Source organism: Tenrec ecaudatus, chromosome 14 (genome assembly GCF_050624435.1).
Source record: "Tenrec ecaudatus isolate mTenEca1 chromosome 14, mTenEca1.hap1, whole genome shotgun sequence".
In the NCBI taxonomy this organism is placed as follows: Eukaryota; Metazoa; Chordata; class Mammalia; order Afrosoricida; family Tenrecidae; genus Tenrec; species Tenrec ecaudatus.
In genome coordinates this window covers 9,126,634-9,269,294 of record NC_134543.1, presented here as the reverse complement: position 1 = coordinate 9,269,294, position 142,661 = coordinate 9,126,634, and the positions used below count along the sequence as shown (strand labels likewise).

General features: G+C 53.8%; 1 protein-coding gene across 2 annotated transcripts; it reads right to left on the bottom strand.

Moving 5' to 3' along the window:
• Window positions 1-79,353: 79,353 nt before the first annotated feature.
• DICER1 (dicer 1, ribonuclease III) lies at window positions 79,354-140,621 on the bottom strand. 2 transcript variants are annotated; one of them, XM_075531827.1, is made up of 28 exons: window positions 140,493-140,621; window positions 122,720-122,822; window positions 120,028-120,214; window positions 119,334-119,496; window positions 118,243-118,373; window positions 117,423-117,557; window positions 116,917-117,077; window positions 113,544-113,712; window positions 111,273-111,745; window positions 106,407-106,539; window positions 104,906-105,148; window positions 104,150-104,304; window positions 101,622-101,754; window positions 100,714-100,789; window positions 99,396-99,535; window positions 98,689-98,868; window positions 97,876-98,089; window positions 97,528-97,681; window positions 96,483-96,665; window positions 96,184-96,289; window positions 95,576-95,751; window positions 93,793-94,567; window positions 91,194-91,349; window positions 87,114-87,930; window positions 85,759-86,027; window positions 83,945-84,107; window positions 83,783-83,858; window positions 79,354-83,503 (listed from the first exon to the last, which is right to left on the bottom strand). In XM_075531827.1, exons 3-28 carry the CDS (start codon window positions 120,139-120,141, stop codon window positions 83,338-83,340), a joined length of 5,661 nt encoding a protein of 1,886 aa, XP_075387942.1. In that variant the 5' UTR covers window positions 120,142-120,214; window positions 122,720-122,822; window positions 140,493-140,621; the 3' UTR covers window positions 79,354-83,337. The 2 variants fall into 2 exon arrangements, with proteins under 2 accessions (XP_075387942.1, XP_075387941.1); XM_075531826.1 differs by lacking the exon at window positions 140,493-140,621 and adding an exon at window positions 140,326-140,484.
• Window positions 140,622-142,661: the final 2,040 nt, after the last annotated feature.

Here is a 142,661-nt window from a genome sequence, read left to right as displayed (position 1 = left end):
ATCGGCTTTGGTTACAGTGCAAACAAAAGTTGGCTTTTGCTCCGGTAAAAGGAACCTTCGGATTCCAAATAAAGAGACTTGGAATTCGGGGGTTTGTTTAAAATTGGCAGTTCCCAGGGGCCCGAGCCTACTCCCCACCTCACCGGGCAGGAAGTATCCCTCTGAATGAGCTGGCTGGTAGGCGGGCAGCAGCCTCCATGGGCAGAAGTTGCCAGGAGGTCACCCCCAACAGCAAGAACTGGCATGGGGGTACTACCCTTCCCCGAATGCTGGCCAAGCACCCTGGGAGGAGACCCTGTGCCGGAGCACATCGCTGATGCCATCCCTGTGCACGCTTGCAGCACCCAAGACATTGTGCTTGCCAGGTGCGGTTGAGCTGGTTCTGACCCAGAGCAGCCCTATGCCCAACAGAAGGAAACACTGCCCTGCCTGCACCATCCTCACCAGTGTTAGGTTCGAGCCCCTGGTTGCAGCCCCGGTGTCCAGGTCTTCCCCTGTTCCCATGCCCTCCTACTTCACCAAACATGGTGTCCTGTTCCAGGGACTGGTCTCTCCCGACACTGTGTCCAAAGATAAGGTGTCCAAAGGAACAGGTCCAACGAGGCAGGTCTTATCATTCCCAACTCACAGGGAGGGAACACCGCGGAGACTCTCACTGCCATCGAGTTAATTCCGACTCATAGGACAGGGTGGACCTGCCCCTGTGGGTTTCTGTGACAGCAACTCTTTATGGGAGTAGGAAGACTGCTCTTTGTGGATCTGTATAAGGTCACACAGGAGCAGGGTGGGTCCTCATCCTAGATGGATTCTGTTAGGTGCTCTTGAGTCAGTTCAGAATTGTAAGGATTCTCTGTACATCAGAGCATAACACTGCCGGGTCCTGTGCCATCCTCACAATTGTTGCTGTGTTCAATAAAAACCCAAACTCATTCCCATCGAGTCAATAATGACCCATAGGCACCCTAGAGGACAGGGTAGAGCTGCCCCTGTAGGTTTCTGAGACTGTAACTCTTTATAGGAGTAGAAAGCCCCATCTGTCTCCCACCGAGGGGCAGGAGGTTTCGAGTTGCTGACCTTGCAGCTCAAGGCATAACCGGGACACCTTCACGGCTGTCACAATGATGAGTGTCTTATAAAGAGGAGGATAGACCCAGAGACAAGATCCCACTCAGGAGAAGACACCAGTCAGAGATACCGTCAGTCAGCAAAGGAACCCCAAGAACTGCCAACAGCCGCCCAAAGCTATAGGCAGAACAGGCATGGGGCAGTCCCTGTGTCAGGACCCTTAGGAGAGTTGACACAGCCGACATCCCGGTTTGGACTTTTAGCCTCTGGAACAATCCATCTCTCTTTAAAGCCAGTCATGTTATGGCAATAGATGATGGCAGTTTGGAAACCCACGGCGTTGCACAAGTCTTTCTTGTTCACCCGAAGACTGTAAATCTTCAAGTGTGCTTTCCTTTAGCTCCCAGGTTTACCTTGTGTTTGATTTTTACACTCAACACAGCAGGAATAGTGATGTAGTAGTCAGCAGTTCAGCAGTTCCAAACCACCAGCCGCTCCACAGCAAAAAGACGAGGCTTCTGCAGCCATAAGGAAACCTGCAGAGACAGGTCTTCTCTCTCCTGTAGGGTCACTATGAGTCAGAATTGACTCGGTGGTAGTGAGTTTCGCATTTGGGTTTGTGGTATGAGGTAATGGTCTTTTCTTCCCCCCTCGATAACCAGAATACCATTTCTTTCTTCCCACTGATTTTAGTCACCATCTATCCTAAGGCTTGAGTCTGTTCCTTGAATCTGTTCCTGAGCCTTTGGTTGTGTTTTGTTTGCTCCTACATCAATGCCACGCTCTTTCTGTTACGGTAGCTTTGTTGTGCATTTCATCTCCCTAGTATTTTTCATTTCGGTGTCATTGATTAGTTATGTAGACCTCAGGACGGCTTTGACATCCAATACCATGATAAAAAGGTTTTTTAATGCCTTTTTTAAACTTTTACTAGGAACATTGTGTTAAATTTATGCATTCATTGAGACCAATTGGTATTTTCATACGATTGCATTCTCCCTCCTATGAAGCCAAGATCGTTTCCATCCCTCAGACCATCTTCCTTGTGCCCTGGAAATCGGACACAATTGTTTTCTCATGTCCGTCATCCTGGCCCAGGACTTACTAAACTTCGATCCCAGGTATTGAACACATCCATTTATCGTTCAGCGTGTGGTTGTTCTGTTATACTGTCAACTGCTCGTGGTTAATATATTTTAAAAGCTCCTGGTTTTGTGTGTTTGTTTTATGATCAGCCGAGTTAATGCAATGTTATTAACGCCACAAGACTTTAACACTACCAGTGAGCACACAGGCGTGTGACTCTGAGGACCCTAACAGACGATGGATAGTTTGGAGAAGAACGGGACTTCTAGAATGCTTCCTTGTGCTCATGAGGGCCCTGTGCGTGCATCAAGAGGCAGCCACTGAGACAGAACCAAGGGGGCGCTGGGTGGTTTAAAATCCCGAGAGATCAGTGTCGAGCTTATGCCCTTTCACCAGATTTAACCTCTGTGCCGAACACAGAACCCGAGAAGCTCGACTATCGGAAGAAGGTGGCATCGAGTTCGGAGGAAGACCCTGGGCACAGCCTTGCTGCTGAAATTGAACGTGACTGGAAGCGCTAGCTGAGGAAAGGCAAAGGCCTCTAGCCTTCAGTACGAATGATTCTTGAGCACTTGAAAAAAATCCTTACAATTGGACCGATAAACGGCATCATGATAAATGACAAAGAAATTGAAGCTGTCGCGGATGCCATCTACTTAGATCTCCAGTTAATGTCCACAGAAAGATCCGTCAAGAAACCAAGTGATGTATTATTGCATTGGGCATATTATTCACTACCACTACCCAAAAAAAAGAAAACTACTAAAAAACAGGAACTTTCCAAATGTATTGACAATCGCCAGTTGACAGAACACTGGCATAACCGCATCCGGGAAGCTAAGGGAGTAGCCACCACACCTAGGGGGAAGTTCAAGGGGAAGGGTGACGCAGTCACCGCCATGAGAAAACGATTGTGCCCGTTTTCCGGGGCACAGGTGTCCACAAGCAAAAATGCCGCTTTGAGGACTCAGCTGCCCCCGGATGTAGGTGAAAGCTGGCCAGCGAACGAGTGAGGCCCGAGGGGAGCTGCTGAATTGGCGTTTGGGAGTGGGTGACGGATATTGGCTAGGTTGAACAGGGACAGCCAGGGGGACAAGCCAATAGTCTTGGGGGAAATACAGCCAGAAGGCTCCTTGGAAAGGACGAAGAAACTGTCTCCCTTGTCAGGTCATCAGAGGGACCCATCCCTAGAGAAGGACATCATGCTTGGTAGGGGCTCATTGGTGAGATGGATCACACAGCGGCTACACGGTGGGCTCAAGTAGCAAAGATGTCTTTCAGGGCGGCGTTTCATTCGGTCATGCACAGGGTCACTCTGAGTCACAACCGACCAGGTCTGAGAACAACAAAGTGCATTCTTTCTAAATCAGTAAGTGTCTCTCCACCAACAATAATAATCCTTCTTTCCGGTAGTCAGCCCTTCTCCGGGCCTTCGTGTACTCTCTAGAACTTTCTGAATAAAACCAAGACATAGCGATGCTAGTCTGCAGTTTGTCCAGTTCCTAAATTCAATAGTGCTTATACGCAACACCAGGGAGTCCTAGTGGTTACACCCTGGACAGCCAATCACAAAACTAGCAGTTCAAACCCACCAGGCGCCCTGTGGGAGAAAGATGAGGCCTTCTACTTTCAATAAGTGTTCCAGTCACAGAGTACTCCTCGGGCTCCTTGAGGCTTCCTCACCCCCCACTATCAGGGCCCCAGTGCTGCTTCCCAATTCAGACCAGACCGGAGCACGTACACAAGTATTGATAAATGGTGAGGGCACATGACACCCAGAATCCAGGCACAGGAGTGGGATTAGCAATACCAAAGGGTACGGAGAAGGGGGAGAGAGGAAGAGAGCAAGGGGAACCCGATCACAATGATCGACGCATAACCATACACCCCTCTTTAGGGGGAAGAACAGCAGAAAACATGGGGGAAGAGAGACAGTGGTCAGTATAAGATATGAAAATAATAATAATTTATAATCTATCAAGGGGGTATGAGGGTGGCTGGGAGGAAGAGGAGCTGATACTAAGGCTCAATAGAAAGCAAATGTCTAGGCAAGAATGAAGGCAACGTATGTACAAACATGCCTGATGTAATCGATGTATGGATTGTAACAAGAGCTGTAAGAGTCCCCAATAAAATGATCTTTTAATAATATTTTTTAAAAAGAGTTACAGTCTCAGAAACTCACAGGGGTTGTTCTACCCCATCCTACGGGGTGCCTATGAGTGGGCATTGACTCGATGGCTTTGGTACATACGACTCTGGATCTTGATCTGAGATTGACTGTATTCCTGATCTGCTAAAGACACCTGCTTCTGTTTCAAGTCAAAAAAGCATTTTATATCGAGGTGGTTTTAATTTTACCAAGTGTCCTTTGGACTGTAGGCCAACCCTGTTCTGGTGACTGGGAAATGGAGCACAAAGCAGACAGCCTCGCTGCCCCTGTGGGGTTGAGAATAATTTTCTGTATACACCATCAAAATGTGGCCAGGTGTTATACCAGGTGCAAGAACCAATACAGCTGCTTCTCCTCCTCCTCCTCCTCCTCCTCCTCCTCCTCCTCCTCCTCCTCCTCCTCCTCCTCCTTCTACTGAGATGAATTTGTTTGCCACTAAGACTCCACATTCATTTCCATTTTACTTTTCTTCCCCCTTTATTTTCACCCCACTCAAACCGCTATTTAGGTTTGAGGATAAGGACTCTGGACGGACTTTTTTTTTTAAAGAAACAAATAACAAGTGTGTGTGCGTGTGTGTGTGCGTGCGTGCGTGCGTGTGTGTGTGTGTGTGTGTGGCAGCCCATCTGTGTTAGGTAGGGTTCTCTAGAGAAACAAAACCTGGACACTTAGGATTACCGTATATACTCGAGCATCAGCCAACCCGAAGATCAGCCGAGGCACCAACTTTTCCAGCCTCTGTCGAGTCTGTGCCTCCCAGCCCAGGGCCATCTTCCGGCACTGAATCCCAAAGGTTCATGTTGCCTTCTTTTCTTTCTTTCTTTCTTTCTATTTTTATGACACGGTTATTTTATTGTGCTTTCACCCTGATTTTTTTATTATTATTAAAAGATCATTTTATTGGGGGCTCTTACAACTCTTATAAAATCCATGCACCGATTGCATTGTCTATTTGTACAGAGGTTGCCATCGTTCTTTTCTAGACATGTACTTTCTCTTGAGCCCTTGGGATCAGCTGCTCTCTTTCCCCTCCACCCCCCACCCTTGAGACCCCTTAATAAATTATATATTAATATTATTTTCATATCATACACCAACCACTGTCTCTCTTCCCTCGCAGTTTCTGTTGTTCACACCCCCCACCAGGTGGTTGGGTGGGGGTGGTTTTGTGTTGCTCATTGTGATCGGTTTCCCCTTTCTCCCCTCCTCTCCCCTCCTCTCCCCTCCTCTCCCCTCCTCTCCCCTCCTCTCCCCTTCCCCTCCTGGTATCGCTACTCCCATTCCTGTTCCTGGATTCCATGTGTCACGAGCTCTTATCTCTGATCTGCACCTGTTGTACATGCTCTGGTCCAACCCGAAGCGAAAGGCAGGACTGGGGTCATGATAGTGGGGGGTGAGGAAGCCTCAGGGAACCACAGGAATATTGTGTGCTTCATCGGTGCTATGCTAAGCCCTGGTTGACTCATCCCTTCCTTGTGACCCTTCTGTGAGGGGTTGTCCCATTGTCTACAGGTGGGTTTGGGGGCTCTGCTCCATTGGCTTATTCTCAAAGGGGATCTCCAGGTCTGCCTTCCTAGTCTGTCTTCCTGGGGACGCTCACAGGAATACCGCCGCACCCCAGCAGCACGGTCCAGCATCCCCGCAGAGCCACAGGGAGAGCCTGCGGGTGAAGAGGCCCCCACGGGTCACGAGGGCTGGGTGAGAACATGGGCACAAGACCAGCCTCTCCTGTCCCTCTTCGCAGTCGGGACAGAGCCAGGCTGCTCAGTGGGGCGGGCTTCCACGCATGCACGGGCCTGCCCTGGGCGCCCTCCCCGGCAGCCTGCCTAAGTAGAGCCGGCTGCGACCGCTTGCCCGGCTGCTTTCCCCGTGCCTTTGCTCGCTCGCTTCGTCTTTCCTTTCTAAAACCTGGTGTTTATAATTCCAATTGGTGTAAAATTTCCTGATGGTTAACACATCCCATTACCCACCCTTTTGGATGAATGGCTCCGTCCAGAATAATTGACTAGCTTTGTAATTTGGGAAGTAAAATCACATTTACGAGTCCCCCGAGGGGAGGGTCTATATTGTCGAGCGTAAAAAGGAGATAAATCATAAAAGAGAAACCTGCAAACATGCCCGTTAGCCTGTGTCCTTGCGACAGCGGGCGGGGCGGAGGGGGGTGGACAGAGGTGCCGAGAGCCCGGCTTCCCAGAGAGGAGAGGGTCGCCCGCTGGTCGCCATCAGCCCGTCCGTGGCCGGTGGGTCCCTCAGTCCCCTTGATCCAGCCTGGTGTCTCCTCCTCGGTCTGAGTCAAACCATCCAAGCCAACTGCCTTCAGGAAAAATACTCCCCAATTAAGACAGATTTGATTACGAGCAGCACCCACAAATAATAACTAGGTGCAGCGCCGCTGGGGGTGCGGGGGCGGTCAACAAACCCACAGCATGAGCCTAATAGGGCCTGACAAGGCAGCGTGCGCGCGCACGTGTGTGTGCACGTGTGTGAGTGCGTGTGTGTGTGTGTTTAGTGGTTGGGGGGCACCTATTATTATTTTGCCTTAAATACACACGCGGGGACGTTTTTAAGCGCATCTATTTTTAGGGGCCCACATGACGCAGACAACAGAAGACGGCCTCACAGCCGCGCCAGTCAACACCGAAGTCAAGTCACACGTTCCTGTGCTGAGGATCTGAAACGGAGAAGCCCCGCGATGGCTGGCGAGCCCCAGGTCCCGTTCCCACTTTCCAGAGTCCTGTAAATTAGTTTAGTGCGCTTGAAAGAAGCCCTAATTGCAACCGCTCTTGTTGACATACCAGCTTGATGCCACACAGAGCTGGCTGTGGGACGGCTGCCCTTGGTTTTGCACTTTCCGTGTGTTTCAAGGGCCTGACAGGTTCGGTGCTAAGATGTTCTGAATTAGATTTGAATTACAACCGCTAAATGCCCTTGTCAAAGATCATTAGTCCTGACACTAGCCATGGACCTAGAGCTGACGGTTGCGATGCGGGCCGCCGGCTTAAACAAAGACATGCCCCCGAGTTTCATTCCGAATTGTCAAAACATAATTGAGTTAAAAAGAGCAACTACGGCGTAGGAATTGCAGTCGTCCCCGCTGCTTTGCCTCGTGCTTTGAAATGAATCCAGGGGACAATTTCGCGGCTGCGGAGGCGCAAAATGAGAAGTGCGTTTTCCACCAAGATGCTGGTGCTGGGGGAAGAGAGAGAGAGAACGAAAAAAAACACAAAACCTTCCAGTCCCGCCCCGGGGATTGCAGGATTAAAATAGCCTAAACCCGTTTCAGATGCCTTTCGACTCGGGACTTAGGGCTTTCCCAAGGAGACAAATGGGGCACAGGGGTGTCACTCAGGGATCGCTGACCCAGTACCCGAAGCAGTGCTTTTCCGAAAGACAGGCTTGGAGAGGCCGCTGCGACACAGGCTTTGAGGCAGGCAGGCCCGGGTGTGTGCCCGTCCTAGGCCTACAGCTGCAGGCCCGGGTGTGTGCCCGTCCTAGGCCTACAGCCGGATGCGGCAATGGACCAAGGATCCCTCTTTTCTAAGCCTCTGTTTCCCCGGCAAGCACACTTCCAAGGATGGCAGCGGCGCCTCACCTTGGCGCTGCCAGGGCTCCTCATTGAGGCCGTGGCTAAGTAAGCCGCGTTGGCTCCATTCGCTACTAAAGGTGCTCCCCTCGGGGGCTTCTCGAGGCTGCTATGGGAGCTCGCCAGCAGACTGCCATAGAGAATCCAGGCCCCAGAAAGCCGGCTTAGGGTGCCTGGCTCAGACGCCTTGGAGAGCAGACTGGGAGAGAAGCTGTCTCGGGTGGCACGCCAGGAGCGTCAGGGGCTGTGACTGCAGACTGCCTGCTCCAGGCAAAAAATCCCACTCCCCATTTCAGACGAAACAGCCGACACAAACCCAGGTGCCAGGTGCCGGTGGGCTCTGCCAAGGACCTACAGTTTACAGTTGACACGTCGAGCCCTGGTGGCATAGTGGTTGTGCACTGGTCCACTAGCCTCAAGGTCAGCAGTTGGAAACCATCATCCTCTCAGGGGAAGCCGGATGAGGCTTTCTACTTCCCCCTTACCAAGTACCATCTTGGAAACCCGCAGGGGTGGTCCTACTCTGTGAGTCAGAACGGCAGTGAGTTTGAGGGTTGGTCCTTGAGGGAAGGTAGCCCGTACCTGAAAATCCAGCTGCCGGGTTAAATGCAGGACTGCCAGCTCGATGGGGATTTCGGGTCGGCAATCAATTCTGGAGTTTCTGTGTTTTTTAGGATAAAAACTCGCACTCCCTGCTGTTGAGTCGATTCCAACTCACGGTGACCCCAGAGCAGCGGTTCTCAACTTGTGGGTCGAGACTCCTTTGGGGGTCAAACAACCCTTTCACAGGGGCCGCCCGATTCATCACAGTACTAAAATGACAGTGATGAAGTAGCAATGAAAATGGTCCCCACCACACGAGGAACTGTATGAAAGGGTCGCAGCATGAGGAAGGCTGAGAACCACCGTCCGAGAGGACCAGGTAGAGCTGTGGGTTTCTGAGACTGTGACTCTTGGAGAAAGGAGTAGAAAGTCTCCTCTTTCTCCCCGGGAGCAGCGGCTGGTGTGTTTGAAGCCCTGGCCTTGTGGTCAGCAGCCCAATGTGTATCCACTGCTCCACCGGGACTCCCTCCCCGCCTTTTTAAGTACGAGTCTGTCCCAAATAAAATGCTCCACGTGCTTGTCTGCTTAAAGAAGGGTGAGAGCTTGAAGCACCCTCTGACACACCTACAAAGCAAGGCCTGGCAACCGGCTTCTGAGAACCCAGCCATTGCAAACACCCCCAGCCCATCATTCCCCTGGCATGCACAGTGCGCCTCGAGCCCGAGTCCCCTCAGGCTGCCCAGCAAGACTGCATGGAGCTTACCTGACATTTAAATGTGCTGATGTAAAGGGCATGCCCCAACACCTCCACTAAATGTGGGAAACCCTTGTGAGAAGGAGCCTGGAGAAGGGAGTCCCGAAGCTGCCAGGTGCAGGCCTTGTCCACCCGGCCTGTACTCAGCCTCTGGGGGCTCGTGTGCTCTGAGGACTCTCCCTGCCATCGGTGGGGTCCATGCTGACTCAAGGCCACCCCACAGACCAGGGTAGAACTGCCCCTGTGAGTTTGCCAGACTGTGACTCTGGACAGGAGAAGGCCCAGTCTTCCTTCCACAGAGCAGCAGGTCAGGCTTCCAACCTCTGACCTTCTGGTTAGTCACCGAGGGTGGATCCTTAAGAGGATCCCACAGGCCCTGTGTTCCAGGGGGTGGGAGCGTGAATGACGAGGGCCCTAGGCACGCAGTGGGATGCGGCCCCAGCGCTCACAGCAGTGAGTCTTGTCGGGACAGGACGGGGCGGGGCGGGGCCAGGTCCACCAGACGGTCCGTCCGAGGTTGAGGAGTAACCACCACCCCACTCTGCAGCGCCCCTCCGCCACACACGTTCCTTCGTCGCCATGGGAAGCGGCGGGTTCTCAAATTGCACAGTCAGACCTGGAACAATGAGCATAAATCTGAGCAGCTTAACATGAAAAATACACCCCCAGAAGACATTCCGGTGGCTTGCTTGGGGATCCCTCATCCAGGGACGAGGCTGCGGAGGATGAAAGATGAGGTTCACCATCCCCATCTGGAAAGACCATCCTGGGCTTCATTAGGGAACAGCCAGGCGCCCATGGGATGCCCTGGGGAGAACTGGGAGAGGGGGGAAGCCAGGGGTGGGGGCTGGGAGGGACAGAGAAGATCAGAGCCCTAAGCCCCCTGGAATACCTCACGGAAGCTACAGGTCCCCAATCCAGGGGACCCAGTGCAGGTTTTCTGCCTGCCCCTGGGTATCGCAGGGCAGGACGGCCCATGGCTCTTCCTGGCTATCGACTTTATGGTGGCAGATCACCAGGCCTTTCTTGCGAGGCACTGCTGAGCAGGTTCAAACCACCAGCCTTCAGTGAGTTGCTGAGCCCAAATTCTTGAGCATCAAGAGGGACAGAGGGACTGTCTCCTGGACTAGGCTGCATGACTGGCTCCTGGACTAGGCTGCATAAACGTCCCTCCCATGTTCTAAAGTAGAGAGAGGAAATAGGAGTCGTTTCAATGTGCAAGGCATGCATATATTTAAAAGCAATACCCTCCTTTAAAAAGAAAGACGTTGCAACGATGAAGTATGCGTGTCTGAAACAGCCTGGTGGCACGGCCCTGAGGAGAAGGAGGGCCAGTCCATGGTTTCTGGGTAGGGAGAAGACTCTGAGCAGGAGGAAGAGACACTTGTCCTGGGTGCCACCAGCTCCAGGATTTGGGGGAGGGGGGAGGAATTGGAGATACCCCCTTCTTGTCCCTAATTTCCAGTTCCATTAAGTATCCCCACAGTCTGGGCAGTTTGGATGAGACCCCGGTAGCAGGGCCCAGCCACCAGGTTCCCTCCACCCTGCCCAGGGAGGGGGCCTGATTCAGATACAAAGTTCAGGCCTGCAGCAGGGTGGGGGCTGCCACTGCTTCTGGAGAGAGGCTTTGACCCAGTAATTACAGGGCTGGAGCGATGCTTTACATTAGAGCATAAAACACTCATTAAATTAAAATTCTTCCATGAAATCATGAAAATAAACAGTCTGTCCAAAGTGGCATCAACAAATTCGCAGGGCGCCTCTGCGTTTCCTCAGGGCTCCAGCGGCCAGGGCCACTCGGAGGCGAAGTGAGAACCGTCACCGGCCTTTGAAGGCCGCATTCTGCTTCTTCTTAAGATTATTGCTCTAATTACTTTTACAACTTGTAAGATTTTAAAGCTATTAAGCTTCAAAGTTTGAGGGGCTGGGAGAACTTAAAATGAGGAACCCAGTACCCCACCTAGCTTGTGGGGAGGGGAGTTGAGTGACCACACCCCTGCCCCATTGCCCACCCCCGCCCTCAGCCCCTCACCCTCAGACTCTTCTGGGACGATTAAAATGCTGGGGTCTCTCCCAAGACGAGAGGACTGGAGAGGCAATTTCTCCCCGACCCCTTGAGGAGCAGAAAATAAACCTCCTTCTCAAAGGTTTAGGGCGGGGAGGAGGAATGGGGCAAGACCACGTGGGCAGCAGAGCTGGGGAGAGACTGCGGGCTTAGAGCCAGCCGGGCTGGATGTGAACTTGGCCACAGGCTCCTCTGAGCTCACGTAGACTCGATAGGCCCGAAAAGGAGGGAGTGTGTGCTGAGAAGAACTGACTGTGGCTATTTGCCTTCTGGGACAGACCCTGCCGGTCCCTGGAGAAGGCCACATGCTTGGTAAAGTCGTGGGGCGACGTTGAACGAAGAAGACCTTGCAGCAGGGGCCTCGCGCGAGGGTGGTGTAGGACCAAGCAGGGTGTCTTTCTGTGGTGCACGGGGTGGCCGTCCATCAGAAGCAACTCGATGGAACCTTACAACAACAACCATGCATCCCAGGGAAGCAGGCGCTTCCCTCTTGCTGCCTACAGACACAATCCTGCTGCTGACCCACACGTTGAAGGTTCGAGTCCTAGCAGAGGCAAGGCCAAAGAAAGCAGCAGCAAGCACGGAGGTGTGAGGCGAGAGTGAGGCAGGCTGTGATGCAAGAGGGGTGCGTGCCCGTTTCACTGGGCCACGCTTCCGGTGGATTGGCACTTAGGGAAGGGCGTGGTCACCCTCCACCTTGCCAGAAGGCCAGTGTTTGCAAAATGACCTGTTATTTGGGACTTAACTGTGTGTGTCTGTAAGTGAGACGAGGGTGGGATGTAGACCACTTTGCCTTTAATCTCGATAGTGAATTTAAATGCAAACATCCAAAAGACATGGATGGGGCCAATGCTTTCTCCCAACGCTGGGAGAAGCGAGACAGAGCACGAACTCAAGGCTCGGATGATGTGAGATTTCTGTGCAGCAAGATGGTGGGAGGGGAGCAGAGCTCTAAAGAGGAAGAGGGGTGGGCCCAGTGTTCCCTATGAAGCTGCGGACACCACCACAGGGACCAAGCTGGGAACCCTCTGTGATAGGTTGGTTTACTGTGCCAACCTGGCCAATAGGAACATGTGGGATTAATTGGGTCACAGTTTGATTGGAGGGCAAAGAGATAAATGGCTCTGTAGGCCCGCCCTTCTCTCTCTTGCTCTCTGGTCATCAGAGGGTACTGGGGTTTGCATGCCGCACTGTAGCTAGTTCTCTGCTGCGACCTGTGATCCTCACGTCCTGTGGGCCAGGACAATCTGTGGATCGTGTTGCTAGAGCTTGAGGCTCCTTTGAGGCCTGCTCTGCCATGCGCCTGGCGCCGCACATACATCGCTTGAACTTGAGGCTGGTGGATCCTTTCACCTTTCATTGCTTTTGTTTGATATCCCATCTGGCCTCCTTCCCTAAGCTCCCGAGCGACTGACGGTTGGCGACCCACACTGCTGCTGGCTGCCTGTGGGCAGACTCTGCCTGCCCTGCCTGAGGGAGGACTCCACTATCTGCTTCCTTGACCTTGGACCCTGAAGCCCACGTGAGTTGAAGGACTTCCAGTATATTAACTGTGCTATGGAAGTGAGTTGAACTGAGCCCTCTGTACTGCTGTGTGGGCTAATATAAACTTATCTATCTATAGCTATAGCTATCTATAAAATCATAAGTGTTCTGTTTCGTTGCTCTAGAGAACCCTGCCTGACACACCTACACGTGCATGAACCCCCACGCTGCCTTTCTCGAGGTGTACATTCATTCCCTGGGCCACTGTCACGAGTTCCCACAAACCGAGTGGCTCAAAAACAACACAAGCATGTTCTCTCACAGTCCTGGAGACCAGAAGTCTGACACAAGTGATTGTTCTGGTCACACAATTGTCTCCTGATCTACACACAAGTTCCAGGTGAGCACTATGAAGTGTTCTGGAATTCCCATGGTTCCATAGGTGGTTATGATCCACACAGTCGAATCCCTCGGCATAGTCAATAAAACGAAAGTAAACATCTTTCTGGTACTCTCTGCCTTCAGCCAAGATCCACCTGACTCAGCAAAGAGACCCCTTGTTCCACGACCTCTTCTGAATCTTCCCTGAACCTCCGGCAGCTCCCTGTCAATGTGCTGATGCAACTGTTGTTGGATGGCTTTCAAGGAAATGCTACTTGCATTCAATATCAACGATATTTTTGATAGTTCGGACATTCTGCTGACTCACCTCTGGAAAGGGCACACATATGGATCTCTTCCAGGCTGCTGACCAAGTAGCTGCTTCCCAGTTTCCTGGCACACGTGAGTGAGTGCTTCCAGTGCTTCATCAGCTAACTGAAACACGTCAACTGGTTTTCCATCGATTCCTGGAGCCTTGTTTGGGCGAATGCCTTCGATGCAGCTTGACCTTTTCCTTCAGCAGCATTGGTGCTTGCTCATCTGCTACCTCCTGCCATGGTGGAATTGCAGCTAATTCTTCTTGGGGCAGTGACTCCGTGTGTTCTTTCCATCTTCTTCTAATGGGTCCTGCGCCATTCAACATTTTGCCCACAAATCTTGCAAGATTGCAACTTGAGGCTTGACTTTCTAGCCCCTTGAGTCCTTTCCGTTTAAGTGATGCTGAGCCTGTTCTGTTTTTGGTGTTCTAACGAGATCCTTGCACGTTTCGTGATGATATTTGACTTTGGCTTTGCAGCTGCCTGTCTGGTTAGCTCTTGGGCGTCATCATTTCACCCATGCGCCTCGACTATGATTAAGCTCAAGTGTCAGTGTCTCTCCTGGCACCCACATGGGTCTTTTTTTTTGTTCCCGTCCTTTTAATGGCCTTTGGCTGTCTTCATGAATGATGTCCTGATGTCCCGTCACAGCCCGCCGGGTCTTCGGCCATTAGTGTTCAGTGCATCCGCTCTATTCCCGACATGTTCTCAAAACGCAGGTGGGATAGATCCAAGGCCATATTTTGGCTCTCGTGGACTTGTTGTCATTTTCCTCAGCTTTTACCTGAACCAGCATATGAGCCATTTATGGTCTGAGCCACAGTCAGCCCCTGTCCTGGCTCTAGCTGCTGATAGGGCGCTTCTCTGCCATCGCTCTCCCCAGATGTGGTCAGTTTGATTTCTGTGCATTCCCCCTGAAGAAGTTCATGTGTATTGTCACCTTTTGTGTTGTTGAAATAAAGGCATTTGTCCCCCTCCCCAGAAGGATGCACTATAGAGGACAATACTGAAAATACAGCCCAGGGAGAGTGGCAGGTCTGCTCAGATCACACGGGAGCAAACCGAGAGAGAGAGAGAGAGAGAGAGAGAGAGAGAGAGAGAGAGAGAGAGAGAGAGAGAACACCACATCCAGGCCCACCAAGCCTTGAGGACGACACTCCTGCTCAGAGCAGCCAATGCTCAGAGAGAGCCGTAGGACTGGCCCCACCACAAGACACGGCGTCCCCTCATTGACCCACAGGACTACAGGGCGCAACACTGGAGAAACAATGTGGGAAGTAAGCTCAGTCTGACACTATCACACACACACCAGAACAAACCACAAAGGGAGTGCAACAGAGCAGCAAGGGGAGCAGAGCAATAAAGTACCAGAGGAATCCCCAAAAGAGACCTAGGGCCAGGCGTTGATACTTCACCAGATCCAATTGGAAAAAACCAGACCTGGAACTACTTATAGCCCGCCCCCCTCCCCCTTTGTACTTTGTTTCTCGTGTCTATGTATATGGGATAGGCAGGATAACCAATCCTGAGGAGAAAACACTAAGGCCAATGGCTCCAGAGGGACATGGGACCGGAGGAGGCAAGGGAAAGGGAGGGGGAGCCAACAAACCCAGGGACAAGGGAACAATAAGAGATCTAAACTTGATGGCAAGGAGGGCGTAGAATACCTGATGGGATTCGATCAAGTGCAGTGTAGCCAGACAAAGTACTGAGAGTCGGATGACGGTCGAACATGATAGTGTGACCGGAGGAAAGTAAAAAGAAATAGAGGAGAGAACTAGGAGGCAAAAGACATCTATTGACGTATAAATATAGGCATGCACACACATAAATATCTTAATATATAAAGATACAGATAGAGGTCTAAGTACATATATTTAAATGTTAAGTATTAAGGTAGCAGATGGGCATGGGGTCTCTACTCAAGTCCTCCCTTAACACAAAACACTTTGTTCCAATTACCTAGCTTTCTGTGATGCTCATCTGCCCAACAGGATCACTGAAGACAAAATTGGTGCATAAGCAAATGTGGTGAAGAAAGTTGATGGTGACTGGTGATTAAAAGATATAGCATCTGGGGTCTTAAAGGCTTGAAGTTAAACAAGCGGCCATCTAGCAGGGAAGCAACAAAGCCCACATGGAAGAACACACCAACCTGTATGATCATGAGGTGTCGATGGATCAGGTATCAGGCATTAGAAGACCCAAAATAAACAAATATATTGATCGATGCACGTGCAGGGGACTGGAGTGGAGACCCAAAGCCCTCTGTAGACAATTGGACATTCCTCCACAGAAGGGTCACAAAGAAAGAACAAGTCAGCCAGGGTCCGGCACAGCACCGATGGAACACACAACATTTCTCTAGTTCTTTAATGCTCCCTCCTCCCCGACCCCCTCTACTATCATGACCCCAGTTCTACCTTACAAATCTGGCTAGACCAGAGCATGCACACTGGTACAGATAAGAACTCTTGACACCCAGAATCCAGGACATATAAACCCCTCAGGAACAGTAATGGGAGTGTCAATGTGAGGGTCGGGGGAAGGTGGGGGGAGAAATGGGGAAACAACTATAATGATCAATGTATAACACACACACTCACCCCGAGGGGGGTGGACAACAGAAATGGGGGTGAAGGGAGAAAAAAGAGGAGCTGATAATCACCAAAGGCTCAAGCAGAAAGAATATGTTTTGAAAATGATGATGGCAACATATGTATAAATGTGTTTGATACAACTGATGCATGGATTGTTATAAGAGCTGTAAGAGCCCCCAGTGAAATGATTTACTAATTTTTTTTAAAAAAGGTAATTGCTCTGAACAAGTCACTGGTCTTGCAAAATTCTGTCACGTGGTCTCCAACGTCAATTCTATCACCAAGTCCATACTTTCCAACTATTTTTCCTTCCTTTGTTTCCAATGTTTGCATTCCAATCTCCAATACATGTCAATGCATCTTGATTGCATGTTTGACTAATTTTCAACTGAAGTTGTTGGTAGAAGTCTTCCATTTCTTCATCACTAGCTTTAGTGATTGGTGCATACATTTGAATAATAGTTGTAGTGAATGTATCCTTGAAGGCGAATAGATACAATCTTATCACAGACAGCACTGTCCTTCAAAATTGAATTTCAAATGTTCTTTTTGACAATAAATGCGGTGTCATTCCTCTTGATTGTGTCATTACCAGCATAGTGAATCATGATTTTCTGATTAACCATGGTCAATACCAGTCCAACTCATTAACGCCCACAATATCAATCTTTACGCATTCCATTTCATTTTGGATGACTTCCAGTTTTCCTAGATTCCTGCTGCTCACATTCCAAGTTCTCATCATGGACAGATTTTTGCAGTGTTTCTCCTTGCCTTGAATCATCCCCACCATCAAATGGAGATCCCGAAGGCTCCCCTCCCACAGCTTTGACCCGAGTCATGTCACGTGGTGGACTCGACTCTGAGAAATTAGGTTCTCCCCAGTCACGTGTTGAGTGCTCTCTGAGGGGGGCCATCCTCCAACTCTACCTGTGACAGTGTCCTGCTTCCATGTATTAGACCTTCAGGAACTGACAATATTTTGAAACTATGCACAACGTCTTCAGCAGCTACTTCCTCTAGTGTGGGCAGCTGTGTCCTGTTCTTAGGCTGGAAGCTCTGCTGAAACCCGTTCACTTTGAGTGGCCCTGTTGGCATTCGAAATACCCATGACATAGCTTCCATCGCCACAGCAACACACAAGCCGCCACAGTGGGACAAACTGACAGACAAGCTGTCCTCTAGTTGGCCCCTGAACATGGCAGTCCCATGCCCCATGGAATTGGACCATTGTGCTCCCTGGTATTTTTATGAGTAGGCTCTTCATAAATAGGTCACCAGGCCTTTCTTCCTAGTGCTTCTTCGTCTAACGGCTCTGCTGAAGTCTGCTCAGCATCCTAGCAACACCAGCTTTCCATGGACAGCACTGGGGTCAGAAACCAAACCCAGGGTTATGCAGGAGGGTGAGAATCCCACTGCGAACACCCCTGTCCATAGCGCACACATCCAGACCCCCTGTCTTCCAGTGGACTCTGACTCAGAGGTCCTACCCAGGGTTTCTGAAGCTGTAAGTCTCTCCCAGCGCAGACAAGCTCCTCTGTCTCCTGTATAGCAGCTGGTGTGTTTGAACTGCCAACCTAGTGGGTTAGCAGTCCAACATCCAATCAACAGTTCCTCCTTAGTCGTGTGCTTAGGAGGGTTACGTCAATCCCAGTTCTAAAATAATCGTGTGGGGCTTTCCTAATCTTGTTCTAATCCTGGAAATGCTTCTTGTTGTTGTTAGACGTCCAGGTGGGTCCAAGTCATTGTCAACCTCCACACAGTAGAAGGACCCCACCCCCCCCCGGTCCTGCGCCGTGCACACAATCGTTGTTATGGTTGAGCCCATTGTTGCAGCCACTGTGTCAATCCATCTCGTCAAAGATCTTCGTGATTCTCACTGCCCCTCGGCTTGGCCAAGCGTGACGTCCTTTTCCATGGACTGGTCTTTCCCGACACCATGTCCGAATGAGACGAGACGAGGGCTAGGCACGCTTAATTTGCTTTGCTTTTAATAGTTTTGTTGGCATATGCTTCACATGTCATGCAATGTAATCATTCCGTCATATTGAGAAGAGGTGTGCCATCATCCCCACCATCAACTTCAGAGAATTTTCTTTTTACTCGTTGTTAGTGCCCCATTTCCGCCCCCGGGTAATTTTCCCCCCATGCCACACCTCCTACTTGTAGAATTCAGTGTCCCTGATTAGAATCTTGGTGCTGCACATCCACTATCTGCATCCTTTTCCAAAGTACTCAGCCGCCATTGACATAAACCAATGGCCCCCACAGGACCGCCCTTTCCTCTTCCCTCGCGCAACCACTGGCCAGGTGTGGTTTCTCTTTTCCTTGTGTAGTTTGCTTCGTGTGGTGTTCACTCATCACATACTCCCACGGTTCAACTGAGCTGTGTGATCACAATCCCATTCTCACTTCTAAGGAGCATTCTGGCGGCACTTCTTCCGAGACAGCGTTGTTTGTCTTGCGTGGCGCTGTGACGATGCTGGAAGACATGTCACCGGTGTTTCAAACACCAGCAAGGTCTCCCAAGGTGAACAGGTTTCAGCAGAGCTTCCAGACTAAGGACAGACGACGAAGAAGGAATAGAAGAAATCCCACGTCTGAGGGATTAGCCACTGAAAATCTTGCCACGCTTGGCTGTCAGCGGCGTGCAAATGTGATGAGAACGATATTGGAGGTCCTCAGGGCCGCGGGGGTGAAAGGAAGCAAGCCTGTGCATAGCCTGCTGGCCTGGCCAGGAAGCAGAACATGTAGCCGGACAGACTCTTATCAGCATCAACATATCAAAAACCTTTGACCTAGGAATCCCAGCTGGGGGGGTGGGGGGGGTGTCTTTTAAAGGTGTATTAAAAGGTTTGTCCTGAGATGTTAGACATAGCATCGTAGTTAATAGTGAAACCCTTAAAACGCTCTAAATATCCAACAAGAGGGGCTGAGTGAAGAGGAAGTGACAGCCGCTCTGGAAGAGACCCTGGGAGGAGGCCCTGGAGAGAGAGGGAGAGAAATGTGAACCAAGACTGAAAATCACTTAAAAAAAATAAAAGCAGGCTGCTGGTCTGATGGGGACTGTTGGAACCTGTGTTAGTCTGGGTTGACTAGAGAAACAAATTCATAGACACTCATATGTGTATAAGAAAGAGCTTTAGATACAAGAGCAATTGCATATTGAGAAAACATCCCAGCCCAGTCCAGATCAAGTCCATAAGTCTGATATTAGCCCATATGTCTGATACCAATCTACAAATTCCTCTTTAGACTCACAGAATGCATGCAATGACGCCAAATTCAGGAAGATCACAGTCAGTGGGTGGAAGGTCTTGTGGATCCAGTGGCAGTGTAAGCATCTCAGCGCTGGCATGGGTCTCCATGTGGCAACTTCAGCTTCAGAGCCCTGGCATAGCTCCATGTGTCTTGTCAATGGAAATGTCTATGTTTATGTTGATGTTGATGGAACAATTTGGAAAAGGATATCAATCACGGTTGGACATCACCAAGAATATAATCGATGGCACTGAATTATACAGGTAGAAGTTGTTGAGTTGGAGAATGTTTTGTTGTGTATATGTTTGCCACAATTAAAAAAATAATTACCTGCATCCTAATGAGTACAAGGAAAAAATGTTGCAGAATTGATAGCGGTGATGGTTACACCACTCTTCTTGATATATGATTCAACTGTTGAATTGAATGACATGTGGATGAAGTGCCGATAAAACTTTAAAGTTTGTTTTCTCTTTTAATTTAACAAAAAGGGAGAGAGTTACAGTCTCGGAAGCCCACAGGAGCAATGGTACCCTGGTCTGTAGGGCCGCTCTCAGTTAGATTGACTCCAAGGCAGTGAACTTTCTATTAAATGCCAGGCACGAGCTGAGATCGGAAAGTACTCATTTCTGAACAGGGTTGTTTCCCAGTGCGTCTGCTCAACAAACAGGTACAGGGGCCTGGTTGGTATGTGCCGGGCCCTCCGCTAACATCTGCGAGACAGACCATCAGTTCACGTCCCTGTTCACTGAACAGTCCTGTGAAGAGTTAAGATCGCGAGGCCCCCCAGGGGCAACTCATGTGCTTATGTTAAGTGAAACAGCAGAGCATCAAGTCCCCTTTGCTGATGACTATATGTATGCAAAATATGCACCCTCGTAGAAAAGTACCAGAAGCCTGGTGGCATAAGGGGTTACGTGTTGGGCTGCTAAGCACAATGTCTGAGGTTCAAACTCACCACTTGCTCCATGGGAGAACGATGGGACTGTCCCTCCGGGTAAAGGTTTGCAGCCTTGGAAACCCCCAGGGGCAGTAGGCTTGTTGCAAAAGCAATGCCACAAGCTAGAAATGTGTTCTGATGAAATCAATGCCTTAAAAGTAAAGCCAGCAAGGTTGAATGGCCCATTTATTCATTCAGCAAAAGACAATTAGGTGCCGTCTTAGGCTGGGTTCTCCACAGAAGCAAAGCCAGTGAAGCTCATTGAGAGAGAGATTGATCTCAAGGAAATGGTTCACAAGGTTGTGGTTAGTTCAGAGCTGTTGTTGTTAGTTCTGATGCATTGTCACTGCACAGCAGAATGAACCCCCACCGGCTCGTGGGCCATCCTCACAATTCTGTTTGAGCCCGTTATTGCAGCCACTGCCGATCCATCTCATCAAACCTCTTCTTTTTCACTGTTTGTCACTTCCTCTTCAACACCACTGTGTCCCCGGCACCCAGCACACAGGAAGAGCTCCCGATGGCTAGGATTGTGTGCCGACTTGGCTGGGCCAGGATTCTCTGGTTGAGCAGATGTGATATAGTTTAGCAGATACGTTGTAAGGCGGTTACCCGCATGATGAGACCGGATATCAATATAATTAACTCTATGATAAAATCTGCTATAAACAGCCAATCAGCTGAAAAGGAGTCTTCTCGGGGGTGTGGCCTCCATCAAATATATAAGGACTTTCCGGCAAGGCTCTCTAGCATTTTGCCTGCTCTACGTTCTGCATCTGGCTCTGCTCATCTACCGTTCAGTTATGGGGACTTGAGCTATCAGTCTGCCATATTGCTTGCCAGTCTTGGGAGTGTTGACCTTTGAAACCTATGGGGAGGCTGCCTGCCACCTTACTGCTGATCTTGGGGTCATCAGCTCCCGCAGCTGCATGAGTCAGGAGAAGCCTCGGTCTGATGCCTTACCCTTCAGCTTAGGATTTTTCCGTCTCTATGAAGAGGATGTGGCGGGGGGATATCATTGCTGCTGTCAGATGGATCTTGGATAAAAGTAAGGTATACCAGACGATGTTTACTCGTATTTTATGGACGGCAAAAGCGTTTGCCTGTGGGGATAATAGCAACCTACGGATAGTCTTGAGAAGAATAGGAATTCCAGGAGACTTCACTGCGCTCATGCAGAACCTGTATGCGGATCAAGAAGCAGCCACTGAAACACAGCAAGAAAACGCCGAATGATTTGAAATAAGAGAGTGTCAGGGTTGTGTCCGTTCACCATACGTATTCAATCTGTATGCTGAGCAGATCATCTGAGCTGCTGGGCTCTATGAGGAAGAACATGGCATCAGGATTGGAGGGAGGCTCAACAACCTATAGATACAGATGGCACAGCCTTGCTTGCTGAAAATGAGCAGGTCTTGAAACACTTGCGGATGAAGAGCAAGGATTGCAGCCTTCACTATAGATTGCAACTGAACGTAAAGGAGGAGGAGGGGAAGCCTCAAGCAGGACCAATAGATAATATCATCATATTAAATGGAGGAAAGATTGAAGTTGTCCAGGATTTCATTTTTCTTGGATCCACAACCAATGCTCATGGAAGGGGAGGTCAAGAAATTAAACAATGTATTGCACTGGACAACTCTGCTGCAGGTGGCCGTTTTGAGGTGTTGAAGAGCAGGGATGTCACCTTGAGAACCAAGGAGCCCCTGACTCAAGCCATGATATTTTCAAATGCCTCATATGCATGTGAAAGTTGGACGTGGAATCAGAAAGACTGAAGAAGAACCAATGCTTTGGAATTACAGTGCTGGGGAAGACTATAGAAAGTACCAGGGACTGCCAGGAGAATTCCAATTCATAGCAAGCCTATAGGACAGAGCACAGGTAGTCCCCAGGTACCGACAAGATCTGTTTCTACCTGTGCCTTCAAGTGGGATTTGTAGTTGCATCAGAACAGGTGTTTAGGACTCCTGTGCAGCCTTAGTATGTAGTACAAGGAAAAGGCTCAAAGGTTCATCAGTGAATTAAAAGCTACATGTGCACCAAGTGACACCGTTATGATGTTGTTTATGATGTGTATGGTGTTCATGATGAAGAATGGTTGGGTCGGTGCTTCAAAGTGAGGACAAATTTATCTAACATGAGTGGGGAACGTGTTACTGCCCAGGGCCACTGGATATCGATAACATCATTCAAGGGCCAGACTGGTGAAGCATCCCCTTAGCTCTTTCCTAATGTGGTGGGGGAGCTGCTGCTCTTTGGTGAGACTGTGCTTCTGACAAGTATTGATGATTTTATCGGCCTCCTACGGACCACAGGCCAGATGTCCACCATCCCTCCATCCTAACAGCAAAAGGCCGCCAGGGAGCTGTCCCTTAATCAGACCTTCAGAACTGGGGACTGCCTGTGGACCTGCCCACACTAGGCTTCCACTTTTTATTTGGATATTGTTGAATGCCTTTCAGTGTCTCTGTACAGTTTCCATCTTTTTCTTGAACTGCTTGATCTACTCCAAGTGACCTTCATTCCTGTTGCTGCTGCAGATGCATCCTTGGGACTGCATGTCCCAGGGCTCGTCGCTGACACAGGCCAGTGGGCTTGGGACGGCCATGGACAGTTGTCGCATAGCAGACACGCGAGGGTTTTAGCTTCACTTCTACAAACAGAGGTCTCAGGTTTGTCCGAGAAACCAGGAACAATCTCATTTAAAAGGAATTTAGTCACAACGGAGGCAGGTTTGTTTGTTTACTTAAGTGGGAAGAGCTTCAGCCCATCCAGAAAAGGTATCTAAAAACTAACAGATACTTGTACCTACGAGTCAGTGGCTTAATCTTAGTGAAGTTCAGTTCTTCATGTTCGACGGGGGTTGGATTCTGGAGAGGGGCTCAAACCCTGTGGAGCATTTACTTGGGCACGTGGCACACACTTTTGAGTCTCTGAGGCCACAAAGTATCAGAGGTGAGGTGCACAGCATGTGGGAGACAGGAGCTGGAACGGGTTAGGATCTTGCAGGTGGGATGTTATAACCTCAGGCAGAAGCACTTGTTCATTGGGAGCATTTTTCACTTGTTTTTTCTGGGCGAGCCTGCAGGTGCTGAGCTAGCTGGGGCTCTTCTGCCGAGTCAGTAGGAGAGTCTGGCAGCACCAAAGGTGGCAGATGGACAGGGAATGCTGTGAGAGGTGCCACCCGCTCTGGAGTTGCCTTTGTAGTGGCACACTGCTGCCAGGTTCTTCCGGGGCTGTCAGTGCTTTCGTGGCCTCTGCAGTGGTGGCGGCTACTTTTGCTTCTAGGAATTCCCAGCACTGCCCTTTTGTCTGTGGAGGTGGGGTTTGCAGAGCGGGTGTTTTTTTTTCTAGGTAAGGTGAGCTTGTGCTTACATCGGGCGATATTCCAGGAAGGTGGCCTGTTGGACACAAAACTGCACACTCTCACTGAAGACTTATACCCCTTCTCCTGGAGCAGCTGCCTCGCAAGCAACTAGCAAATGAACTGGCAGCTACATATTGGAGAGGAGATCGGGGTGTGGAGAAAGGAAAGGTTTTCAATCCTTGCCAAGGACCCGCTGAACAAGGCAGGGAGATTTTTGAAGTCTTGAGGGATCGACTTCAGGTTAAGTAGGAAGTTACATTAGTTGTGGGGCCAGAGACCTCTTAAAGGCACACAGGGGTTGCCTGGCTGCCTGAAGGGTACAGAGAAGAAGGCAGCTTTTGGATCTAAATCAGTGATGAAGACGTGGTCAGGCGACAGAAAGCTTAACAAGGCCATCTGGGTTAGGCGCTGTGGGGCGGAGGGTTTCTACCTTAGTATTGACTTTTTGCCAGTGACCATCAGTCTCAGGTTTCTGAGCAGAGAGATTTGCAGAACAACAGGCTGTGAGCTTGTCATAGGCGGTCCCATGACTGGAGGGTGATGGGCAGGGAGCCCTGGAGGGCAGCTCTCTGGCCAGACTGAAGGAAACTGGCACTGTAGAGAGGCTGGGATCTGGAGAGGGCTCTAGTTCAGGAGATGTAAGTAAATATTCTTCAGAGAGGGGAACAGAGGTGGTGAGCTGGTAACAGATGGGTCAGGCAGAAGGTTAACATTGATGGGCCAGAGGATTAGATGACAGTTTTCGTAGGAGAGTCCCGACCCATCAGAAAGCAAGGGCTGTCTAGAACCACAAGGAACCAGTGAGAAACAGTCAGATGGCCAAAATGTACAGTTCTCCCAGTACAGAAAAGATAAGATTTAACCTGACCTTGAATCTACACAATGTTGTTAGCGAGAGACCCATGCGCCTCTTTTAAGAACAGAAAGTTCGGCTCCAGTATTTACCAGAGAGAGAACAGGCTGACCCACAGTAGATGTGGTGACCGTGGGCTACTACTGGTGGGGCTAGTAAGACAGAGTCCCGGCCTCCCAAATCAGAGTCCGAGTCCTGCGTAGGTGGAGTCTGGCTGTTACATAATCTCCTGTTACCTTGAGTGTAGGGGTGGAGTCTAGCCTGTCAATCACTGTGTAGCCAATAATACCTCTGAGGGCATGGCCTTCTCCTGAGGATTCTGGGAACTTCTGTTTTCCTCCCTGGAGGTGGGGCACACTCTCTCCCTGTAAGACATTCCTATTGACAAGACACATGGAGCCACACTGATGGAGATACAGCCCTGGAGCTGGAGGAACCGTGTGGAGACCCATGCAGGCACGGAGATGCTTCCACTGCCACTGGACCCACAAGACTTTCCACCCACTGGCCTGTGATCTTCCTGCATTCGGCATCATGCAATGAGTCTGAAGAGGACTCATGAGTTTCATGAGTCTGAAGAGGAAATTATAGACAAGTATTGGACATATGGGCTAATATCAGACTTATAGACTTGATCTGGACTGGGCTGGAATGTTTTCTCAACGTACAACATATGAGTGTCTATGGATTTCTTTCTCTAGTCCACCTGAACTAACACACTTTTATTCTTTTTGGTTTCCTTTTGGACAAGAATATGATGTATGAATAAAGACACTCCTTGTATCCTCTCATGGGTTGAATTGTCCCCCCGTCACCCCCAGCCCGAAATGTGTCCCTTGACCAGACCATGATTCCCAGTCTTGTGTGATTGGCCTCCACTTTGAGGTCTGATATAATCATGTTCCATTTTATGAGGTTATATATTCAGCCTCCATTTGTATGAGCTATCTGGGAAGGTGGGTTGTATCTTGAACCATGGTTTTATCTGGGACTGTGACTCAGTCATCACGCTCACTAAAGTCGCACCTGGCGTGAGACATGGCTTTTGTCTTCCAAGAGGTGAAAGGGGCAAGAAGCTAGCAGAGAGGGAAGGCCTGATGAGCGGCAATGAAGAAGAGCCCAGGGTGGAGCTCCACCCAGGGATCCTGTGTTGGGAACCTGCTAGACCCGGGGAAGATGGGTGTCCAGGAGCATGGAGGTCTCCATGGAATACCCGGGCCGCAGATGGGACAAAGAGGAAAGGACGTTCCCTCAGACTAGAGAGAGAGCCGTGAGCCCATGCCTTCAATGTGGACTTCTGGCCCCTGGAGCGGTGAGAGAATCCATTTCCCTTTGTGAACACCGCCCTGTGGTACGTCTAGCGGTACCAGAGAGCTAAGACAACCCAGCTTTATTCCTGTCACCCAGGTCGTATTTCTCAATAGTGATCCTTCCTTTCTGTTTCCCACTTCCACATTCCAAACGACAATAGTTATCAATGCATCTTGATTGCACCCCTGACCCATTTCAGACTGCAGAAACCCTTCCGTTGCTTCCTCGCTGTTTTTAGTGGTTGGCTCATAAATTTTAATAATAACCCCATTAACTGATCTGCCTGCCTTTTAGGCATATGGGTATTTTCCTATCACAGACAGCGTTGTCTTTCAACCGAGATCCTGGCATGTGCATTTTGATGATGACTGGGATCCCCTTCCTCTTCGGTTGTCATCCTCGCGCAGTACACCAGATGCTTGCTGGCTCAAGATGGCCAGGGCCCGTCCATTGCAGCTCACTGACGGCTAGGATCTGGATCTGGATGTGTTCCCTTCCATTTATTACTAGTGGGTGTTTGCGGCTGATTCTTCTCGTGCCCCGTGAACCATCAACAAATGAAGGTCTCAATAGCCTTACTCTATCCATTTCATTAGGACCGACTCTGATTTGAGGTAACGGCTTTGGGTGGCTAAACATTCAGAAGTGCTTGTCTCTCCTTCCTAGTCCAGCGGTTCCTAGCCTTCCTCAGGCCACGACTCTTTCATACAGTTCCTCATTGGTGGTGACCCCCAACAATGACATTATTTTTGCTGCTACTTCATCACTGTCGTTTTTCTACTGTTATGAATCAGGTGACCCCTGTGAAAGGTTGTTCGACCCCCAAAGGGGTCGTGACCCACAGGTTGAGAACCGCTGTCCTCATGTGTCTTACTCTGGAAGCTTCCTGGAGACCAGTCCACCATGCATGACCCTGCTGGGATTTCAACACTGGCAGCATGGATTCCAGTGTCTGTGTGTCCATGTGTGCGGCGGTGGGAGAGAGCGTGTACAGGCTTGTGTGGGAGTCTGTGTGAGTGTCGGTGTGGTCAGTTGGTGCCTGTGGATGTGTAGCATGCATTGTGTGGACGTGTGTGGGAAAGAACACGTGTGAGTGTAAGTGCTTCAGCATGTGTGGGATGTGCGAGTGTGCATGTGGGAGAGTATATGTGAATATATAGATGCGGGAGCAAGTATGCGTGTGTGGGAGTCATGCATGTGAGCGTATGTGGGTATGCGTGTCTGACAGCACTGTGCATACATGTATGTAAGAGTATGGATACATGAAGGAGCACACGTGTGGATGCTAAAGCACTCATGGGTGTGAGGGCACATCGGAGTGTCCTTGTGAAAGGATGTGTCTGAGGCCGCCACATCTGAGAGTGTATATATGTGCAAATAGGTGAGTGTGTGTTTGAGTGTGATATCTGAAAGTATTGTGTGTGTGTGAACACATGTGATGGCGTATGTGAGCGTGCATGCGTGTGTGAACGTGCGTGACAGCTTTTGATTACGTGTGCAAGTGTTTGTGAATGTGCATGTGTGCAAACCCCTAGAAATTTGAAAAGGCCCCCCCTGTGCCGCCAGTCTCTGGGCCTGCAGAGTGCGGATTCCCACCAGCATGGGGATTCTGGAATGTCGCACGTGCTGTGCCTGAAGAAGGCCGGGCAGCTAGGTGGCTGGTGGCTCTTGTAGCTCCTACATGGACCTTTCTGAGATGAAGGAGGACAGCGTCTCCCTGTGGGTCTTCAGAAGTCCTTTTCTCCCTGAAGTGCTCGGGAGAGGGCCAGGGTGTGGGAACAGAGGCTTCCGGCTGCCGGGGGAACTCAGCTCTCCTCTCACTGGGAAGCCCAGAGAGACTGAGGGGCAGGGACCCCGGGCTGGGCCCACTGCACCGCTCTGGAAACCCAGCCTGCTGCCCACAGGGTCTCAGCTCCCAAGGAGGAGCAGCCGCCCTGTGGTGGGAAGCCTCTGGCGGGCTCCCGAGGGCGGCCTCCCCAGGGCGGCCTCCCCGGGGGCGGGCTGATGCAATCACGGTGGTCGGGAACATTCTTGGAACATCTCTGCTCCCTGGAATCCACAATTATGGCTGCCGAGCGCCGTCTGAAGTCTTTCCAGGAGATGGCCGGCTTTGGTAATTGCCCCGTTTTATCTCAAGACCCAGATCTGGGGCTGATCTCCCAGCCTGATGAAGTTACAACCAACATGATATTTTTCCGCTTGCAGGAACCAAATCTGGAATATGTGCGTGCATGTATTTTGTCTTGAACTGGTGAGCACATACAACCCCTGGCGACCAAAGGAGAGCTTGCTGGAACCTCTAACCATGTGTCACCCCAGGTTCTCATCCCAGACAACCTGAGGCTGAAGGGAGGCGTGTCTGTTAGCTTGTCTTTGGGGTATGGTGGCGGGGGTGGGGTGGGGGGTAGTGTCATACCATGGTCACACGCCTCTGCCGAGGTTGGCTGTCAGGAGATACAGCCCCTTCTCCCAAACTATGTTCTCACCCCACCCACTTGGGCCCCTGGGCGGACCTGTCACCACACAGTGCCCTCCTCCAGTGCAGGGTCTCATCCTCCATCCTTCCTGCCACACACCTTTGAAAGGGCGACAGGCCATGAGACCTGGGGACACACCCCGCAGCCTGGCACTTCCCAGTCCTGGTGTAAAGACGGGAGTTCACAGCGTACTCCTGGGCGGGTGTGGGGAGTGAGTTGGGCCTCTCAAAGAGATGTGATGCAGTCCTATCTCACTGGTAGCTGTGCCTGTGAGCTGGTTTGGAAATAAGTCTTCCAAGATGTTCTTAGCTCCATGCAGATGAGATCACACTAGAGTAGGGTGGGCCCTAATCCGATTTGCCTGGAGTCCTTGAAAAAAAAGAGAGAGAGATGGAGGAAGCATGGCGTGCAGAGTCGGAGGTGGGCGTGAGTCAGCTCCAAACCAAGGAACACCAAGGTCAATTCTAACTCATAGTGATGCTCTGGGAAAGGGTACAACTGCCTCTGTGGGTTTCTGAGACTGTAACTCTACCAGAGTAGAAAGCCTCCTCTTTCTCCCACAGAGCAGCTGGTTGTTTCGAGCTTCTGACCTTGTGGTTAGCAGCCCAATGCATAACCACTGCACCACCAGGGCTCCTTCCAGTGGCAAAACCTGTCCCCTTCCCAATACCATCATCAGAAAACAGGTGATTCAAGCTTGCTTGCTTCAGTAGCATTCTTGGACTCCTGTGCCGGCGCTTTGTATGAAGACGTCTGCTAGCTACCAGGCCCACCGAGCTGATAGGATGTGGGCCTCCAGGCAGAAAGCCAAGTCTTAGCAGGATGAGCCGATTCTCTGGCTCCCACTACGCCTGAAGCCATATTTCCCACAGTGTGGGTTTGATTTGTCCCAGATCCCTGGATAATTCAGAGAGGACACCATGGGACAATAATCCCTGGAGCCCAGTGTAGGAAGCACTTGGAATGGACCGAGAAGGTTTCAGCTGCAAGGGACAGAAACCCCCAGTGGAGGTGGCTTTGACAACAAACCACATCGAAGTCCCTTCTAGGGAGGCCCCAGGCTGGTTCATCCACGGATGCATTTGGGAACCACCCAGGGTGCCGGTTGTTCTTGGCTGGGTCCCCGAGGCTACCACAGTTCCAGGCACCCCATGAAGATGTAACCACAGCACAGGGAGAAGAAAGACCACCGTGGCCTGTGTCTCATTTCTTCCGAGGAAGGACCCGCGCCTGCAGCCCCTGGCTCAAGGCCTTCACACACTTCCCATTGGGAGAATGGGGTCATGTGGCATTCTTGGCCAGGGAAATTAAATGACTGACCACAACTAGCTGAGACCAATCCGGTCCCAGGATGACTGCCGGGCTCAATCGATCTTGGTTGAATGTCTCAATGACTGGAGACAATGAGCCACTCTAAATCCCAGCGGACAGTAGACGGTCCCGCTGTTGCGTCCCCCTGCAGGACTCTCTCTGCCCCAGGGCTCGGACGTGGGCGCGATGGCACTCCTTCTGTATTTGTTGAGGCTCACAGCGGAGTGGCATACCCTCTGGGCATTATTTAGCAGACCCAGAACTCGGGTAACATATCCTGGTAAACCAGGACTGTGAACACTTTTCACTGGTGCAACAACTCATTGCTCTTCTTGTTAGACGCCCTCGAGTCGGCTTCCATCCACCCTGACCCTACGCACAATAGAGCGAAACACTGCCCAGTCCTGCTCCATCCTCCCAATTGTCCCTACGCCTGAGTGCATTGATGCAGCCACTGTGTCCATCCATCTCCTGGTGAGCCTTCCTCTTTCTCGCTGCCCTCCGCTGTCCTTCTCCAAGGACTGGTCTCTCCTGGCTGCATGTTCAAAGTATGTAAGATGGAGCCATGCCCTCCTTTGCCTGAGAAGCACTCTGGCCTTAGTCTTTCCCTTATGATTGGCGGGTCCTTCTAGCAGTCCATGGTACTTTCGATGTTCCTCTCCGGCACCACACTGATTCAACTCTATCAATTCTTACACAACCTTCCTTATCTGATGCCCAACTTCCACATGCATAGGAGGCAATGGAGGACACCCTGGGTTGGGCCAGGTGCACCTTAGTCCTCAAAGCAACGTCCTTGCTCTTCAGTACTCTCAAGAGGTCTCCACGAACATTGACTGTGGATTCAAGTAAGACGACACCCTTGACAATATCCTTCGTAAGGGATGTTTTCATTAGGAATTTTTTTTCAAATTAGAATTCTTTTCATACATATAAAGAAAAGTGCTACACTATCCACACCAGTCTGTGGTGTCCTTTGCCCTAAAGGAAGTAAGTGGGGGGGGGGGGGTGAGTAAGGAATCCCGTGCAGTTCGGGGGGCTCCTCAGAATAAGGGGTGCTCTATCCCACCCAGCCCCCACCAGATGCCCACCCAACTCACCCCCACCAGAGTCTCATCCCTCCTGCCCTTCCCAGCCCCCAATTCCTGCAGCAGGAAACCCCTTGGCCTGACCTCAGGACTGGGGAGCAGAGGCCACCTGGAGGGCTGGCTGCATAAATGCAGACTGATGACCTCACCCTGCAGGTCAGGGAGCAACAGTTGGGCGGAACAGTATGGAAGCCCATCTCCCGACATAATCCTTTCTCCAAGGAACCGTTTTGGTATAAAACGAGTGCCAAGAAGAGGGAGTTCAGGCCAGTGTGGGGGCTGGGCCAGACCACCCTGCCCAGACCTCAGGTCGTGGCTATGCTCTCTGGGGGACACAGTTGGGGTGTGCGCAGGTCTTCCTTGAGGACTTGTAGCCCCAGCCAGTGGCCAGCGTGTCTCAGAAGACAGCTGAAAACTCATAGCTCAAGGTGCTGTAGAACAGGAATGAACGGAGGATGTCAGTGAACAGGAAGTGTGTTAGTCTGGGTTGACTAGAGAAACAAATTCATAGACACTCATGTGTATAAGAAAGAGCTTTGTAGAAAGAGCAATTGTATATTGAGAAAACATCCCAGCCCAGTCCAGATCAAGTCCATAAGTCTGATATGAGCCCATATGCCTGATACCAATCTGTAAATACCTCTTCAGACACATGCAAAGCATGCAATGATGCCGAATCCAGGAAGATCACAGGCCAGAGGGTGGAAAGCCTTGTGGAACCAGTGGCGCTGAAAGCACCTCAGCACTGGTGCGGGTTTCCACGTGGCTCCTCCAGCTCCAGGGCCAAAGTTCCATCAGCACAGCTCCATGTGTCTGGTCAGCAGGAAGATGAAGCAGAGAGCCAAACAGAGTGTGTCTGGCCTCCAATGAGCTATTTATCTCCTTCACGCCGCCAAGTGAGGTCATCAAGTGAGACCAGATTGACAGGATAGACTCCACCCCTTCACAAGTTGACCATAGGTTATGTAACTGCCACAGAAAGACATCAATAAATGAGAGGGAGGATGTCAATGAACAGGAGAACATCAATGGACAGGAGGATATCAAGGAACAAGAGACCATCAATGAGCAGGAGGACGTCAATAGAGGGGAGGACGTCAATAGACGGGAGGACATCAATAGACAGGAGGACGTCAATAGACAGGAGGACTTCAATAGACAGGAGGACGTCAGTGAGCAGGAGGACATCAGTGAGCAGGAGGACGTCAGTGAGCAGGAGGACGTCAATAGACAGGAGGACGTCGGTGAGCAGGAGGACGTCGGTGAGCAGGAGGATGTCAGTGAGCAGGAGGACGTCAATAGACAGGAGGACGTCGGTGAGCAGGAGGACGTCGGTGAGCAGGAGGATGTCAGTGAGCAGGAGGGCGTCAATAGACAGGAGGATGTCGGTGAGCAGGAGGACGTCGGTGAGCAGGAGGACGTCGGTGAGCAGGAGGATGTCAGTGAGCAGGAGGGCGTCAATAGACAGGAGGATGTCGGTGAGCAGGAGGACGTCAATAGACAGGAGGACGTCGGTGAGCAGGAGGATGTCAGTGAGCAGGAGGGCGTCAATAGACAGGAGGACGTCAATAGACAGGAGGACGTCAGTGAGCAGGAGGACGTCGGTGAGCAGGAGGACGTCAGTGAGCAGGAGGACGTCAATAGACAGGAGGACGTCAGTGAGCAGGAGGACGTAGGTGAGCAGGAGGACGTCGGTGAGCAGGAGGACGTCAATAGACAGGAGGACGTCAGTGAGCAGGAGGACGTCGGTGAGCAGGAGGACGTCAGTGAGCAGGAGGACGTCGGTGAGCAGGAGGATGTCGGTGAGCAGGAGGATGTCGGTGAGCTGGAGGACGTCAATAGACAGGAGGACGTCAATAGACAGGAGGACGTCAATAGACAGGAGGACGTCAGTGAGCAGGAGGACGTCGGTGAGCAGGAGGACGTCAATAGACAGGAGGACATCGGTGAGCAGGAGGACGTCGGTGAGCAGGCGGATGTCGGTGAGCAGGAGGACGTCAATAGACAGGAGGACGTCAATGACAAATACCCAACCCACAGGGCAGCCCCTGTTGCTGCAGCTCATGGACAGAGGACCCCACTGAGAAGTAAGAAGGCAAAGGCGATGACATCCTCAAACTCTGTAAGTGGGCCTTGGTTAGGTCGAGGGGTCCAGTGACCCCATGGTAGGCGAGGGCACAGTGCAGGCAGACAAGGAGCAGCCCTGCGGGGGAGGCCGCTCCAGCTCCCGAGTAGTGCAGGAACTTGGCGTGGTTCGCCTGCAAGGTGCCCCAATGCTAGGCTCTTGGTGTGGCTGGTGCAGCCTGTGCAGAGCGGCTCACCAGGAGTTGCTCACCCAGGAGTGGTGACTGCTCACCAGGAGCTGCCCATTTCAAAAGAGGCATATCAGTCACCATGAAAACCCCCACATGGCCAAGGAGGCTGAAGAGGCAGCTCCCTGGGTTGTCTGTGCACAGTTGCTGATGAGTGGGACATCGTCCAGAGTTCAGTGGGTCTTGGCAGTCCCCTTGCTCAGCGGGGTCAGAGAACAGCACTTGTAGGGCACGGTCCATATGCCAGTGGTGGAGAAAGCAGACAGGCTGACAGGAAGCAGGATCCAGACAGTCCTGAGAAGGAGGGGCGGGGGTGGTGTTGGGGGTGCTGGTGGACAGGAGGTAGGTGGGGAAGAGGGTGCAGGCCCTGCTACCTCCAGATACTCCGGTCACAAGCATCACCTGGGTCTTGGGGCACCCACCACCTTCTCACTCTGCCCGTTCAGACCTCTGGTGGTGCTGTCGCCGGCTGCCTTAAATATGAATTGTGTCTGTGAGCTTCTGTGTCACCATCGCAATGGATATAAGAGCCTAGAGCAGCGGTTCTCAACCTGTGGGTCCCGACCCCTCTGGGGACTAAACGACCCTTTCACAGGGGTCACCTGGTTCATACCAGTAGAAAAATAACAGTTTTGAAGTAGCAACAAAAATAATCTTATGAACAGATTACAATGATCTACATATAACCTCCTCTCTAGGGGATGGACAGTGGAGAAGTGGGTGAAGGGAGACGTCGAATGGTGTTAGATATGACAAAATAATAATGATTTATAAATTATCAAGGGTTCATGGGGGAGGGGGGAAATACGGAGCTGATACCAAGGGCTCAAGTAGAAAGCAAATGTTTTGAGAATGATGATGGCAACATATGTACAAATGTGCTTGACACAATGGATGGATGGATGGATGGATGGATGGATGGATGGATGGATGGATGGATGGATGGATGATGGATTGTGATAAGAGTTGTATAAGCCCCCAATAAAATGATTAAAATAATAAAATAATCTTATGGTTGGGAGTCACCACCACATGAGGAACTGTATTAAAGGGTCGCTGCATTAGGAAGGTTGAGAACCACTGGCCTCGAGGTAAATTACAGAGCATTAATTAAGAGTATACACCACTCAGGCACAGTACATCTCTTCTCTCCCACATTCCAATAATATAGGCCTTTTTGGTGGTGTGGTGGTCAGCAGTTCGAAACCACCAGCTGCTCCTTGGGAGACCGAGGAGGCTTTCTATCCCCCTCAAGAGCTACAGTCTCAGAAACCTACAGAGGCAGTTCCACCCTGTCTTGTAGGACGGCTGTGTGTCAGCGCGGCACTGAGATGTTTGCGGGTTTTGGCAGTTCCTGGGACAGCACGTCAGACCGTCTCCTCCAGGGCGCTGTACTTGCTCTTCCTTTGAGGGTCTCCTGGCTCCCCTCTCTGCTCAGACTTGACCTCCTCAAAGGGGACCTCCTTCTTCACCCTACCCCGACATCCTCCGTGACGCCTCTCACCCTAGGTGGCCTGTACCCACGATCTCTTCCCTTGATTATTCCCAAGCTTTCAGCAGGAGAGGGTCACACGGCTCCCTGTCTCGTTCCCCGTCCGTCCGTTCGCCTGCACCCAGAACAAGGGCGGGTGCACTGAGGAGCTTGGCGACTCGGAGCGTGGTGGCTGAGCACTGGATTGAACTCTCCTTCAGGGCTGTTGAAGAAGCTCAGTCTCATTGTAAGAGGGAGCCTGAGGCTTCTGGAGGGCACGGATCGTATATTTAATCTAGCCATTTCTCTGTGCCTTCTCTGGTCACCTGGAGGAGGTTACTTTAAGGACGAAGCTGCGCCCGACGCAAGCCATGGCATTCTCCGGTGCAGCCCATGCAGGTAAACGTTGGACCTCGGACAAGGGGGACAGAAGAACAGAGCATGCGTTGGGGTGGTGGTGCTGGAGAAGAATGCAGAAAGGACCACAGACAGCCAGAAGGACAACAAGCCTGTCCGGGAGGAAGCCCGGCCAGAGTGCTTCCGAGATGCGAGGGTGGCGGGACTTCATCTCACACACGTTGGACATGTCGTCAGGAGAGGCCAGTCCCTGGAGAAGGACATCCTGCCTGGTAAAGTGGAGGGGCAGCGAAAGAGAGGAGATGGACGGACGTCGTGGCTGCAGCAATGGGCTCAAGCACGGGAACAACGGGAGGACGGGGCAGGGTCTCGTTCTGTTGGGCACAGGGTCGCTATGGGTCGGAACCAACTCACTGGCCCCTACAGCACCCCTGGGCCCACGAGAGGGGCGCCACAAAGCGTCAGCTCGTAGGTCGACAAGCCCATCCCTCTTCTGGTGTGTGGACGCTTCACAGCTGGGCAAGAGAGCAAAGGGAAGCCTACCCGAGCCCCCGGTTTCCAATCTGTTTCCTCTAAAACCGACGAGGTCTGCACTCGCGGGGAGCCTCTTCAAGAAGGCAGGCTTTACCCCACTGAAACGGCATCTGTAAACGCAAGACTTTTTTTTTTTTGTGAAAAGGAACGGATTGGTATTTGATATTCCTATATTTCAATATTCCTTTGATATTCCAATATGAAACTTAAACTGCTGTTGGGGTTTTACGCATTCTTCGTCTCTCCTTTGATTTGGCTCCGCTCGTTGCTTTGAATACGTTTGCTTTAATCACTGGACCGTGGAGCAGGAGGGACTCGACACTAGTTGGGGGAGTAGCTGGGGGGAGGGGTGGGGTGCAGCCATCTGGGCCCGGGAAATGACTACCCCGGCTGCAAATCACCGGCTCTTCCCGCTGGGGGGAAATGCCAGGCACACTGCGAGGGGTGGACTCCCCTGGCCCCTCGCCAGGCAGGGACACGCGAAACCCTACCTTGCATTTCAAAGGCAAAAGCGCAGCTGTTGCTGGCTCTGGCAGGTGCCGGCATGGGGGGGGGGGGCAAGGTGCCGGGACACCTGGTTGAGGGCCGACTGGACTCGAGCAGCTGGAATGTGAGCTGCCGGCTGTGGGTTGGGGGCCGGGGGCAGGGACTTGGGTGAACTTGACCTTGTTCGGTTAGGCCTCCCTGGGCCTGATGAGAAGACGTGGTACTGACACCATAGGGATGGTTGGCGTTGATGACGGGGAAACCGGGGCGTTGATGATACTTGCAATGGTGCCCGTGTATGTGGCACCGAGTTCATGCCAGGCGTGCTGCTACCTACGCCCCTCAGACCAATTTGCTCACTGACCGTGCAGACGCCTGTGCCAACCATCGGGGATGGTTAGAGTTCGGGTCAACTTGCTGTCCCTGTGCGGAGGTAGAGGTGGACTCCAGGGTGTCAGTCAGGCCCCAGCCTGGTGATACCTCCTCAGGGTGTGACCTCTTTGTAAGAGAGACACAGAGTGGAATGTCTCTCCCTCGTGTGTCTCCCGCTTGCTTGGATTCTGTGCGTGGCTCGGGGGTGGCCAACTGCACCACCATCGCCGGGAACTGTCACTGCCCTGCCATGTCCCCGTGGAACGTGGGTCCATGCACCTTTGCAGCCACTGGCCGGGGATCTCCCCGCTCCTGCTTCATTGGCCATCATGTTGGACAGTGTTGAGGGGCAGTGAAAAAGAGGAAGACCCTCAGCTCAGAGCCATGGATCGATGCAGCAGCTGCAACCAAGGGCTCAGGGGTCACAACGATTGGGAGGCTGGCACAGGGCCAGGCAGTGTTTCCTTAATGTTATGCACAGGGAAGGTCATGCCGGGTCAGAAGTGACTCCATGGCACCTAGCCCCAGCTCACAGCTGCCACGATCACCCAGAATCCTTTGGGAGACTGTGAAGTCCAATGATTTGGAATCCCCCAAACAGTCAGTCCCCCCAAAGCCTTCTGAGCTAACCTCTCTGCCTTCTGTCCTTCTGTGAGGTCTTTCTGGCTGTCCAGAATGTGCTCGATCCGTCGCAAAGTGAATGCTGCCTGGGGGCAGCTTTCCTGTAAACTTGAGGCCACGTTTCAATGGTGTGGGAAGAGGTTCACTTGAGTTTTGTTCCAAATAGATTAGCCCAAGTCTCAAAATTGTACGCAGACCATCCTTTCCTCTGAAGGCACCCTCAGGGGACCGACCCAAGTGCACCGAGCTTGTCCGCAGCCGTCCGCTGACAGCCAGAACTTGTCCAAAGAGGATTTGCTTGGGAGGCATCTGGGCCTGGATGAGCCCATCAAAATCCTTTTGGACTGACCCAGGGTGGACCTTTTGACCCAACGCATTTTCTCTCTTGCCCTCCTCGGGAACCCACAGCCTTTCAGTCAGGCGCAGAGAGATGCTGAGCCGTGGTCCAGAGGCTTCCAGGTCGCGGAGCCTGAGCCTTGGGAGGGAACCAAATGGGCCCTGGCCCATTTCCATCTATTCACACACCCTGGTTCCTGTGATCCGACCTCTGAGAAAGCCGGGCTGCCTGGAATGAGTGTGAGAGCCGTCCTGCACGTGTAGGTGTGTGTGCATCACTGGGTCTGCATGTATGTGTGCGTGTGTGCGCGTGCGTGCGCGTACCCAGCAGTGTGCATTTTAAGAAAGATTCAGAGGTGTGTTGGTTCTTCTCGGGTTTTCCTTATACAATCCTTGGCCGGCGTCCACGCTCATGGGGGTCAATGAACACACCCTGGGTTGGGCAGACACACCTCAGTCCTCAAAATGGCTTTAAAGGTGTTCTTAGAAAGGAGGCTGATTAGGCAGACATTTTAAGAAAATGGGTAACTGCTTTGGTGAAGAAGAGGAAGAGGAGGAGGTGGGAGGGGTAGGGAGAAGAAGAAGAGGAGGAGGAGGAGGAGAAGGGGAGGGGGAAGAGGAGGGGAGGAGGAGGAGGAGGACTGAGAAAGTTTCACCCAGGATTTTATTTTATTGCCATCACGAATAGTCCTTCTTCGACCAGAGTGTCATTGGGAAACCGTACCCCGTCTACCCTGCAGGCCTAAGCTTGCCCCTTCAGACTTCTCTTTGTCCCCAAGAACGGTGAAAGGAAACTGAGTCCCTTCAGAACGCCCCACCGGCCATGTTGGCATGGTGTCAGTCTGAGAACCCAGAGCGCCTCAGGGAAGGGCTAGAGAGACGGACATGCACCAGCCCGCGGCGGGGAATGGCCCTGGTGGAGGGTTTGTCCAGAAACCACAGTGGCACATTTTTCACCTTGACATGTTAGTCCAGGAAGACAAGAGAAACAAATCCACAGAAACTCATATGTGTACGAGAGAGTTTTATATAGAGGGTAAGTGTACATTCAGAAAGCATCCCAACCCCATCAGTCCAAGCCCATAAGTCCGACATTAGCCCATATGTCTGACACCGATCTACAAAGTCCTCCTCAAACTCACAAAGCACACGCAATGACGCCGAATGCAGGAGGATCACAGGCCAGTGGGTAGGAGGTCTTAGAATCCAGTGGCAGTGTGAGCATCTCAGTGCTGGCAGGGGTGTCCACAAGGCTTCTCCAGCACCCAGGGCTGCATCCGGCTAAGTCCATGTGGCTTCTCCTCAAGGATGTCTCGCAGGAAGTGAGCCTTGTCAGCTAAGGCAGCTGCACCCTGGTCCGACCATCAGAGAACAAGAGACCAGAGAACCAGAAGGGCGAGGCTCACTGAGCCATTTATCTCTCTGTCCTTCAATTAACCCCACCTGTGTTTATCGGCTAGGCTGGCACAATCAACCCTGACTCGCTCACTTGTTCTTGCGTCGAGGTTTCTGTGGTTTCGCGGGGACACTTTTTGACTCGCTCTCAGACGGTTCTCTGAGGACTAAGGTGCGCCTGACCCAAGCCATGATATTCTTTGCTCACTTCCTCTGCATGCTACAGTGTCCTTGGTGTTCCCAACAAGGGGTGTCTGGGGACCACTCCCCTCTCTGGTGAGGCCCCACTGGCAGGGTACCTGGCACAAAGGCCTCCTTCCTCTTCCATCCTCGGAGATGGCCTGGGTACTGTCCACAGAGGAGGGCGCGATGGCGGCTCCAATTCTAGCCCACGCCGGGCACCTTCTCTGTATTCCACCCTCTCTCCACTCTCTGAAGGGCTGTTCTTAGGGGGGCATGGGGGTTGATTCATTGGGCCCCCAGACTTATCCCTAGGGGAGGCACACAGAGCCCCCTGCCGAGAGCAAGTCTCTGTTGGGTGGTGAGTGCCTTGCCACTGGGGTGTGTGACACCCCTGGCCTTGAGTGACTCAGGAAAGCAAGGCCACAGGACTGCTCAGACCCTCCATCTGCCCTGATGCCACCAGCATCCCCGGCTCCTGTTTCTAGCATTCCTGCTTGTGCTCCCCGCAACCCAACACGCTCAGGAGCCAGGCGCCTGCTGAACCAAGCGTGGTCTGTTGGCTGCTGGCCTATAAACGAAGGGAACTGGGTGGCACACGTGGTTGGGCTCAGTGGTTAACAGAAAGACTGGCAGTCTCACCCCACCCTGAAGCTCTGTAGCAGGAAGTCCTGGCTCTCTGACCTGGACCATTTGCAGGCAAGGAAACTACCATTCCACTTGGTGACGCATGGGTTCCAGGGAGCCAGGGGCTGAGCAGTGACAGCTAACAGCCCATAAACCAGCCAGTCTCGGAAGAAACACAACCCGAATATGCCCCTCGAGCAAGGATGGACACACAGTCAGCAAGAAGCAGCCCCTGGAAAAGGGCATCATGACTGGTAATGGGAAGGGTCAGTGAAGAGGAGGACCCTCCAGGAGACGGATTGACAAGGGGGGACATAAAGCCATAGAGTCAATTCTGATTCATGGTGGCCCCATGGGACAGGGTAGAACTGCCCCTGTGGGTTTCCAAGACTGTAACTCTTTATGAGAGTAGAAAGTCTTGTCTTTCTCCCGAGGAGCAGCTGGTGGTTTCGAACCACTGACCTTGCGGTTAGCAGCCTAATGCATAACCACTGCGCCACCATGGCTCACCACGGGGACAAGCACATCCAGTATGGTGGAGACGACCCAGGACCGGGCAGTATTGCTGGATACCAACTCCCAGGGTCCCTGTGGGACAGGGGAGAACTGCCCCCTGTGAGTTTCTGAGACTAACTTTTTACAGAAGCAGGAAACCTCGCTAGTCTCCTTCAAAGCGGATGGTGGTTTCGATCTGCCGACCTTGCTGTTAGCTGCCCAACATGTAACCACTATGCCACCAGGGCTCCCTGCAAATCGCTTGGGACCAGACCTCATTTGTAACCGGGGACCACCTCTGTCCTCGCTCATTTTGCTTTGCTCGGGGGAGAGCCAGAAGAGGCCCCCAGGGACTACACTGAGGAAATCATATGAAACCAAATAATAAAAACATCCCGTCTCCTTTCAGAAACTTCAGACAGCCGAGAGACTGCCAGGGGACTCCGCAAACCTTCCGCGGAGACCTGTCAGACTCCCAGCGTGGCTCCCCAGGACTTAAGACATCACAGGGAAGGGCTGGGCAGAGTTGGGCAGCCAAATGCAGTCAGACCCCTTGATATAAAATACCATCAATTGAAAGATTTAACAACAGCTTGTGAGAGGAACAACAGCTAAATATACCCCCAGATGTAAGCTGTCTTCTGACTTCAAAGATGTTCCTCTGTAAGGGACAGTGGGGAGGGGAAGAGGCGTCCATTTCAGAATGAAGGAAATATGGTCAAAGCCTCACTCCCGAGGGCCCCAGACTCAGTATTCCCAGCCCCCCTCTCAGGGGGAGGGGTCGGCAATGCGTTTTAAAGCTCCAGTGTCCACCATGTAGAATGAGTCACCTCCTCTGACCAGGAAGGAGGGACAGTCCAGGGCTGGCCAGTCAAGGGCCTCAGCTGGCTTTCTTCCCAGGTGCAACACACGTCCACTTGGTGCCCTGGACACCTGCACCCCACTGCAAGTTCTCACGGGTGGTCGGGGGACACAGCCCTCCCCCCGTGTCCTCAGACAGGAACACTGCCAGGGAGACTCAAAGGGAGCGGTGCCCCGGTGGCCCAGGAAGTGCTCGGCCGCGAACAGAGGAGCCCACCAGCTGCTCCGTGGGAGGAAGACGTGGTGTCCAGAGATTACGGACTCGGAAACTTTCTGGGGTGATTCTACGGGTTGCTCTGGGGCGTCTGGGGGTGGGGTTGATTCGGCAGCAGTTTTCTGAAACACCTTCCTGTGGCCAGAGCCTGGTGGCTTCGTGGTACCATGTTGTGCTGCTAATCCCAACGTCAGTCAGTCGTTCTAAACAAAGGCACCACACGCTCAAAGGGAGCAAGAGGGGGCTTTCTGCTCCTGTAAAGAGTCCCAGTCTCAGAAACCCACAGGACCAGGACCAGGACCAGGGGCAGTTCCACTCCGTCCCATAGGATGATAGTGAGTTATTTGGGGGTTGTTTCTTTTTAACCTTGGTTCAAGCACTGTGCTAGCGGCTGGGTAGCAAGTCTCACAAAGACCAGCCTCGCCAGGGGCTCTGTGCCCAGGACACTAGGCTCAGCCCTTGTCATGGCTGCCCAGAGGATTGCCCTCCCCATTCTACTGAGGAGGAGACAGATAAGGGCGGAGTCCCTTCACGCAGGGCAGGAGATGGAGCCTGAGTTCGGCCGCTTTCCCCACAGACCCTCCACGCTCTTCCACCGACCACAGACCCACACGCTTTTTCTCACGCCCGCAGCCTGGAGCTACGTGGTTGGAAACGAGGCAGGAAAGTGGGAAGCCTAGTGCAACCCAAGCCCAGGCTTCATTGGGCTCATCCCTGTACCATGTGCCCTACTTTGGGTAAGGATTGTCCTGTCATTCCATAGGATGTCACCGCTGGGACCCTCTGGGGGACGGACCTCTCTGTGCTGGCGTTTGCAACTTCTTAGACTGTGAAATGCTCTCAGGATCATGACTTGAACACACGCAGATTCACACTGCCCCCCTCCCATCCCCTCCCTCCCTCCTGCCCCCCTCTGAGGCTGCCACTCGCAGCTGGAAGCCTGCAGCCAGACTCCCCCGAACCTGCACCAGCTGTGAGGGATCCCCAAGGCAGGAGGCAGGTCCCCACGAGCCCTGCCTCTCAGGTGCAGTCAGGCCCCTCGTCCAGGGTCTCATTTGGCACCGGGTTTCTGGGGAGGGCCTGTGGGAGATGCAGGAAGACCAGTTGGCACTTACGGCCTGGCACGCTGCCTCTACGGCTCAGAAGAGGCACTCGGGCGGCAGGGGCAGATCTGGGCATGTAGCTCTGAAGCAGATGAAGTCAAATGGGGTCCACCCAAGGCCAGGACGCCAAGGTGGGCAGAATTCTTGCTGGGTCCTTGTGGGAGACCCCGGGTCGATTCCTGCCCAGCGCACCTCGCAGCCATCCGTGGAAGCTTGGGTGATGCTGTGGTGCTGAGCAGGTTTCAGCAGAGCCTCCAGCCTCAGGAAGATGAGGAAGAAAGGCCGGGCAATCTGGAGGTCCAGGAGGCTGCCAGGCTTTTCTTCCTAGCCCGCCTGCATCAGGAAACTTCCGTGGAAGTCTCTCAAAACTCCTCCAGGTCTAGGGAATAACAAAATGACTGACAGAACAGAAAAGCAAATCATCGCCTTGCTGAGCCTCCCCTTCTTCTGGGTGCAGTGGGGCACCCCAAAGGCCCCCCTGGGCTGGATTCCTGGAGTATTTGGAGGGACTGGCCACAGAATCCAGAAAGCACTTTGGTTTTATGTCCTCCCCCACCAAAAGGAGCCAAAGGCCTGGCCCTGGTCTGTGTCCCTGCCCATCAGAGCTGTCCACTCCCATCAGGAGAGGGACCCCGCCGTACAAAGGCCAGGCGCAGCCCGGCCGGGGCTCAGGTTTCCACAGCCCAGTAAAGCGGCGTGTTTTCATTTCTCCATCTGTAAACATCGCTCCACGGAGCACAGTAACTGCTGTTTATACAGAACTATAAAAACAGGGGTCAGCGCACAATAAGATTATGGTCTTACTTCAATACATCCACTCCGTAATAAAAGACAACCTCACAAACAGTCCCAGGGTGGAGGGGGGCGGCGGTGGGGGAACCCCGTGAGGGGCCCTGGAAGAATCAATGTCTGTCGTATGTAAGGATTCTAGTTGGGCATAATATTTTCCACAGCTGTCAGGCTCTATTTAAAAGGCAATACCCTTTCGTTGGCATTTGATTCGGCCTCTGTTTATACCAGGCGTGGGATTGTTCATCGGCGCTGTCTGACTCAGGGGGTGTTTGATTACAGAGACCTCAGCCAAGGGCCAACCCAGATGAGGTAGTGGGCTCAGGCCTGGGCGCTGAGGAGGGGTGGGGAGGGCACCCAGGCCTGGGCTGGTGACTAGAAGAGCCGAGGCGGGAGGTGGGCATGACCCCATTCCGGGGTACAGGCCAGGGATTCTTGCCTCACAGACTTGCTCCCCAATCTGTACCAGACGGGGTATCACCCCGTGGACCATGGGATTCTGGGTCCTCTCGTGTGCACGTGAGAATTGGACATCGAACAAGCAAGGCCAAGGAAGAATGGGCACATTGCAACGTTGGTGCCGGTGAGGATTCTCGAAAGGACCATGGACGGCCTGAAGGTCCAACAGATCCGTCTCGGAAGAAGTGCAGCCAGAGTGCTCCGTGGAGGCAAGGAGGGCGAGAATCGGTCTCACGCACTTCGGACACGTTGTCGGGAGAGGCCAGTCCCTGGAGGAGGACGTCGTGCTTGGTCAGGTGGAGGGCTAGCAAAGAAGAGGAAGACCCTGGATGAGATGGGCGGACACCGTGGCTGCGGCCAGGGGCTCCCACAGCAGAGCAGCTGAGCGGATGGCGCAGGACGGGCGGTGTCTTGTTCCCTTGTGTGTGGGGCCGCTGTGGGTCGGAACCGACGGACAGCCCCGCACAACACAAAGTGGTGGGAGGGTGAAGGTGGGGCAAGACTCGGAGCTCCTCTTGAGGCAGGGTGGCTGCCATGATCGTTCCCGGGTTACACTCTGTCATTCGAAGCAGTGTCTCTATTGAGCCCTTGGTATCAGCTCCTCTTATTTCCCTCCCCCCTCCCATGACTCCTTGATAAATGATTATTATTATTTTCATATCTTACAGCGACCCCTGTCTCCCTTGACCCATGGTTTCTGTTGTTCATCCCCCCTCCCCTGGAGGGGGTGGTGGGGTGATTAGGTATTGATCATCATGATCGGTGGTCCCTTCCTCCCTGACCCACCCCTCCCCGCCTTCCCCTTCACTACAGCCTAGACGGGAGCCAGTGCCCAGGTACGACTAAGAGGCCAGAGCTCAGGATGCACAGGCTCCAGAGTGCTCTCTGGGGAAAGGCGGTCGCTGTGGGTTCGGTTCTGACTCGCGGCCAGCATGGGTGGTTTGTGGTGGGAGGGTGGCTTTCCATACAGGAGATCCAATCCCCACCCATGACTCCTCCGGGACAGCCCCCACTGGTGGGTCCGGGGAAGCCTGCTGGTTGATACGGTGCCAAACAGGTTTCACGGGCTTCCGGGATAGGTGTGAAGACGTGGTGTTCTGCATCTGAAAGGTCAGCTAAGGGTAGCGATATGACCACAGTGCTCCAACGTGTGGCTGATGGCAGGGACGGCTTGGAGTGGGGGAACACTCCATTCCACGGGGCCTGGGGTGGCCGGGGCAGCCTGAGGACACCAGAGACGAGGGAGCGTGACCTTGCTGCTTGGACTGCATGGATGCTGCTGCTGGGTGCTTATGCCATACCTGTCTGTCCCGCAGTTCTGAAGGCTGGGCGTCTGAAAGCCGTCATTGGCCATGTTCATCCCACCGGCGGGCTCCGGTGGGGGAGGGGGACCCTGCGCTTGTCCCAGGCCTCAGCCCCAGCTTCTGCTGATGGCTAGTGATCCTTGGCATTCCTTGGCTTGTGGCTACCTCGCTCCCATCTGTCTTCCTCTGTCTTCACGCGGCCGTCTCTGTGTAGCCCCTTCTTTTTAAGGGCGCCCTTCCTATGGGTGCCGACCTCCCCTAGGTCAGCAGGACGGTCTGTTAACCCAACTGTCCTGGGCTTGTAGCTGCCAAGCTCCCAGCCCGACTGCAGACTTCACACGGCCGTCTGCCTCCTGTGCGTCTCTTCTTTCTAAGGGCTCATCTTGAGAACCAAGGTGCAGCTGACCCAAACCAGGCTATGTTCAAGCACCCCGATGCATGTGAATGCCGGACAGAGAACAAGGAAAATTGAAGAAGAATCGATGCGTCTGAATTGTGCTGCTGACAATGGATTCAGAAAGTACCACAAGCTGCCGAAAAGACACAACAAATCAATCTTGGGAGAAGTCCGGCCTGAGCGCTCCTTAGAAACGAGGATGGTGAGACTTTGTCTCACCTACTGTGGGCAGGTTGTCAGGAGGACCATGCATGGTCAAGTAGGGGGGCAGCGGAACAGAGGAAGGCCCTCAATGAGATGGATGGACACTGTGGCGGCAACCACGGGCTCAGGCACAGGGACAACGGTGAGGATGGTGCGGGACCAGCCGTGTTCCCTTCGGTTGTCCATGGGGTCACCGTGGCTCAGAACCGACTCACTGGCAACTAAAAACAACAACTCCTATTGGTTCGTATCCCCACGCCAGGATGACATCACGCTGGCCCAAGTGATGACATCTGCTAAGATCTTATTTCCAAACCGAGTCACAGTCCCGTGGTGCTGCAGATTGCAACTTCTGCATTAGCTCTCGGGGGAGCTGAAAAGGGCAGCGTGTGTCAGGGGAGGGGGCATTGGACGCCTCTGACACCACACACACAGGAGGCAAAGAGAAGAGCCGCCGTCCTCTGCATCCTCTGCTCCAGGCGGAGTCATAGGAGGCTGGGGTGGGACACGCCTCTTCCCTCCCTTTCTTCCTGTTCTCCTGCCCCTCCCATTGCACGCACTACTTCCCTGCTGGGGTCAAGAATTCCTTCCAATGCACAGACAACACCCATAATGATGGAGTTTATTAGGGAAGCTCAGAGGTTACAATTTAAGTAAGAGACGCCCCGCATTGTTCCTCAAGCTGGCCTCTCTCTGGACCTTGGTCCCTTGACCCGGCCTCTGCCTTGTTCTAGCAACCTTACGAAGCTCCTGTGCCATAGCCTCAGCCTAAAGGCACCCTGTTCAGTGTGTCTGCAAACCCAACTCCTCCAATCCAGTGCACAGAGGCGCCCCACTCCACAAGCCAGCCTCCTGCCCGGAGGCACCCAGTGTGGCTTGCTCTGCAGGCTGGGAAGTCCGCCGGCTCCGACTGAGCTCTGCCTCCTGGTTCTGCTGCTGCTGCAGCTGCTGCCACTCTGCTGGCGCCACAGCCGGCTGGCTCCTGGATCCAGGAGGCTCCGTGTGCAGGGAGAGCGGCGTCTGAAGGACATGACCCACTCGTGGCTCTTCTCGCCTGCTGGAAGTGAGATGCCACCACCAATCCTGTCAGCGGTCCCTCCAAACTGAATCCTATCAGTTTGCGTCTGCTTTGGCCTTCTCCACAGACCCACCGGGATGGTGGCGACTGGGTACAGTAACACTGTAGCTACAACAAGAGCCACATCAAAATGTTCTTGGTGGCGAGAAGTCAGCCGCGTCTATAACAGCTGCCCAAGCTGACCACAAGGGCACGGCTGCCCTCCTGTCTCTCCACTGACACAGTGAGTCTAAGGGTGTCCGCCGGGGAGTGGAGATGGCACCCAGGCTTTCCACTCCAGCCCAGCCCCTCCCCTGAACTCAGAGCAAAGCCCCATCCCTAGTCCCATGTCCCTGCCTGTTCCTGTACCCCCGAGCAGCTCAGCCCCACGCCCACCCCAGCCCTGCTCCTTTGCTCATTGCCATCAGGACTCGGGCCAAACTGGGGTGCCTTGTTGACATCCAGTTTTCCACAAACTCCCTTCCAAAAAACCGCCGAATACCAAAGAGACCAAACACCAAGCCGGTTCCAGTTCCTAGTGACCCTGTAGGACACAGTGGTCACTGGACAGGGGTCCAAGGTCATGATACACATGGAAACAGACTGCCTGGGCTTCCACACGTGGAGCCGATGCAGCTCGAACCCCTGACCTTTGGGCTGGCAGTGAGGTGCTTTAACCGCTGCACCACTGGGGATCCTTTCAACCAAAAACTCAGTCCCTGCCATCAAGTCAATGCCGACTCACAGCGACCCCATAGGACAGGGCGGAATGACCCTGTGGGTTTCCAGGACTGTCGCTCCTTACTGGAGTAGAAAGCACCCCTGAGAGCAGCCCAACATGTATGTAACCCCTGCGTCATCGTGAAAGGTTGCAGGGAGACCAGGGGTTTGTTCCCACACTTAAATTCGGACCTTGGAGATGGACTGGGATGGGCAGGTCAGATGGAGCTGGGTTCTAATCCTGCCTCTGTCCTTTCAGGCTGTGTGACCTTGGGGAGGTCACTTAACCCCTCTGGGCCTCACCTGGCACCTTTGCAACACAGAAGACGGGACGTCCACAGCGACCCCATGGGGAGGGGTGAGCCTGGTGCTGGCCCTCAGCAAATGCCCCATGCCTGGTGGCTGTTACTGAGACTAGACCCATGACGTGGCCCCAGACGCCCCGCACAGCCCTCCTCCCGCCCAGCAGGCAAGCTCCCAGCAGCACAATGCCTGCAAAAACATTGTGGTGCAATTTTCTGACCCCAGAAATATTTTCACAGTGGAAACGCGCGTCTGACCTGTAGCTGCTCAGGCTCACCGGCGTGTTTAGCTTCTCAGGAAAATAAACACAGGCGCATTTGCGGACACCAGCGAGGGGCTGAAGTCAAACAAATGGCACTCTCTGGGCCCCCCCCCCCCACAGCACCCTGAGCCCCAGGGTGGTGGGACCGGCCCACCATCTCGTCTCTGGCCAGCTCCCTGGCTTGGCTGACAGACTAAATAACCTTCCGTCACCACGGAGCCTCTTAGCCTGGAGTCTCCGGGGCCCGGGCGATGGGCCCTTTCACCCTCATCTCGTGGACCAGTGACCCAACAGAAATGGGCAGGAGGCCTGCGTGGGCCACGGGCAAGGTGTGGCCGCTCATTTCTCAGTCTGCAAGGGCATTTACGAGAACCAGCGGCTTTGTCTTGGAAGAAGGGCGGGCCTAGTGCTTCTTAGAAGTAAGCGAGTGTAGACTTCAACTTGTGTGCTTCAGGCATGTGGTCAGGACAGCCCAGTCCCTGGAGAAGGTAAGCACAGGGGTAAAGTAGAGGGATAGCCGGTCACCAACGAGATGGCTGGGCACAGTGGCTGCAACCCTGGGCTCAACCACAAGAACAACCGTGAGGCTGGCGCAGGACCGGGCAGTATCTTGTTGTTGTGGACCGGGCCTCTGTTTCAACGGCAACAGAGAATGGAGTATCACTTATGAAATGCGCCCTCCGTCTGTCAGGAAGCCCTCCTGCTGCTGTTGGAGGGACGGGGAGAGAGCGGTTCAGGAGCGGGAGGGATCCTCGGGTCACGGGGCCTGGGCTGGTCGCTCCAGGTGGAGTGGCAGCTGGGAGGGGCATGGGGGTGCCTGCAGGGAGCTGGCCTTGGGGATGGTTACCCAGGTGTCTACAAAGTCCAGCCGCTACAGAGTTCATTTTGACTCATAGGGACCCCAGGGAGGTGGGGGGTGGGGGGAGTGGGCAGAGCGAGACACTGTGCTCCCGAAGGCTTCCAATGATTGTTTATCTTGTTTGACTTTTCAGAAGTCATCACCTGGCCTTTCTTCCTAGGTAGATGCCCGGGGAGAGTCACACCTCCAATCTAGACAAGTTATAAACACAGGCCTGCACTGTGAGACAGCCCTGGGTTACTCAGAGGCAGCAGCTCCGTCTGAACGTACGTACCCAAGAGCGACCCAGTGGTCGCCCAAAGAGAACTGTGCCCTATGAGGTTAGCAGGGGCTGGGCTTTCCAAAGAGGTTGCCAGTCCTTTCTTCTGAGTTACCTCCAGGTGGATTGGAACATCCAACACGTTGGATAGGAGCTGGGTGTACCACCCAAGGACACCACCCCCCCACCCAGGTGTCTCATATATAAAGATTCACACCTGCTAATCCAGGTACGTTTTGCCCCAGTCGACGCAGTACAAGCAGAAATGGAAAGGTGGTGGCAGAGCCCAGTATGCGGTTGACAGCTGTGGTGCCAGTCAAGTTTGACACCTCTTCCTGATCATAAGGATGAGTCACCAGGTTGACGTCCTGCTCCTCCTGCCTAGACCGCTGAGTGGTGGCCAGCAGTGTCTGTTAACTCAGTCATCCATTCGCTCATGGACCATCGTTGGGTTCCATGGAGACGCTCCATTCAGACACAGGCCCGATCAAGGGCACCGCACACCAAACCACGCTGGCCCCAGTGTGAGGACTAGGCTGCAGCGGGCGGGACAGGAGACAGGTCCAGGAGGAGGGAGCCAAGAAAGCAAGCTCTTGGGCAAGTCTCATGAGCTGACCATCACACTGGCAGTGGACATTGGGAGAGTTTGGCTCATTTTCTTTGCCTATTTTTTCCATATTTGAAATATATAATTTGATCAGTTTTAACAAACACTGCTACCTGTGGCACTATCACCCCAATTAAGACAAAAAATAAAGAACAGACCTATTATCCCCCCAAATTCCATTATCTCTCTTATCATCTATTTATTTTTAATTATCTTCCAATAGTTTTATTAGCAAGTAGTTGATACATACAGATCACACACTTTGATGGTTCAGTCACCTCAGGAGGAGTTGTACAGTGATCACCACAGTCGGTTTTAGAGCATTCTCTCATTCCTGAGCTCGTTAACAGCTCCCCATCTCCCCCAAGCGCCCCTGCCTGCGCCCCAAAGAACCACTGATCCAGTTACTGTCTCTGTAGATTCACCTATCCTGGATTTCATAGACAGAAAAACATTCAGAAATAAACCACTACCAAAAAACACCCTAATAAGAATAGCAAAGGAAAACATAAAAATCTCAATTCAAAAGAAAGCAGAAAATTAGAACAAGTTGAAATGGATTATAAGGAAGGTCAAATAATAAGCTGCTACATTTTATGGCCGGCAGTTTGAAATCGCTAGCAGCTCCGAGGGAGAGAGACGGGGCTTTCTACTCCTGTCAACAGTTCCAGTCTCGGAAGCCCACAGGGAGTCGCTTTCAGTCAGCACCCACTCGATGGCAGTGAGGGTAGTTTGGGTTTGGAGATTCACACCCCTGGTCCATGGTCAGAGGGCGTTCCCCAGGACCTTCATCCATGTGTATTTCCCCCTTTTTAAAACTGAAACAGCTTTAAAATGGCCCAAGGGGAAGATCAAATGATAAGATATTACATTTTAACCAAAGGATATCTGCCATGATTGATTTATAAGGCTCTCTGTGTGATAACAGGGCCATTCACATCCCTGAACCGTGATCGGAGAGGATTCGCGGGAGGTTGTATCCAGGTGTGGACCCTGCAAATGGATTTTGGGCTTCCGCTGTCGCCCGTGGCCTTCTGCAAACCAGGTGTTCACAATTTAAGCTCTGATGCCGTTCCCTCCCTTAGATTAGGATGATGTTACTTACAATCCTTCGGCCACACCGACTGTCCTTGCACTTAGATGGCTGCTTGTTTGAAAACAAGCCACTCAGCCCCCAGACACTATTTTTTCTGAGAGCCAGGCACCGTCTGCTTTCTTCGCCACACCTGGCTTCGGCACACATGTCTGGTGTTCTCTGCATGAGGGCAAGCATCAAGTAGGGTTGGGCTTGACTTCAAAGGCTGATTTTTCAGAAGTAGATTACCAGGCCTTTCTTCCGAAGTACCTCTAGTTGGATTGGAACCTCCAACCTTTTGGTTGGCAGCTGAACACTTAACTGTCCGTCCCACCGAGAGACTTACCCAACTGTCACATACAGAAAGATTCGTCAAACTGTACCCTGGAAGGATCCCTGCGGGTGTGGCAGTTACACATTGGGCTGCTAACCCCAAAGTCAGTAGTTCTAAACCACCAGCCACCCCAAGGGAGACAGATGAAGCTTTCTCCTCTCATAAAGAGTTACTGACTTGGAAATTCACGGGGCCAGTCCTACCCGGTGCTCCGGGGTTGAGCAGCACCCTGAAGATTCTCCCTTTAAAGGGGCATGGTAGGCCTCGTTTCCGGCATGCCTGGGCTGATGTGAAACAACAGACGCAGACTCTGTCTCCACACTGGGTGCTGGGAGGGTGTCAGAGTCAGCAGGGCCAGTCCCCTCCACAGCCTGGGAGGGAGAACCCACTCCCAGGCTCTTCCTCAGTGCCCGGCGTGGCTGGCACCTCTCAGCATCCCTCAACCTGAGGCCACCTCCCTCCAATCCAGGCTTCTGCAGTCACGTGGCCCCTGTGTAAACAGTGACAGGGGAAACGTTGGGCCTCGAAGAGCCATGCAGGTTAGTGGATGGACTCATGTCGCTTGAAAAAGGTGTAATCCCTAGGCCAGGAGCAGAGGTCGAGGGTCAGAGAGGGAGAGAGTTGGGGTCCATGAGTGAATCTGAAGCACTTGGTGGGTGGTGGGAGGGGTGGGGGGGGATCCTTGAGCCCTGGAATATCATCTTCTCTAATAACACTGAGGTTCTGGTTCCCCTTGGAAAAGCCAGTCCAGCCCAGGACAGTCAGAGGCCCGAGCCTGAGCATGGGTTCAGCTCCTTGGCCCCAGCCCAGCACGCTCTGGGCAGCTGCTTCTGAGGTAGGGCCTGGGGTAGGGTTGAGAATGTGTGTTTCTCACAGCCCGGCTGTTGTCCACAATGACGACGACAACAATTCCATCAGCAAGCCGTCCTACAGACCTGACCCTGGACCAGCGAGGTCTCCAGCAGGCTGACCTGGAGCTCTGCCTGGGGCCTGGAAGAGCAAGACCGCACCGTCTCCATGGAACACGGGCGGGGACTCCTGCTTCATCCTCCACATGCCAACTGTCTCGCCTCCCTGGTGCTGCCCTCATAGAAATACAAGCCGGGGCCTTGAAGAACCGAGGCTTGTGCCCACATGGTCCAGGAGGCTGGAAATCCAAGTTCAGAGAGTGGCTTTAGGTCATTGTTTCCCAAAGTGGCCATACCAGCCCCTGGGAGGCAGTGCTGGAATGATGGTGGGGAGGGGGGGGGGCAGCAGATGCCTACACTTTATCCTGGATAACCTACTAGAGTACAAGTATGAATGACCAGGGGGGAGGGCACTGAGTCTTTTCATTTATTTGTTTGTTTGTTTGTTTGTTTTCAAAAGGGGACAGCAAGCCAAACGAATGTGGGAACTATGAGCTAAGTGAAGGCCTTTCTTTGTCTACTTGGACTTCTACCCAAAGCCATGCTGGGTCCAGCATTGCTTCCCATTCACAAATGACACCCATAATGATGGGGCTTATTAGGTAAGAGACGCCCAGGGTACCATTGCTCTCTCCAGCTGGCCTCTCGCTGGGCCACAGTGGTGTACAATCCTACAATCCCACCGTTCTCTCCACATCCTCCCCAGTATTCTGTTTTGTTCGGTTTTGTTTGTTCCTTGCGAAGGGCGTCGGTATGAGGCAGCATCTCATTGTTGATTTCATTTGTATTTTGTCTGCGCTTAGCGTAACCCAGACGTGGTTAGGTGTACGGAACACTTCGCATGATACAGGGAATCTCAAGGGGAAAAGCGAACATTTCTGTACCCCTAAGAGTTGGTCAACACTCAGGGATCCTAAGAGGTCGCGAAAAATCCAGAGCCAATGGTATTCAAGGGAGAAGCCCAGACCGCATAGTCAAAAGACCGGCCTCCAGGAATTGCTGGAATGCCAAGGGAGATGTTACAGCCAACGGATGCAGGACTGGACGTGCCAAGAAATCTGGAAGGCAGTTACCTGGTCTACCAACAGGACAAAATCCATATGCATACCATTCCAAGATAGGTGATCCAACAGAACGCAGGCATCATCCAACAATCCCATTCAGATATCCCACGCAAGTAGAATCTTGCGATGGATCATTTCAAATGGCCGCAGCAGTAGGAACGTGTGGTTGGATTCAGAAGAGGAGGGGGATCAAGGAATGCTAGTGCTCCCATCCGAGGGATCTTGGCTGAAGGCAGAGGATCCCAGCGGGAGGAGATGTTCACCCGTGTTGTACTGGCTGTGCAAAGGCATTCGACTGAATGTAACACAATGAGAAGTGGGAAATGCCGAAGAGTGGGAATTCCAGATACTTAGCTGTGCTCATTTGGAAACTGTACGGGGCCTGAGAAGCAGCCCTTCGGCCAGGTCCAAGGAAGGCTGCGTGGTTTAAAATCAGGAAGGGTGTGCTGCCGGGTTGTCCCTTGGCACTATCTTTACACGATGCGGGTGCTGAGCAAATGGCCCGAGACGCTGGGCAGAAGGAGGAAGAACAGCGTCAGGACCAGAGCAAGGCTCATCAGGCCCTGAAGGTCAAAGGTCACATCCCTCAGTGTGGATTCAACCTCCACATGAAGAAAACAGAATGTCACAACTTGGCCAAAGGACACCATCGTGACACAGAGCGAAAAGGGGAGGGGTCCTAGGACTGCATTCTGTTTCTGTGCACACACATGCACATGCACACACACATACACACATATGCACATGTGCACACACACATACATGCATACATACACAGACACACAGACACACATAGACACAGACACATACACACAGACACGCATACACATACGCACACACAGACACACAGGAGCAACAGTGAGGGCATTAGGCCGGGTGCCTGTGCCCCCCACACCCGCTTAAAAAAGTGTCCAACGGCAAGGCCGTCCCTTGGAGAACTAAGGTTCACCTGGCCAAGCCATGGCACGTCCCATGACCTCCTGCTGATCCCAGAGCTGGAATAAGGACCGCGGGATTGGATGAGGAGGCTGGTGATGAATCTGGACTCTCATATGCTCTGCTGAAAGAACAGAGCCCCCGTGACACCGTGGGATACACCGCAGGCTGCTCACTGCAAGCTCAGGGGTTCTAACCCACCCTCTGGTCCAGGGAAGAAAGATGAGATTTCCAGCCTTAGAAACCCTAAGGGCCAGTTTCTACTCTGCCCTAGAGCAGCGGCTCTCAACCTGGGTGCTCGAACGACCCTTCACAGGGGTTGCCAAAGACCATGTTTCTTTTCTTTAAAAAAATCATTTTATTGGGGGCTCGTACAACTCTTATCCCAATCCAGACATACATCCACTGTGTCAAGCACATTTGTACATTTGTTGCCATCATCATTCTCAAAACATTTGCTTTCTACTTGAGCCCTTGGTATCAGTTCCTCACTTTTCTTCTCCTTCCTCACTTTTAGCCCCTTCCCTCATGAACCCTTGATAATTTATTATTATTTTGTCATATCTTACACTGTCCGATGTCTCCCTTCACCCAGTTTTCTGTTATCTGTCCCTCAGGGAGGAGGTCACATGTAGATCCTTGTAATCAGTTCCCCCTTTCCACTCCACCCTCCCTCGACCCTCCCGGTATCGCCACTCTCACCACTGGCCTCGAAGGGATCATCCACTCTGGATTCCCTGCGTTTCCAGTTCCTATCTGTACCAGTGTACAACCTCTGGCCTAGTCGGATTTGTAAGGTAGAATTGGAATCATGATAGTGGGGGAGGGGCATTTAAGAACTAGAGGAAAGTTGTATGTTTCATCTTTGCTACCCTGCACCCTGACTGGCTCATCTATTCCCTTCAACCCTTCTGTAAGGGGATGTCCAGTTGTCTACAGATGGGCTTTGGGTCCCCATTCCATTCTGCCCCTTATTCTCAATGATATGATATGATTTTTTTCTTTGATACCTGATCCCTTCGATACCGCGTGATCACACAGGCTGGTGTGCTTCTTTCATGTGGGCTTTGTTGCTTCTGAGCTAGATGGCCGCTTGTTTACCTTCAAACCTTTAAGACCCTAGACGCTATAGCTTTTGATAGCCGGGCACCATCAGCTTTCTTCACATTTGCTCATGCACCCACTTTGTCTGCAGCGATCATGGAAGATCATATTTCTGATGGTCTTAGAAACTGAGACGCCAGTCCTCTATCCATTTCCAGGTGGGCCTGCCCACATGCAGATACGCCCACATACGGGGTCACCACAGCATGAGGAACTGTCTTAAAGAGTCGCAGCATAGGAAGGTTGAGAATCACTGCCCTTGAAGATTGTAATCAACTCCGTGAAATGGCTCTGGATGTGTCTCAGAAGAAGTATAGCCCGAATGCTCCTTAGACATGAAGATGGCCAGGCTTCGTCTTGCCTACTTTGGACACGTTCCCTGAGTGGGCCAGCTCCTGAAGAAGGACATCTGAACTTTGAAGAGAGTCAATAAGAAGGGAGAAACCCGTGAATGCCAAGGGTTCGCACCACAATGCCCCAAATGCAGCAATAAGGGAGAATGGTACAGGGTTGGGCAGTGTTTTGTTCTAGTGACCCAAGAACTGACTAGACAGCACCTAATGACAACTAGACCCCGACACTGCCTCGTGAATGTAATCAAGAAACCCTATTCCCTACAAGCACTACTTCCATGGGTGTAGGGGTCAGGACTACAAAATCTTTTGGGGTTGTTGTTGCTGGTATTTCGAGGGGTTCTGCTTCATCACAGCCCCGTGCACCGCAGAGAAAGCACCACCTGCTGCTGCACCATCCTCGCAAGTGTGTGTCTGCACCACTGTCACAGCCACTGCGTCCATCCGTCCACCGAGTGCCATCCTCTTACAGCCGGATGTCCAGGGACTGGTCGCTCCTGATAACATGCCCACCGAGGATAAGACTAAGCCTCGCGTCCTCCTTTCTCAGGCGCACGTTGGCTGTACTTCCTCCCAGATGGCTGGCTCTGCCTGTTCTTCTGGCCGAGGTACTGTCGGTGCTCATGGCCAGCACCATCGTTCAATTGCGTCGATTCTTCTCTCATCTTCCTTGTTCCCTGCCCAGCTCCCCCATGTGTAGCAGGCCCCTCCACTAGCGAGCTCCAGGAGTCCGAATAGTCACAGGCTGAGTTAGTTAAAGTTTACTGTGCCAACCTGGCCGATAAACACGTGGGGTTAATTGAAAAGAGGAGGGATAAATGGCTCGATGAGCCTCACCTTACTAGTTCTCGGGTCTCTTGCTTTGTGATCATAGGACCAGGTTGCAGCTGCCTTAGCCAGTTCCCTGCTTCAGCTAGCAAGGCTCATTTCCTGCAAGACATCCCTAAGGAGAAGCTGCATGGTCCTACCCCGATGCAGCGCTGGGTGCTGGAGCAGCCATGTGGAGACCCCTGCCAGCGCTGAGATGCTTACATGTTCACTGATTTGGCTTTCCTCCTGCAGTCGGCGTCATAGTGTGTATTTTGTGAGCTTGGGGAGGACTTTGTGGATTGGTGTCGGACATATGGGTTGATGTTGACTTGGGCAGCACTAGGTGGGGATAGTGTCTTGATGTGCACTTACCCTTTATATAAAACTCTCTCTTATACATGAGTTTCTGTGGATTTGTTTCTCTAAAGTCCCCAGACTATCAAGCTCATGAAGGAGTCCTGTTGATGAGACAAGCAAGGGCTCAGCTGTTAACCAGAGGTCAGTGGTTCAAACCCACCAAGGCCTTTGTAAGAGAAAAACCTGGTCACTGACTTCCATCAAGGTAACAGCGAGATGGGGCAGCTCTCCTCTGACCCAAGGAATCTCCGTGTGTCAGAATTAACTCAGTGAGACAACCACAGTCGCCCGCTCATGACCAAGTCCTCTTGGCCTCCGAGCCCACTGCCATGGGGTCGATGATAGAGCCCCTACAGGACAGAGTCAAGTTTCCCATAGGGTTTCTGGGACTGTAAGACTCAGATGACCCTTGAGTCTTCTGAGAAGTGTCTGCGGGCCGGGGGTGGGGGGGTGGAGGGTGCCTGAACAAACGACCTTGAGGTTAGCAGCCTGCTGGGTTTGAACCACTGACCTTGCATTTAGTAGCCCAAAATTTAACCCACCTTGGGTGCCTGCCACTGCCTGCCCACTGTTCCTGGTTTGGGGGTAGAGAAACCCCAGAGACCTGCAGAGGCGATCCCAGGTCCTACCACAGGGACCCTGGCCTGTGTCGGGAGTATCCAGTGGGGTGTATGTGGGTCTGGAGCCCAGGAGAACTGGGTGGGAGTGGGGTGCTCAGGAATGGTTCCCTGTGGAGGTCCCAGGGGGCTGGGGTGGAGGCCCAGGCAACGTGTGAAGCCAGAGAGAGTCCAGAGACAGCCTGTCCTCCCTGCCCTCATTGGCCAGCGCATCACACATGGCCCTCGGCACTCGGAGACAGGCTAGTGTCTGGCCCCTCTGTCCCCTCGCCTGGCCAGCCAGTGAATGCCGGGCTTGTAAACCATGGTGTGTGGACTGTAAACTGTTTGTAAGGTTTTAAATAAACACTCACAGCCCTTCTGAAGTCTGGTGACTCACCCCTCACCCGGGGCTTTGGCAGTTGTCAGCACACTGCACACTGGAGTTGGGCTTCAGGCCCTGAAAACAAAGCTGCGGGCACAGCCACCCACAGAGGCCAGTGGGAGGTTCCAAGCCAAGCCGGAGGTGGGACGGGGCTGGGCCTGGTGGGGATGTGGAGGCCAGCCCCTCTTCTGGGGCAAACATGCCCCAAGGACATGAGCTGGGGCCTCTCTTTGCCCTTGCTAGCCTCAGTTTCCCACACTGTGCACGGAGGTCTCATCTAGCTCAGTGGGTGTCCAGCAGGCTTGGTTCAGGCCAACCCTGTGGGTGTCGGAGGAGAACGGTACCCTATTGGGCTTCCCAGGACTGGTTTGGGGAAAATCCCCAGGCCTGTCTTGCAGTTAGCAAGCACCTGAGGGCACCACTGTTTTACAACACCCGGGGGCTCCTGATGTCCTACTGTGGTCAAGCATCAGGCTGCTCACCACAAGGTCAACAGTTCGAAACCACCAGCTGCTCCCCAGGAGAAAGAAGAGGTTTTCTACTCCCATAAAGAGTGACAGCATTTGGAAACCCCCAGGGGCTGCTCTACCTGTCCTACAGGGTCGCAATGAGTCAGAATTGATTCAATGGCTGTGCATTTTGTTTTTGTGTGTGATGGGCTGGGTTTCCAGAAGGTCTGTCTTGGTGGCAAATGACGACATGTCCACTGTTGGGCTGGAAGGCCATGGGCCTCAGTTTCCCCTCTGGAAAGTCCTGGATGCTGTAGCTCCAGCAAACATCCCATGACAGCTGTCTTGACGGGCCATGGGCAAAGATCAACCCCCATGCATGGCTGCTTTGGCAGTCCAAAGGGGGTGTGTGTTAAATGTTTTCCAAAAGTGGCTCATATTTAAAAGCTGGAGAATTTCATAGACAAATCTAAATTTCCAACTTTCTTGGGAAAAATTCTACATGGCAGCCTGGTGTCCGCGTAGCCTCTGGAGGGCCTCAGGTTGTCTGGCTGAGGGGGTCCCTCGGCTTCTAAGGTCACTTCTTGCCAACCCCCCGCATGGGACTGAGGGCCCAGGGTGCTGGCCTCTGCGGCCTGCGTGTCTTCAAGCCGCGGTGTCAGGCAAGGCACAAGGGAACCAATGGTGGTTAACTCACAGTTCGGGAGGCTGAGGGTCTCAATCCCGGCTGTAGCTCTAGGGAAAGGCTCTTGAGGTAGGTTCTTGGGGACAATCCCTGTCTCCGCTTCTCTGGCGCATGTCCTGGCGTGCCTCGGGGTGGGGGTGGTGAGGCTCTGCGTGGCACCTGTATTCCCCACACACCCCCTGCCTGCTCGCTTCTCTGGATCCAGTTTGCTTTCTGTACCACCAACGTGAGGGCCTTAAGTCACAGCCCACAGTGGTAAACAAATTCGCTGCCTTCGGTTCCGACTCCTCTCGAGCTCTTTCGGGGCGTGGACAGTCTCGCCTTTCTTCCTCCTTACACGGATACAGCCTGACGCCTACAAGAAAGGAACCCCCTAAAGGGTGTGAGCAAAACATCTCAGACAGAACCAAACACCTCGACAAGATGAGTTGCTTGGCTGGGGGATCAGGATCATGGTCTTGGGGGCCACCAAGCTCAACTGGCACAGCCTAGTTCAAAAAAGATGCTGCTCTCCATCCTACCTGGGCGAGCAGCCACTGGGGCCTGACAAGCCTGTGGGGTGCAGCTATGGGCCTCCCCCCCCCCCAGAGAAACAAGAGTGATGAAAATAAACAGCAGGTGTGGCAATTCGATTTCTACGTCAGCTCCCACTTGTGGAAGGATGGAGGCCAGCCTGTCAATCAGATCACAGCCAGGGGTGGCTCCCGGGAGGTGTGGCTGCTTGGTTATTTACTTACTGACCATGCTACTGGCACGTCATCCACTTAGCAGACAATTCAGTGCCGTTCGTTAAATCACGTCAGGAAGAGCTGCACCATCATCACCACCATCAGTTCTAGAGTGTTGTCCTCTCCCTTGTACTCTGTGTCATTCGTGTGATTTTTTTTTTTAATTGGGGCAAAAACGGACATGATAGAACCCTCTCCAACTCAATGACGTCTGCATGTGCGATTCGGTGTCGTGGATCATACGCGTGCCTTGTACAACCAGGACTGGGGTCCTTTTCCATATTATTCCACCACTGTGGACAGACGTTCAATGACCCCTAAGCAAAATCTCTTCCTCCTTCACCTGTGGTGACCATGGGTCAACTTTGGCTTGCTCGTTTGTTTTCGGTCATTTTCTTCGTATAATATTCACCTATCATACGCTTCCAGAGTTAAGCTTCTTTTTAAAAAGAGTTGCCTATGCATCATCACAATCTGTTCCAGTGCCCCCTCCCCGCTCCGGCATTCATTGTTTGCTCCCCAGTTCCCCTCACCCTCCACAACCGCTGACCCTGTCCTTGGTAAACCACTCTATCGCTTGCTGTCTCTATTCTCCCGGGAAGTGTGGCCTTTTAAGGAGAGGCCCAGGGGCCGTCTCCTCGCGGGCCCTGCTCCTTTGCCTTTCTGTTTCCTGGAATTCTGCACCCTGCCATCTGCCCACTGACCTTGGATCTGTGAGACTCTGCACCCACAATCCCAGGATCTCCCTGCTCCCTGCCATGTGAGGGCCCCAGTCAGTGTTGGGCCCGTGGACTAGAGTTGAATTGATGTACAGTTGCACCTCTGTGTAAAGTTCTGTCTTGTACACACATGACAGTCACTGGCTTGTTTCTCTAGACCGCCCTGCCTGACACCCGCAGAAACAGCGAGCCCGATGGACTGATAGCCCGTGTAGACATCAGTGTCCATGACCCTGGTGCCCGCCACCCCCGCTCTGAAGAGGATCACAGTAGAGTTCAAAACCCATAAAGGAAAGTCAGGCTTACTGCTCAGCTAGACAGGTGGGATTCCCCGAGGCTTCTAGTCTGGAAATGAACTTGCCTGCAGGTCTGGAGAATCGGCCGTTTGAGATGAAAGGGTGACAGGGTGAGCCAGCAGGAGGCATGGACGCAGGGAACGCGGCCGCAGGAAGTGCCGTGAACGAGGGCACGTCTCTGGTGGGACAGCAGTGGGTGGGTTGTGTGTGGGTCCTTGAAGCCAAGCCTGATCATCTGCGCTGTAAGCCATCAGCCAATCCACAGTAAAGATAAGTTAAAGAGAATAAGAAACCCTATTCCCAGCCTGAATGACACCCACAGGAATGGTGGCGGGATCAGGAGGCACCCATCCGGACAGAATGGGCACAGTGGACCCCGGGAGAATGGAAACTTCATGGGATCATGTTGCTTGTCAGGCCCTTGAACGTCTCCCGTCCTTGACAGGAGTGGACAACCCACTTCTGCTCCGTTAAGTGGTGAGTTTTTCTTCTCTGACAGGCTTCTTCCTCACCCAGTTTCTCTCTCTCTCTCTCTCTCTCTCTCTCCCATTCTCTCTCCTTTATGTTGTTTGTTATTAGAAATCTACATGCACCAACTGAACTGTTTCTCCAGGTGTGACTCCTGGGCGTGGACGGCATGCTTCAAGTTCGGCAACCATCCGCCCCTCCTTCCCCGACGGACATGAGCCCCCTGCCCTCTACATGTACAGCTCTCCTTTCTGGCTGCTGCGGTCTCTCTGACCCCTCGGGATGTCACTGATCTAAGCAGCGCATGCCCAGATGCCCCACATTTTCCTGAGCGTCCTGATTCACCTTGCAAAGATCTATAGACGCATCAGTCCCTTGTAAGAGGTAGGCAGGCCTCGCTGCAAATACATCCCCGAAGGTGCTGGAGCATACAGGGAGGGAAGTGATGGAAACTTCCTGCCCCCAATCTAACACCTTGAAGGAAGGAGCCTCTGGACTTGGGGACTTGTCACCTGGGGAACGCCAAGGTCAAGTGGCATAGCACATTCCACAAAAGGACAAAGTCCCACCTCCGACTGGGGCGAGTAGCGACTGACCGGGCTCTCAAAAGCCCAGGAGCGGCCCTCTGAGGTATAGCTGTGGGTCTCTCCCTGTCTACAGCAAAGAAGAATGGGGGAAAAAAAATCAAAGACGCATGGAAACAATTAGTCCAATGAACTAATGGGCCATGTGGACATCAGCTCTCATGACCCTGAGACCCAACTACCACTACCAACTGAACTGGAAGGGATCACATTAGAAGGGTTGGGATAGGGGGGGGGGGGCGGGGGATGTGCAGCAAAACTGAAAATCCTAAGAAAAGGCCAGGCTGACCGGGGGCACAGAGCTGGGTAGAAGTCCAAAGGCAATGGCCCCATGGCACCCTTCAGGCCTGCAGCTGAACTCACCCCCAGCCTCAGTGTTCAGCCAAGCAATGGACTGGTCTCTGAGGGGGACACCAGCATGAGGGAGGGGTGCAACCCCCAGAGCCATCAACCATTGGAGGTCAGAAGGGCAGCATCTGCCTGAGGACAAACTAGGGGGGGGGGGTTAGAAAAGATGGAGGGATGGGAATAGAGAGCCAGGGAGGAAATGGGATTGGTGATGGTAAGAGATGTTAGAAACTGCGCCTTCATTGTTTGGCTAGAAATCCTGTCTGCTCTGAAAACCTTCAGCCCAATTCACAATAGAAAGTTAAAATAGAGCGAGAGAGGCAATGCGGGCCTTGAGTGTGCAGCAGGCCCAGGCCCGAGGCTTCCAGAGCAAGAGCAGCTGGGATGGGCGCTGAGTTGGTTGTGGTCTCAGGAGCCGCCCCTCACTCTCTGTCTGGCTCCTGGGGCCAGACAGAGCCACCAGCGGTGCCCTGGGGTCAAGTGCTTTCCTGGAGTCTGCCCCCCACCCCCGGAGCCCCCAAGCTTCCCCAGCATTGGCCTCTATCACCCCTACACAGCAGGCTTGCTGCTTGGCCCCAGCAGGGATATGCGAAGTGTGAAAACTGATTGGTTTGAGACCAATCCGGGTTGGCCTCTTTTTAGCACCTACTCATCCCCCAGGGGCTGGAAACCTGATATTTTAATGATTTGCTCCAGATCTGGAGGGGTGGGGGCAGTGATTTTGTGATGCTCAATTCCCAGGGGAGACTGGCCTAGGCACGACAACGTAATTAGCAGGTGAGGATCAGCTGGGCTGGAAGTCAGGTGCTGTTGTGAATTGCTGGAGGGGAGGTTGGGCTCCCAGCCCAGGAAGGAGAGAGTGGGGTTTTCAGGAAAACCACCTTTGCATCTCCAGACCAGATGAGCTTTCTCCCTTCATCTCCTATTTGCTCCTCCCCTGCTTGCCTGTCCTCACCAGCTCTTTGGTTTTCTTCTTTCTCAAGGGGGGGGGGATATTTTATCCATCCTCCTGACCCCTTCATAAAGTCACAGAATCCCAGAGAGGGGACGAGGTTAGATTCCCACATCTTCATTTTACAAATGGAGAAACTGAGGCCTATTGAAGATTAAGACCATACCCAAGGTTATAGAATGAGTTAGAACCATCACCACCACCACCATCATCATCATCACTATCATCAATACCATCACCATCATCAGCATCATCACCATCATCAATACCATCACCACCATCAATACAATCACCACCACCTCCACCATCATCACCATCACCACCACCACCACCATCACCACCACCACCATCACCACCACCTCCACCATCATCACCATCACCACCACCACCATCATCACCATCATCAATACCATGACCACCATCAATACAATCACCACCACCACCACCACCACCATCATCACCATCACCACCACCATCATCACCATCACCACTACCACCATCATCATCACCATCACCACCACCATCATCATCACCATCACCACCACCACCATCATCATCATCATCATCACTATCATCAATACCATCACCATCATCAGCATCATCATCATCACCACCATCAATACAATCACTACCACCACCATCGTCATCATCGTCATCGTCACCATCATTATCACTATGATCACCACCACCATCCTTATCAGCACTATCATCACCATCGTTATCACCATCACCATCATCATCATCATCATGACCATCATGATTACCAAGAACATCACAATCATTATCATCTCTTTGCCTAACATCCTTCCCTAAAGATTTAAGACTTCCCAGCCACCACCAGGTGATGGGCCCCAAACTCATTCTTTCAGGGTCCTCTTCTCTTTCTGCAGACCCCTCCCTCTCCGCACACCTCACTTTCCCATTTTCCTCCCCGACCCCACACATCAGGAGATCCGGCTAGGGTCTTCTCTCCCCTCCCACTCATCTATCGTGTGTCCGTGTCTCCTTTCCAGAGCTTGGACTCCAATTCTTCCTTTTGCTTAGAGGATAACTGAAACCAGGCAGAGTCACCTAAAATACAGCAGATGAGAAAGTGGGAATGAAGCAAGCCGTGAGTGGATGCAGGGCCCAGGCTGTGGATCCAACCGGAGCTGGGACACAGAGGAGCCAAGCCTCCCCTCTCTCTGGGCTTCACTCTCTTTGGCTAGACAATGGATTGTGAAGCTCTACTATCCCAAAGTCTGAGAGTCCAGAGAGGAAGAGGGAGGAGGCCCCCAGCTCAAGTGTCCCCAGAAGAGAGCACAGGACACACTCATCCCACCCCCCAGCTCCTGATCTCTGCTCCAGTCCCCAGCCCCGGCTGGGAGCGGCACCAGCCTTCGGCCCTCAGACAGTTCACTCCTTCTGTAGTCAAGCCAGGTTGGCTCACCGGGGTGAGATGCCAGCTGCCAACACCTCTTAGGGGACCCCGCTCATGCCACCCTCAAGCCAGCCCCTGTCCTGGACCATTTCTGAGCCCCTGAGTCCCCAGACCCTCCACTGTGCCCACACCCAGTAGTGTCCCCCACTCATCCTCCCTCCCTGCGTACTCCTCAGCAGTTGAGCCTCTGGAATGCAGGATCCAGCTTCAGCTGTTTGGTCAGCATGTGCCCACCCAGCAGAGCCCAGCCTCTAAGGGGAAGCCGAAGGTCCTCACCAGAGAGGCAGGTCCAATCCCCTCCTCAGGGCCGTGAGCAAAGGGACATGACAGCCTGTCACTCTCCCACATGTCCCAGGGCTCCAGGGTGGACTGCAAGGAGACCTGGGTCACAGTGAAGACCCCCAGGGATTGCTCAGCCATGGGACCACTGAAGTAAGCGTGGCCAACTGAGCCAGCGCCCACTGATGAGAGAGCACACAGGTCTGCCCAGTTCTGGGGCCCAAGGCTGGGTCCTGTTGGGGGGAAGGTATTTCAGATGGCTCCAAGATGAATGGGGGACATAAAGAGCTGGGGGTTAAAGCCAGGGCTGGAGTTGTGGGTTTAGGATGTATCCACATGCCCCTCATTCATTCATTCATTCATTCCACAAATACGTCTTGGAAGTCACTTGTGTCTCTGAGGGTTCTGGACTAGGCTCCGAGGAAGATGAAGTCTCACTCCCTGGTGGTCTTTGCTGTGCAAGCGCTCAGATCACCCACCGTGACCTGGAGTCTGACCCTTCTTCTCCTTCCCTTTCATGTGACCCCAGTGCCTGACCCCACCCGTGCACACCTTCTTTTCCAATCCCAAGGTGGCTTAGGTTCTCCGGTATCAGCCCCAGGTTCCTTCCACTTTGATCCTACCCCAAGGAAGCCATTCAGCAGCTTCACGGGGGCTGGTTTCTCCTTGATGTGGCTGCCTGGTATGACCCATCTGTACCACCTCCCCCACCCCACCAGAGTGCCCTCTGTAGCAGGAGCCATGAGTCCCATCAGAGCCCTGGACAACTGCCAAACCACTGAGAATTGGGGTCCAGTCAAGAGTGTCCCATACAATTCAGGAGAGCACCGTCATCAAAGGCACCAGGACACCAACAAGGAGAGATGGTCCGCAAGGGGTGACCAGTCCTCTAAGCTGCCCAGAGACCACCATCCCATAGGGCCCAGCGGGTCTTCCTTTGACTAAAAGCTACAACCTCCAAGGACCCACCTTTGTGGAGAGTTCTTAGGGCTGGGTCTGTCCCTGGTGCATTTCCAGTCATTCAGAAGGGGACCTGTGCCCCTCGGGGAGATGTATCCGCCAGCCTGTTCCTAACTTAGGAAGCAAGGCAGGTTCATGGGACAATTAGACTGTGGTCCATGATGTACACCGTCCTTCTAAATCAGGAGTCCCTGGTGTGGCCCTGGCACACTCTCCTGTCAACTTGCGAACGGGTGGAGTCTAGCCTGTCAATCAGGCCATAGCCAATGAGGTCTCTGTTTGGGCACAGCCTTCTCCTGAGGATTCTGGGAACTCCAGTCTTCCTCCCTGGAGGGGGGAGACACTCTCTGCTTTGTACTCCTGTTGACAAGCCCCATGGAGCGACACTGATAGAGCCAGAGTCCTGGGGCTGCAGGAGCCATGTGGAGACCCACACAGGCACTGAGAGGTGTCATTGCATGTGTTGCGTGAGTCTGAAGATGAATGGATAGATTGGTACCGGGGCTGATATGGGCTGATATGGACTTGATCTGGACTGGGTTGGGATGTTTTCTTAATATACAATACTCTGATATAAAGCTCTTTCTTGTATACATACGAATGTCTATGAATTTGTGTCTCTAGTCAATCCAGACTAACACACTTCGCAGCCATGCCATCCCTTAAGCCCACCTGGCACCAATGTCCAGGTGGTTTCCCCCGTCGGCCCTCTTACACCCCCACCATGGTCCACAACCTAAAGGGACCATCTCCTGTCTAAGGTGGCCCCGATTCGGCCCTCATCTCCCTCATCAGGGTCCCCCCGCCCACTTTGGGACAGTTCCGGAGCCTGTCTCAGAGGGCCAGCTGTGGCTGCGCTCATTGGTCCTGGACGTTAAGTGCTTCCTACCCCTGCGTGGGAGTTTGTTCAGCAACATAGAGGCGAAGGCAAGCTCCGGAGGCAGAAAGCCTTGCAAGAAGTAGAAGCGGGAGCGGGTGGGCTTCCTGGAAAGGCGAACAACCTGTCTCGAAGAGTGAGCGGGGTCTGCAAGGCGCAGAAGCGGGGGAGGAGGGGAGAGGAGTCGGAGGCATGACTAGGTGTGGGCTCTTTGGAGGATGGTAAGGAGCTGGGTGAGGACAAAGGGTGGGGTGTTTGCCGGAGTGACGTCAGAGATGGTTGAAGACGGAGCGGAAGTTCTCTGGGCTCCATCAAGACAAACGTGACCCTCCAGAGCTCCCCGCCGGCCTTTCCACAAGTGCCCACTGAGAGAGGACTGGATAAGCCCAGGGTGGTCCCTCCGTACACGGGACGCTACGCAGCTATAGGGGTGGGATGTCCTGGTGGACACCGGCCCAAAGGACTCTCAAGGGCATTTGCTGAGTGACACCGCTCAGCCCTCAAGGACAGATGGTGTCCAGTCCCACTTACGGCCAAATGTAGAGGGACCCGCGGTTCTTAATAGAACCTGTGGTCAGGAGAGGCCAGTCCCTGGAGAAGGACATCGTGCCTGCTGACGGTAGAGGGACAGTGGGACAGAGGAAGCCCCCCCCCCATGAGATGGATTGACCCCGTGGCGGCGTCAGTGGGCACCAACAGAACCAGAGCTGCGAGAGTGGCACAGACACGCCGTGTTTCGGTCAGTCCTACCCAGGCTTGAAACCCACTGGACACAGCAGGAAGGGGAGGTGGGTGGGGGGGGGTCCCCGCTTAGGGGCACCGAGTTTCTGCAGATGGTGGTAGAATGACCGGAGGGAAAATGGCAGTGGTGGTTGGCTAACAACATGAACTCAGTCCGTGCCACTGAATTGCATGTGGAAAACTGTGGGGGTCGGCAACTGTGTCGTTATTTTTGCCATAAAATACACATATATATATATAAATAGACTGTGTGTGTTGTTCCCACCATCGTGCCCTCCCCAGTTTCTCCAGTAGTCACTCCTAGCCCCCTCAGAGCCCCAGGGGTGAGACAGGGACCCAGACCGCCACGGAGAGCTGTCTAACAGGCTCTCCACACACGGGCCTGCTCGGCGGGCTGCCCCTGTCCACCCTCGCGCGGTCCCCGGCTCGCCGCCCGCTCGTGTGGTCGTGTCTCCGGTCATTCTCCCCCTGGCACCTGATGCTTCACACAGGCCGGCCCTCTCACTCTGTCCGGCGAGGCGGGCAACGCTGGTCCCTTTTCCGGACAGCATTCAGAGCGCAAGATGTTCTGGGGAATGTTTTTCCGAGCGGTGAAAAATTCAGCTTCTTCTCCCAGCATCGGGATGTGTCAAACGTAATTTATGCCTGGACATAATTCATCCCTAAAGATAAATATTGAACCCCAAGAGAGGGGAGGCTGCTGTGGAGTTTCGGGGCTGGGGGTCGGCCTGTGAGCAGGAGAGGAAGGGGAGTGGGGCTGGGGGGCCGGGGTTGGGGGACCTCCCTTCCTGATCCCACCACTGACAGGGTGAAAAAAGTATAAACTCAGCACAAGTCGAGTAGGGAAGTCTTCTGAGCCTCCTCCTAGAAATGCCACAAACCTTTCTCTTTTCTTTCCTTTTTTTTTTTTTACAGGCCTCTTTTGTGTCTGTGGACCACAGCCTTGTCTAAGGATCCCTTGCCACCGAAGGCCTCAATTAAAGCCACCTGCTGGTCTTTGTCAGCTGAGCTTGACGCTGTCACGTCAGGCAGGGCTCCTTAAGCCAATACAAGTCATTAAAGGGGAAGGTGAATTGGAGATCCGACATGGCGGACGGGAGCCATCCAGATTCAATTGATATCTTCCTCTGTGGGCGCGGGGGTCTTGGGAAGCCCCCCCGCCCGCGTTGGCCTCCTCCGCAGGGGCCTGCACCCCTGGATCTAATTAGGCCGAGACCCAGCAGTCCAAGGTTCTGCTGAAAGATCATCAGTAGGCGAACCCATTAATAACTTGGCAGTGCCCTGCGTATTGTAATTGTCAGCTGCAATTTACAATAATCCTCCGATGCGAAAGCCTTAATCGCCGCAGCTGATTGGAAATGCATCCGCCCATCTGCAGGAGAAAAACTCAAGATACGCGGGTGAAAAGGCTATATCGTCTGAGTGTGTGTGCCGACTGACAGACATTTTACTGCTAACCGGGGACCGTATTTTAAAAGGTCACTGGAAACCCCACGCTCGGGCCCTCTGACAAACAATGAGGCCCCATATATTTATTTGCCATCTCTTTGTTTTTACAGCAAGCAGAATAAATGAGTTAAATGACGTGGCGGGGGCCTGCATATTGTCAGCACAGCTTATAAGTCATTATTAAACGCCATCAAATCAAACCCAACCCGGCCGAGGCAATGAGACTAAAAGTTATTCGCATTCCTTCTGTCATAAAAAAAATCATATCCCCTTACGCAGGACTCTCGTTTCTTTATTAAATGCAGCCACAGGAGCATTTCAGGTCTGGCAGTCGGCACTCGGGGAAACCTGCTCAGTATAACTCAGGGTAACAGCTTCGACGCACGCCCCCTCCAAAGTCCCCGTGGAGTGTATCTGGGCACTCCATCAAGACATACATATTACTTTTAAATAAGATTAGCCTTTCTATTTTGCTGCTTAAGTTTAAAACTTTTCATGTCATTCTCTGCTTTTAGGTAAACTCCAACCTAATTCTGTTTTAGCAAAATATCTCAGGCAAATTAAAAACCTCAAGGCCAACGTGTCTTTGACAGGGAAAGAAAACACCCCAAAATCAACAGCCTCCCCCCAAAATAATAATAAAAACACCCTTCTCTTAATAGCATTACAGTGTGTTTGCAGACACTACAACACTTTTCAGGAAGATGGATTTTGATTTTCCCTCCATGTCCCTGAGTTTGCAATTACGGCACCACCGGCATAGGCCGTTGGTCACAAAGGCCAAAGGCCAGAGGTCTGGACCCCTCATTGGCCCAGTCCCTTGCGAGTGACCCTCAGCGTCTGTTTGGAAACTGGTCTTCCCCTCGGTATCTCCCATTGGGTTCTGCCTTCCTCTCAAACGGGCAGTGGCTGGTGGGCAGCGTCGGGGTAAAGAAGACATCGCAGTCCCAACTGAACGGCCCTGACAGGGGACGTCAGGGAGCCGCTGCCCACGGGGTCCTTCTGAGCCTGGAGAGCAGTCGAGTGGCAATCAGAGACATGGCCCTGTGTCCTCCCAAATCCAAGGAGATGGAAACGGCCATGAGGAGGAGCGTGGGCATCTGGGGGCAGCTACTTCTGAAGAACATGTGACAGTGACGCCGAGAGCCAGAACTCGGTGGACCGGCCAGGTCCTGGGGGCCCCGCCTGGTGGCCATCTGTTTACTGGGAAGATCTCAGACTGGTTTCGTCTTATACAGGTTCCGGCTTTCTCCAGTTTGCCAGACGTGGGGGCTTCCGAGGGCTCTTGGAGTCATGCCACGATCCTTTTACTTACTTTAAAAAAAACTTGTCGTGTGACTTGGGGGGAGGTGGTCAGTGCTGGCCCCCGGTCTTCCCTTCAGCCATGTCTACACGTGTTGTTGCATCTCATCACCGTGACCCGATGTGGATGTGCCCTCTCTGACCCCACTTCCTGGTTTCCCCTCCTCTGTTAGCTCTCTGGGCACAGCGAGATGCTGCCCCTTTGATCTCAAAGCCAAACAGGACAGACTCACTGCTGTGGAGTGGAGTCTGACCGGTGGCCCTTGAGGACAGGGGAGACAGCGAGAGCTGCCCCTGCGGGTTTCCAACACTGAAGACCTTTGCGGGAGTAGAAAGCCTTGTCTTTCCCCCGGGGAGCGGCTGGTGACTTTCAACTGCAGTCCTCCTGTCTAGTAGCCCAAGTTGTAGCCCATAGGGCTCCTTAGACGAGGCTTTAGCCCCCACCAGCATGTGATGGCTGCTGAAATGAGGGCCCAGCGAGGCGGTGCCGGGCTCCTGGCCCTGCGAACCGGAGGTGCAGAGCGCACAGCCTGGAAAGCTGCTCTGAGTAAGCCGCCTGTCGCCCAGCAACAGCAGTGAGTCCATGTGGCTCGGGATGACCTTGTGCGCAGTGGCGGTCCCATGGTGGAATCCTTGTTGTCCATGCAGGAGAGATCTGGCGTCGTGCCCCAGTGGGTGCACCATGGGCCTGGCCACTGTAGTAGGCTTTCGTGTTGCCACGGTGCTGAACAGTCTTCGGCAGAGCTTCCAACCTAAGACTAGGAAGAAAGGTCTGGTGACCTACGTGCATAAACCAACCCAGGCAAACCCTAAGGAGTTCAATGGGTCAGGGCACTCTGGGTCGTGGGATGGCACGTGGCTGGGCAGTGTTTCATTCCATTGCCCACAGGGTGGCCCAGAGCTGGGGACAACCACCACCAGGATTTAGAACATGGGACTCTGGACCAGCAACCCAGAAAACGGACCCCAGCATCCACAGGTGGCCATCCTTCAATCCGGTGCGTTGCATGTACATGTGTGTGTGCCTGGCCCCTCCCATGTAGGCCATCAAGTGCCAAATCGGAGCTCACTTTTCAGTTAGTTACTTTTACCCTACCGTTTTCTTACCCTAAAATATAGTGTGCTATATTTCAGTCTACTTCTTTATTCGGCCGTGAATCTGAGTATTGTCTAATAGCTCTCTCTCTCTCTCTCTCTCTGTCACACACACACACACACACACACCCTCCCGGCAGATCTTTTCCCACCATCATTTCGAAGGTCCTCACCCCACAGTGTACTTGTCACGACAATGAAATCTGCTTCTTAAGCCCCTGAACCCTCAGAGCCTCGTGAGAAGAACACCTGACTAAATATTTCATAAGCGCTACACGCAGCAAATTCCTACAGTAGATTCCCTGGATTTACAACCATCAAACGACATTGAGTTTACAATATTGAGATTTATCACCTATTAAATTGAGTCTCATTTTAGTAATATCTCGCATTCGATCCCAAAGGGTCTCAAATACTTTTGACCCTTCACCAGGGCTCTCCGCTATATTTCATAACGAGGTAATCCAAACCCTCGCCAAGCGCCGCCACATTTGGGGATTAGCTCACCTATCAAGGAAAGGTAGCCAGGCCTGGGGACCGAAGGCAGCTTTGCCACATTACAGAAAGCAGACCGGGAGGGGCAGCCTCTCCTGAAAGCAGACAGAGCGTCTGAGGGTCCTAGCAGCCTTCTGTCCAGGGGTCTCCAGACGTCCCTGTCTGACAGCCAAGCTCTTCCCTTTGGCTGGTCTTCCAACCCAACGGGAAAGAAAGGCTCACTGTTAGGTATCTTCCTGTTGGTTCCGATTCATCGCGGCGCTGGTCCTGCACCATCCTTGCACTTGTTGTCTGGTTTTAGCTCATAGTCGCAGTCTCTGCATTGACCCATCACATTGAGGGCCATTCACTTTTTTGCTGCCCGCTGCGTGACCGAGCAAGATGTCCTTCTCCAGGGACTGGTCTCTCCTGACAACGTGTCCAAAGCGCAGGAGACAAAGTCTAACCCTTCCTGCCTCTAAGGAGCTCTCCGAGTGTACTTCTTCCAAGACAGATCTGTTTGTATTTTCGATATTTCAGTCTTCCTTATTCAATGTCCAACTTCCGCGTGAACGTGATCCGCTGCTGGTCTGTCAGTGTGTCACACTGTGGGAGCTTGCGTTTGTCGATCTTGCTGGGAGCTGGGTCACTGGGTTTTTGAATACCAGCAGGTCACCCAAAGTGAATAGGTTTCAGCAGAGCTTATGGACTAAGAACAGATTTCAGGGGGTTTGTCACCAAAAACATGTAGATGAGGCGATTGGAAATTCCTCGGCTTGGGCCAGGGGCACCTTGTCAATAAAGAGAGAAGATCAAATGGCAAACAAAAGGCTGAGAAGGAAGGGGAGTCCGTCCTTCCATGCCCACCCTTCTGTCTGGTCCCTCCCAGGGGTGTCCACACCGGGACTCATATTTCTAGCCTGGTAGATGATTACATCATCACCCCCAGAGTCTGATGTCACTGTGATGCCCAGCAGAATTTGCTGCTCTGGTCCAACCTCCTGCGCCCCCCCCCCGCCCCCACCTTAGGTTGAGGGTGGAAAGAGTGCCTAGGAAAATACAGACTTAGAATCCAGAAAAACGAAGCCACTACCCACAATGCAGCAGTAGATCCGGGTTAAAAGGTGCAGGCTGCTTTTGAAGACCGAGAGGGATCACCTACCTTTAGTGATTCTTTGAACACAAGCAGGATTTTTGATAGGGGCATACAGCAGGGACACCAGCTGAAGAGTCTCCCGGCTCAACACTCAAACGATAACACATTCCACTGAAGAGACCTCAGGTGCCTGAGCTACCAGGACCCAGCAGGTACTTGTGAAGGGCTCTCCCACGGCGAGGCCTCTGCTGTACTGACTCATGCCTCAAACCCTGCTCGAGCAGCCCAGCTCTGTGTGCCATCCCTTCACCCTCCGTCATCTCCTGCTGGGCCCCAGCTGGCCCGTCGGTGTAGGGCTAGGATGCTGGGTGCAAGGAGGGAGAGACTTCATCTCATGCACTTTGGACATATGCTTGGTAGAGTGGAGGGGCAGCGAAAAAGAGGAGGGCCCGCAAGGAGATGAGCGGACACAGTGGCTGCAACCCCAGGCTCCAAAGCAGCAGTAAAGGTGTGGATGGCACAGGACCGGGCAGGTTTTGTTGTGCTGTGCATAGGGTTGCTATCGGTGGGGACCAACTCGAAGGAACCTAACAACAGCAGATTCCTGGATCGAAATGATCTCACCATAAAAGTGAATTGCTCTCCCCAGATTTGAGCCCTGTGGCAGTTACATCAACTGTCAACTTGCAAAGGGGGTGGAGTCTGGCCTGTCAATCAGGCCATAACCAATGAGGCCTCTGAGTGGGCATGGCCTTCTCCTAAGGATTCTGGAAACTCCTATCTTCTTCCTGGGAGCTGGGAAACACAGACTCTCTGCTTCATCTTCCTGCTGACAAGACACATGGAGCTACACTAGAGCCCTGGAGCTGGAGGAGCCACGTGGAGATCTCTGCCAGCACTGAGCTGCTTCCCCCACTACTGGATCCATAAGACTTTCCACCCACTGGCCTGTAATCTTCCTGCACTCAGCGTCATTGCATGTGCTGTGTGAGTCTGAAGAGGAGTGTATAGATTGGTATCAGACAAAGGAGCTACTGTCAGACTTATGGACTTGATCTGGACTGGGCTGGGATGTTTTCTCAATGGACAATTGCTCTGTAATATAAAGCTCTTTCTTATCCACATATGCATGTCTCTGGATTTGTTTCTCTGACTTGTCTGGACTCACACAAGGCCAGCATGAGAGGCCCTTGGTTTCTTCGTCAGCATCCTTGTCACATCTTGGCTCAGCTGTGTCCCAGGGCCGCCGACACCTAGTCCTGCATGACAAGTGCTTAGAACGTGAAGCATTCTCTAAGTGTTACTGATAATGTGATTGGTCCTTGTCGTTTCAATGTGGCCACCCCTGCCCCTCGGCTACCTCACCCTGGGTGCTGTGCCTTCCGAGCACACCAGGTGCCATCTTGTTTAAGATATGGCTCCCATTGGGGCACAAACTCGTGTGAAAGTCACAGGCTTGCCTTTCCCTTCTGTGGGTCCCAGCGTGCCCAGAAGGTAGCTAGTCCATGGTGGAGGCTGAGCCAATCAATATTGGGGTGGAGGGGGATGAATACATGATATGCACCCGACAAAGAGAAAGAACATGGCCCGGAGTTATAGGACCCAGAGCCCCTAACAAGGAGTCCTGGTGGTGCAGTGGTGAAGTATTTGGCTGCTAACCAAAGAGTCGGTAGTTCAAACCCACCAACTGCTGTGCAGGAGAACGATGCAGCCATGAAGTTGGAGGCCTGGGAGTCCCTCGGGAGGAGTTCTACTCTGTCCTGCAGGGCTGTAATGAATCAGAATCCATCAGTGGCAATGAATTTGGGTTTGGATGTGGCCGTACCCAGGCATCATCCCTCCCTCTCCTGTGGCTTTCAACATTAGCACCTGTTCATGGATCCTGGGCACGAGCCCTGGTGGCAGAGTGGTTATGCATCGGGCTGCTAACTACAAGGTCAGCAGTTCAATACCACCAGCCATTCTTCAGGAGAGAGAGGTGGCTTTCTACTCCTGTAAAGAGTTAGTCAGATACCCACCCAGGGCAATTCTACCCTGGCCTGTAGGATTGCGATGAGTCGGAATTGACTAGAAGGCAGTGAGAGAGCATTTGGGTGAATCTTAAGACCCAAGTCCTGATTCTGCACTGGACTGATTGTGCAAAGTCAGCAGTTCAAAACCACCAGTCCTTCCACAGAAGAAAGCAGAGGCTTTGTCCTCCCAAGAGGAGAGTTATTCTTGGAAACTCACAGGGGCAGGTCTACCCTTCCCTGCCGGGTCGCTATAAGTCAGCATGAACTCAATGGCAGGGAGTGTATTTGAATGAGTGGATCCTATAGGTATGCTCCTACAGGGATGGAGAGAGGCTCAGGACTGGGCAGAGGGAGACCCAGGGCCACTTCCAGCCACCACTCTGGGCACCTGGGGGCCTGCTCCTTCGGGCAGCCTGGGGCCCTGTGGGTTAAAGCCAGATGCTCACAGCCGGGCTGGGCCGCAGGGCTGGGCAGGCTGAGCGTGCACGCTGCTTCGTCAACAAAACCGGCTGGTCTGAGTGCCTCTCAGCCGTGAACCGCCTAGACTTTCTATTTATAAACATACCCTCAAGTTGGAAACATGCTGGTGGGGGAACTGATTCAGCACTTTTTTCCCAAATAGGTAAATAAAAGCGAAAACACAACACAAACCAACCACTAAACAACCCCCAAAGCGGGCCTGTGGTTCCTTTCAAGAACCCAAAGCTCAAACACTCGTTCCCACGGAATGAACTCCTGTGCCTCCCAGCCCGCCGCCTCCCACACTTCGGGGCCAGGGAGGCAGCACACCCCAGCATGGGCAGGGCGTGTTCTTAGACAACCAAGCATGCTGTGGCCCCGACACAGAGGCCCATGGGGAGCCGAGAGCAACCACCAAGACAGAGCCCAGAGCTGGGGCTGCGGTGGGGCTGCTGGCCTTGTCCTGACGCTTAGGCCCTGCTCCACTTCCCCGGACCTCAGTTCACTCATCTGTGAAACAGAGCTCATAGGACCAATTCAGCTTCCTCAGGTGCCTGCTGTGTTGGGCGATGCATCCTCTGAGTCACGCCAATGCCCACCCGGCCCTGCCAACTCAATGGTCCTCAGTGCCCAGGGCAAGGGAAGCAGGTGTGGGGGGAAGAGTGTCAGAGGGTATCTGCTGCGTCACCCCCTGCTAGAACCTAGTTCTCAAGCTGAACCTCTACCTACTGCCTCCCCCGAGGACAGTATGTCTCCGAATGGCTGGGCAGAGTACAGGGTGTCACAGCTTCTAAGACATTCTGCCCAGGCCGCCCACCCCCCCAACCCTGCTCACCATCCTGCCCCCCTGTCCCTCAGCCATCGGAAGCCATGAATCCGCAGCAGAAATCCTGCAGGCCAACGTGCTCTGCATGTCAGATGTTTTCTTCCTGGGACACCGCAGCCAGGCCTGGGCAGCACCGGGAAGGAGCGTTCTAGGATTACTGTTGTGAAATCTACAAATACACACAGTAAGTGAGATTAAAAGCAAAAATAAAAGTGTCCACAAATCGGTCTGGGACCGGTTTGGCTGCCAACAAGTTCTGGAAAAGCTGATTCAGGGGAGTTTTGGACAGCAGAATCATAAACCTGTATCGGATCCTAGAGAAGGGGCCCCGGTGGCGTAGTGGTAACGTGTTGGACTGCGATCCACAAGGCCAGCAGTTCAAAAGCACCAGTTGCTCCTCGGGAGAAAGATGGAGCCTGGTTCCCGTCAAGAGCTATGGTCTTGAAAACTCACAGGGGCAGGTCCGCCCTGTCCTGCAGGGTCTATCAGCTGGTGGGCATTGGGTGGCAGTGGGTGAGGGCGGGGAGGGTGTCCCTGGAGAAGGACTTTGAGCTCAGAGGGCCCAGTGAACAAGAAGAAGGCCCTCACTGAGCTGGACCCACACAGCGACTCCAGCCAAGGTCCCCAACACGGCCGTGATGGTGAGGAGGGCCCAGGGCAGAATAGGACCTCCTTTTGCTGTCCATTAGGAAGGGAGAGTTCAAACGACCCATTGCATTGGGTCATGGGGTGTGACTTACCCAAGACATGGCATTTTGAAGGGTCTCATATGCATGTGAAAGTTGGACGTGGAATTAGGAAGGTCCAAGAAAACCTCTCCTTATTTGAAGGAGGGTGCGGGGAAGACGATTGCAGTGTCACGGGCTGCCGAACCAGCTATCTTGGAAGAAGTGGGACCGGAATGCAAGGATGTTAAGACCTCGTCTCACGTACACGGGACATGTCAGGAGAGACCAGTCCCTGGAGGAGGACATCATGCTTGGTAGAGCAGAGGGGCAGGCCTTTGACCAGATGGACTGACCCAGTGGCTGCAACCATGGGCTCAGACAGAATCATTGTGAGGCCAGCGCAGGCCCGGGCATTGTTTCCTTCACTGTAAATGGGGCTGTTCATCTGGAATTGGCAGGACGTCGCATCAGTGCCAGGCTGGTGCCTGGAAGCCCTTGGCTGCTAAAAGAGCTAGGTGGTTCGAAGCGACCCAGAGGCTCCACCAGTCTTTACCTTCTGCTTCCAGATAATTATGTCCAAGAGAGTCTTAAGAGGCAGTCCTCCTGTCACCGGAGGGGGTGGGGTGGGGTTGTGCACCTGAGGTGCCCCAATGGCACCAACAAGAAGCACCATGCCCATTTCCCGCCGTTGGCACCAGGAGTGTGTACGAGAATAGAGACTTCAGTGTCTAACAGAAGATGGGAGACAACCCAGTTCTCCCAATAGAAAGGTAAACAAAGAGCGAGATATGAATCTCTCTGCACATTCACGTGCATACGTGCGTGGACCTGTATTCTCCAAATCAGTGCACACGGCCCATGTTTGTGGTTTTTGCCTCCGGTACAATGCTACGGAAAGAGGCAGGTCTGCACTGATGTTTTCAGAAACGTTGGCTAAGGAAAGGTAAGGTGTGGAGGTGTGATCAGGTCTGGGTTTGCTGCAGGTGGACTCGACAGACATGAGTTTGGGTAAAGTTCTCAAGGTGGGTGCCTTTGGGAAGAGGTACTGAAGGCGGAGCTGTGCTCTTCAGCGAGAGGTTACTGTGCGGCCTGGGGGTTGCTTGTATTTCCTACAGGACAAAGACTCTTTCTAGAAAGACCACTGCCGGTGCTGGGAGACAAGCAGGTACAGCTCTGCCAGCTGTCAGTCTCCAGCGGCAGGGAAGGGGGTGATGTCTGCAGGCGAGAGTTGGGGTACAGTCCCCAAGTTTAGGGAGATGTGGAGGTGGGAACTTCTGGGACCTTGGATTTCCAGCAAGGTTCCGTCTGCAGGAGCTGCAGAAGCAGAGACAGAGGGCTTAGGAGGGCAGTGTGGGTGCGAGATGTTCAGGGTGTAAGTGTATACGTAAGAGGTGTGTGTGTGTGTGTGTGTGTGTGTGTGTGTGTGTGTGTGTGTGTGATAGAGAGAGAGGATCAGGATGTGATAGAGATGTTCAGGTGTGTGTGTAAGAGACGTTCAGGGTGTATGAGTGAGATAAATCCTAGTGTGTAAGAGGTGTTCCGGGTATGTGTGTGTGCGTGTGATGTTCAGGGGAAGGTGCTCAGGGTAAGAGAAAGCTCTTCAGGGGAGTGTGTGTGTGTGTGTGTGTGTGTGTGTGTGTAGGAGATGCTCAGAACGTTTGTGTGTGCGCTTGTGCTTTGCTCCGGCTCCCTCCACTGACTGCCCTGTAGGTGACTACCACAAACAGCTGTCTGCAAGATCAGAGGCAAAGGGAAACCAAGTTACTATGGCTACACAGGAGAGACCGACCACCTGCGGCTTCTTCAGAGTTTGGCCCTCAAGGGGCAGCCCAGCCTGTGGAGGCTCCCTGATCACGCTGGCTGGTCGGGGACCTCAGGAAACAGCCACTGAGCTCCGGATCTGACACCTCCAAGGGCCAGGTACGGAACTCCAGCAGGTAACCAGACAAGGAAGCCTTAATGAAGTAACAGGCGGCAAGGCCATGATAGCAATGTGATAGTGACGGGTCAGTAGCTGTGACTCTGGGTACAGCTACCTGGGGCCTGGAACCAGGAGCCAGATGTGCTAAGCTGGGGTGAGGTGGTCCCACCCTACGCAGGACCAACAGGAATCAAGTGCTTGCTTACACCATACCCCGGGGCTACTGCCCTTCCCTCGGAAGGTAATTTGCCACAGTCAGAAACAAATGGGCCCAGCTGGGGGTCTGTCCCAGCCCCAAATATCAGAAGCTGGGCACTAGCCCAGGAGGACTCTGGGAGCCCGCGGCGGGGTCGGTCTAATACACTGCAGAGGCCCAGGGAGGGGCGGTGCCCTCAACAACAATTTGGGCCGAGTCCGAATCCACAGGAAGGTGGACTCAGGATGTGAAGGACATCCCCAGGTATTTGCTGAGACGAGGCGGCAGCTGCTGCTGGAGACCGCCGCTGGGGCCTCCACCATGTGGACACCTGCCCTGAGCTTCAACGCCCCGGGCCCTGTGGGAGGTGGATGTGACACCTGCCACCAAGCCTGAACATGTGCGGTAAGGTTTGGATCGGCCGGGTCTGCCCCGGGTTCCTGCCCTGCATCCCTAGGGGTTCCACGTGCGGGGTTCGCCCTCCCCTCCTCCCACCTTCGCGGTTGGGGCGGCACGGGCATGAGAGCAGCGAGCCCTGGAGGCTGTCGAGGCCCACTTCTTGCCAGCAAGGCTGCAGGGGTCTGAACCCTGGAAGTTGGGCGCTGAGCCACCTGAGGGAACCCGGAGGGCTGCTAACCACAGGTCAGCAGTTCGAAGCCACCAGTTGACACAAGAACGATGGCAGTCTTGGAAACCCATGGGGGCAATTCAACCCTGTCCTACAGAGTTGCAGAGTCGGACCGGACTCGATGGCAGGGAGTTTGTTCTGGAGGTAACGGAGCTCGGGCAGAGCGCCTTGATCAGATCCTAAACGGGACTGAACCGCGGGTGGAACAGCAGCAGCAGGAGCCCAGGACACCCCCAGGGGGTGCCCGGGGCAGCGTTTATTATTTAAAACGTAAAATAGGGAGAAACAAGCTTGTTACTAAAGGACTACCACGCTACGGCCACGCACCGCCATCACGCACCCTCCTCTCCCCTTCAACCCGGACTGAAGACATGTGGGCAGCCAGCTCCAAACCAGTCCCCACCCTGCACCCCTCTAAGCATCGGGGTGACCTGGTCCATCCTCTGCAGGGGTCAAAGCGGACCCGACAGGCTGCAGGCTCTACGCCAGCCATTGTGGGGACTTTGCGTGGCCCGCGCTTCGCTGGGTTAGAAAGAGAAACCCGCACGCCGGTAAAGTGAACAGGCCAAAATTTTATTGGAGATTTACTTGCTACCGTTATTACAAAAAATTTAAAAGTGGAATAAAAGAAACGAACAAAAGAAAAACCCGGTCCTTCGCAAGCACCGGCTGGACGGGTGCGGTGGCAGCATGTGGCGGAACGCGCATCACTGTCAGCGGGACGCTGCTTGTCACATGGACGCGACTCTCGTCCCCCCCCCCCCCCCCCCCCGCTCTGGACGCCAGGGAAGCCAGGCACCGACCTCACTTCGGTCCATCGGTGCGCTCCTGGCCGCGGCGCCTGCTTGCTGCAGCCGAGCATCCCCAATCCTCTGTGTCCACACAAGAGTGGACAGGATGGGGGGGCAGGGGGGGGGACAGTAGGCAGGGGATAGGGGGTTTACAATCTATTTACAGGGTCTGAGAGGTCATTTTCGAGGCCGGAGGATCACATGTCGGCAGCCTCCATTGTAGATTCTCTGGGTATTGCTATTGGCGTCACCCACCACTTTCCACATTCGGGGGTCTTAGACACACACATACCTTAACCTTTCATGAACAATCTAAAAACATGACGATTATTTGGAAATCATGTGATTCCAGAAAAACAATCAGTGGTTGGAAAAACAAACAAACAGGAAAAAAGGACTTGTTTGGATGTCGTCCACATGGCCGTCGAGGTACTAAGCGGGAACCTGAATTTCTCTTCGGCAGACGTGACAAACTGGTAAAGGGAGGAACGTCGGACCCGGTTGACATAGAGCCATCGAGGGGCTGGGTGGCCTGGGTTCTGTCCACCAAGGTCGGATGCCCAGACAGAAGTGTTTCCAATCCAATGGGGCTCGGGTGGGAGTGCTTCAGACGGACGGCACGGTGGGGGCAGGGGCAGGAAGTGGCACCCACTCTGCTCTCGGTGGTCACTCCCCACTTTCAAGGGAGGGCAGAGCCAGGGAAGTGTGGCGGGGGCACTCTGACCCCCCAAAGCCAGCGGGTCCCGAGCCTCGCATGGTTTGGGGAGGGCACAGGGCCCAGCCTTTCTGGGAAGCTGTCGCTGAGAGTACAAATCGTAATGCTCCAAAGGTAACTACAGGCGTGCTGGAGATCATTCTAAGCTCAACCATGGCGCGGAACGTCAGGGGTAAAATGCAACAAACATTTAGACATTTGATTCAGAGTTCGGTTAACAAACTGGCTGCCGCTCACAGTCCAAACGCCACCGGCGGACAAATGACCCATGCAGGTGGGGCAAGCAGGCGACACACACAGGGCGACAGCTGACTCTCTTCAAATAGGGACGTCCAGGCAGCAGCCAGGCCTGGCCGCTCCTTGTCCCCGCTGTGAAGTGTCTTTTTCCTGGATGTGAGGTAAGGTGTGGTACCAAGTGCGGTGTGTGCCTGTGCTCCGTGGTGAGAACAGGGAGGGGGGACCCCACAAAAGGCTGCTGGGGTTGGACTGCGCAGAGAGGGGCAAGTCACCATCACCGGGACAGACTGGGAGATGGTCGGTCAAGATGCGCGGGACGCTTCCAGAGCACGGCCCTGGCTCACCTTACATCTCGCCCCACCGCAGTCACGGAGCACAAGGACGCGAAGCAAGGCCACAGAGGGGACTCTGTTTGTTTTGTGCCTAATTCACAATGCGAACCACTCCAAGCTACACTCGGAGGATAAAACAAAACCGAACACGTCCCGAATCAGCAGCACAGAAAGCATCGTCCACGCCCATCTGGCCGTCCACTCCCGATCTCGCCCCCTGCTAACCAGGGGACCGGGAACGCCAGCGTTGCAGCGTCGCCGACCCAAGGCCCCTGTCTCCATCCCTAAATAAGCCGCCACCAAAGGACCCCAAATGTTGGCTGCCGACAGACATTTGAACGGTGGCAGGGAGGGCGCCTGCACAGAGGTGTGCTTTCCTGCAGCGGCGCGGCGGGCAGTGCCCAGGGGCAATGCCACCCTCACCCTCACGGCCAGAGCCCGTCCCGTCTCAGTCACCCTGCCGGATAAGAGCCCCCGCGCCCAACCTGCTAATTGCACACGTTCACCTTGGCGGCGACAGCGTTCATGAAGCTCTTGGTTTTTGACTTGCCGTATCTTACACTTTGTTCTTACAGAAAAAACAAAATACAAACACACCAACAAAACTCAAATATGAGGTTCCAAATATCTGTGGGGGGAAAAATCCCAATCATCTCATTTCCGCCAGACCCCTGCTTTGTAGAAATCTCGTTCCCAAATCAGAAGAAACCATGAATCCATTGACATTCGTGTCCTCAGAAACCAGAACTCCTCCAACCGTGCAGAGGATTCAAATTTAAGACGGGAGTCGACAGACAGGTAGAGTGGAGGGGAAGCTCCGGAGCCACTGGGGCGGGGGCAGGGACAAGCAAGCAGCACAGTATGGGCCTGAACCCAAAACACGGAGGCGGCGTGGCATGAAACTTCAGGTGGGAGCCAGGTGCCGGAAAATGTTAGACACCTTTGCTCAGCTCTCTGCAACTTCAAGCATAATTAACAGGGCAAATTGCAGCAAACCTTTACTGATTAGCTAAAGATCAGTGGGCGTGCAGGAGCGACCCACAGCTGTCCAACAGGGCAAATTAAGAGGTATTATAGTTACAGTGCAAAAAACCTTCTTCAAGCACAACACGCAGACATAGCACCCGCCGGGACACGCATGCACAGAAAAGAACTGAGGTATTCAGTGAAGAGTGCCTGGAAGGAGTCGAACTGGAGAGACGGCAACTGCCGAACAACACACATCTCTTTCCTTTTCCACAGATGGACACAGCGACGCAGATGAATGACCGACAACTCGGGCGCATCAGCAGGGCAGCGGCGTGTGCCAGCGGGAAGCCGGGCAGGTGAGGCACTCCTGTGGCACTGAGGAGGGCGGGGTGGGGTGCGGGGGGATTCAGGTAAAGGTGCTCGGCTTGGCTTCACTGAGCCACCAGCCAGTACGACGATCTGCAGCATCTTCTAGGGGTGGCAGGGGCTCGGGCGGGTGTGGCCAGAGCAGGTCTGCGTGGCAGAAGGATCTGCGGGGGCGTCTATTTCCAGGAGCGCAACGACCCGGCAGGAGTCGTTCAGTGTTTGGGAAAATAGGGTCTTTAAACCAAAGATTGTGTTTATTATGGGTAAAAAAAAAAAAAAGAAAAGAAAACATGGACTATGGAGTCTGCGGTTTCAAACACCTTTAGCCCACGTAGGGCAGCCGGCCCCTTTCTAAGCGGGATGACAGCCGCACCAGTGAGCCCTCCGCAGCTGCCCAGGCATAAAATGGCCGGATGTAAAACCGTTTGTTCCAGAAGGACCGGAGAGGGAAGGTCAGCCACGAGTGTTTTAATTTAAGGCAAGAACCTCCCCTCCCCGCAAAATTCAAGACTACAAAAACATGATTCACCACCACACCCAGCCAGTGGCCACTAAAAAGCTGTCCCTAGCCACCAACAGGAACGGGGACCTGCGTCTTAGACCCTGAAACTCAAGAAAGAAAACTGGCCTAAGGGCGGGCGGGCTCCCACCAGACTAACGGTGCCGGTCTAGTCCGAGGAGCGACCACTGGGATGGGGGTGGCTGCACAAGCCACCTGGGCAAGGCCCAGAAACCCAGGGGCTGTTCCAGTCGGCCTTCCAAAACACCCAGCACAGAGGACCAGAGCAAACCACGTGAGGGTAGAAATGAACTGGACAAGAAAACGCCTGGCTATAGGACTGTCCACGTGCTAAACCTCAGCATTAAAGCACTCTTGTGATTTAGAGAAAGCGGAATTGAGGAGAGAACACAAGATTGTGTCTGCGCAAAACCTAAAACTAGTTAGTTCCAAAACTTTTATACATATGTTCAAGGTTTTATTCTGCTATCCTGTTATCAATCAAACTTTCCAACTCTATCTTCAATTCATTCTGTTTGATGTCGACTGTAAAAACCATCCTTGCATTAAACAACCTCCCCTTCTCCTTTTCCGGGTTTGTTTTGTGTTCCCATTCAAAAGGGGGGTTCAGCTGTTGGGGCCCTGAGGTTGATGCGCTTTGAGGCTGCGGAGGGCTCTTCTTGCCGCAGCAGATTTGGCGATCCTGTAGCTCCGGCCGACGCCTTTGAACTTCCCCTTCCCCACGACCTCCACGGTGACTCGGACCTTCCCCTCGTACGTCCTCTCAGCCGGGCTGCAAAGAGTCCACACAGCTTAAGCCCGGGCAGTGGAAGCGGTCATCACCGCCGCAATGGGAGCAGTCAGAGTTGACCAGGTGCCCTGTGACTGGACACCCTCCTCCCAAGGCCAGCGCTCCCATTTCTCCTGCCCCTCCTCGCTTCCACTTGGCAGAAACAGGGGGAAGGACCACTTGTGTTGGGGCTTTCCATGCCGCCTGTGGCTCTGAGTCCCCCACCCCTAGCTGCCCACCTGGATTCTGTAGCTATCTGTCCCACCTCACCCCTCTGCTTACCTAAATTTGGCCGTTTCCGGCTCCATTTCGAGCAATTCTCGCACAGGAGAACGGGGCACATTTGCGGAGAATTTTTCTGTAAATCAAAATGCAAGGAGAGAGTGGGTCAGAGGCTCAGGCAGAAGTTAACTCAGCTTCTCGAGTCTGTGGACGGGCCGGTACCTATCAGTGGCCGCATCATGGGGTAGTACACTTGCCACACCGTCTCCAGCGACATGCCACTATCCATATAGATGGCACCAGCGAGCGACTCAAAAATGTCCCCCATGGCCTTGGGGACTTCAATGTCCTCTTCCTTCTCTTCATCCTCCTCAGATCTCCTGAGCTAATATGGAGAGAAAAGGGAGTGGTGAGCAGAAAGCCCCCAAGAAGGCGTCTTTCTCCCCTTGGGGACTGTAATTCTCCCCGCCACAATGGCCATGGTCCTGCCGGCCGGGGATGCCCAGGCACTGTGTCAGACTCTTCACATGTTTTAGATTATAGAAAGGGCAGGTTTCCCCCCAGATCTTCTCATGGCTGGGGAAGAAAAAACATTGAGAGAGAGAAAAGGTAGCCAGAGAAAAGATTCTTTCTAGACACCAACGAAACAAACTTCACCACAAACGGACGTTGTCAACAAATGTTTCAAAAGCCAACCAGGAAACATTCCCCTTGTGATCACGGGTGTGCGGCCCCCCTGCCTTGAAGAAAGGGCTCCAACCGCTCAGAGAAGTGGGCGTGGAGGTGTGTCTTGGCCACTAAGAACCCTTGTGCACGGTGGGGACGTTGCTAGGCTGTGGTGCCAGGCTGCTGCACACGACTTCCTGCACCCAGAACCAGCTCCGCACTCAGAAGCAAGAGCTGCTTCGACGTGAAGGCAATGAGGGAGTGGCGGGCGGGGTCACTGAGAGCAGGAGTCACACGTGTTCACTCTAAGCGAGGGGCTGACACGCTAAGGGGTGCAAATGCATAAGGCCGATGCATGTGACCCAGAGGCAGCCATTCTAGCTCTGGGAGCATGACTGAGGGGTGAGTGGGCCAACGGGCTGCTTATCATCTGCCTGCACAGCAGGGGAGCCTGGCTGCTAAGAGACCCACCACCACCCAGCTTCCACTTCCTACAAGCGGGAGAAGGAACAGGAGGAGCGGACCCACCAAAACCTCCGCACCCTGCAGGCCTCCCAAGAGAACCTGGGCCAAGTCCAAGCTGACAGGAGTTCTAGAAAAGCCCGGGGCAAGGGGCCAGAGGTGCATCTCCAAGAGATGATCTCCTTCCTGCTCTCCCTGCAGACCCAGCTCCAGCCCAGCAACTCCAGCCCGGGGGGCGAAGTCCAGAGCCCACCTCGGCCTCCTGGTGTCATGTCAGCACACACTCAGGACGGTCTCTAAGGCTGCGTTTCTGATTAAGACTGGGGCACCTCATTTTCTCAGGGAAATGTGGAGGAAACCCATTACTCTTTGACACTTAAACAATCACACACACACACACACACACACACACACACACACACACACACACTCAGATGGAAAGACAAGAGACAGCCAGAGGGAGGTCCAAGTGGAAGAAGAAACCATTAAAGCAGCTCCCAGGGTTGGAGTAAACTCCTGGACGCTTTAAAATCCGGTAAGGAACCTGGAGGAGGAAGGAGAGGGTTCTCCTGGGGACACAGGTATGTGGACAAAAGCTAGTGAAGGGTCAATGGAGATGGGAAAGATCTAAGCAATATCCTTTCCTACCAACAATGCAAAACAGTTCCTGAAAACATTAGAATTAGCTCCATCACTCAAGAACCTTTGGCTGAACTTCACAGCAAAAGTCTCCCAAATTCCAACAGCTAAAAATTCCCAGTTTGGTTTTCTAACGAGATGGTCCCATTCTGAGCAGGCGCAGACAGAGCGCTATGCTGCTTCCCTGTCCACTGAACAACAGAGGCAGACAGAGGGCCCGCCCTGCGCCCTGTCCCCACGGGATGCCCCACGTCCGCGCGGGCACCGACCTCGGAGTCCATGCCCTGCATCTCGTCCTTCTCCAGCTGGAACTGCACGAAGTCGTCGATGATGTGGAAGAGCTCGGGCGACACGGCCTTGAAGTACTTGTGGTAGTCGTACTTCACAGCCAGCGAGGCGAAGATGGTGTTGTTGACCAGGGCGGAGCGCAGGTCGGTCAGGACCCCCGGGGAGTGCTGCCGCGGGTCCTCGTAAAGGTGCTTGGTTATGAGGTAGTCCAGAATCGCATCTCCCAGGAATTCCAGGCGCTGGTAACAATCTGAGAGAGGCCCACAGGGCGTGAGCACCTGCCCACCCAGGCTCCTTTCCTACCCAACATAAGGGACGGGGGCCTCAAACCCATGCAAATAACCAATCAGCTGCCAAAAGCCTGCCTTAAGGCCCAGACGATGAGAAGCCATGCACTGATAGAACTGACAGAGCCTCAGCAGGTGATGGGGACTGACTGAGCAAGCACATTTCTTATGGACAGTTGGGGTTGAAAAACCTGTCCAGGGATCAAGAGGCCGGTGCTTGTCAAGGAAAACCCCTCCCGGCTGAGCGCACTCTCACCGACTCCCCCTTGCCCGGCCTGCATGGTCCCACCACACCTGTTGCCACAGTTCAAAACCACCCCCCCCCCCGCCCTCAGGGCTGCCACACCGTTCCTTGCAGCTCCCTGAAGACCCCCCTTCTCAACCCGAGGACGTCAGCGCAGACCTGAATGACCATCCGAATGGGACCCTCTCTATCAGGCTGTGCCGGCTCACAGAGATTAGAGAGAATCCGTTCCGGGAGGAGACTGAGGGAGCAAGAGCCAGGGTAGGGGCGGGGAGCACGCTAGAAGCAGGCCGGCCTCTGATGCAGACAGTGTCTTAGAGAATCACAGGTCTCCTTCCCTCTGCAGGAAGAACACTCTTGCCGCCTACCTGCGTCTGCCCAGCACACAGGCAGAGAACCGTTTGGTTTGGCTTTCCAGCCACTAAGCAGTACCGCCACTGCTACAGTGGGATATGCTGTACCCCTCCCCTCAGACAGAGCCGTCCCAGGAAGGAAGCCCATGGAGCCGGAGACGGCAAAAGCAAGAGGTCAGAGCAGGAGCAGTGCCCCACCCACCCACCCCCGGACCCTTGCCCTAAATGGGAGCGGAAATGCAGCCAGCAGGAAAGCCAGACCTCGTAAAGCCAGTGACCAGGCACGCGACAGACACAGGGACACAGGAGAGGGGGTGCCCACTGCCCAGGCCACCCCAGCAGGCCCCAGGGTCACAAGATATCAGATGGCTCGGCTCCCCTGGAGGACGAGAAGATGGAGGATCTCTCCTTTCTCTGTGGCTCCCCACTGCCCCTCCCACTGGCCTCCTTACCAGTGATGGTGTTGTAGTGGTAGGAGGCGTGCGTGAACGCCTGGAGCAGGTACGCCTTGTTCTTGAAACGGTAGTTGATTTTCTTTTCAAAGTTTTCAAATCCCGAGATCAGGTGGTTCAGAGTCTTGTCAGCGTCTGGGTGGTCAAACATACATCTGGGGGGGATCTTCAGGCAGCCATACTCCAGGTCTCGTAGGCCGGAGGTGGGGGGCCGGGCCGCTGAGGCCACCCGGGAGCCCAGCGGGAGCACCTTCAGGCCCAGGGAGCAGAGGAAGAGCTGGGCGGCCCGCTCCCCGCAGCTGGTCAGGTAGCAGCCCAGCAGGGCCTCCACGCAGTCGGCGATGCTCTTGTCGGCGATGCACTGCTCCGTGTGCAGGTCGTAGGAGATGGACTGCTTGCCTGTGTCTGCGCCGCAGCTCTCCTCCGACGGGTTCCAGAAGCCCACCACGAAGTCGGCCTCCTCCACAGCCTTGCTGGGGTCCAGGTAGCACATGGCGTCCCACGCGCTGTAGTCGAGGTCATCGAGGTCAGGCGCAAAGGGCAGGCCGCCCAGCGGGGTCTTCTTGGGCACCTCCCACTCGTAGGCCGGGTCAGCAGCCGAGAAGGGCTGGAGGGAGATCTTCTTCACGAAGGCGCCCGAGCCCATGAGCATGTTGTCGATGAACTTGATGTGCTCCTGGTCGTACTCCAAGAGCTCGTCCTCGTCCTCAGCCTCCTCCTTGGGCGCCCTCCACAGCAGGGCCTCCTCCCCATCCTCGTCCTCCTCGCCCTCAGCCTCCTCGCCCAGTTTGCCGTTGGCCAGCATGCAGCCCTTTGTCTGCAACAGGGTGGGGGCAGGAGGGCGGTCAGAACCGCTGCTGTTAAAGGGCTGGAAACCCAGTCAAAGCCAGGGTTATGGGCAATTTCAGATGACAGCCACAAATACCGAAAGGCAACCTTCAAATCGGGGCCATTTGTTTCCAATTAACATAAATAAGTTATTTAATCACATAAACAAACTAGAACGTGTTCTCTGGACGCCCGTTCTCAAAGCTACACAACGACCTCCCCTCTCTGTCCACCTTGAGGCCTGAGAGCAAAGGTTCTGTTGGCGGACAGAAGCTGAGATGCCCACGACGGATGCCAGGCACGGGGTCCACGTCCAAAGGCCCATGACAGGGGGTCTGCAAGCTTACAGGCAAAGCTAGATGTGCAGTGGGGCCTCTGACTTGGGGAGAGACTTTCAAGGGAGTCAAATGGAATTCCAGATGTGGGAAAGCATGATCTTGGTTTGGAAAAAAAAGTACAATACGAGAACCGATAAAATTATGTTAAAAAACCTCTACAGCATTCAAAATACACCCTGAGCTTATGCAGTGAAGCTTTGTTCCCGTCCCTCTTAAATCAGAGGGCTCTTGCTACACTGCAACACCAAATGGCTTGCCTGAGACCACTAAGACGAAGCTATGAACTGACGCGTCCCCTCCCCTCGGCCCGCACTCCAGTGACGGGGGTGTCAGACTACAGGGGGGCTGATGAAAACAGGAGAAGAGGCCAACGTGAATCACAACTGCCCGATTTCTGTCAGGAGATCTTTGCTTAATTCCAATTCCTTGGGCAAAAGCTTATTTGTGAATGACAGCCTTAACAAGAGCCAGGACTGGGCACCGTGCGATGTTTCTGCAGTGCTGGAAAATGCCAATTTCTGTTGTGTTACAGGATAGGAGAAGAACAAAATTAAACCCCAAAAGTTTCAATTGGGGGAGGAACAAGGGAGAAGGGGAGGCGTGGCCTCTGAGTGCGCCGCTCTGCACAGTGTTTGGAGGAAGCATCGGGCCGCACAGCAGCCTCGAGCCAGCCCACGGCCCACACTACAGATATATTCTTTTTAACCTGTAACTTTCAAAATGTTCCTAAAACTGTTTGAGCCCAAACAAGAGCACCAAAGAGGGGCTGTCCCAGGGACCCCTCGATGAGCACGCCCCCAGCTTCTAGCAGGGCACCTCCTGCCAGTGTCTGATCACCCCGCTAGAGATTATGCCAGCACACACAACCCAGCATTCAGAGCTCAGCCAGCACAGCATCCCCACTAAGAGCCCTCTCCCGGCCAAGGCACCTCGAGGTGTTTTCACCACTGAAAGGTCAAACGGCAATTGAATACACACACACACACACACACACACGTAGACTAAAGGAACAAACGACTGTGTGTGTGTGTGCGTGCCCGCGCGCGTGAGGTCTCTGCCGCCTTGGTGAACATTACCACAAGCGAGGGCTGGCAGAGTGGAGCGAGCGAGCGAGCGAGCGAGCAGTGAGGATGGCTTGCTCTCCAACAAGCTGTAGGATCGGCTGCGGCTGCAGGGCTCTGCAGTCATTGAGGGTGCTTTTCAGCTCTTACGGAACAAAATGAAACACAAGGGTGACGCTCACGCCCTTTCTTCTGACCCGCTGCCTCGGCCACCACCAGAGCTGCTAGGGAATCGTAGGAGGCGTGAAGGCAGGAGCGAGGCGGAGGGCAGGAATGCAGCAAGTCCAGACGCTCCGCGTTCCTCCCACGGCACCCCACCGCACAGGTCAGGCTCTGGCTGTGGGCACTTACCCATGTCAAAATGCACACACACACACACACACACACACACACCGCCCCACAAGGCCTCTTGTGTTAAAAATGCAAGGTCCACCATGGTGGGTCCCAGCAAATGGTGCCACACTGCGACGACGCCCCCCTCCCGCACCCAAACACAGTCATTCTTACTGGCTGTTGTGTGAATAAAAACGTCAGGGGGCTGGAAGTGTTTCCTTCTCCCTTTCCGTAATGCACAGAGGGGTGCTCAGCATGTGAGTAACGGACTCACCACCGCAGCTACCTGTGCTGACTCAGGTGTAAATGTGACTGAAAGACTGGGTTGAGAGCAGAGCTGTGTGTAATCCACGGATGGCTTGCATACAAAGTGGTGTTCACACAACGTCCAGATCCCTCTGCAGCCTCATTCAGACAGACAGCTGGAGGTGAAACTGGTGCGTGGCTATCAAAGGGGAGCCGGTGTCAATGATCTAAATGACAAAGGGCCAACGGGCCACATCACAGGAAAATAGCTGGGTTGCCCCTTAAACAAGTGGACACAAATGTCACGGCGAAGATACAGTAGCCACAAAGTGACAACAGTATTATGAAGAATATTTACAAGGCAGGAGAATTGTTCGAAAAGCTCTCAAAATCGATATTTTTTTCACTTAAGCCTGATGCATTTGTAAGTTTCCTGCACCCCGACTAAGTCCTCTCTCCAGGCCTGTCCTGGAGAGCTGGATCTCTGTAACATGCTGGATACTACCTGAGTGACACACAGGCCAGAGGAGCCGCCAAACAACGGGATGCAGGCCTGACGCAGGGCGGGCCACTGCAAACAAGCGTGCAGCGGGCACCCTGGATGAGGAGCCGAGAAGGGAAGGCGCGACTAGAAAATGTTACCAGGAGACGGCATTATCATCATTGGCCTGAGGCAGAAATGAGGGAACAACGTGCCAGTTTATCACGAACGCAGAATAAATTTGCAGGAAATGAGACTGCCCAGAGGGGAGCTTTCACAGCCCAGCTCGGCGGCCCTCCGCCATGGCCACTGCTCCGAGGGCTCCCAGGTGCCCCCTGGTGGCCTGCCAGACAAGACCAAGCAAAGCAGAGGCTGCAGCTGATGCTTGGGAGTCTTCCTAAATCCAGGGCAGGATGTAAATGATTTCCAGAAAACAGCAGCCATTCCTGGCTCCCACAGTCCTAACCAGGCAAGCCCCAGAGCTGCTCAGAGGAGGAGCCTGTACTGAAACCAGGAATCTCACCCACAGGCTGCAGGCCAGTAGGACATCCTCACTGTCACTACATGCAAGGCTGCCTTCTGTTTTGGGGCACAGAAAAGACCACAAACAACTCAACTTCCAACAAAAAGCCAGGCCCTGTCAAGGAATTCACTGGGAGTTTCCAATGCCAGGGACCTTCAAAAAGCACATGGAAAACCGGGAATGGACCTACCCTGACTCCACTCCCCACCGAAGTCATTCACAGGCTTCAAAGTGCATCGAGAGAGGCACCCATGGCTATCACTGGCTTACCATGTCCTCTTTGTCCCACTGGTCTGTGCTACTTTTGTCCTGGTTGACAACGTAGCCCGGGGGGAGCCAGTTCACGGGTGGGTCGAAGATGGAGACCACCATGCGGCTGGGCAGGCCTTTTTTCTTCCCGAGGCGATACAGGTTACAGTTGCTGACCTGCACAGAAAAAGATTTACAAGACACTGGTGCCCCAGTCAGCATCCCAGGAGCCACAGGTGACCTGGCAGCACGCCTCGGTGCATGTTGTTCACCTGAGCCTTGCACCAGACCCAGGGTCGCTGCGTGGACCCTGACCCACAGAGCTGCCCCGGAGGGGCCTCGAGGGCTGGGAATCTCCAGGAGCAGCCCACCCCCTCATCTCCCTCCAGCAGCACAGCGGGGGTCACACTGCCCTTCACCCAGCCCATCTGCCGCCTGACGAGAGCTACCCAGTTCTCCCACCCGCCAGGGCAGAGAACTCCGGGTGTCACGCAGCTTTCTGTGTGGTTGCACGAATACGTCTGACCTTACAGAGCAGACCGCACACAGCGCAGAAGGATGAGAAGAAACAACTCCCAACTAGGGAAACAAGCTGATGGCATAAGGTGCTAACTGGGATCATTAGGATCATCGGGAAAGAAGCCACAGGCCCCGTCAAGATGTCCAAATATTCTTGGTAAAAATCAAGGAAAACCTTTTTTAAAGGAAAAATTGTTAAGCTCTTTTAAAGTTTAAAACTAAACTTTAGCTCTAAAGTGAAACCTGGCGGGAGCAGGGCTAACTGAAACCATTTTCTTTTCCTAGACGCTCAGCCACAGAGGGCATTTCAACTGCAGCCTTCGCTCAGACAGTCTTTTCTTCTGAATGGCGGTTTAAGAATTTTGGGATCAGCCATTTTAAGGTGGCAATAAAGAAAAGGTAATAAAGAGTAGCCCCACAGGTCTGATGTGAACAAACTGCTCGCTCTCTCCCGCTGGCCCCTTTGCTTTCCAATGCCTAGAGCCGCAGATTGGCTGAGATCTCTGCACTGCAGTCTTGGGTCTACATGCAAACCAGGGCCCAGGCTGTCAAGCCTCACGTTTGTCTCCACACTTGGCTCCCTTCTAGATGTTTCCCAGGTAACTCAACTACTGCGTAGGGACCTGAGAGTTGCACGGTGTCAGCCAGAGTGGCACCAGCCGGAGCAGAGTGCCCTAATGTGCCCGCTCTGCCCCGGGGGCGTTCCCACAGGCGACAGGCTCGAGTGAGCTGTGCTACTTTTCCAGCCAGCCAAAGCATGGCCGGGCAGGAAGAGGAGAATGGGTAGTGAGGACCAGGGACCGAGGACACAGAGACTCCAAATTCCCCCAGGCCTGGCAGAACGGGGAGCGGGTAGCATCCTGTGAGAGAAGGAACGATGGGGTGGGGGATGGGGGTGAGTGTGGGGTAGGCCAGGGTCCGCTCTGTTGGGACCTGGCTGGGGATCTGAGGTCCGGACGGGGTGTGAGTGCGTACACCAAAGTGCTGCCCAAGAGCAGCTGAGGCTCAAAGAGCCCCTCCTGCAGGGAGCGCCTTGCAGGAGGGGCTGTGGAGTCACAGACAAGGGTGAATCCTCACTCCGCTCCCCATCATGCCCTTTCTCCCAGGTCTTCCCACCACCATCCCCGCCTGGGCCGTCTCCTTCGTCAGAGACACGGTCACCTTCCTGGAGGGGAAGGGGGGTGGTACAGACTATTTCCCATGTGCCGTCCAGCAGACCCTGGCCCCCGTACCTCTCTCACCCTCAGCCCCCCGTCGGGCTGACTTATGGGCACCCTGTGAGCCTTAGCGCTAGAGGCCGCCGCTCCTGAGCACCACCCATCTTGGTGCCGTTTCTGCATGAGCCTAGACGGCTTCAAAGGCCAAGTGCGTCTAAGCTCGGCTTGACTTTGCTTTTCCACAAAACTGCTCCGTTCACCTCCTATCACGGTCAGCAGTCCCCAGACCAAAACGCCTTCCACAGAGCACGTGGCTGACTGGCCCAGCTTCTGCATCCAGTGGCAGCCTGAGGTGTCACCGCTCACCGGCTCATGCTGGGCATCCTGCCTCTTCCCACAGGGCTTCGGAAGCGGCCTGACAATGCGCACCCGCTGTGGCCACTTGGCCCCTTCTGTCCCCACTGACCTTCCCCCGAAACCTTTGTCCCATAGCCCAGCCCAGCCCACGGGAGGCTCCGGAGAGGCCCTGGCTCAAGTGCCGGGTGCTTGCAGCGCTCTGAAGGCCTGTCGCTGCCCTTTCCCAGGCGCTCGTCAACCAGGGGCTGTGTCTCAGGCACCTTGGCCTAGCTGGACAGCAAACTCCCAAAGCAAAGCCAACCCCACCAGGACAGATGCTCCAGGAATGCCCCACCCCAAGCCCCCTTAATAACCTGGCACGGGCCTGTCTGTGTGTGTGTGTGTGTGTACACACACACACACACACACACACACACACACACACGGGTTCCCAGCCTCCACTGGGAGCTGACGCCTGGGGCTGCCACTTTAACTGGGGAGACCTCCTGGGCCCAGCTCTCCCACGTGCTGACCACAAACACCCAACACTTGAAAAGATCCACTTCTGAGCCGACTTACGTAAAATCCAAGGGGCGGGGGGCCCTTACCTTTTTGCTCCTCATGTAGGAGAGGCGGCCCTCGTGGGCGTCGGGGTATGTGCAGAACAGGTAGGTGGTGATGGCATGCTTCAGGAAGGAGTCACCCAGCATCTCCAGCCGCTCCAGGTTGAAGCCATCGCTGGCGTTGGACAGGGTCAGAGCCTGGAGAATGAGCCCAGGGTTGGGGCCGAGGGTCCTTGAGGAATACCTAGCCGCCACGGGGGGGCCCTGCTCGGAATCCGTCCTGCCCCTGCGGGCGCCGCTGGGCCCCCCGGCCCCTCCCGGGGGGCTTCCATCTGAGGTAGATTGGTTAGTGTTTCCATCCAGGTGCTTATGACCCGGGGGGGCACAGTCATCGCTGGACTTGGGCTGGTTCTCAGAACGGTCTACACTCTGAATGGGGTATGAGGTAGGTGGTTGTGCAGGGACTTCCTGCGGGCGGTCACTCGGCTGATGTCCTTGGCAAAAGTCTCTGTCAGCTAACTCGCAGCCGCCGTTGGCAAGGGGTTTGCTGTGAGAGAGACCGTTCATTGCGATGAGGTCCGTCAGGGCGTCGGTGGGGGGCTTACCCGGTGGCTCGCGGAGGGGCGCTCGGCAGCTCACAGACATGTGGTCGTGGTTCTCGGGAGGGGGGGTCCTATTAGCACCTGGACGTGCAGCATGGTCAGGGCCTACCATTGTGCTGTGCTTACAGTGAATGTCACTTTCAGCTGAAGAGTTAGAAATGGAGATGAAAGATTTGCTGTCGATGGATTTTTTCCACCCGAAGTCTAAGTTTGGGTATCTGCAAAGACACGGTGACAACTTTTCATCACAGCTTTCCTTCAGGGGTCAGGCTCAACCCAGGAGTGCGACTGAAACCACAGCGGTACTGCCCCCACACCAAGGTTGCAGCTTCAGGAGAGCCACTTCTAAACCAGAGACCAGAGCTTGAACCTCTGCCCAGTGAGGACAGTGACAACAGGGGCTACGCTCCTTCACCTGGCCACTAGAGGCCTCGGAGGCTGGGGTGGCACCTGACAACCCGGGCTGGAACCCCAGCTCCTCTGGTGACTGTGGCAGGGCAGCTGGGACCGTTTACAGAGCCTCTGTGCCCCTCGGCCTCTGCACTCCAGAATGAGCTACCATGGCCTTTGCCAGGTGGCGGTCCAAGGGTACAGGCCTGGCACTGTGTTAAGAGCCCCTATGCACTCTCGTCACTATCGCTGCAGTGCACCAGAGCTCCTTCCACCTCGGGGACCAGCGAGGGCTTGACGGCCGTCACCGAGTTTCCCCTGGGCGGCTGCTAAGCCAGATGACCCCAAAGGGTGCAGCAGCAGCTCCGGTGCGGGGAAGACAGTGAAGGCAGGGCCTGGTGGGGGGACAACCCTGTGACGTCCGAGGGGCTTTGAAAAGGAGAAAGCTGCCCTCCGTGTCTACACACCTGGCCACAGGGTGGCCTCCAGGCTATGACGAGGACTCAGGCCTGTCACTGGGAGAGAAGCTGGCCTCAAGGTCCGAGGGGACTTCCGCCATGGAGCCAGCTTCATGATGTCACATTAAAATGTCACCCTAATTTGCCTCGAGTGCAGAAAGCTCTGGGCCCAGGTTCTTTCTGGATGCTGGGCCCCAAAACCCCAAGGAGCCTGGGACCCTCGTGTGGATTCTGACTCATGGGGACCCTGCAGGGACCGAGGAAGAACAGCTCCTCTGGGCCTCCAGACTGTGAACCTATGTGGGATCAGGAGGTCCCATCTCTCTCCTGCAGGGCAGCCCAAGGCTGGGCTGGCCAACCCTGCAGCAAGCAGCCTACCTAAAATCCGTGGGCAGGGACCTGACGCCCACGCCGGCATCGCTGGCCGTCTGGGCTCTCAGCTCCTCTGCGGTGAGAAGGCAGTGCAGGCGGTAGAGGATGCTGGGGAGGCACACGGCTTTCCTCCAGAGTGACGCAGGGATCGGGTGGATAGCACAGAGCTCTGGGACCAGGATCTTGGGGGGGTCAACAGATGAAAATGAGAGAGTGGATGAATGCATTTTACATGCCACATCGCATGGTGAAAGAAGACACAAACTAACCTTTCAGGACAGAGGAGATTTATCCTGGGGTTTACAAAAACAACTCAGCATCCTGAAAAACCACGGCTTCTTCAAAGCCATGGAAACCCCTAGGGATCTGATGGGACCATGAGCACCGTGAACAGAGGACCCAAGAGCAGCCCCCTCTCTGGCTCCCAGGAGGACACCGTGCAAGCACCAGGGGCTGTCAAAAGGCCTTCGAACAGAGCTCAACACAACTTACCGGTTCCCACAAACAAAATCAAGGGCCAGGTGCATTTCTACAAGTGCCCCTGAGCTCCTAAAACGCACACCACCCTTAAGAAGGACCTGCCCTGCCCACCCGCCAGCCGGCCTGCCGTGCACCTGCTTATTCTGCAAGCTTTCCCATTTGGCTTTTCTCTTCTCAGCGCTGCTCAGAGGAAGGGCTTTCCCCTTCTGGTTCAAGTGGCGAGGCGTCAGCAGATTCAGTCTACGAAGAAGGCAGAAGTAAGTAAGCTCATTCTCTCCATTTCTGTCTTTCTCTCACACACCCTGGAAGAGGGCCTCGACACTGTCTGCCCCCCAGCCCCACCCTGGGCATCTCTCCTGGCTCGGTCCCCGAGTCTCAAGGCGGGCAGCCGGGAGTGAGCCTTCACCGCCCCCCGGGGCAGGGCCGGGCTCACCGGGAAGACGTGTGGTCCACATCCAGCAGGGGCTGGCTGAGACTGGTCAGGTCCAGGTTGTATTTTGTTTTGTAATACTCGGCGAATGTCTCGTACTCGGGGGACGGAAACTTGCTGAGTGGGGTGAGATCTGTGTACACATCCGCGACGTAAAACCGATGGGGCTGATCAAAGTTGCGGTACCTGGAGAGGAACACGCCACTTTGGTGGGTGAGTCACCAGCTCCCCAGAGGTAGCCGTTTTTAACAAGGAGACAGGAACTAGGATATTTTAAGAGGTTAAAAAAAATAAGTGACACTTTCCATTCTAATTATATTTCTAATGGGCGTGAGAGCGTGAGAACTACACATTTCCTGGGTGAAAGCTGGCTCCTGAGTGTCCGTCACGCGTCCGAGAAGCTACGTGGTGTCGAGAAGCCCTTCTCAGCGCCCCCACCACAAGCAGCAGGGTCCAAGTAACGAGGGGACACGGTGCACCTCCCGCCAAAGAGGACCACGAAGCCACTGCTGTGCTGTCGCCCACAGGAGTGGCAGGTGCCACAGCACGCATTTAACAGGTGACGCTGACACGCCGACAAAACCAAGAACAGCAGCGACGGGCTCGCATCCACGGCCTCCATTTAACCTCGTGGCTCAGAAAACAACCTCTAAACAAATCCTGGATTCTCACATGAAAAACAAAACCACGAAGCATCCTGACTTAGAAGCTCCACTAAGCTCGGAGCCACTGCTCAGCGTAAAGTCCACTGGGACATCCAGCGGTTACTGATGTCCACTTCTAGAGGAAGACTTTGGGGCTGAAGGATGGAGGCGTGAAGGAGGAAGCCTGGGTGCCTGCCACCTAGCTTGCCTGCCTGTCAGAGGTGCACCCTGTCGCCCAGGTGTTGATCTAAGCAGGCACCCAGGGGAGAGCAAAGCCAAGCTGCCTCGCTGTCCGAGCATCAGCACCAGTCCGTGCCGGCCACCCAGCCGCCTCCCAGGAGAGCCTTCGAATGTCCTCTGACAGGTGTTGTCACCCCTCGTCAACTCGGCATCAGGACACCCACCTTGGAATGATAACGGCATCTTGGTAATCTTCTAGTTTAAAGACAAAGGGAGTTTCCTTTGAATACTTGGTACTGGGAATGCCTATTCGAGCTTCAGATTTCTCAATATCTTCCATGAATTTAAAGTCGATGTCCAAAGTGCTGGAGTCACTGACTTGGGGAAGAAAGAGGAAGAAACGCGTGAGAACAAAGCTCACCTCTGGGCTTGCTGCCTGTTCCCAGGTCCAGTTCATAGTTGCCCAGGCCAACACCGGGCTGCCCTGGGGTACGGAAAAGGGCCAGCAGTCATGCACACGCTCACTGTACAGCCAGTGGGGCGGGGAGGGAATGCGGAGCCCGGCCCCTTACCGACGTTGAGAGGTAGAACACAGTATGCCGAGTCGGCGTCTGTTGGCTGAAATTCGAGGGCCGGCTTTTCCAGGCGCAGAATGTGTGAGAAGATGTACTGGTGGAGTCTTGTAATCAGCTCGAGCATTTGGAGAGACAAGGTGAAGCCAGACTTCTTCAGCTCAATCGATATGGTGACCTCACCCGAGCGCGTGTACACAGGGAAGTGGGGGATCTGAACCAGGGAACAAAACACCCCAACCCATGGGTGAGTGGGCATTTCTCCCAGGGCAGCTCTGGTTGTGCAAGAGGAGAAATGCTTTCTATCAGGGTGGAGAGAAAACCTCGATTTTTAAGATAGGACACAGAGAGGTCACTTCAGAATGGTGTTCTTTTTCCAAAAAAGTGTGTGCGTGTGCATGCGTGCGTGTGCGTGTGTGTGAGAGAGAGAGAGATTGAGAGAGAGAGAGAGAGAGAGAGCGCGAGAGAGCGCAGGCTGGGGCGGAGAGAGAGAGAGAGAGCGTGCACGCGAGCAGGCTGGGGCGGAGGGGCTACCTGAGGGATGGGTTTGCCTGTGTGTGTGCATGCGTGTGTGTGTGTGTGAGAGAGAGAGAGAGAGAGAGAGAGAGAGAGAGAGAGAGAGAGAGAGAGAGAGGCTGGGGCGGAGGGGCTACCTGAGGGATGGGTTTGCCTGTGTGTGTGCATGCGTGTGTGTGTGTGTGTGTGTGTGAGAGAGAGAGAGAGAGAGAGAGAGAGAGAGAGAGAGAGAGAGAGAGAGAGAGAGAGAGAGAGAGAGAGAGAGAGAGAGAGAGTAGGCTGGGGCGGAGGGGCTACCTGAGGGATGGGTTTGGCTGTCAGGATGCCAAAACATCTGGCAGTGTCCTCGGGCGGGTAGAGCTTCCTCCGCCTGAAGTTGAGCTCGTCCGGCAGCGGTGTCGTCAGGACCATGCCGATCACATACAGGTAGCAGGGCTGCTCGGGCCGGGGGTAGCTGTCACGCAGACACTCGGGAATCTGCGGTCAGGAGGACAGATTCAGGAGCAGCTCAAGGACTGGAAGACCACAGCTGCACTGACGCCGCCCCATGCTATCCCTCAGCCGATGTGCGCCCCTCACCCAGAGGACGCCCCATGCTATCCCTCAGCCGATGTGCGCCCCTCACCCAGAGGACGCCCCATGCTATCCCTCAGCCGATGTGCGCCCCTCACCCAGAGGACGCCCCATGCTATCCCTCAGCCGATGTGCGCCCCTCACCCAGAGGACGTCTTTCTCAACTCGCCTAGCTTTCCGGACAAGTCTGCTCGTCTTACCCCACGCACAGGGAGGGCAGAAACACCCCCAAAGGGTGAGACACAGCTCCCCTGAGTGAAACCATCTGCTGTGCGGGATCTGCCACGAGCTTGAGAGCTAGCCATGAACCACCGGGGTAGGGCAGAGCTGGTCACCCAGTGCCAGGAGGGGCAGTTCCAAGAGCAGTGGGGGCCGGGCAGGTCCCACAGAGGGATGCAGGCTGGCGGGCCACTGGCCAGGTCAATACTAACTGCTTTGGGGTAGCACTGCCTTCGCTTTGTGGAGCCGGGTCTCCCCGGAACGCTGGTCTCCTCTTCGTCATGCAGATCGAGCTCTTCTTCATATTTCACCGTCTCCTTGCCCACGGGCATCAAGTGGTCATCCAGCTCACCTGGAGAAGAGACTGGCTACATGAGCACGCCGTCCAGGAGGCAAGTGCAAGAAGGAAGGATTCTAACTCCCGGAGACCTTGCAGGCCAGACGAGGCCTGCCCCGGGAGTTCCAACCCTGTCTCGCTCTACAGAGGGGAAGCCACGCCTTTCTCCCGGGGGCGGCTGGGATCTCAAACTTCTGACTTTTCATGCGTGACTCCTTGCCACGCCAGAGCATCTGTGCTTTCATGGTGAATGTTTAAAGTGGGGGCAACCACAGATGAGTCGTATAAATGTTGCCGTGTTAACTGCTTTTGACGGTGCAAATTCTGTGAGTGGACAGCCACCACACAGTGCATCATGGCAGCTGCTCTCCACCCCATCCAGGGGACGCCCCCTCCCCCGGGGCTCACAGAGCCGCTGCACTTCCCGAATCCAGAGGTTTCCCACAGGCAGAACGTGGAAGGTCATCGAATGGTATTTTAGGCAAAGTACTTTTGGGCATTCAAGTTTAGGGTAAGCGAGTAAAGACCCCCACCCACCCCACCCCAAGATTAAAATATAAAACACCTAAACAAGAGAGAGCCACACTTCCAACCAGACAGGCAGAGGGAATGCGTCTTCTCCAATTAAAGTGTATGGATGAGCCTGCAAGCCAGTAGAAATCAATCCGAGGGGCTGCCCTACTGCACGCAAATGTCCAAGAGTCGGCCCAGGGGAAGGCCTTGACGCGGTCAACCCAAACTCACAGCCCCTTCAAGTTTCTGAGCCTCATCTTTCTCCTTTGGAGAGGCTGGTGTTTTTGAACTATTGACCTTGAGATTAGCAGTCCAATGCATAAACCCTAGGCCACCAGGGCTCCTGACGGGTATTTAAACAGAATCAGTAAATGGTTCTAGCCTGCGTTTAAGCTGTGGGAAGTAGTTTACGTGTGTGTGTGCGCGCGCACACTTCACTGTGGTTTAGGTGCATGTGCAAAAGAAGACCAGGGGCTCGGTTAGCGACCCTGGACATTGGTGACGTTTCCCGAGCATGTCCACATTCTCAGTTTCCTTTCCTCGGTCTCCCTTCCATTCCTCCAGTCCCCACCACCCCTCTGGCCTGAGGGGTGTCTAAAGGAGCACGGGGTGTGGGGCAGCAGTGCACAAGGGGACTCTGGGACAACTCTGGAGCAGAGCATGCGCCCCGACAGCCTTACCTATCTTGTGCAGTTTTTCACAGCAGATAAGAGCTACAGCCCTCTCGGCCAGCCGGACGCAGCTCATCGGTGGACCCTGAAAGTACAAGAAAGTGCCTGTCACTACATGACCACTGTGCCCACGCCGACACGCCGCCAGCAGCTCAGCCCCGCTGTCCTCAGAGCTCAAGTCACCACAGGCGAGAGCTCCTTATTCTGACAATCACTAAGCCCATGGGCTCTCAGACCCGCTGACCTCTATGTGTGAACGAGGAGAATGGAGCTACTCTAAGAGCTTTGGGTGAACTTGTACTTGGGTCCTAACTTCAAAGGCACTCGCTCGTTTACAGATTCACTTTGATCCAACGAGAGAGAGACACAGCGAGGTCCAGGCCAATTCTCAGCACAGTGGAAACCAGCCAGCTGGGAGCAGCTGGAGAGAGTGTTGGGGCCGAGGGCAGGGGGCACTAAAGAAAGGGGGACCCCTGCCTTGGCCACTGGCAAGACTGAAGCTACGGCTGGAGGAGTTACCCAGAGACACTGTGTGGATCCCAAAGGCCATCAAGTATAAGTCCAGAGTCAACATCCAGTCTGCTACAAAAGAATGGCATATTCACTTTCACAAATGGCAAGCCAGACCACGATCGTGAGTTGATTCCAACTCTAAGCCCCCTAGAGGACAGAGAACTGCTCCCGTGGGAAATCTTCACAGGAGCAGGCTGCCTCATCTTTCTTCCTCAAGGCGGTGAGTGGGCTCAAACTGCCAACCTTTCTGTTAGCAGCCCAATGCTTAACCCACCACTCAACCAGGGTTCCTCTTTCCTAAGTGGATCTGAAGACCAAATTTACCTCTGACTTGCAGTCTTAGAGAAGTTGGGGTGGGGGTGGGGGTAGGGTGGGGGAGCGATGGTTTCTTCTTCTGAACTTACAACAATGGAGGCACGGAGAGGCGAGTTGATCGGCAGGTAGAGAGTGGAATAAAATGCACCGTCCGGCAGCTCTCGGGTCCTACACTTGGGAGCCAGGTGAGTGAATGGGTCGCTGGGTAACCTGGCACAGTACCTGCAGAGAAAGGAAACGCCTCGGCTGAGCTGGAGGACCATGGCAGCGCTGGGGCCAGACCCCTAGGGACCCCCTCGCCCCCTCCTACCAGCCCAGGATTCAGACACGAAGCCAGAACTCAGAGGGTCCCAGCCTTTCGGCAGAGTGGACAGTGCTTTCCAAGCAAACGTTCAGCCATGATGGGCTGTCGGGGCTGCCCAAGCAAGTGCCACTCCAGGGCAGAATATCACAATTTAGTTAGTTAACCGTCTGCATCAACACCACTGCTGACTCAACTGCAGAGCCTTAACCTGTGTGTCTCCCTGTGTGCAGAGAGCCCATCACCAGCGCTAGCCCTTCAATCGTCTCATTTGCCAGGAGCTGCTGGGAGCTGCTCCAGAAAGGTCCTGGCAGGTGGTGGCCATCTGGCATCTGGGCAGTGAGGACCCTAGCAACACGCAGCACAAGGACAATGTCAGAGCAGGGCAGGAAGGCCGGGGAGGAAACCAGGGGCGAGGACACTAGGTCAGGGGCATGTGGGTATCTCTGTGATGTCAGGAACCAGGGTCCCTAGGGAACAAGCCAGATCCAAGGCTGGGCAGACAGAGCCTGCACTGCGTCCAGGGCACCATACCGTGGCAGGATGTAAAGTATCTGCAGACACAGTGAGCAGCCACACAGGCCCAGAAATGAGCCCCAAAGGGCTTCCGCAGCCAGGACAATCTGAACATCAAAATACATCAGATGATGCACACGGGTTGTGAACCCCTGGGTCCAACAGGAGCCCATAAACTCAGCTTGAGCTAAAAAGTCAGTGAAAATAAACGGAACGTAGGAAAATATCTTTCTATAACAGAACGCCTACTAATAAACCTCTTACTGCCATCAGGTCCATGCCAACTCAGTGGCCCTGCGACAGTGCAGAACTGCTCCTGTGGAGTCCAAGTTTGTAACTCTATGGGAACAGAAAGGCCCATCTTTCTCACGTGGAGTGGCTGGTGGTTTCAGACTGCTGACCTTGTGATTAGTAGGCCAACACATAACCACTACACCACCAGAGCTCCTTGTAATAAGCACAGAAATAACGAGGGCATTAGAAATCACTTGGCAGCTGTCACAGGAAAAATTAATCCAAGCAAGAACCACTGATGCGGGCTGACACCAATGAGTGAGACTAGGACAAGGGTCCCTTTGCTGTGGGTGCAAAGCACCTCCCCGTGGGTGTGGGCAGCTTGCTACTCAAAGGGTGAAGGGAAGCTCTGAAGAACAGAGATGATAAGACTTGACTCTCGTGGTCAAGGCTGAGACCATGTGATGGGACCCATGTGCCACACACCCAACCAATGGGGCCGTGTGTGTGTGTGTGTGTGTGTGTGTGTAGAGCACAGCATCGCTTCAGTGCAGAGCCTGGGTCCTAATCATGAGAGAGAACCACATTCCCCCACACAGGGTCTCTGTGTCCTTGAAGATGGGTCACTCCTGTGGTTGTGACATGCTGTCCAGTAGGTTCCCCTCAGAGGCCCCACGTAACAGAGTGTAACTCCCTGTAAGGTGTCTAGGTCAAAATGTGACTGGAGCGGCCGCCCAGTCTTCACCCCCAGGAGGAGCCAGGTGCTGTGCCACAGGGCTCCTTGAGGGCGGCCCATGCAGGAACATGGAGAGGACACGCTGGCCACAAAGCAAGTGCTCGTGAGGTAGGAACAGACGGCTCTAGGACAGCTGTTCTCAAGCTGCGGGTCGAGACCCCTTAGGGGATGGAACCCTCCCCCCTTTCACAGGGGTCACCCGATCCATAACAGTAGCAAAATGACAGTGATGAAGTAGCAACGACAATAACTTTATGGTTGGGGGTCCCCCCTCACACCTGAGGACCTGTATGAAAGGGTGGCGGCATGAGGAAGGTGGAGAACCACTGCTGTAGGAGAAGGGCTCACGGAAGTGCTCTATAATACTCCTGCTATGTGTTAGCCTTTGAAGCTAGCAGGGGAAATACATCAGACAAGTCTTCTGTCTGTGCTTCTATTTCATCTCAGTGGCATTGACCCCGCAGGCCATCTAGGACAAATACATGCTGCCCCTAGATCCTAGAAACAGCACCTCCAGCTGAAGACAAGCAGGGGCGGACACGCTGCAATGCATATTAGCCTGCCATCATCTTACAGGACTGCGAACGGAAGTCCAATAGGACGTTCATGGAAGTTCAACCCAAAATCCCCAGACTGAGAGAAAAGCAATACCCCACCACATCAAAAGCAGCATGCCTCATGACGTCAGGCACTGGGCAGTGCCAACCACTCACTGCTACAGCCACGGCTGCGTTGTCATGACGACAGTACAAGTGTGGGGTGGGGGAAGCACCTTGTTTCTTCTCATCAGAATGACAGGGCTGGCGATGCCTACAGTAATAGCCACCCACCTGTTGACGTGTCCGATGGCTGTATTGATGGTCACCCTGGGACCACCGTCATCTGGCCTCAGTACATACGGGGGGAAAACATCGTCGTCGTCCACAACAGGCTCAATGTCGGTCTCACTGGTGTCCACCGACTTGGAGCATTTATTTCTCAAGATCTGAACGTTTTAAAAACAGAACTTGAGATGAGGAAAAAAGAACAATGCCTTCTTTGCCCTCAGTGAGTCATCTACTTCTGTGCCTGCAGAAAAGGCTCTTTCACCAGAAGCCTCCTGCTCAGCTCCCTGAACAGACGCCAACAGGCCACGTGCCGCCGGCTACAGGGGACTCCTGATGAACCCACCCCAGAGCCCATCCAATGGAGACACTCACCACCCAGACTCGAGCTTTCTCATGTACCGTGTTCTCTCTCTCTCTCTCTCTCTCTCTCTCTCTCACACACACACACACACACACACACACACACACACACACACACACACACACACACACGCCTTTCACGAACGCAGGCAGGAAGTCATCAATCCCTGTCCCTGTCCCCATTATCACCACTGTCCCAGAAAAGCCTTCTCTGCCCAGATCCACCTGACACTGCCGAGGCTGCTGTACTAAGGACCATTGCTGGGATCATTCCCAACTTCCTGGTGAAGCCCATGTGGTGGCGTGGGGGGTGGGTATTAAAGCTCTCGCCGGCACCTTCTTCACCACAAGGAATGGCAACAGCTGAGAGGGACCGAGTTTCTTCCTGGTGCTGCTCACCTTTTCAATGGCCTTGTAGGTTTTAAGGTCTTCTTCAAAGCTTTGTATTTTGTCCGTATCTGCGAGCATGATGTAATTAGAGATTGGGGCCCTGGCTCTTCCCTTGGACTGAACGTAGGACCGATACTCTGTGGGCAAATCAAAACGAACCACCAAGTTGCATTTCGGTATATCCACGCCCTCCTCTACGATACTGGTTGCAATGAGCAGGTTGGTCTCATGGGCTCGAAATTTCCTAAGGACCTAGGGGTCAGGGAGAGAGGGTGGGAAACAAAATCAACCAAGAAAAAGCCGTCCTTAGAAGTGCACCTAAATCCCTTTACAGGGATTAGCATCATAGATTTCACAATACAGCAAAAACAAGGGACAACTGTCATTTCTGACTCATACTTTGGAAGCACTGAATTGTTAGGTGGCAGCTAGAGAGGTCAGTGAGACAGAAAGCGCAGGACACGTGGACACCCGGGCAGAGAAGCCTGGGCTCAAGGGGACAGCCCTTTTCTGTAGCACCGGGGTTTGGAGTCATTGTGTAGCTATCCATGAGCAGCCTTCAAACCATTCAGGGAAAAATGGAACTAAAGGGCAATGAAATTTTCCCACAAACGTTTTGAAAGATTCCCCTGCCCCCAAATTTACACTTACACACTCACACACACACACTTTATCAAAGTGCCTTTCTGTTACTTCAGGGAATCAAAACCCAGCTCCAGGACCGAGTGGAAGTGCCTGCAGGCTCCCACGGCTCAGTCTCACAGAAGCTGGCAGCCACACCCTTCCCCGAGGAGGAGCAGGGATGCCCACTGTCACTGCCCCTGGGCAGGCGCCCTGTGAGAGGCCGTGTGTGCTGCCACCGTGCCACAGCCCTCGGGGAAGCCCGAGGCCGCCGGGGAGGGAAGCTGCACAACAAGGAGTCCTCGGGCACCGGGACGCCGACTGAAGGAGCGAGAGCCATGGTTCAGAGAGCAGAGGAAGTCCTCGCTGCTCTGCTGACGACACTGGTTCCCGCGCGCATGGCCACTCCCACCACGCGCGAAGCGGGTTCTGAGAAGGTCCGGTGGCCTGGGGCCTGGCAAGTGGTCATGCCGCCTTGCCGGGGACAGTTACTCCAACAGGGTCACAACAAACTTGGCAACAAACAAGTCGTTTGTTGGTTGGTGAGATCCTGTACCTGCTTCTAGCATCTTCCCAATGCTGCCCCTCTGTGGAGCCCCTAAAGAGCACGCAAAGACAAGGCAACCGAAGAGACGCACACGCTTCCCAAGCACACGTTTCTGTCTCCCGAGTCCACGCGATGGGCGCACCTCTGCCTCTCTAAGGATGAGAGGCCACCGTCTCAGAGGGGAATGGGATGACCGAGGATGCGAACTTCCCACCTGTGCTTCCCTCAACAGCTGCCCCAGCCAGCATCACCCGTCACACACTGGGCCTGTGGGGCCAGTGCCTTCCAGGGAATGGCAGCCTGCGTGTCCATGCTCAGAGGGCCGTCTACCGACGAGCTTACCTCTTCCTGTTTCCTGAACTCAGCCTCCATCTGTTTGTTCCGAGGCTGGTTCTTCCCGATGCCGTGCCCAGTGATGAAATTGCTGCTGATATAAGCCAGCTCCGGGTCCTGCTTGCCAGCCTCTTTTATCAACCTAAGAACAAGACGTTAGGACAGTGCTGAGGGACGGGGGAACATCATCTCCACTTAGTTTGCCACCTCCCTTAAAACGGAAACAAGCAGTCTACAGGACGACACCGATGCCGTTGCAGGAATGAAATGGGGCCCTGACTTAGCAGAGGAAGGCTTGGGAAAAGGAAGTAATGGTCCTAGGTGAGCACACATGGAAAGATGGGCCAGCCGGCCTGTCCGCTTGCCTGCTGACTGGGTCAGGCCGACAGCCCTGCCATCTGCACCCCCTCCACCCACAGTCCGGGTGCTTTTAATACCAAACCAAGGCTGTGCCATGCTGGTAATGGAAAGGTCCCATCACCCCAGATGCTCGGTGTGGCAAAGATGACTGAGGAGAGGCGAGGGCCCCGACAGGGCCAGGCAGGACAGAGCAGTGTGTCCCCCCCACCCTCAGCGCCTTGGCTTGGGGACAGGACTTTTTGGGGGGGAACCCCACAACCCACAGCTCAATGTGTTTCCCCGGCACAGGCACAAATGGAACTACCCCCCCACAGCACCCAGACACCACAGCCTAGGGAGCCCTGCTCCCGCTCCTGTCGCCAGAGCTGTCAAGCAGGCGGAAAAGGCGCTGTCACCCTTCACCTCACCAAGCCCTGGACGCTCAGGTCAAGCGAGCTGTCGGGGAATAAACAACTGTCTCTGGAGAATCCTCTCAGCCCCCACACTTAGTTGCCTTCTGGCCCTGATCCCCCGCTGATGGAGCAGAACTTAGCGCCCCTGCCCAGCCTGCTTGTGGGCATAAGCGGCCTCACTGTGGCCCCTTCTGCCAGCTCTCCAGGGAGGCCCAAGGCTAGGTACCCAGGAGCCAGCAGAGGGCAGGCAGAGCTGGCAGGCAGTAGCTCAGGAATCACAGCCCCGTGCCACCCCAGCAACAGAATGCGAGTCCAGCGTTGGCCCCCCTCCCTGCAGAAGCAGACGGACTGAGAGCAGGGGCATCACTCTTGTTGGGGTCTGCCCTCCGTGCTGGAGCTTCAGGAAAGCGACTGCAGCCACAGCCTGCTGCTGGGGTCCCGGCTGGGGTAGGGACAGGCCACCATCCATCGGTTTCCACAGGGAGAAGGCGAGTCCGGGTGAGGGAGCGCCACTGTGACGGTACCGAGGTGGCAACAAAGAACTTCGAGTTTCCCCGGTTAGATGAAGATGGCCACACTTGCCAACCCCCCAGTTGGCAGACGTCACTCTGCTGAAACAGATGCTGGGGAAGGAATTGGGTGAACCCCTCCTGAGGGCACCGCCTCCACCCTAGCAGTTTCAGACCACCAGCTGCTCCCCAGAAGACAGATCGTCTCGGAAACCCACAGGGGCATTCACAAAGGTGAACTCGCTTTACAAGCTAAACGCCTGAAAGTGGGCAGAACTCAAAGGGAGAGAGAGGGCCCCCTGGGCAGGGTGGCTGGGGCTCCACGTCTAAGGGCTGCTTACTGACCCGTCCTCCCTGGGGTTCTTCTGTCAGGAAAACTTGTCCCTCCTATCCTCTTACTGAAGTACCACTCACCAACTCACTTTGCCCATGAACTTATGTTTATCTCTTGCCCACCCCGACACCTTTGGCCACTGGGGGCGCTCTTGGAGGGCTGACACACACACATACACACACACCTGTTCCTGTGACTGGTCCCCAGCTAGCAGCTTCTCCAGGCTGGCCCTCCCCGTGTTCTCCCGGCCCCGCACTAGCACCACGTGTCTTTCAGGGGTTGTGCAGGCACCCTCTAGGGCAGGAGCTCAACCTTCCTAGTGCCTCGACCCTTTCATACAGCTCCTCATGCAGTGGGGACCCCAACTGTAAAATCGTTTTCATTGTTACTTCATCACAGTCATTTTACTACTGTTATGAATCGGGCGACTCCTGGGAAAGGGTCGTTACACGCCCAAAGGGGTCGCAATTCAGAGATTGGGAGCCGCTGCTCTTGTGTTCCCACACTGTCACCCTTCACAAAAGCCGGCTGCTGCGATTTCTCTGCGAGGTGGGGGGGCTTTATGGACGAGTGCTTAGACACTACGCCACCAGCCGGAGGGGTGTGTTACCCTAAAGCTCCAGCCTAATTCAGAGACAAAGACGAGTAGTCCCCAAAGTGACGGCTACTTCTGCAGAGCACGGGTCAGCACGCCCCACGGTGGCCAGGCCCTCACAAAGGACCCCAGGCTGGAGGGGACAGCCACCGGGCTCACAAGCACGGGAGGGCGCTGGGTCAAACTGCTCTGAAGCAACAGGGGGGTGGGGACCTGGGTGTGTCCACATGCAGCGGCAGGCGCGCCAAGCCTGGAGCCATCCCTGCGACTCGGCACCGGTGCGAGTTGGTTTCCTCCTGTGTGGTTTGGCACGGCCATGGCCGGCTGGCCGCCTCGTGGACGGTCATAAAAACGTAAAGAGGAGGTCAGAGGGAAAAAAGGTGGCTTCGAGACCAGACAGTGCCAGGTGACTCCGAGTCAACGGGAGGACGGTAAGCATGAGTGGGGCCTGCAGCCGGCTGCATGTTCATCAGGCAGGAGCGAGAGAGCTGTGCGCCCACTCCATGGGCCTCCGCTCCCCCGACGCTCATCACGGAAGAAGGGCTTTCCTCCCATTAAACTGATGGAAGGAAAGAATCTGGAGTCCAGGAAGTTCCCTAAGCTTATTACAACGCTTACTGGAACAAGACCTCGATTGTACCAGCAATTAGCTGCCGATAAAGTCGGCCTGCAGCCTGCTCACAGTCATCACACGACACCAATTCCAGGTTTGTTCCAGGAACACGGATCGCAATTCATCTGATCCTTGCAGCCACGGGCTGATTGGGGCAAAGCTCCTCAGGTCAGCGTTCCTGCCAGGCCGGCCGGCACAGAAAAAGCCTGTGTTAAAGGCTGGGGATTGGGGGGATGTAATGTCCCCTCCCCCTTCACTTCTCGGCAGCTTCTCCCCATACGGGTGGAGGCAGGGCTTTGATCATGAGGCTCAGGCGCTTCTGACCCCGTTCTAGGAGACTCGTCACAGCCCGGCCAGTCTGGGGGCTTCCCACGGGCACAGGGACAGCCAGGACCGCAGAGCCGGGCAGCGGGGTTACCCAGCTCTCCAGACCGTCCTCCTTTTCAAACATTTTTTTTGGCTGAAAGGAATGGGTCAGATCCGATGGTCTGCGAGGCGCCTTTCTATCCGCAAGCTTGTGATTGGAAGGGAATTCGCTCCCAAGTTGGTGGACTTCACAGTCACCAGAGGGATCGGGCCCCATGACTCTGGAAATTACCCGGCTGAGAACTGCCAGATGACCACCCTAGAGTCCAATTTTTCGTTACTTGAAAAATTCTTTAAAACCTCTAAACATTCAGCAGCAGTTAAGAAAGGGGGAGTGGAGGGAAGACAGACAAAGAAAAGCCCAATTACCGCAGGAAGCAAAGCTGAATTTTTCCTCAGAGATCACTACTTAAAGAAAATGCTCTCAGGGATCAGCTTGGGCCAATTAATAGATCTCACAGAAAAGATCACTTCAAGTACAAAATAAAGACACATCCTCCCTGGGGGGGGAGGAGGCCAGAAACTAACAGGCACACGTACCTGTCCACAAAGCAAAAGCACCAGACGCCCTGACTACGTGACACATGGCTGAGGTACAGCCAGGAAAAGTAAACTTTTATGACCAAAGCGTAAGCCACAACCCACATTTTAGGTTTACCAGCACCCACTAGTATTTCCAGAATTCCAAACCTGCTTCCTCACCTCTGAGCCAGACAAGTGCACCTCAGAGCTTCTGAAGCCCCATCAACAAAAGAGCCCAGCAGTTCTACCCTACTCCCCGAGACTCTAGAAGCAAGGGTGCACCGCCAGGCAGAGTGCACCCCGAGATAAAAAGGGGGAGGGGCCAGGCAGAGTGCACCCCGAGATGAAGAGGGGATGGGGGAAGGCAGAATGCACCACGAGATGTAGAGGGGGGCCAAGGAGAGTGTACCCTGAGATGGAGGGGGAGCCAGGCAGAGTGCACCCTGAGATGAAGGGGGGGCAAAGGCAGAGTGCACCCTGATGGAGGGGAGGGAACCAGGAAGAGTGCACCCTGAGATGGAGAGGGGGGTCAGGCAGAGTGCACCTTGAGATGGAGGAGGGGGCAGCCAGAGTGCACCCTGAGATGGATGGGGGCCCAAGCACAAGGTCTGGCCATGAGTCGAAGAGTAGCGGGCATCTGACTTAGAAGAAGGTGCTCTGACTTGAGTCTGTGCACGTGCTGTGGATTTTCAACCAAGTGCGTGCGTAAATCCACATCACATCCAACCGGCCTTTTGGGAAAGTTACTACACGTTCCAACCTGCCTTGGCAGAAATACGGCAGAGTGCTCCTTAGAGGCAAGGATGGTAAGCCTGCGCCTCACCAACTCTGGACATGCTGCCAGGGGAGGCCAGTCCCTGGAGAAGGACATCACGATGACACGAGTGGGGACAGGATAAAGCGGGCAGGCCCCAAGGAGAGGATGGGCTCAAGCACGGGCAGGGTTGAGGAAGGCGCGGGGTCACTGTGGGTCAGAGCAAACTTGATGGCACCTACCAATGGCAACAATGACACCATCCGTCCACGGTGCAGGCCTGGATCAGTCCCAGAGCCTGTGCCCAGTGACCGACGGCCCTCCCTCTCCCACCAGCTCTGGGGCGGCTACGTGGCGCGTGGCTCCGCGAAACCAAGAGCCCCTTCTCGTCTCCCGGGGAGGGAAGCACAGGTGCCCACCGCCAACTCACCTGTTCAACACAACGGCTGTGTACCGCCGCTCCACAAAAATGATCCCGCACAAGATGTTGGTGAAGGGAGACGGGAAGTTCGTCTCGGGTTTCTCCTTCTCCTCCATCTCCTCATCCTCGTCCTCGTCCTCGGAGTCGCTCCAGGACACGTAATTGTCCTGGTCGCGGTTATTGTACCACTCGACGCTCTCAAACTGCTGCCGCTCGTAGGGCTTGTACTTGCGCAGGATCTCCAGCAGCTTCACGACCTTGGGCGTCACGAAGCGCAGGTCCAGGGCGGCGGGCGAGAAGTGCTCCTCGCAGAGGGCGTGCACCTTCCTGAGGCACGTGTCCGTGAGCAGCAGGAACCTGCGGTGCAGCTCCTCCTGCTCGTGCTTGATGTACTTCTGCAGCTCCCGCACCATCATGCCCGCCACCTTGTCCGCACACCAGGGGCCCAGCACCGTCAGCACCGCACGGCAGTCCGAGAGTATCTACCAGACACACCGCACACACGTCAGCCGCCCGGCAGCCCTTCAAAGCCACCCACCCCACGCATGCAAGCCCGGAGGGGGCGTGAGTCTCTGAGGCTGGAGGGTGGGGGCAGGGAAAGTGAGAATGTAAGTGTAAGAGAGAGAGAGAGAGAGAGAGAAAGTGTGTGTGTGTGTGTGTGTGTGTGTGTGTGTGTGCGTAAGAGAGGGTGTGTGTGTGTGTGAGAGAGAGAGGGAGAGAGAGGTGTTTTCAGGGGGGTGCTGTGACTCACAGTCAGCTGTTCACTAGAGAGTTGGTGGTTTGCGCGCACGCGTGCACACACACACACAGCTGCTCTGTGGGAGACAAGCCATCGGCCTGTTGCCTAGGAGCCCAGCCTTGGAAACCTGGGTGGACAATTCTACTCTGTCCCACGAGGTCTTTGCGAGTCCAAATCAGAGTGGACTTGGTGGCAATGGGCTTGTGCTTACTTTGTTAAGACAGATCAACCTGGGTGTGGGTGGGTGGGGTAGCAGGGGGCGCCAACAGTCCACACACTTGGTTGCTAATCCCAAGCGGGAGGGGGTGAGTCCACCCTGAGGCACCATGGAAGAAAGGCCTGGAGACCCACTTCCAAACCCAGCTGCAGAACACCTGTAGGAGCAGGCTTACTCTGAGCCGGAACTGACTTGAGAGCAATGGACTCGTTTCTCGGAGACGTACAAGAGGGCTTCTAAAAAGCCTTGTGAAAATGGGGTCAAGATCATGGAATTTTCCCGCAAACTTTGTAGCCCCCGTGTGTGTGTGCATGCACGAGTGTCTGCACTGCTGTCCTGCGGACGAACACTAACAGATGAAGAGAGGCTCTCTCACTGGTGGCAGTGGTTACAATCAGGCTGCAATCTGGAAGGGCGGCGGTCTGAAGCCACCGGCTGCTTCAAGGGAGAGACACAGGGATTTCTACTCCCTTGGAAGTTAGTCTCAGAAACCGCACCACAAGGATGATGAGCACCACTCTGCCATGTGCACATCTCCCCGGTGCCCTGGGACGCCACCGACAGCCTGCCTCGGGGCCTGGCAGGGATCTAAAATGTCACTGCGGGCCACAACACACGCAAAGAGGCCAGAAAAGCCAGGCCCTGGGCTACAATGGTGAGACACAGACTATCACGGTAGGAAACAGCCACAAGGTCAGGGGGAGCCTGCACAGAGCTGGGGGGGGGCAGGAGCAGGGCTGCTGCGACATCGGTCAGGAGGGAGGTCAAGGCCCCTCAGCTCCAGGGCAAAGCCTCTCATGGGACATCATGGAGGGCCTACCAGACAGACCCAGCTGGTCAGTCCCCACATGAGTTTCGGATTCAGTGTAGGGGTGGGGGTGGGGGGGAGCAGTACTAGCATTTCAGCAAGTTGCCAGGAGATATACTGAAAGCCCAGAGCCCACACTTCAGGGACCTGCTTCTTTTCAAAAGGTGGGGAGTGGACACAGGCTCCTAACACTGAGTAACACTCCTCAAGAAACACAGGAGGTGAAAGCCACTCCTTACACTCAAACACCCATGGCCCAATCCCGGCCTCTCTCCCCAAGAATCAAGGGCAGCTGAAGCTGGTGGTGCGTAAGCTCAAGCCAGCAATGCCAGCCCACCAGCGGCTCTTTGGAGGGCAGGGGCGGGCAGTGGGACTCTGTCCCACAGGGTCACTAGGGGTCAGGATGGCAATGGGTTTGGGTTCTGATACTTCACTCAACCCAAAATAAAACGTACTGACCTGAGAGGCTGGGAGACACGGCCACAGGACAAACGAAGAGGGCTCCGGGTCGCTCACCTGTCTGGAAATGAAGGTGGAGTCTCTCTCTCGGGAGTGAGCCGGGACGTTGCAGTCATTGACGAAGCTTAGCGCCTCCTCCAGCTCCAGCCGCAGCCGTTCGTACAGCCCGCTCCTGTCGGCAAACGGCCCGCAGTCGGCTACGATCTCGCACGGCTGGCACGTGTATCTGGAGGGGCAGACAGATGGAAGGACGCACGCCCTCAGCGACTAGGAGTAAAAGCACCACTGTCGCCAGGGCTTCAAAGGTGCTTTCCTCAAACAAGACAAACTGCTGCAAATGTGCTCTGTACCAGTGACTGGTGGCTGAGGAGGGCAGAGGAGGGGTAGGGAGCACCCCTGCGTTCCAGGACCGTCGGAGGCCCAGGCCCGGGGCGCCCTTCCTCTGCGGGCCCTTTCAGTCAAATCACACTACCTCCCCAGCAAACAAGCTGCACCCTGGCCACACTGGGTGTCCAGACTTCCGAGTCCCCTCTGAAGGCCATGGGTATCCTTTGGGAGCCAGCTCCATCCTTGGACCTGCAGGCGCTATTGGGGCTCCTGTGAAGACGGGGTGTGGTACACCTTGGGGTCAGACTCTTCTGGCTCCCTCCATAGAGGTCTCTCTCAGAGAGAACTGCCCGGCGTGGAGCTACGTTATAAACTCTTATTTCCTTAATGAAACACTGTAATCATCGTCTGTGGGTTCTGTATGACCACTGCAGTGAATTACAGAATCCAGATGAAGAAGTATGTTTGAGACAACACCCCAGTTCTCTGGGAAACTACTAAAGGTGGAAAACCACAGTGCCAACATAATTTTATGTACGACAATGTTCATCTAGTAACCCAAACCTGGGAACTTCGTTCGATCCTAACAGTCATGACAATAGTAACTATAGTTCACTTCTACAACCTAATTCTGTAAAGTAACCGAAAATCCTTTTCACCTGTGGACTTCACATGGCCAATGTTCACAATGTGAACTGAAAAAGCAAAAGGCCAAACTATTCACAGAACATCTGCAATTTGTAGAGAAGTATACGTGTAAGCACATATAAGACACCATATACACACGGCAATCACTAAGATGCGCATGAAGATGTTACCATCCTGTAACTACGGAGAGGGATGATGGGATAGTTCCACCTTTCTTTCCTGCACTTCTGTCAAATACGGGCTTCTATCATCTGGGAAAAGACCAGGGACCTCTGCTCTCTCAGGGTCTCGTGTTTGGCGGCGTCCTGCCGGCACCCTACGACTAGTAATGAGCAGGCCTCTCAGAGCGACAGGAGAGAAGCAGCAGGCGGGGTTCGTGTGGCTCGTGGGCCGTTGGTGCCCTCCATACTCACTACCTCCGAGTCAATGCTGACTCACAGGACCCTACAGGGCAGGGCAGAACAACTGCCCCGCAGGTTGCCAACTCTGTACGCAAGTAGAAAGCCTCGTCTTTCTCCCGCAGGCAGTGCCCCATGAGGCCTGCAAGACCACCAACATGGTGAGCAGCCCGGCCTCATCACAGAGAAGCAGTTTCAGCCAGCTCATGAGGGGTAAATTAATCCAATGATTGATCAGTATGGCCCTCAACTGTCAGAAGTCTCCAAATGGCACAAACAGGTTGCCCACCCTGAGACAGGCAGCAGCAGCACAGGGCTACTGCCACTCTTGAGCATCTGCCCTGCTGCCTCCTTGGCCATGACAGGAGTTTTGTAGACCAGGAGGTTGGTTGAGCAAAGAGCACTCAAAAGGAGCAATTCCCCACCAAGCATCGCACATGGAGAAGAAAGCAGAGGACCAACCCAGGGACTGGTCCACGCTCGTACATCAACGTCCCACTACGCTGCCACCTGCAGGCTTGGCAGTGGGCGGGCTGGTGGCCTCTCTCAGTGCAGACATGAGGAAGTGGCAAGCAGGCTGCCCACTCCCCCCGGCTCGGGGAGGCAGAAGGCGGCTGTCCTGCCGGTCAGAAAATCCATACAACACGTGCCATTCACAGCTAGAGGTTCTGTGAATCTAAAATGTTACTTTTCCTCTCACCCTACGACGAGAAGGTGGACAATCCTGTAACAGGCCAGCACACTGCAGGGTGCCAACACAACTGTCCCTCCAGGACTCATACAACAGACCAGCAGTCCCACGGTTAGACACTGGTGGGGCCAGGTCTGCACTGGGCACAGCTTCAGCAAATGACCTCTCCCTCCTTTAGCACTCTTACTACATTTAATTCACCTGCCACCTGATTCAGTGGGTTAAAAGTTGAACTTCACTGGGTTAAAAGTCGAAAAGAGTTGTACACCAAAGACCTCTCTTTAGTGTTAAAAGGCAAATATGTCACTTTTAGGACTAAGGTGTGCCTGATCTTTTTAATCGCCTCAAGGGGAAAGCCAGGACTGCAGCCTTGGGCCGCGTAAGCAAAGAGCACTGAATGGCCCAGCTGCCAGAAAGACAGCCAGCCAAGATGCTCCTTAAAAGCAAGCAAGTATCCATGAGGCTTGGCCTCTGGACTTGGGCCAAGTGGATCGCTGGGGACAGTTTTCAAAAGAGCGAAACCCTCCACGAGGTCAAGTGTCGCAGCATCTGCAGAGACAGGTTCAAGGGAACTGTGATGAGAGCAGTGTTTCCTTCTGCCTAGATGAGTCAACAGCCGGGTCCACGCCCCTGAGCGATCAGTCCTGTCCATTGTTACAGAGACCCCAAGGACCACCACCTGGCCATCACTAGTCTTCAAAGACACTAAGAAGGGTGTGCAAGGAGACGGTCAGGTGAATTGAATGTAGTCAGACATTGATTCTAAAACCATTTCCCTACAAATTTATATAGACTTCTTTCTACCAATTTATATAGACTTCCTTCTACCAAAATATCAGCCCACGGAGGTGGGGATGTTTGTGTGTGGGAGTGTTAATGAACCTCAAATTAGCAACTCTCTCAAATGGATAAACCCAGACGTGGTACACACCAGGAACCCAGCGCCTAGGTTTGAGCCAACAGGATGTTTTCAATTATTTGAAAAGACACTGAGGGGCTTCAGAGAGTCGGTGGGCAAAATAGAATACAACGGACATCCCCCAAGACTCACCAAAGCCCGTAGTAGACGCTCAGGTCAGAACTAACCGGGGCACCCGACAAGAGAAAGATGTGGCCAGTGGGCCCGTGGCCTGTCACAGCGTGGACTCAGAGGAAGGGCAGTGAACGCCTCCAGCTGTGGCTGCCCCAACACGCTGGTGGACGCTACACTGGCAGAGGAGCCATGTGCATGGGGTCCTCAGTCCTGCTTGTTCCCCTGCGCAGGGAAGGGCTACCGCACACAAGCACACAGCACGGGCTCACGCACCCGCCAGGTCCAGAGAAAGCTGACGAGTTACCAGTGGCCCCTTCAACCAGCAGCGCGTACCTGTCCAAGACCACCAGGTCAGTTGCCGTCTCAGCGTTGCTCTTGAGAATTTTCTCCAGCTTCTGAATCTTTTCTTCCAACTCCTCCGGATCACATTTCCCGTTTAAAATGGAGGCAGTCAGTCCCAAAATGCGAGGGCAGGATGGGCAGTTCTCACAGAGCTGGCATAATCAAAGACACTGGGGTCAGGATTCCGCGTGCCAGGCCATGGCAGAATCAGACATGCAGGAGCGTGTCCCGTGCGAGACCAACACCGACGGCGCACCAAGGGCACTCTGTGGCTTATGAGCTGCCGCAGCCAGCTGACCCCACAGGCACACCTGGACAGCCACTGCACGTCGTTCCAGTGTCGGTGCTCTATGGAAGTTGTATTGTCATGTCCGAGAACATGATCTTCATGTGCATTCACTCATTCCTACTGGCATCCAAAATGGCCACCTACAACACCATGCGTGTCCTCAGGAAGCAGGCCGTGGAGGCAGAAGACTGACAAAGCCTCGACTTACCTTCATGATTTCTCGATAGGGGTGGTCTAGGATCGCAAGGTGGCACTCGTCAAACACCAAAAGATTAATATCGGTCAGTGATATGTGGCCGCTTTTCAAAACATTCAAGGCGACGTGGCAAGTCATAACCAGCACCTGCAGGAAAGCCAGTATGGGTTACAAACAAGCGGGCCTGTCGCTCATTGGCCCGCCGCGACGCAGAGGAGACCAAACAGGCCCGCTGCCGTGCGGGCCAAGATGAAGAAAGGCCTCCTGCAGAAAGAAGCCCAGCATCCTGAAGGACACACCAGCTCACACACTGGAACCGAGGAGACACCCCGTCGCAGGATCTCTACAAAGCCCACTTACTCTGTTCTTTGCTTTATTCTCTGAACTGACGAGGTTTTCGGGACACTCAGCAGATGAAAAGGTGTCAGAGCAGGCGTCCTCAAACAGCGGCCCACCGAGGACATTTACCCAGCTGGCTGGGTGTTTTTGCCTCGTTTGTTTTTTTACTTCAAAATAAGGTATGTGCAGTGTGCATAGGAATTTGTTCATAGTTTTCTTAAAACTGTAGTCCAGCCCTCCAACGGTATGAAGGACAGTGAACTGGCCCCCGGTTTATAAAGTTTGAGGACCCCTGATTTAGAGCATACTCTCTGGGGCACCGGGGTAGCTTATTAATGAGGGCTTTGCCCCACAGGTGAGCTACATACACCATTAGGCCAAGTGGACTGTCAGGCGTGAGTGAGGAAGCCTCTCCCAGCCACTCTGTTCCCACAACACTGACCAGCCAGGGACCCGACCCAGACCAGGCAATGACGGAGAAAGTGCGTCTTACCTGGTGCTTAGCAAACTCCAGGCTCCATTTCTCTTTCGTCCATGATGCGCTGGCTTCTAGGTTTGAGTACTCCCCGACCTTGAGATCCGAGTGGGTCCTGACAGCTGACACTTGTTGAGCGACCTGGTTTGCTGCCCACAAAGACAACCCTCCCAGTGAATGTGGGGACGCCTACCCGGGCAGCTCTCTTGGCTAGCCGTGAGAAAGGCCGGGAGTAAGGCGCTTTCTCTATCCCAGACCGTAGATTCCTTAAATGACCCGTCGAAGAGGATGCATCGGCACAGCATGCGAGGCCACCTTCAGACTGTGTGAAAGAAGTCCCCATATCCACACACCTGCTGCCGTCTGCGGCAGCCCTCTAAGGCGGAGCAACACGGCTCTCCTGGCTCTCCGGGGCTGCCGAGACTTAGGGCCACAGACAGCCACGCTGTTTCTACTGAGAGCAGCTGGTGGGGTCCAATGCTGAGCCCACTGTGCCACTCAGGGACCCTCCCTGTGGGCAGAGGTTCACACTGTACATTTTCATGTTGATGTGTACAGCCCAAACACACCAGTCAGTGTTCTCAACCCTTCCTATGTCTAACATGAAAAGCTTTTCTCTTCCTTCCTTTCCAGAACTCATACACTCTCTGCCATCAAGTCAAGGCTGACTCACGACCTCCCCCCACTGGGTTCTGTAACTGTTTAGGGGAGGAGGAAGCCCAGTCTTTCTCCTGTGGGGCTGCTGGTCGAGCAGGCTCACCACCAACAGCACCTTCTGACATTCTCTGTGAAGCGAAGACATCAACACACAGAGCTGTGATGGCCTGGGCTCGACTCGAGCCCCAGCTGAGTCCTCCAGAAAGGCAGGTGCAGTCTACAAGGCAACCACAGCACCGCAGCTGAGGGAGAGAATGGTGCCCGGGAGGGACAGAAGGCACTGTCCCTCCACTCCACCTTCCCCAGGTGGGAAACTCTGCCAAACACCCCTTAATGTCCATCATTCTCATCAAATGCCCAGGGAGAAAGCTGACGGAAAACAGCTGCCCATCCATCATCCCCCCCATCGCCCCCCCGGCTGGGTCCTGGACATCAGAGTCAGGTCACCTTACCAGAGTTGACCAAGAAGACCGTCCTTCGTCCACTCCCGGAGGCATCCCCCCTGATCTGGTAGGACAGCTCTTTGGTGAGCAACACTGCAATAAACGTCTTCCCTGAGCCAGTGTTTAAGCAGACGATGGTGTTGTGGTCCAGAGCAGCTTCCAGCAGCTCCACCTAGAGAGACGGGGGTGGGGTTACACACTGCCCACTCGGTGCACAAGAGCCCCGGCTCTGGCCTCCAGTCGGGACACTGCTCCCCTCGCTGCGATCTTGCTTGGCACACTGACTCTCTAGATAAGATGCCCGGGCAAATGCAGCTGCAGGGACATCTATTTCAGTCATAGTCACTGAGGCACGAACGCTCTGGAAGGACATGGCAAGGCTTCCAGAACCACAGTTCTGCCGGTTCACTGGCTTTATCAAACAGATCGCTTCTCACAAGCCCAATCGGACCAACTCACCCAACCGGGCATTAAGAGACGGCGAGGCTTTCCCAAGGGAAAAAAAAAACGGGACCGTCACAAATCAAACTGCCAAATACATTACTCAGCAGACGTGAGAAGAGGCACACGAGGGCCCTACACGAGAATCATCAGAAGGGACTTTGATGGAGTAAATGAGCTTTAAATGAGCCGTGCCTCAACTAGATAGGCCAGTTCCCACCACCACCACCAGGCTGCTCCCGATTAGCACCCTCATCAGTACCTGGTATTTTCTTGGTGTGTAAATGTTATCATGAATTGCTTCTTGTTGCCATGGCAGTCCAAAGAAGGGGCCCATTGGTGAGGAGGCAGGGGTCACGAGCTGCAGGCCTGCCATGCTGAGGGGCTGCAGAGAGGGCTTCTCAGTCGTCCAGTGTTTCTGCCATTGCGCTTCGTCCGAGCACAGCTCACTGCGAGGAGGAAGAAGACTGTCACATGGCCGTGCAGGGCGGACACACGGAGCCCGAGCTCCCTCAGTCCCCAAAGTCAGGGCTCTGTCCTCTGGGGCCCCGCAGTCAATGCCAGGCCGGCCTGGGGACTCGCTCAGACACAAGGATCACCACACGGCACTGAGAGCTCGGAAGTTGGGAACCAAGAGGTGACTCCAGTCCATGACAATTACTGACACACTAGCCAGCCAAGCACTCCTTCTTAAAATGCAGTGTCACTGCCGCAAGGTACCCAAACAGCCTTCTCTCAACCGATACCCGGACGAAGCTGCACGGCCGCTCTGGCCACACAAGGACTTCTGTGGTATGGACAATGGAACCAACTCCACCGCGGGACCAAACTAGACACGCCTGTCAGTCCTCGTCCTCTTCCCCGTAAACCAGAGCACGTAGAAAAAAGCGGAGTCTTTTTAAAAGACCCAACCTGCATGAGAGAAGGGTTAGTGACTTGAGTGTCTGGGTGACAGTCCATCGGCGCTTCTGGAACACAGAGCAGGGTCTCCAGCCTGCAGAGGGGGCACATGGAGTCCTGGGGGGTGGAGGGGACACGGTGGTGAGGAGTAGGCATCTGCTCCCTTGGGCCCTGTTCCGGCACTTCTCTGTTGTCTCTGCAGCCTAAGGAAAGACTCTTGCTCTTGGGTTCTGGGTGAGGAGAACTTTCACTTCCTCACACTTGAATCCTGCAGCCACGGAAAAGCACGACGACTTAAGATCGCCGCATCTGGACCAACAAGACACCCCACGTGCAGACAGATGCCCTTCCATGGGGACAGAATGTTGCACGGGATCCCCGACAGTAGACCATCGTCTAGCCCCAACCACCAGGCTGGGGCTGAGGGCCTCGAAGACAGCACAGCCGCCTTCCCTCAGAGTTGCCAGCTGCGAGCTGGAAGGTGAGCCGTTCAAACCCACTAGACACGGCCCGGCCCCGGCAGAAACCCTATGCTGGGTTGCTATGCCTCGGAGTCGGACTCCGTGCCCCTGCAATTTAAAACAATTCTCCCTCAGACAGTCTCTTCTTCACCCTTACACCACCAGCTGCCCGCAAATGAGCCTGCAGAGCGGGACTGCTGCCTGGGCTGGGCTATCAGCAGGGGATCACCAGGCCTTGCTCCAGAAGTGTTTCCAGGACACTGACAGCCTGTGGTTCGCAAGTCTCTCGGCTACAGAGCCTGGGAGTGTGCTGGCTCTCCATGTGTAACTCTCGCTGGGATGGCAATCAGTGGTTTACAGGACAACAGCAGTGTCTACCTGAGCGATGGCGGCCTCTGAGTGCCTTTCATTCTGTGCGGCTGTCCCCTTGCATTCACGCCCACGCCTTGTCTCTTCAGCAGCGGATGTGCGCCACAAGACGAAGGTTCCTCGCTGCACTTCTGATCTGTCACGGCTCTCACTGATGCTTCCTGGCTCAATGGACCCCACATGCATTCAGATGATGCTGGAGGCCTGGCTCCGCAGGGCTGTCTGCACAACAGCACATAGAACAGAACCTCAGCGGGTTCCATTTGGCTGGAAAACATGCATCTATCCAACTCTCAGCCTGTCTGGTCCCCAGAGCCGTGGGTGGATGGGTGGACGAGGAACTGGGCCCATTCCCGTGATATTCTGCATGTTGTTGCTGTATGGTGCCGTGAGGTCGGTCCAACAGGTACAGCAGAACAAACATTGCCCAGCCCTGTGCAGACCTCAGTTTGAACACACTGTAGCCCCCACGGCGTCCATCCATCTTGTCCAGGGTCTTCCTCTTCTTCCTGCCCTTCTACTTACCCAGCAGGACGGCCTTCCCCAGAGACTGGTCTCTCCTGATCACCTGTCCGAAGTACATGAGACGAAGCCTCGTCAGCCTTGCTTCTAAGGCATATTCTGGCTCTACTTGTTACAAGACAGATCTGTTTGTTCTTTTGGCAGTCCACGGTACTTTCAATCTTCTTCACCCAAAACCTTATAGTTCAAATGCACCCATTTTTCTTCAGTCTTCCTTAGTCAATCCCCGACTTTCACAGGCATACGAGGTGCCTGAAAATACCATGGCTTGGGTCAGGCCAGTATTTCACAGCAACTCACAACATTTCAATCCCCCTCCGTTCCTCCAGTCCACAGCAGATCCCAGGTCTGTTTCAGGGAAGCAAATCCAAGATCAGACGGTCCACACTAGGTATTCTATCACGTGAAAACAGTAAGAGCTACCGCGGAGCCTGTTACTCTCTTTGGCTTGCTGGACAGACTTTGTAAGAACATGGCCTTTGTGAAGAGACACAAACGCAGCTGGTCAGCCCAAGTTCCCGGATGAGCTGGTTAGGTGCTTTGCCAGTGCGCACGGAGCTGGCCCCGCGTGCCTGCTCTGCCACCACAGACAGGACCGTTCTGGGCCAACCACTCGCCCTCACGGTGAGGGCTCCACCACGTCCATACTCCATGCCGTTAGGACTCTCACAGGTAAACAAACGCGCCCCGCTCCCGCTTTACCGTCTCAATGGTCACCATCTCTGCGGTGCTGCTCTCGGGACTGCATCTGGACATGGTGGTGGCGGTTTACTGGACAGTCACGGCAGCATGCCCAGTCTCTGCTCTGGAGAAACAGACAAGAGCCAAGGTGAAAACTCAGTCCTGAAGTGTAAGATAAACACGACCGCCAGGGGGCCCCAGTGACAGCCAGGGCCATTCTTCATCCTGCCCTTTCACACAGAGGAGGCCCCCAGGAGGTAGGCAGCAGCTGGGCCCGCCCCTGAAACAAAGAACAAGCACGTGGGCCGCAGCCATGGCATGCCTAACTCCCAGGGACGTGGGCCACAGCCATGGCTTGCCTAACTCCCAGGGACGTGGGCCGCAGCCATGGCTTGCCTAACTCCCAGGGACGTGGGCCGCAGCCATGGCATGCCTAACTCCCAGGGACGGGGGACAAGGAAAAGGCAAGAAAAGGCTTCTGAAAGAATACCTGGAAGCCACACAAAGTAAATACAGGCTAAAGAGAGTGCTTTGTAGACTAGAGAGCAGGGTGTGTGCACGCGGTGGGGGGGTGCATTACTCCCAATAGTCACGTATACAATAGAAATACATTATAAAAGGTCACCAGAAGAGATACTTTGGCCGAGAAATCTCAATCACCTGGAAAGAAGGCTTTCCTGTGAGCTGGAAAACCGTGAGCAATTTCAATCCTCAAAGTGAACTTGAAAGCAGAAACTCGACCAGCAGTTAAATCCACACTGTAAACTTCCTTACAGAGCTCAGCGTATGAAGCAAAGAACTGAGGGATTCAGTTCAGAATGGTTACTGCTGTGGGAGAAATTTACATAGAGGAGGCAGCTCGGACGATAGAACTCAGGAAGCATACAGTATTGAGATGAAAACTTCATTAACAAATAATGATCTTTTTTCTTTTGCATTTTCACTTTTGCTTACATACTGTCAGGGCTCTTCTTCAAATTGTTCCCATAAACTCAGGAACAACAAATGGAAAGGTGGCCTGCTTTCTCCTCGCTTGGCGACGATCTCGCAATCTGACTTTCACAGTACAAAGGGGTTCACCATCGGGGAATGCCTGCCTGCTCAGGGCATACTCCTCAAAGGCTCTCGGCACTAGTAGGGAGGTGACGACGCTTGTGTATGGATGCAGTCACATGGAGAATAGCTTTCTCACTTCACACCCACACTTGTTTTGCTAAAAAGTTAAAGCAGAACGGGGCAAGTTTAAGCACTACCTTGGTTTGTACATATTTACCTCAAACTGCTGATTCAAAGTTCTTTCCGAGTTTCCAAGTCTGTATTATTGCATACTCTAGGTAACCTAGAAGCCATCGGAGAGAACATGTTTCGGAACAGGTAACATGCATTTTAAAATTAATTTTAAGAAAAAGGTCAATCATGTGGTAGTTACATAATCTGGTGTCAACTTGAGACTATTCAAAGTGAAGGGGTGAGGTTAGCCTGTCAATCAGGTCACAGCTTGATGACCTCATTTGGAGGTCCTAAGATAAATAGTTCACTGGAGGATAGACCCAGAGTCTCTGCTTCGTTTATTTCTGGTGACAAGACACATGGAGCTACGCTGATAGCACCAGAGCCCTGGAGCTGAAGGAGCCACATGGAGACCCACACCGGCACTGAGATGCTTCCACCGCCACTGGATCCAAAAGACTTGCCACCCAATGGTCTGTGTTGCATGAGTCTGAAGAGGAATTTATTGACTGGTATTGGACATATGAGCTAATAACAGACTTATGGACTTGAGCTGGACTGGGCTGTTTTCTTAACAGACAATCACTCTTTGGTACAAAGCTCTCTGATTCATGAGTGTCCGAATTTGTTTCTAATAGTCAGCCCAGACTAACACAGCACCAACCAAACAGTACATGTTGGGGAAAGTTACCCTTTAAAAATCATTACCGTATTCTAATATCAATACTGAACATCGTATGCTCTAATACCACTTGGGAGGCAGTTCGCTCACAGGCCAACAGGTAGAAAGTCTTTGGATCCAATGGCATTGTAAGTATCTCAGCACTGGCAAGGGTCACTATGTGGATTCTCTGGCTTCAGAGGTCTGGTTGCATCAGGGTAGGTCCACGTGGCTTCTCCAACTTAGGGCACTAGCGTAGTTCCATGTGTCTTGTCAGCTGCAATGGCTCCCAGGGAGTGAAGTAGTTAGAGACAAGTCTCTCCTGCTTCTAAGGAGGAGATACTGGATTCCCCAGAATTCTCAGAAGGTCATGCCCACACAGAGGCCTCATTGGTTGTGACCTGATTGATAGACTAGACTCCACCCCTACATTCTTGATCCTCAAATTGACAAATGATTATGTAGCTACCACACCCAGGCAGTGTGGTTTACTCAGAAAGCCTAAAATATTTCATTAATGCCAGGATGTAATACAGGAATGTATTCTCATAGACATTTAAAGCACACAGACCTGCACACCAGATTTTAACTGGGTTTTTCTGGAAAACTACAATATGAATATAGTTAAAAAGAAAACCAAACAAAGTACACCTTGTTGTTTAAGGTCCGTAGTTCAAGGTCACCAACCAGCCACTCCTTGGTAGTTTCTCGGAAGCCCAAGGGGCAGTTCTACTCTGTCCTATAGGGTCGCTATGAGTTAGAATCAACTCAAAGGGTGAGCTTGGTTTTGTTTAGTTAATCTCTATCCAGATCCTCAAGTCTTCAAAACATAGGGAATTCCTTAAAGAATGCCTAAAATATTTTACTAATGCATACCAAAATGCAATGCAGGAAATGTACTCTCAATTAAATTAAAAGCACACATGTCTTTAGCCCATCTTTTTTTTAACCTGGCTCATCTGAAAAACTACATTGGGAATTTACAGTAAGATGAAAATCAAATGATAAAATCTGGTAAAGAATGTGAACTAAAATTAAGCGGCATGTATCCACTGGTTCTCTAAAAGCAAACAATAAAAAATATTATGGACTACTTCCCTTTGTCCAGATATTTCTGGAAGCTTTATTTCCCATCGCTGCTACATATATCAAACCCACCGCCCACAGTCATTCTGACCCACAGCGCCCCTACTCGGTTTTCCGAGACTGTAAACCTTCACAGAAGCAGACAGCCTCGTCTTTCTCTCACAAAGCAGCTGACAGGTTAGAACTGCTAACTGCAGTTAGCAGCCCAACACACCCCCCACAGAGACTCCAGGGCAAGAACATGATAATGACCGTGACCAAACAGGCGAACTTTATGAAAACAAAACGTAAGAAAGAAAACATAGAGGTAGTGGATATCCAAAATATTCATTGTATGTAAAGTAACTATTCCAAGAATTTCTCTGTTTGGAGAAAATGAGTTATGAAAAAAGATTAGGGTCCAAAAAAGATAGAGCGATTAGGGTCAAATGGAAAAATAATGCATGGGAGAAAAGAAAGGGTTAATAACTTGTGGTATTTAAACACTTCAGATGATCAAAATATCCAGCACAAAAGTTGTAGTTCCCTTTTTGTCACACCTGTCACTCATTTAAAATCTTTGCATATGAATACAGCATTAACAATCCCCACACCCCCAAAAAAAGACACAGAAATGCTTCCTTCCAGGTTACCATTTCTAGGAGCAAAACTGGCAAACACAGACCGCTGTCTACGCTCTGAGCACGAGGGAGAGGACGGTCCTGTGTACCACGCTCGTCCTTCCTGAGGCGACACAACCCAGCCGTCACATGACCAACGGCTCTGGCTGAGGGAGGAGGACAGAGACTGCTCTCTATGTGAGGTCACGATGACGAAAACTCCAGACTAAAGCGAGGGAAGGAGAGAGAAACTAGGACTATGAGCAATGTTCTTAAACTTTACTGCCTTTCCGATTTCCCTGCCACCAGCACCAATTACTTTAGAACCAAAACGAACTTTCAAACTGTGGCAACTTAGGCGAAAACGAATCATCTAGAGATAGGGTTTCATTCTATGTATTAAAAAACTTCTTTCCTGAAGCCATAAATGTGGTCAAATTGACCCCAGTTTCTATAATTTAAACCACAAATTCATTAGCCCTCTTTTCAGGCACTGCTCTATGAACCAAACATACTTCTGGGTCTCTCCAAATCTGTAACATAAACAAGTTATGTTTAGATTTCAACATAATCATGTCTGAAATTGGATTTGTCCAAAATTGAAGCTGAGAACCGGTCAAATACCATTCTAATGACTTCCAGCCACCAAGCCCTCCGTATACCGAGCCTGAGCAGTGGCCCCTCCTCGGCCACCTCTTAGAAAGACCCTGTCCTCACACCTGGCATCAGGGCCCGACTTTGAATGCCCACATGTCCACAAGGAGCACCCCACAAACACTGCAGCAAGTGCTAGAATTGTACTTGCCCCGGGGTGGGGGGTTCTTACCTAGTCTTAGACCAAGTCAACACACGGCGGGAAAGAGGCCAAGGGTTCGGGAAGGTCACGCTAAGGAGAGCTTTCTCCTCTCCCGGAGCCTGACCAATGACCAAGAACTAGCTGGTGAGTCAGCACAACAGACAGACCCGAAATTCCAGGCAGGGCAGAAAGGCGTCACCTCAGAGCTGGGGTGCCACGATGTGCACCTCCTGCTTTCCCTGGGGTGCCCACCCCTTCACCCTGACAGGAGCACCCTGACTTTTACAGATGAGCTTTAGCTTCCTGTACACCCACCCCCACTCCCCACTGCCAAGCTGTCTGTAAAACCTTTCAAAATCCCCCTCCTCTCGGTAGTCAGCGCGCCTGAACCAGCAATGCGGCCAAATCAGGCTTGCGTACGAGGGAGAGTCAACAAGTATCTCCATAGGACAAGATCACAGGTGCCTTGACCAGACAGAACCATCAAGCTGGGCTGTGATGCTTTCTCCACATCTAGGCGGGAGCCCCGAGGGCGGGGTTTCCAGCTCTCCAACCTGCGGGCTGTGACCAACCCCTTTGGAGGTCAAAGGACCCTTTCACAGGGGTCACCTCAGACCACTGGAGAACACATCTTTCTGGCGGTCTTAGGAACCGCCCCTCTCAGTCGCAGGCGGGTCCGCCCACACGCAGATACACCCACATACAGGACCCGTCGGCGTGAAGACTGCTGCCCGTGCTACACCATGCTTCAAGACAGAAGTCCATTCATTTGTCATAAGAAACACACAGTTCACAAGATATAATTATATATTGCTTTTGTGATTAATCACTTTGCTTGAATTATGTTCAATTTTAACACTGAAAACACATCCTGCAGCTCAGAAACTTACACGACATTCCTAACAGTAGCAAAATGACAGTGATGAAGTAGCAACGAAAACACTTGGATGGTTGGGGGGTCTTGTATGAAAGGTCTCGGCATGAGGAAGGTGGAGAACCGTGGCGCTAACCCACCCGAGCTCTGCACCTGCCACTGCCCCCGCGGCACGGCGGCAGCTGGAGGGCTCAAACGGTCTTCCTCGGAAGTGTCCTTTGAGCTTGATAAAGACAGAGCTGCCCACCAGGGCTGTGGGCAGTTCCCCAAGCGCACGACGAGCCGGCGCTCACCGGCTGTCGTGATGAGAAAGACCCATGGCAGGACTTGGGGGCCTTCTGCTCACCAACACAGTTGTCCATTCTCTGCGAACGTCCTAAGAAGATCCTGTGGTCACCTAACAAGACGACCCCTTTGCAGTCAGACCATCTGAGCTGACCTCTGCCTTGAACTGAACTGGCCGGCCTGTTTCTGAAGGCCCCCTAGGAGACCGACAAGCGTATTCCTGAGCGAGCTCTGCTGCGTCCCTCCACCGATAGCAGGGACTTGTCTACGCACGTTGTGTCTGGAACCGACCCAGGTATGTGCGCCCTGCAATCCTAGCCAGCAACGCCTTTGCCTGGCCCTCATCCACGCAGCAACACAAGCTCTTACTGGGGTTTTTCATCCCACAGCGAGGCCCTTGAATTGCCGCATACCTTATTTATAAGGAAACAGCCATCAATGTGTTTTTCTCAACTGAAACGACATCCTCCCCCATCTAACCTCAAATTAACAAGTGCAGAACTACGACAGGTGTGTATGTGTATGTCAAAAATATAACTTCCAATAGTTACCTGTCACCTGGGAAGTGACTCGGAACCACCCTGCTATTTTCACAGGCTTCCTGCCCGTCGAGTGTTTTGGGGAGCGTGGCACCTGACAGACGGACTGCACAAGCAAGGTACATGGGAAACCACAGGGATCCAGCTGACAGTGGCACTCGTTCTGTCATCGGCAGTGCAGCGTAAAGCTACAGTGATGAGGGCACGATGGCTGGCCCTGGCCTGTGACCAGACCAATGGAAACTTTCAGACCCACACCTACCAGGTCCCTTAACGACAAAAATAAGACTGCAGTGCTGTGAGGAAAGGAGGGTCTTGCCACACAAACGGTGCCAGGTGGGTTGGGGAGTGGGAGTGCTGACTCCTCCCTCGCCCGTACACGAAGCCATTCGGTGGGCTGGTTGTAGGTTTCAATGCACAGAAAGAAGTGACTAGAAAATAGGGGGTGGGGAGATGACCTCATCATCCTTGAGGACAAAAATATCTTGAAACAAAATGCAAAAGCACTAATCACACTGGGAAGAGGCTGGTACACTGGGTGTTAAAATAAAAGACTTCGGTTTACTAAATAGGAGCCTGGTGGCTTAGTGGTGACACACTGGGCTGACAGAAAGGTCAGCAGTTTGAAACGACCAGCTAGCTCCAAAGCAGAGAGACGAGGCTGTCTGCTCCTGTAAAGAGTCACAGTCTCAGAAATCCACAGGAACAGTTCTGGCCGGTCACCATGAGTAGAGGGACCCTGACGAATCAGAAGTCCCCAATGAATCAGAAGTGACTCAATGACAGTGAATTTTTGGGAGGGTTTTTTTTTTTTTTGGTTGGTTGGTTTACTAAATAACTGGAGTAAAACTGTAAGCCAGAGGAGGCAGTCACAGGACAGGGAACCTATGTCTACCATATATAAACTCCCACTCATCAATAAGAAGGGAGGCTCACCTGACTGCTGATATATTGCCAGGAGCACTGTAAACTGAAGTATCTGCAATAGTCACAAAGACCCCGGGACCCTAGCAATCCCATCCCCACTATATACCCGGCTCACATGCATACCTGTCCACCCAAAGACAGCCATAAAAATGCTCCAAACTAAACTGCTAAGAGCTACCCAGCCTGGAACCAGCTCAAAGTGACAACGGCCCATGTGGACACGAACAAGATGGTGCAACAAGTACCAGGCTGGGTGACAGCAGCCCAAAGCAAAAGAACTCACGTGGTCTGGTTTTGACTGCTACGGGCTAAGGCAGTACGCTGCTGCCCCTTTTGTACAGGGGTAGTGGCTGGGAACACCCGCCCCCACAGGCCCCCACACGGCAATGACCAGGAAGCTGTCTGCTCCCGGCAAGCAGTCAAATAACCAGGGCCGGGGATGGGGATGGGTGAGAGCAGCTGCAAGGTATGGGCCCCTGGTCCTGAGCTGGCACTGGTGACGGGCGTGCTAAGACTGTGCACACTTATGACGTACACACTTCCTTGTAGACCCATTGAAATGGGTTTTGTTTAAAGCTTCTTTTTTAAAAAGAAGCGAGAATGAAGCTGAGTAGTACCAAAAGTTCCCAGAGTAAGGAGAGAGGGAAGAAAATAAGGCTCTATCAAGCATTTCAATTCCACTGTCTGGTGTCCTCCTCAAAACAGCCCTTGGGCGCAGATCCTCTCCGTGCTAACGCAATTTGAACATGACTTACCCGAGAAAAGGGAGGCTGGGATCCTACCTGAAATTGAGTCTGATTCCACATGTAAACGGGCATTACATGTGCACCTCGTGTACAGACTCACTCTTTGACACAGAGTTGATTCCACAATCTGCGACAAGCTAACTGCCCCGTGGGTTTCGAGACGGCAACTCTGAGTAGAGTCTTCTTGCTCCTTCAGAGTGGCTGCTGGTTTTGAACCACAGACATGACGGTTAGCAGCCCAAAGCATAACCAGTACACCAGCAGAGCTCACTAATAAACCATCGTTCGGGAAGAGTCCGAATCCCTCCACAGGGGCTGCACAAGAGAAACCGGCAATCTGCCTCTGAGAAGCCGGCCAGTGGAAGCCCCATGGAGCACAGTTCTGTTCTGCTTCCCACAGGCCACGAGGAAGTGGGACTGACCACTAGCTGTGGGCCTCAGAAACAAAAGGAAGCCCCCTTTCACTGAGTGGATCCTGACTCACGATGGCCCCTTGAGGTTTCTCAGACTTCTAAAGTCTCTACAAGAGCAGACACCCTCATCCTTCTCCAGCAGAGGGCCTGGTAGGTTTGAACCGCTGGCCTTGCAGTTACAGCATAATGCATAACCCCTCAGTGGTCTTCTCCAGATCTGCAGACTGCCTTTCCACTTTCACAATAAAGTCCTTTGATGCACACAGGTGTCTGATTTCATGAGGTCCCATTCCCAGGCTCATCTTCTGTCGCCCTGTGATAGGCGTTCCAGCCCTCAGCATTAGTTCCCACAGCTTGGACCCTCCATCGTCTCCTGAGTCTTGCGGCTTTAGTTTCATAGTTACGTCTTCGACCCACCACCAGCTCTGTGGCACAGGCGAGGTTTTCTGCTCCCGAATGGATGAACAGCCTCCCAGCACGGCAGTTCTGCTCCCTTGTCGTCACTGAGGTGGAATAACTCGATGGCAGTGGGTTGTCACTGGAGTGCTGCCTACCAAAAACCATGGCCCTACAGGACAGAGCAGAGTTGTCCCTTTAGGTGTCCAGGGCTAGAAATCTGTATGGAAGCAGAAAATCTCAGCTGTCTCCCCAGAGCCCACTGATGTCAGAGGTACCATCCAGTCAGCCGTGCACAACAGAAGGGAGGAACCTACCCGGTCCTGAGCCCTCCTCACAGTGGTTCTTAGGAGTTCACTGTCGTCACGGTGTCCACCCCCCTTGCCAAGGGTCTTCCTCTTTCACTGGTCCTCTACTAAACACGGTATCCTTCTCCAGGGACTGGTCTCTCCTGAAAACATGCCCAACGTACAGAGACAAGGTCTCCCCATCCTTGCCCCAAGGAAGCATTCTGGCTGTGCTTCTTCCAAGACAGACTGGCTTCTCCATTAATCATGATGTTGCCTGTCGGTCCAGTTGTGAGGGTTTGGGTCTTCTTCACAATGAGTTGTCATCCCTACTGAAGGTGAAAGTCCTTGATCTTCATCAGCAAGTGCTCCAAGGGCTCACTTTCAGCGTATAAGTTTGTGTCATCTGTATATCAAAAGCCGTAATAAGCCTTCCTCCAATCCTGATGACCATTCTTCTTCAAAGAATCCAGCTCCTCCTCGGATTATTTTCTCAGCTCACAGATTAAGTACGGTAGGAGGATCCAATCCTGACACACATCTCTTCTGATCGTAAGCCAAGCAAACCAGAATCAACTTAATGGCAGTGAAGTTTGCTGTTTCACAGTCCCCGTCCCCCCCCCCCGGCCCCATGTGAAATGGAAATGCACCTGGACTACGTGGGGCTTCTGGCTGACTACAGGGCGTCCTGCAGACTCAGTGTGCTTTGTTTTGCCAGGGAGAAAGTTAAAGCAGGGTCTAGCAAGGTGATGGTGGCTTATCGTTAGTCACATAGCTAGTTAGTTAGAGGTAAAGTCAAAGTGGAACCTATGTTTCTTATCCACTCACTAGCTTACCCTGTCCATCTCCTCCCATCAACCAACCTCAAGCACCTCTGGATGGAGTTCTTGGGGGCAGGATCGTGCACTTCCAATATTAGAATGCGACGCTGCATTTTTCAAGGGATAAGATTCAGTAGTCCGATAATTACAAAGACGTAGAATCACGGGTGACTTCCTATGCATGCCTACCAGATGACGAGGGGACGCGCTGGGGGCAGCTAGCACTATTTAAGGTACTAGAACACTTGGTGAGCACTCTGGTGGCAGAGTGGCTCGATGCTGGGCTGCAGTCGCACGGTCAGAGCTAGAAACCACCAAGAGCTCTAACGGGGACAGCCAGGGCTCTCTACTCCTGCAGTTACAGTCTCAGAAGCCCACAGGGCCAGTTCTACCCGGTTCTATAGGGTCACTGTGAGTCAGAATCCACTCAGTGAGTGATCAGACCGTGGATATACACACATGGCTGGATAGTTGCCATGAAGCACTGTCACCAATGTGTGGGAAATTGAGAACCAGGAAGGGAGTATATGGGGACAAATTCTCCACGCTCATGTTTAAGCCTGGGGGGCCAGGATTCTCATGGAGGGAGGCCTTCATGTACATGGGCTGGAGATGCATTCCAATCTTAACCTGAGAGCCCACCCATCTTGCTCCAGGTGTACCTTCCTGTGACAAGTGCACCTCTCCTTCCTATTGGGAGTGCCCCTCAGGTAGCGTGCATGCCTCTAATAGGACCCCTTCCTGCTACAGGGCTTGCTTACCGGGGATTATATAAGCTTGTAAGAGACCACATAACCCTGCACTCTTGTTCTGGTTGCCATGGGCAAGGTGAGCCCTTGCATGTGTTGCCTGTTCTTTTACCCCTCAATTACACTACTGCCTCTTGGACCCGTTCAGTTGGGAGGCTGGTCCCCCACACCCATGTCAGGGATGTGCACTGGTATTGAATTAGGCAAAATGCACATAAAAAAAGCATACAATCCACTACTCATCAGTGACCCAGGGGATCACGCTGACCTGAGGGCTTGGCGTGGTCTCACACCTTCCTGGCTGTTCCCAGAGGGAAGAAGGCCTGGAAGCTTCAAATGCCCACTATGCTGGCCCCCTCCCCTCCATTCACAGGAGGCTCCGATGGAATCCCGTCCCAGACCCTCGCACTGACCGCCTCTCTTCTCAGTATCTGAGTTGAGTACATGATTTTGTTTCTGAGTTCCAAACTGATTTTCTGATCTTATATCCTAATTCCTAAAACGGCTGCCATTACATAATTCAGAAGAGGGCTCCTACCAGCATGGCACCCATACCTTCTTGATATAAAATTACTCCATGTTCTTTCTGGTGAGATAGGAGTGTCACTGGTTTGCTTCTCTCGATGACCCAGCCAGACCCATGTGGGAGGCACAGCTGGTGTCAGAGAGGGGACGACAGGCTGCAGAGCAAGCCGGTCTGGCTTGTGCTAAGTGGCCATCATCCGCAGGCTGGTGTGGAGATGGGTCCTCCTCCCTACGGAAGTTGGTGGGGGTCAGATGCAGCCTGCACACCATGTCCTTAACCTCTCAAGACACAAGCATATTCCCATACACAAGTACACCAAACCGCTCAGAGACTGACACACCCGCAAGACTACAGGTACATGCACATACGCAAGCACTCCCCAATGCACAAGCACACTGACACCCCCCCTAAAGATAGACATATTCACTTACACAAGTACACCCACCACCCAGCAGATTCCTCCATCTGGGCCACACACCCTAGAGATCTAGCTCCTTTCCTGCAGACCCCTGTGGACCCCCCCAAATCCACTTGCCTGGAGCCTCCCTCAGTGGGAGCTTGGTAGTCAGACGTTGTCTGACCAGTGTCTCTGGCCTCCTGGCGGAAGAGCTCTCCAGCCCCTTCCGTCTGGTGCTCACCTGCACAGTGCTCCCTTACGCACCGTGCTGAGGTCGCCCACTGAGCCCAGTCACCAAAGGCAAATACTGTACAATGTCACCAGTGAGATGGGTGGGAGGACAGGGCCATCTGGAAAAGGGTGGACATGAAGCTGTACAACATGAAGAACGTACGTAATGTGACCAGTGACACTGACTCGGGCACAGGGGAAACCATCAGCTGGCCAGTCTCTCTCTCTCTCTCTCTCTCTCTCTCTCTCTCTCTCTCTCTCTCTCTCTCTCTCTCTCTCTCACACACACACACACACACACACACACACACACACACGCACACGCACGTTTGCTTGCCACAATGTAACTATTTTTAAAACCTCCAGAGCAGGCAGCAAGAAGCACCCTCTCCTCGCCTGCAGCGTCCAGGAGCACTTCTTCCTGCAGGGATCTTCAGCAGACCCCGAGAATGAGCCCGCCCCCATCTGGGCAACCCCTGCAAGGGCCCAAACCCAGCAGCCTGAACCGCCAGGCAGATGCCACCTGTGGATGGCGCCCACCTCCAGGCCTGCAGTTGTGACCCGGCCTCTCTCCACGGGCTTCCCTGTGGTCTGAACGGCAGCATCTTCCTCCCGGTCAGTGTCGCTTCACTCCAAGGATGCAGATGACCGATGTCTCTTCACAGAAGTCTATTCTGCCTAATTGGAAGTCTTCCTTCCATTAATCAACACAAGCTACAATTATAATTAGTGCTGGTTCCTCTTTTCCTTTGGCTGAAAGATGTCATAACCTGAGTTACAGGCACAGCAGGCATGAAGCTGGCCGCACTCCACGTTCTCCTCCTGGCTTCCGGCATGCCCCCACCCCCGTACCTTCCTCGACCACCCACTGGCCTGCCGTGACCGTTGGGTCATCTCGACTGACTCCCTAATTAGCAAGTAAGCAGGTGCCTCCTGCATTGGAGGAGGAGTCCTGGTGGCATAGGGTCACAGGTGGGCTGCTAACCACAAGGTCAGCAGTCCCAGTCAGTCTCAGAGCCACGGGCTGCTCTATGTTCTCTGCCCCACACTGACTCCACGGCCCGCGCGTGAGCGAGTCGCAGTCCCGTACCCGCGGACAGCAGCAGGCATTTGCAAAGAGAGACAAATCAACCTTTCTCCCAAACTCTCTGCCATCGAGTCGATTCTGGAGTAGAAATGCCTTTGTGGGTTTAAGACTAACTCTTCATGGGAGCAGACAGCCTCCTCCTTCTCTCGCAGAACTGCTGGTGCGTCTGAATCACAGATTTTTTTTAATCATGTAAATATTTTATCTCTTACACAGTCCATATGTCCATCCACTGTGTCAAGCACATTTGCACGTGTCGCCATCATCATTCTCAAAACATTCCTTCTACTTGATATCTGCTCCGTATTCCCCCTCCCTCTCCCTCCCTCCTTCATGAACCCTTGGCAAGTTATAGATTATTTTCATGTCACCCTTCCCCACTTTTCCAGTGTTCGTCTCCCTGTGAGCAATCCCCCCTTTCCCCCCCCCACCTTCGCCTTAACCTCCTGGTATCTCTATTGTCATTGTTGGTCTTGAGAGGTGTCTCTATCCTGGATTCCCTGTGTTCTGTCTGCAGCACTGGACTTGTTCAGGTCTAGTCCGTTTTGTAAGTTCGAATTGAGGTCATGATAGGGTGGGAGGATGAATCACTAAAGAACTAGAGGAAAGTTGTGTGTTTCACACCGATCTTTCAGCCACTGCACCTCTAAGGCACAGTCAGCCTAACGTAACGCCCACTTTTCTCTGGGTCCTCCCAAATGAGAGGAGCTGGCTGGACTGGACTCCTGGTTGAATGCCAAAGAGCAGATCTCCAGGGTAGGAGCAATTCAGGGCTCAAGCCATCTAGTGAATTCTGACTCAAAGTAGAATTGCCCTGTAAATTTCTGAGACTGTAGCCAAGGAAGAAGAGCTAGAACAATGCAGACACATTCACTGGGCTTGAAGAATGAGCTAAACCTTCCAAGTCCAAAACCAAGGCGTTAAGATACAGCAGTTGCCTCCCACTCGCCGTGAGCACAAGTTAAAGACAGAGGTTGACCAGCACCTTCCTCTGGCACCCACAGCCCACCTGAGAACTCCATGAGCTCCCCGACCTGAACACCTACTTCCAGGCATCACGACATGGGCGGACAAGAGAAATGAGTAAACTCTGGGGCTCAAGGCGATCCTGGTTTTCTCGGGACCCAGAGGAATGGTTCCTAAGAAACTATCCACCTGGGACACTGCTGAGAAAACGTGTTGCAAGGAATTAGAGCCCAGCGTTCTGATGCTCAAGAAGCAATCCGCAGTATCTGGCTAAGGAGCCCTGGTGGCGCAGTGGTTATGCATCAAGCTGCTTGCTGTGTTCGGGTCAGCAGTTCAAAGTCACCAGTCACTCCTCAAGAAACATACAGGCTGTCTTTCCCATAAAGAGTTACACTTTGGAAATGCACAGCACGGTGAGGACAGTGAGACCATGTCCCTCCCACTCTGCACATGTGATGGGGGACTCCAGGCCTAGCAGAGCGGAAGGGGCGTGCAGAAGAAGGCTCTCATGGGGAAGGCTGCCACACGGGGTTTGATCGTTACCGTTACGGGGAGGCCGGCACAGGAGGAGGAGGACAGCCAGTGTATGAACTATCTCACGGAAGTGAGCTGAACTGAGCCTGGTCGGTGGTTCTATGAATCGGAAGAGACTCGATAGCACCTAGCAACAACAACAACGGAACGTCCCTCATTCAACCCGGATGCACTTAGGACTTAAGCGAACAGCAACAAGGTGCAAAGACCGACGAGCTCAACGACCCCAGCAAAAGGCGAGCTCGACCCCAGCTCCACCACGCATGACGCCAGCCTGGGGCGCTTCTCGTCTGTAAGATTTGGACAATGGGCACAGGGGGCTCTCGCAGCCCCCTTGGGAAAAACGAAACAAGGTTGTAGACAGAAAGCCTTGGCACACTGCAGCACAGTCTCTCCTTGGCCACAAGTCAGAGGAAGCATGACCACGGGATGTTTGGGTCACAGTGAGAGGGACTGTCCTGTCTCCAGTGATGCCATCTTGCGTGCCAGGCAGTACTGGGGACACGGCAGCTCCGTGCCAACCATGTCACCCTTCCTAGTACCAGGCTACATACAAGCCCTCCCCCTAGAGAACACACCCAGTCTGCACCCTCTGACGAGACGTCCTCAGACACTGAGGTAGTGAGACTCGGCGACAGCAGACAAGCAAGCTGCTCAGCTGGCATCGGGGCCGCGAGTGAGCGCACGAGGTGCACAGGGGACAGGGCAAAACCTGCTGGGCGAGTTGGCAGCGCCAGCGGAAACGTTGGCTCTCACTGCAAGACCACGGCAGGAAGAGAAGGCTTGTCCTTAAACGGGATGAAATGCCAGTCGCTCATCTTTGCTCAAAATGGCATTTGTTTCCTCGAGAAAATCCCTAGGCCCGGCCCCTCTCCCTGTGACCTGAACATCCTGCTTCCTCTGACTTGTGGCCAAGGAGAGGAGGTGCTGATGTGGTCAACGTTTATAAGGACCCCAGGAAAAGTCGTCTCTGTAGGGCTCCGCATCTGTAAGACAAAGCTACTTACAGAAACACGGTCTAAAAATAAAAAGTAATTAAAACTCCGTTTACAAGTACTCTGGAATCATTTTCTAAGTGTGCCTAGAAAGACGAGGCGCCCTGGTGGCACAGCGCTGCAAGCACTCGGTGCTGACTGCAGGGTGGGGTGCTCTGAGCCCACCAGCTGCTCCACGGGGAAGGATGTGCTTAAAGATCCAAACTTAAAACCTCAAGCTCAAGCTCACTGTCACAGGGCCCCTTCAGGACAGGGCAGAACTGCCCCTGTGAGTTTCCAAGACCCCAGCTGTATAGGTGAGTAGAAAGCTCATCTTTCTCTATGGTGGTTTCGAACTAGTGACCCTGTGATTAGCAGCCAAACAAACCAACATTGCACCACCAGGGCTCCCTGCTCAAAGATGACAGCTTTGGAAACCATTCTACTCTGCCCTGCAGGGTCCCTATGAGCTACTGTAAATACGAGGCAGCTTCGAAAAGTTTATGGGAAAATGGAATGAAAAGGATAAGGGAATTTTCCCACAATCTTTCTGTATGATCCACATGGGCCACAGCCAGCTAAACCAACCCGAGCCCGCTCTCCGCGCCGTCTGTCTCCACTCCCGGGAGCCACACCCACAGACTGCAAACTGCTCCCTCGAAAGGCTTTCTTGGCTGTGATCTCTACTGACACAGACGGCCAGGCGTTTCTTCCAAGGCACTGCAACCCACGTGGGTTCAGACCGGCAACACTTAGGTTAGGCTAAAAAAAAACCCTACTGAACTCACTGCCATCTAGTTGATTCTGAGTGTCAGTGAGACAGGGTAGAACGGCCCCTGTGAGTTTCCATGACTGTCAATCTTTACGGGAGTAGAAAAGGCCACGTTTCTCCTGAGGAGCGGCTGGCAGTTTCAAACTGCTGACCTTGCGGTGAGCAGCCCCAACACTTACCCGCCAGGGCTCCTCACAAGAACCATCTGTGCCCCTCAGGCACCTGACCCCAGGGCCCCACACTCCAGGCTGACTGCCCCGTGACCTTGGCAGCCCGATGGATGATGGAATGAGGCTGCTATCCACCAAGGCCAGCAGCGGAAAGCTCCCAGTGCGCTGAGAGAGAAAGGCTGGCCTTCCTACTCCCATCACGCATCACAGCCTCGAAACCTGCCGGGGCAGCTCCACCCTGTTCTCTAGGGTCACCACGAGTCTGCTCCCACAGGTAGGCGGCGATTGTACAGAAGGCCCCTTCCAAAAATACACTGGTTAGTCCACCCGGCCGTTACCAAGGGTCTGAATAGGATCACAAGGGCGTGGGGGCTCAGTCCAAATCCTGTGCCACCGGCCATCTTACCATTTAGTCCATCATTTGAGCTCTCAGGTGACCCTGGATAATTCTGACATCAAAACCGAGTGTGAAACATTGCTACCCACACCATTTTCATGGTTTCTATTTCACTTTTCTTTAAGGGGTCGGAGTTTTGGGTTTGTTTTTTTAATTCCTTGTAAATTACTAACTCCTCACCCAGGTGCTTTTGCCTCTCCTTAGTGTTGCTCCAAACGGCATTACAAAGCCAACGCATGTGCCAGGAGGGTAAAGGTACAGCAGAGGCCAGGTCAGAAGCTGCTCCTGAACACAGGCTCCAAGGGGGATGTGGGGTATGGGGACGCCTCCCCCCTCGGGTCCTTTGAAAATAACTTCACAAAAGCACCGACTCAACTCGCTGGAGCAAGGGGACCGCGCACCTCCCGAGTGTTTAGAAATATCCAGAATACTAGAGAGGCAGGAAGGGGCTTGTGAGCGGTGTCCCGAAGCGAAGGCATCTCAGGACATCAATCTGGGCTGCTAACTGAAAAGCCAGCCTGAAGATGGCAAGAATTAAAACAAACAAACAACCTTAGCCGGGATCAAGGAAGACAGGAAGGAAATAAAAACAAATCCGGCTGAGGAGGGGAGAAAAGATGGCCCAGGCCCCCGGGACCCCAGGCTGCCAATAACCCCACAGACCGGCCCAGAGGGGAGCCGGGGGCTAGTGATTTCCTGTCCACGCAGGGAGCCCCTCTGGTCAGCCCGGTCCTAGCCCCCTGGACCCTTCAAAGGCGTCACCGGCGGCCCAGCGCTCTGACCCCAATCACGGCGGGCCCCTGCGTGTCTTCGGGGACCCCGCGCACTGGACGCCCCTAAGCCAATGCCCCCCCCCGGGGCTCCTTAGCGCAACTGGACCTATCAAGGCCCATCCGTGGCCAGCGGGCTGGGGGCGGCGGGGGCCAGGCCCGCATCTCGCGCTCTCGCGGCCCCGGAAGACCGCCCCCCGGCCCGGGCTCGGGTCAGGACGTCGGGCCGGCCCGGGGCGGGGGGCGCGGGCCGCGCAGCGGGGCCCGATCGGCGAGGCCGCGCCGTGGGCCAGCAGCAGCAGGCAGGCCGCGCGGGGCCCGGGGCGCCCACGCGGGCCCGGCGGCGCCGCCTCCCCGCCCGGACACAAAGCGGCTCCGCGGGAGCCCGCCTCACCTGCAGCACGGGGCGCCGCGGGCCTTCCAGAACCATCGGCCCGCGCTCCGGCGCGCGCGTCACAGCCCAGGCCGCCCACTGCCGCCCGGCGCCGCCGCCGCCGCCGCCATTTCCTCCCGCTCGCCGCCGCCGCCGCCGCGTCCCCGCTGTCAGGTCACTCCATTCACCTGGGCCCGGAGCCGCCCGCGCCGCGCCGCGCGCCGCCTCGACCCCTCCCGCCGGCGCCTGCGGAGACTGCGCAGCGCCCGGCAGCCCGCCGCCCGCAGCCCGCGCTCGGCCTGCGGCAACGGCGCACGGCCGCTAGGAGAATCGCACTGGGCCGCGCGCGCCGCGCCCCGTGGCCGCATGAGAGCCCACCTGTGATTGGGCCGCGCGCCGCGGTGAAAGGTCAACCCCGGCGCCCCAGCCAATCAGGAGCCGGGACACAGCGGGCCGGGGCTGCGTTCGCGGCCCAGCGCCGGCCGGGACCGGGCGTGCCCGCCTGCCGCCCCGCGCGCCCGGCCTTGGAGCCGGCTGGGACCCCGCGGCCCCGGATCCCGCCTGTTCGCCCCCTCCTGCCGCCCACTGTACCCCCAGAGCACCCTGCTCCCGACGAGAAGTTCTCCCCGCCCTCGCTCTCCCTTTCTTGGCATCTTCCAGCCTGTCCCCTGCCTTCCCGGGGTGCGTGGAGCGCGGTGCTCACCGGAGCAGCAAGTGCAGGAGCTCCGCCACGTGCAAGTAGCACCCTGCCCGTCCCCTTCGCCCTCCGGGAACTGGGATGCCCAGATCCTGAGTAGTAAGGGCCCCCTTGATGCCAGCGGGCTCCTCCTGCCTGGAGTTGAACTAGGGAAGCAGGTGGGAATGGAGCTGGAGAAAAGCGGCAGGTTTAAAGAAACGCGGGATTCGCCAGATAAGACTGGCTTACTCCAGGTGAGGTAAAGACCGCCAGGTGTGGCAGCCGTGACTTGGGACCCCACGCAGCAGCCAGCTGCACTGCGGAGGAAAGGCCTGGCCAAGTGCTTCCGTAAAAATCACAGCCAATGGATGGATTGTGATAAGAGTTGTACGAGGCCCCAATAAAAGCCCCGGAGAGCATTTCGCAGATCTGCTCTGTGACTCTGCAAGCCTCACTCCCGTGGAGGTGGGTGGGAGGAGGAAGCAACAAGACAAAAGGACCTACTACTGCAGCGTCTACTCTGTGACCGTTCAGTACAAGGGCCACTGGCCCCATGTGGCTCTTTGAGCATTTAAATTTGTATTCCAGTTTTACATTCTGAGCACCCCTGTTTGCAGAATTCTATGGAGGACCATGAAAGCTCAGCATCGATTTGCAGAGCCCCCAAAGGGATTTAGCCTCCCTTGAATGCCTTCAGACTGTTAACCAGGGAAGGAGCCCAGTGGTGTTGGTAATGGGTAGGCACTGGGCTGTGATCTGCAAAGCCCTCAGAAAGATCGGCCGATCAGATCATCAGGAGAAATGGGTGTGTTTGCTCCCACAGTTACGGCCTCAGAAACACAGAGGCAGTTCTACCCTGTCCTATAGGGTGGCTATGGTCGGCATCCACTCCGCGACAGCGAGGTTTTTGTAGTATTAACCAGGGCTGTGACTGGCCTGGCCGTCCCGCAGAGGGCATTGGAAAGTGGATCACCTCCAGCCCCTTGGCACGTCTAGGGAGGGGCCTTGTGTCTTACTGAAGAGGCTTGCCTGGGTGTGTCCTCGAGGGAGGCTGCCCTACTGGGGTCCCTTAGTCCCGAGTCTTTCCCTGCCTGCCATGGTTGGAGGACCCTGGACCAATCTCGTGAGTTCTTCTGTTCGGATATTTAATAAGCATGACCCAGTCATGGGCCCGTTCCCACTTCTAAAGTCCCTGTAACTGACGTGTGGACCTGCTACCAGTCATGCTTCCTGACGGCATCCTCTGCCCGCCCAGGCCCTTTGTATGTCTCCAAAGCTCAGCAAAGAACTCGTGCTCACGGACTCCCTCATCGGGGAGATGGGTCTTTGTCTTGCCTGAGATGTGCATGGTACCGTTCTTGGACAGCCACGGTCCAGGGCATGCATGCCTTCGTCTTTGTGGGGACCCAGGAAGTGGATGATGTCATCACCTCCTCCACATTGATGAAGCACAAGGGCAACTGAGAGATCCACAGCTGAGATTTGAACCCAGGCGGACGGGTTTCCCAGCCATGTGTGCGCTCTCATTTCTGAGCTCAAACGGTGATGCTACATTTGCTGTGACTTGGCTCGAAGACCCCCCTCCCCCCTAAACACACAATCTTCACAACAAAGTTAGGAAGGAGGTGGAATACTGCTGGCACGGTGCCAGGTTCCGAAATCATGAGCCTGCTTTGTGCAT

Coding starts and splice junctions, on each gene's coding strand:
- DICER1 (XM_075531827.1), bottom strand. CDS start 120,141: ATGGCAGGCCTGCAGCTCGTGACCCCTGCCTCCTCACCAATGGGCCCC. Junction 101,755..104,149: donor GCCATCGGACACGTCAACAG/GTGGGTGGCTAT, acceptor CTTTCTCTGCAG/GTACTGTGCCAGGTTACCCA. Junction 83,859..83,944: donor CATGATGCGGCCACTGATAG/GTACCGGCCCGT, acceptor TTTGATTTACAG/AAAAATTCTCCGCAAATGTG.